This window comes from Archocentrus centrarchus, chromosome 15 (genome assembly GCF_007364275.1).
Source record: "Archocentrus centrarchus isolate MPI-CPG fArcCen1 chromosome 15, fArcCen1, whole genome shotgun sequence".
Lineage (NCBI taxonomy): Eukaryota > Metazoa > Chordata > Actinopteri > Cichliformes > Cichlidae > Archocentrus > Archocentrus centrarchus.
Window position 1 is genome coordinate 18,443,697 of NC_044360.1, and position 139,773 is coordinate 18,583,469.

Genomic DNA, 139,773 nt, shown 5'->3' on the forward strand with positions numbered 1-139,773 from the left:
TGGTTCTCAGACAGTAAAGAAGAATGAAAAAGAGTTACAGTGAAATTCAGTGCTGCTGCACTTCTATGCTTCAGCTATTTGATGGCTTAATAGCATCGGTGAATGCAAAGAACCTGCCGACTTCCTGCACGGTTTTATCTTTGTCCAAGAGAACCAGAAATTAGCATGCCTCACTCTCTCTGCATGTATGCATGTCACTGTCTATTAGTGTGCACGAGTGTTGGAGACTGCACGGGTGGAGGAGAAAAAGCTGTCGGGGAAAGCCCTAGTGAGGTGTTTTCTCGTGGAGTCCCCCTCAAACTGCAGCAAGCTAGTTAGAATTTCCATCCACTCAAGAGAAACACTGTTATTTTAAAACACACACACACACACACACACACACACACACACACACACACACACACACACACACACACACACACACACACACACACACACACACACATACACACACACACACACACACGTGACCTTTTCTGTTAAAAACAAGGCATCAATGTTCTCAATTTTGTCTTGGCCTGTTATAGGTCTGTGACTCAATACAGATCAGAAAACTGTCTACATAGATGAGACAGTTAAATCGTTTTTTCTCTAAAGTAAAGGAGTGTCGTAGGTGATTCCCGAGAAACTGAAAGAAGTGAATAAAAGCCTCATTATGTGTTTTACAGCCTCTGTTATAAGGTCACAGGCTCAGAGTAGTCACAGCTCAGTAATAGTTAGACACGGTTGATTTCAGGGATCTGATTGATGCTCTGCTATAATGATCCCCATATCCCACACTGTGAGGTTCACTAATTATTAAACAGACTGAAATATAGGTTTGTATTTTAGCAGCAGCACTACAGGCTTCTGACCCAGGCCCATCTGTTAGTTGTTGACCTTTTTCATTTTCTGTTGTTGCAGACGCTCTGGCCCGTGCTTAAATGTGTAAGAATTTGAAGTTTTATTTACATTACTCAGTTATATTTCGCAAAATGCAAAACTATTCAACAAACATAATGCTTTGCCTGAACTGACTGTAGAAGAAATTTGACTGATCTTGCGATTGGGTGGAAAGAGGAAAATGATGAATTCATCAGCTTCGAGTTTCCTTGACATGTGTGAGAAAATGTCAGAAAGTCTATGGTTAAGGTCACACTCATGTACTCACTCACACACACAGTTATGAATAAAATAATATATATATATATATATATATATGAAATACACACTTTTGATTACAAGTTTTTTACTTAATATACATGATTAATGACCATTCATACATCATTTTCTTTACTCTGATAAATGACTCTTTAAATGCAAATTAATGAGCTCCACCTTCTTTGCCTGCACGCACCTAAATGGCAATTTGCATCCATAATGCATTGTTTGAAAATGAAGCTATGTAGTGGCAGCTGTCAAAAAAAAAAAAAAAAAAAATCCCAGAAGATGCATACGTCTTCCCCTGCTTGTGGTCACAGCTTGCAGCATTAGAAATAAACAGTAAAATGCAATGTTTTCGTAATTCTGTTCTACAAAATCCAAAGGTGTCAGCACTGTTTCATTCCCACTGGACATTTATATTTACTCAACAGAAAATATCACATGCAAGGAAAGTCAAAATGAAACACATCCCACAGATATAGATATACACATCTCTATCTTCTCCCGTCTCTGGCATGGTCGTGCTGCCTTCGCTTTGTACTCTAAACATCTTCCCATCCTTAAAGAAAACCTCTGATGGGCCTCCTTGACATGCATTGTTTGTGCGAGAAAATTTAGACCCCTAGCTCCTGGCCTTGGCCCTCATCTGCAATCCACTCATAGGCGGGGCTGCCACTGTGACTAATGCCTTATAGATCAGCCTCTTTGAGTGTGTGCGTGCATACATGTTCGTGTGTGTGCCAGAGAAAGAGAAAAAGTGTGACTAATGTCTGCAGAATGGTATTTATACATTAGGGGGCCATTAGTAGTTTAGGCTCCTGGGTGGAACAGCAGGGAGTGAGACAGGCATTGTCGTGGCCCCCGTCACCCCCATCACACCCACTGCCATCCTTGCAGCACACAGCGCCATTTTTAAGATGTTAGAGAAGCAAGCAACAGCTGCCCGAGCGCTGGAACATGCTGAATGAACATCCAGATCAGCAGTTAGACGTTTAATCCGATTTTAGGTCAGAGTCTTCAATTGAAAACATCATGTCTTACGCGTAAGTGTATCAATACCATACTTACATCACACTTTCATTCATGTCAAGCTAATTTTTTTCCCAGAAACCTCCACAGTGGATGAAAACTTCAGGTCCAACTACTGCATCATTTTCAAACGTAGATTTCCTTGATACGCTGAAGTGTCTTGGAAAATTTTCCCTACTTTGTATGAATTTACAGGTGAAAACCCCAATTCTGGAGAAAAAACAATGACGCTATCAAAAAGACCAAAAGGGAAATATTACTGAAAGAAAAAGCATTAGCAAAACAAACATTTTAACACTTATCAAGGAAGCAACAGTATTTCAAATGTGAGCAAGCAAACCTGTGCTTTGAGGTCTCTTTGAGGCTACAAAACACCGAATAACAACACAGAAAGGAATGCAGCTAAAGTTCGCTAGATGATGGGTTAGCAAGCTGACCCCATAGATGTTGCTTTGGAGCTAACATACAGAGAAGAGAAGACCAGTATCCAAGAGCCAGCACTCTAGGTTCATAAAGAAATGCTCAACTTTTCTCAATCTCTGCATTTGTTATTGCATTTGTTATATATATATATACAGGGGTTGGACAATGAAACTGAAACACCTGTCATTTTAGTGTGGGAGGTTTCATTGCTAAATTGGACCAGCCTGGTGGCCAATCAATCACACTCTGCTCTTACTGGTGCAATTAGCAGGGTAAGAGCACAGTTTTGCTCAAAATATTGCAATGCACACAACATTATGGGTGACATACCAGAGTTCAAAAGAGGACAAATTGTTGGTGCACGTCTTGCTGGCGCATCTGTGACCAAGACAGCAAGTCTTTATGATCTATAAGAGCCACGGTATCCAGGGTAATGTCAGCATACCACCAAGAAGGACGAACCACATTCAACAGGATTAACTGTGGACGCAAGAGGAAGCTGTCTGAAAGGGATGTTCGGGTGCTAACCCGGATTGTATCCAAAAAACATAAAACCACGGCTGCCCAAATCACGGCAGAGTTAAATGTGCACCTCAACTCTCCTGTTTCCACCAAAACTGTCCGTCGGGAGCTCCACAGGGTCAATATACACGGCCGGGCTGCTATAGCCAAATCTTTGGTCACTTGTGCCAATGCCAAACGTCAGTTTCAATGGTACAAGGAGTGCAAATCTTGGGCTGTGGACAATGTGAAACATGTATTGTTCTCTGATGAGTCCACCTTTACTGTTTTCCCCACATCCGGGAGAGTTACGGTGTGGAGAAGCCCCAAAGAAGCGTACCAACCAGACTGTTGCATGCCCAGAGTGAAGCATGGGGGTGGATCAGTGATGGTTTGGGCTGCCATATCATGGCATTCCCTTGGCCCAATACTTGTGCTAGATGGGCGCGTCACTGCCAAGGACTACCGAACCATTCTGGAGGACCATGTGCATCCAATGGTTCAAACACTGTATCCAGAAGGCGGTGCCGTGTATCAGGATGACAATGCACCAATACACACAGCAAGACTGGTGAAAGATTGGTTTGATGAACATGAAAGTGAAGTTGAACATCTCCCATGGCCTGCACAGTCACCAGATCTAAATATTATTGAGCCACTTTGGGGTGTTTTGGAGGACCGAGTCAGGAAACGTTTTCCTCCACCAGCATCACATCGTGACCTGGCCACTATCCTGCAAGAAGAATGGCTTAAAATCCCTCTGACCACTGTGCAGGACTTGTATATGTCATTCCCAAGACGAATCCCAAGACGTATTGGCCGCAAAAGGAGGCCCTACACCCATACTAATAAATTATTGTGGTCTAAAACCAGGTGTTTCAGTTTCATTGTCCAACCCCTGTATATTACCATTCAGAGGACGGAAAGGTCAGCAGTTCAAAATCCTCTTCCAATGGATACATCCAGATAAGGACCTTGCGTAATACAGAGGAAGTGAGTCCTCACTGGAGCTTGCTAATGGTATGAGCAGTGAAAAGCTGTATACACAGATAACAGAAAAGAACACAAAAATGTCGAATAACAGTATGAAAGAATAGCCCCCATGGGGGAAAAAAAAAAGCTATATAAAAACATAAATTTGTATATAAAATAAACATAACTTCCTGTTTTTAATTCTAGTATAAATAAGATAATGGCTCCTGGCCTGACTCACAATAAACATCAGTTTAATCAGGTAACAGAACTCACCACATCTGTGTTATTTCTCAAATCTGACTATCGGGAATCTCAGTATTATATTTGATTGTCTGCTGCCATAAACTTTTGGACTGGTAATCAGTGATGAGGGTGTTGCTTAAAAAATGTAATGCATACTCCCCGGAGAAAAAAAAAATTGTCACTCAACTTGTTACATTACTTTTGCATTACTCCATGACACGGCCTATAATGCACACATAATATAAACCTTAAGCTACAGTTCCACTCATTGAAACAAATCTCCATCCTAAACACAAAGCAGTCACCACAAAGCAAAATTTAAAACCAGCAAAAAGAGACTTCAAAGCGATTATCACTGTGATCCTTCTGTAGAAACATGGACAGGTAGAAATGACTGTAATGTGATTACTGAATTTCGTACAGTAATGCATTACATAACGCCATTACAGAATGATGTGATGTGAGTATTATGTGTTTCTTTGTAGCGTTACACCTGGTAATAAAAGTCAAATTCTATCCTTTGCTTGGTGGATGTCTGTTTCATCCAGGGAGGGTGGGGACCAGGGTTGAGTAAATGTGGGGAGTCCTTATCCTGCCAGGATCAAGGGTAGGGTTTCACATATAGTTGGTAGGATGAATTTAAAGTCTACCATCCAAATATAGATCAGAGTCATTAGACTTTTCTTTACCTTAAAAAATGTCCTTTTTTGTTGGTCATCATATTTGGACACCGGCGCTGGTCTTTATATTTGTTAATAAAGACATGTAAGACATGCAGACTAAAGAGGGTGTTAGTATTTTGTGTTATGCATCATGCACAGTGACTTGCACTGGGTGGGCTGTGTTGGAAAACCCAAGTGTGTGTGTGTGTGTGTGTGTGTGTGTGTGTGTGTAAGAGTGAAGCAGTAACGAAAGGTGTAAAAATACCATACCACTCCAAGATAAACCCTCTCTCCCACGGTCTGACATTTACAGAGCTCTGGTTGGAGCGTGGGAGTACGTGAGGGGTTTGCACTATGAGTGTGTGACTCTGTTCGCTGTGCGTATGCATATGTGTGTGTATGAGGTTTCCCTCCCTCATAGAGAAAAGGTGCATTGATGTAAGATGGTGCTGCTGTTCCTGTGTCAAGTGCAGCCCAAGGTCAGAAGGGAACTCTGGGATTTTCCACAGGCATATAGTTGTTTGTGTTTGCGTGTTTTCCATGTTTGGATAGAAATGTATGACGTTTTAGAGAGTGTGTTTCATTCATAACTGAGGGGGGAACTCTGTTTTCTTGCAGCAGAGTTTTAGAAGAGGGGATGATGCCACTTAGGAAACCCTGTGTTAGAGGAATATGTCACAGAGCTGAATACATAGTGACATCTATAGTCCCTGTAACAGAGCTCTTTAGCGATTGCTGAAAAATGTTGTCAATTGTTACAGCTTATCACAGATGTTTTGATAGACTCTACCAACGTCTGTCTTAGAGAGTCAGAAAAAGAGTTTTGTAATGTCTATTAAGAGACCTGATGTGAGACAGGAGTTGTAGCCAGCCAGTGAGAAATATGAAATGTAGACATTGCTTGAAATCACTCTCTCATCTACTCTTTTGCTTCTGCCTTTGTGATAAAAGATGCACACAAAAAAAGAAAGAAAAAGCAGGACTGCTACATTTGAATTGCTCCTTGGGGGGGTCTTCTTCCAACCACTTCCACCTGATCATTAACGATTTCACCAGAGGCGTCAAACTTCCTTAAATACCAAGAATCACTGTCTTAGTTAAAATGACCCAACCTTCATGACGTGGTTAATGAAGTGCCACTGATTACAACTCGGAGACCAAACAGCATTCTGTGGAAAAAAAAATCCACAATTTCCAAACTAACAGCGGCGCATAGACTTGCATTAGCCTTTGCTAAGCAGCATGTTTGTCAGTTTTTCAAAAGTCCTCTGGATTTTGCACTGTGAATTCATCCCCCAGGGTCAGACTGTCATTGCAAAATTTTACTGTCATTTGGTAAAACAAGCTGAGCTGTAGGTGTGCCAGTGTACCTGCACATAGTATATTGAAATGACTGAAGTATTCACACCTGTAACCTTGTCTTTTACCATAAAGTGAAATTTGAGCTGCCCCTTTTTACAATTTTTTTTTTTTGCACAGCTCATATATATTCAATAGTTCATCTTAAAATGAGTACTGAATTAGGAGCTTGGGGATTATTAAAAGAAAGCATCTAAGGCTACATGTCAGATTTTTTTGCTTTGAATTGCTTAATTTTTTAGGAACACACTTTATGCAATGAATTTACACACATAAAGTGATGATGGACCGTAAATGCCAAGTAGACAATGGAGTCTGGATTTGCAAACACAGGATATTTTGAAGAGCTTGAGTTTATGAAAAATCAGAGAGGGAAAAAAGCTCTGAAATACTGAACGGTTTCCTTCTCTCAAACTGTCATGTTTGACATTTCATGTCAAACACAAACAACCTTTAACCATCAACCTTTGCTCCAGCATTGTCACCCACCCAGAAGACCCACAAATACAAACTCACCAGAGACCTGTCAGGTCAATAAATTATGACCTTTGGCATGATACATCTGATAAAGTTCTCCGCTTTACATGCTGACAGCCTTTACTGGAGTAATTTACCAGGCTTCAATAAAGGAGCACTCAGCTCCTTTGCCTCCTCTGGCTCAGTGGTTTGTGACAGGCGGGCAAGTGGAGGAGCAGCCCATTCAGTGACCCGCCATGGTTGATGTTCATCACACTGACACTGACCTACTTAACTGCCATCTCCTCTTGAATGTCAAAGAAATCACTGCTTGACATTTGGAGAAAGCTTGGTCAGTATTGGCCAGGAAGGACAAATAACAACCTGGCCTCTTTCTGATAACGATTACTGGCAGAAAGGAGAAAAGAACTACTCTTTAGTGGGGCGCAGCATTGTCTGCATGTGATTGGTGTTACCTTTCAGAAGCTAGGTTAATTTGCCTAGTAAGTGTGCTGAGAGCATAAACACAGGCTTAGGCAGAGGCCATCACAGCTAACGTCTCCACTCGAATCAGACACAGATTGATGGTGGTGAGGCAAAAAAGGCTCCTCCGCTGCGTATTTAGCAAGAGGCGAATGTGGGAGGCAGTGACCCGAAGCAGAGGTCTCATCAGTGCCTGTCCCTGTCTGAGCCCCCTCTGCCTGTCAAAGTCACATTTTAATCGCAAACATAATTTGAATTTACACTAATGAATACAAATGACTCCCAGGACTCCACAAGCTGAAAGTAATAAATTATTATCGATGCTAACAATCGCATTTCTGAAGCCCTTTTTCAATTAGCCGCCCCTGTGGAGATGATCACGGAGGGCCCACTCAAATGAAGATAAACGATGCCCCTCGTATCGCCATGCGTCTGCTCCTCTGATTTAATAGCTTTCTAATTCAGTAACATCTTCGACGTGACGAGGCATGAGGCTCTTTTCCCAACCAAAGCTTGATGAGAAAGCCGCTTAATTGAAAGCAGGTGTTAATCAACCTTGGTCTGATGTGTCATGTGATGTAGGAGGGAGTTTGACAAAGAGAACATCGTCCTTGCCACTCAGTGACACAGACCATTCAGTTCACAAAAGGCCCTTTTTGCTACACTTAACAGTTTTTGGAGTACATCCTGCACCATTTAACCAAATATCCCATTATCGCTATGACATTTAAATGTGACAAATTGGGGAGACCGATTCAAATATTAGAGAACTTTATTTAGTAGATTCCAAAAAGTATTTTTGGTTACAAAAGTAGCCTCCTAAAATAACAGTAAATTGTAATGTAATTTTAATTTCTTGTGGCACATGTGTACTGTTGTTCCTTCTGGTAAAGACCATCAGCAAAACCAAAGTTTATGTCCATTGACAGGTGCTCATTTACTCTGGCTGCTTGGAGAGGGCACATGATAATTATAGCAAATTATGGTTGTGGAAAAAGGTCTTTGCTGAGTTCTGCTGATGGACTCAGGACTGCTCCAGAGCATACAAACCAACATCAAAAATACAAAATTATTCAACTCCTTTAGCCTATGAGGGCTACTATAACTGTGTTGTGGTTTGCTTCTGATGTAGCTGTGTGGTTAAAAAAAGACACTGGCAGGCTTGCATGTCTTATTTTAGACAAACTACTCCACAATGCTCTGCACCCATTTCCAGGATCCCTAAATGAACGTCACCTGGGGCTTATGACACAGTAACCCAGCACTTTTACATATGGATCAGTGCCCTTCATGATATTTGACACTAACTTTCCTTTCTTCACTACATAAAAGAAGGTCTGTAAATCAAGCTAATAACACATCTAACAACATTGCCTTGTTTTGTGCATTGTGCATACACATTATATTAGGTTAATCTTTCTGCTTTAAAGTAAGTTGCAGTAACAGAGTTTTTAATGTCTTCTTGGCCAGATGTTTCATGACAAAGATCCCTTTCTTTGTCAAAAGAAATACTTTTTCTGTAGCTGTTAGAAAATTTATCGCCGGATTTATTAGCTGGGCACATGATAGACACCTGCATTTTTAAACCCTAAGAAAATGCAGACCGAGCTTCAAATTGTATTTTTGTTTAGTTTGTCTTTTGTTGTATGTTTTGTTGTTTTCACATTTAACAGGCACAATAAAACGGAGCAGGAAATGAAACAAATTTACTGGATGCCTCAGCAAATTAGATCATTTGGACAAAGCACCGTAGGGCGTAATTGTAGACTCCTCTTGCAAGCAAAACAGAAAAACCTAATGGCGAGCCCAGCTAACCCATTACCTAACCAACTTAAGAGGAGCCCTTAATCATAATCGTCTTTCTTTGACAAGTCTGTGGTTTTTGAAAGTCTTGAAAGCCACAAAAGTGACAATCTGCTCTGGGAGCGGATGAATGGCTCTCTGTGTCTCTGTCAGTGGGCTGTCATCACAGAGAAGCCTATGGGGTCGACTTACAAAGGGCATGGTCAACAACAACCCAGAAAATCACATCAGTGTTCATTTATTTCACTGCCCGAAACTCAATTAAATGCCACATTTTGAAATCCAGAAAGAGTTCAGATTTCTTCTTAGAAGCGTGTGACAACTGGTATCTGTTATGTAGCAAAGCATTTCAGGCTGTTTCACTGCATTGATGACAATGAGTCATCAGCTGGATAAACATTACTTTTATTTTCAATGCTCTCACTCAACATGTGGCTATTCACCGAAACAAGTAAAAATTAGAGGAATTCTCAGGGATGGCCACAGCATCCTTTCAGCTCTGCAGCTCTTTGTGGCATCCTTTGGACCACTGGTTGTGTTAGGTCACTCATCACTTGTATAGCATCCTTTTTGGATATGCAGGGGAGCTATTTTCAGCCAACTGAATTCATCTAGTCATCATATCATTCTGTAACATCAAAGAGAATGTTTTGTTTCTCTCATGTTTAGCTCAGTATAATGTTTCAACCCCAGAAAAGGGACAAGGATAATATTTAAAGCCATGCCAATTTTTTTGTCATGTCTTGCAAAAATATCCATCCACTGTTCTTGAAATTCAGGACAGTACACAATGAGTGTGAGTCCCAATCTAGGCACAGGGGTGACAGCAGAAACTTTCATATCTTTTGTTCTCAGTGGCTCAGGTGGTGGAGCGGGTTGTCTACCAGTAAGAAGGTCAGTGGATTGATCCTCTGGCTCCTCTCATTTACATGTCAAAGTATCCTTGGGCAAGACACTGAACCCCAAGTTGTCTGTGATGCAGCTATCAGAGTGTGAATATGAGGAAAGTCTACGCCTCCATATCAATGTAAAATCTATGTGTAATATATCTATAATTTTTTTTTAATTAATGTAATATTTCATCCATAAAAATGCCTTGATTCAGTTTCCACCCCATATAAACAGACTTCATCTTCGGCTATCTGCATCTTGAGGTGCTGAAGCAAGCAGATAATGAATATATGTGTAAGAAAGAAAAATCCTGCAATACTCTCCAGCAACATCACTGTTCACATCCCACACGTGTGAGCAGATACTTATTTATGATTTAAGACTTGCAGATGCACAAAATTGAAATATGAGGGGACAGCAAAGCATTAAAGGAGGATGGGACTAACATGCCACGGGTAAGTGTGTGTGTGTGTGTGCATGCGGATGTGTTGCTGCAGCACATAATTTGTGTTCTGTTCTGTTCTTTTAATCACTTCACAGATGGAAAGTAAACAGGCTCGTGTCCCTGTTACACTGCGAGAACACAGAGAATGAGAAGATTTACTCTGAGCATGTGATCTCAGTTCTACACATTTTTTTATGCCTTTAAAACACATTTTCTGAACGATTGCCTCTCTGTTAAGGCTTTACCACATTTGTGTTCCCAGTTCGAAATGCTGCTGATGTCTATAATGTCAGACTCTTAAGAAGTATTCTATAAAAGATATTCGACTGATCTTTTGCCCTTTTTCTTGAATTCAGCTGTTTTTAGATGACAATAGGATCTAGCAACTGTACTTTAATACCAGTTTTGAGTCTTTGAGCCTGCCAGCAATTCCTGCCTTGTCTTGTGGTTTGAATTTGAAAGGACCACTCTTTAATAAAACGGTACAGTGAATTGAGTTGCTAATGCATTTGCTATAACTCATAGCAATAACAAGGGAGCAAAGAGAAATACGAGGAGTGGGGGTGGGTAACTGAATGTGCGTGTGTGAGTGGAGCTGGTATAGATATAGTACACAAGGGCAGTGGCTGAGAAAGTAGAGGGAAAGTGAGCAAGTAAATCTGCTCCGTGGCTTCCCCAGCGTCAGGTTTAAATGTGTGCAGAGTGTGCAACGTGTTTTGAGGGGTTTCCATGCTGTCACAAAAGACCCCTGTGAGACCAGCTTATTTACCCTGCAGTAAAACCCGAGAGGGAGTAAACCGTGCAGTAAAAGTAGAGAAGGGGCACAGTGGAATTAGATTTAGGGCCACCTCCGGCTCTCTGTTCTGTGTGTGCCATCAGGGAAAACCCAATCTGCAGCCCGCTGCTCTTGTTCAAGTTAAATTATGTTGTGTTCAGAGCCAAGGGGTAAAATGTGGCGTATAACACACAAACAAGTTTCAGAATAGCTTTTAATTAAAGAGAGAGGTATTACATTGTTCTCAATTATTGGTTACATAGTGGCTGGTACAGTGACAAGATATTAATGCGGCATAAATAAGCAGTTGTGCAATTAGGGGTTATTATATTTCACAATGCCACGCATAAGCACTTGCTTGACTGTACAAGATGCATTTTCACAGATGAATGCAAAATGTGCATTTCTTTTGTTCTTTCAAGAATAATCATTTTTCAAACATGTCAACAGGGTCTCAAATAGAACACGAACTTGCTCATAACAGGGGGTTAGCTGTCGCTGGAAACCAGCCGACCAGCACTGAGTGAAGAGATGTTGCATACACAGTACGGAGGCTGATGGCTGTGCATGGCCATCCACATGGCAAAAGTACAGTACTGCATATGTCTCACCAACATGCTCCAAACAGTTTATAAGATCGGATAAGAGATTCATACATTCAGATCCCCTCCTCCTCAGGAGTATTGCTTTATTACATTCCACGTTTTGATCATGTTCAAGTCATCTGGTCAAACTCCAGGCTGTACTGTAAGAGTCTGCATGCAATAAGAGAGCTGGTGTGTGTTTGTTAGCAGCTACACGAACAAAGCCCACAAGCAGTGACATCCAAAGGTTGAGGTTCAAACCAGCAGCTCTAAATCATTTTTTGATCTTTGACTGTTGCTTTGTGCAACGTCTAAAGTGGCAAAATGGAAAGTTTGTAAACCTCAGAATATTTTTTGCATTTTTGGCTGACTTTGTATTAAAATAGCTACAGAATACAGAGAAAGGATGCTATCACATAACAAATTGCACATAAAAGCCCAGCAGCTAATTATTCAAATTACATCTAAATCATTTTTGTACATTTTACAAAAGAAAATCTGAATATTTAGTGTCCAAATCTTAGTAAAATAGTGAATTGAAAATTTATGAATTTTCAAAAAAATTTGTTATGTGGGATCATTCTTTATCTGTATTGGGATGTGCAATTTGGGATTATGTGTAATAAAATGTTCTTCGTGATAGATATTGTATAAAATGAGCACACACAAAAAAAAAAAAAAAAAATCGGAAGGCAGTGCGCAAACAACACACTGTTTCAGAGTTACAATTTAACTAAAAGGTGAGATGTGATCTTCCTCTGGTTTGAATCAACCAAAAGTCCACCTTACAAACAGACCAAAAGCTGCTCATTTACTCTAACCACTATCAGGTGCTCTCAAATCAGTTTCTTGTCCTCCATCCCTGACTGCTTATGACAAGTGGCCTGGAGTCAGTATGGAGCAAGTGAGGTGTATCTTTCCAAGGCACTTGATGCTTTTCATTCCCTTAGATGATTAATTGAAAAAAAAAAATCAATAATGTTATTTTATTAATACCCTTTTTTGCAGGGTACGAATGCACTTAAATGAAATGATAACACAATCCTGAAACAAATGCTACTCATCCAGATTTCAAACAGACACTAACTTTGGTATGATGATCTTACACTTGTGCACTTTGATGACATTACTGGCAGGTAAAATATGCAAATATTATCAGATTTTAAAATTGCATGCAATGTGACTGTTAAAAATAAAAGCAATTTCAAAATGAAAGAACATGGAGAAAAAAAATGAGATGCAATATTTAAAAAAAAAAAAAATGTTTGAGAGAGAAGGCAAATCACTAAACCTGAAAAGGCAAAACAACCTCAGTGATCTAAAACAAAGTGACATAATCACAGCACCAAGAACACATACACAGACAAAGAAAGTTGAAATCATTGTAGCAAAGCTGAGAAGTACAGATTTCATATTATAGCCAGCTAAACGAAAGAAAGCCAAAGAAAACTGTATCATCAATGTATCGCTCTGCTGGGCGTGACTGCACATGGTCAAACATTCACAGCTTATGCCTTACAGGTATGTGAACTGGAGGTGAAAACATTCTCAAACTACTTTGTGGTCTCTGGGGTCTTCTGGCTGCCACTGGCTGCTGTGAAGCTGTAAAATCCCCTGTAAAACCTCTAACCAGACTTTGTAGCAGAAGAGGTACTGCTCCTGAAACAAGAGGGACAAAGGACACGTCTAGCTTTTGCTAATCCTCTCTTCCAAAGCTTGAACTTTAACCCTTCTGCTGGCACTCACCTTGGTTTGAATCATCCCATGCCGCTGAAGTCTCATCTCTTTCACGATGTCACTTACATTAATCTGAAGGCAAGAAAAGAAGGCTGTTAAGAAGGGATAATAGTACATTCATGTTTTATTTGAAATATCAGCCATTAATGAAGGGTTTATAACCATGCTATAGCTGTTAAGCTGTACTTCGGCACAGTGGTGGTTAAGAATAGCCATTGTTAGTAGAATCTGCGTGGGGACCTAGTTTGTGAAAAATTTCACAGTAGTCCATCTGATAATTGTGACAAGTGCCATCTCTAGAGCTGAGCCAGTAGCATGGCTAACACCACTAAATGCCATGGTAAACATATCAAAGTGGATCCCACTCACAGGCAAATCATTCTCAATGAGGCTAAGGATAATGTCAGTACAAATGAGAACTCCTGTACGTCCGATGCCAGCACTGCAGTGCACAGTGACCGGCCCCTTATGGTGCATCGCCCTCAGGTAGCGGATGAAGCGAACCAGTTGCTCGGAGGAGTGCGGCACACCGTGGTCAGGCCAGTGTGTGAACTTCAGGTGTCGAACAAAGTGTGTCTCACCAGTCTGGAATGGCAATTAGTTATAGTTTTGCACAGATGCCATATTTTTGCAGTAAAGCATAGTATTGCAGCCATGTTATTAGATAGGCAAGTTCCCCTCTCTTTTACCTCAGTCTCCACCATGCGGATGATCTTGATGTGGAAGTATTCCAGGTACTGTTGGTTCTCCAGGTGAAGATGGTACCTGCCAATATCCAAAGGCACCCCTAGCTTCTCTGGCCAGTATTTGTGGCATTTGATCCTTCCCCGCTCTACTTCCTGGGTCATCATGGAAACTACGTCAGATTTATTTTCCCAGATCATCTGCCAGAAGGTCTGCACAGTGGAAGGTAAAGGGCCCTGACAGGAGATGTAGAAGAACTCTTCATCTCCAACTTGCATGCGAATGTAACTGGCATTGATGTAGTCCTGGTTCTCTCCAACCACAACACGAGTTTTGTCATCTATAAGGGAAGAAAGAGAAAAAACACTATAGCCTCTATATGTTTTTGAATTTGAACCATAGGCTGTACATATGGACTTCACGCAGTGGTTAGCGAAGTCTTGACTTGAGCATTTTAATCACTGCCATCTTGGTGTTTTGAAACCGGACGTGATGATCGAGGGGTGCATCTGACTGGGAAGTCAAGGACACTCCAAGTTCACGAGGTAGTGACTAACTCTATTGTTTACTTAACCATAAATCAGACATTAAGCCCCTGTAATTCATGGTGATAACACAGCTTGCAATATTATTTGTTCTTGATGCTGCTTCATTTATTAAAAATATAAATCCCAGATAATTACATCATATACTTGGCAGACTCAGAGAAAATTATAAGTGTGGTACCACTGAGTTATTGATAGTCATGTGGGAAATAATTTGTTGTGTAGAAATTGCTTAACTGCTGTAAACAAATATCTCCCTTAGAGGCAGCTGGCTGAAATAAGTGCCAACAATAATGCCAAGTCTCTGAGTATCCATTTTTACAAGCTTTCAACCACCAGTAAGAAAGAAAGAATTCCAAAATGGGAACATAATATAAAGTTCAAGGTTTGAATCTCTTACAGGGTAGGATATCTCTGTAGCGGTTCTTGTCTCTGTTCTCAGGGGCTTTTCCTGCTAGACAGTTGTCAGAAGGCTTCAGGTGCTCCAGAGCCTGAAATATAAACATCAACATAATAACCATAATAACTTCTGATAAAATAATGTAGCTGGATAACCAGAAAAATAGTCTAAAAATGCACCATTTTAATAACAACTGAATTTCCACAGTATGGATGTGTGTTTGCAGTTTTTGCTGCTTTTTTGAAGCATAAATCATAGTAAGTTATATAATTACGTCAGTGTCAATGTGGAAGATGTAACTGGCACATTTTACAACTACTGCATACAAACCATGAACTCTTTGACCAGCTCCTGCTGGTCCAGTTGATGCTGCAGAATCTGGATAAGAGCTTTGACCCTGGAGCCTGAATACTGGCTGGCCTTTGCAGGGACAATGAGAGCTAGCCTGGCCAGTTCCTCCTCTGATACTATGGGTGGGCCTGAGGGCACAAAAAGAATACAAGTGGAGACAAGGGTCACTTTTATTTTTTTATTCCTTAGTTTTAAAAACTCGGACACGTCATTACAGTAGTAGAGAAATAGGCACCTGTTTGGAGTGAGGTCATTTCCTGACCTGTGGTGCTGAATACCTCATCATCATCATCTTCACTGCTCCAGCCGTCTGACTGGGTTTTCCGGATGTCTTTGCAGGACTGGTCCAAAAGTTTGCTCACAATTTGTTTCCTGGGGGAGTCAGGGGCAGGGCAGGGGTGAGACCAGACCATTTTTACTCTTCGGAAGGAGGGGTTGAAATCATGCAAGGCTGAGCTTCCTTTCCCTGCGACTTTTCCACCTAAAATACAGTATAGACAAAAGGCTAAAATATATTTTTACTACTGCTGCACCTTTGTTTTAAGGCTGCATGGAATAGTAATATGCACTTCCTAACTGTTACACTGTACTGACATTATCCTCAATGGGGATCACAGCTCATAAGCAACCTTCATCCCCGGTCATGATTTATTTATTGCTCTTTGCTGCCTCCTTATGGTTAATAGTGGTACTCCTTCATACCAACAACCAGGAGTAGGGAAGGACGTAAAGAAGAGGACAGGAAATACGTAAACAATAAGAAAGTAGTACTACCTGTCAGAAGCTCCATGCAACATGTCAGTGACATTGAGGGATGGGCAGCAAGCTTGATGAGAAGGAGTGCTGTTACAACTCTCCTGTTCCACAGACAAACAGCCAGAGGAGGCAACAGAGAGGAGGAGCAAGATGTTAGCAGCAGATGTTAGTAAAGAGGAAAGGAAGGATACGATTTAATTTTAACAGATTGTTGCTATTAGTTTATACACTGTACTCTACAAACTTCTTGAGCCACCCCTTTCTTCATATTTTGCTTGGAAAATGGGAAATAGGTGCCGTAAGTTATTGAAACATGAGCAAACATATGTGGAAAACACAATAAGGGAAAAACAGAGTTTGTTCAATTCTAATGAACTTGAAAGTAAACATTTGGTATGGCCTCCTTTATTCTTCAGCACAGTCTGAACTCTTTTAGGTAAGCTTTGTTGTTATTTCTTTAAAAAGTCTTCAGAATACTTCTCCAGGCTTCTTGAGGGACATTCAAAGCTCTTCTGTTGATGCTGGCTGCTGGTATTTGGTATTTTTCACAGATTCAACTAAAGAAATGAGAACAAATTATGTGTTTTTACAACAGGGTGCTAGTAACAAGGTGCCTAAAGATACCATTTAAAATTAGGTTCTTTGCTAAGTTGTCTGTTATGTGTAGATACAAAACTGGTTCATCCCTTGAGTTAGGTATCTTTTTATACTTGAATAATTCATAGGTCAGGATTAAGTGGCTTAATACGAAAAAACATTCCTCTGAAAATGGTGAAGTACATGGATGCGGCTGAAAATGAGAAGAAAAGCAGCAAATGTCCAAACAAATATTTGAAAGACCTTCGGAAAGCCTGGAAAACTATTGCTCAAGACCACTTTTAAAATGACAAGAAAGTCCGACTCCCAGGATGCAAAATATAAAAAAATGAAGGGTGGCTCGAGACTTTTGCACAGTTCTGTATGCTTGTTAGTGTCCACATTACCTGTTTACCTGTAGTCTCATCTGTTACAACCATCAGCAGGTGAGGTGAGGGCGGTGGTGAAGTTAGAACAACATCTGCTTCATTAACCACATGGTCTGAAGTTGCCTCTAAATCAGCAAATGTAGACCAAATGTCAACAAATAAGATTAAAAATGATTGAGTTGTTTTTTTTTTAAGCTTTCCTCATTTTTTTGTGTGTGTTTTACATTGCTCAGAAAAAGAACTGTTCATGAAATATTACAAGTCTCTCAGAGTCTACAACCCTGTATTAAACATCCACCTTCTACAAATGTTTGATAATACAACAGGGCTACACTTTATTTTAAAGTAACCTAATAAAGCCAAATAAGCTGTGTTTGTATGAAATTAGACAAAGCAAGAAATAATGTTTCTTTAGTAGACAAATTTAACAAACAGTCATATCTTCATTAGATGCCTTATAAGTAAATTATTTAGGATTTTGCATGACCTTACTTAACACTACAGTTGTGCTTTAATGTGTTTCAGATTATCTTCTAAGACAGTCTAATGAGCTTCTAACAATGGGAAATAAAGACGGATTTGGCTTTATTTCTCAGTGTAGTGTTGCAGTTGCAGAAAGTAAAGATCCAATGACCTAGTAGCAATCATGGCCTGATATTAGGGGATTGGATAGAGACATGACATTTCTTAAAGTCTGTGAGAGTAGAGTGTCTGTCAGAGAGCATACCAGGTGGGCGGTCCACTGGCCTGTTCAGCACGAGGTCAGGTGAAGAGCAGTTATCAGGGCTGGACACAAGAGCTGGCTGCTCAGCTAAAATAGCTTCAGTACGAGCTGACATGTTGAGCGCTGTAGGTGACTCGGTGTAGGTCAGGGGCAGGATATCTCTGCAGATGGTGAGCTGTACAGTGCCTTCAGCTTTGCGTATGATTTCCACCACCTTACTGTGGCTCAGTCCAGACACAATCACACCATTCACCTAGCAGGGGCACAAAGGCAATTAAAGTCTTCTCCACTGTGGAAGTAATGCAGCAATCATTACATATGATGTGTTGGTACCTCTAACAGAATATCTCCCACTCGCAGTCGGCCATCCTGCTCAGCTACTCCACCTGAGCAGATTTCCCTCACCCTGAGCATGCTGCCATTTGTTCCCCCAACCAATGCAAAGCCAAGGCCTCCTCCTTCTGGTTTAGTAAACTCCACTTGCATGACGCAACTCTAAAAAGACATTCAGAAATAAAGAGTTTAAGGAATCAGCGGTTGAGCCATGCATTTACAGGGCCAGAGTTTATTCTACACAAAAACTGCCACTGTGGTGTGAATAGAGAGATGAGGAGTAAAGAATGCTTGCCAGATGCACACATAGAGAATACACTGGCAGATTGACACTAAATAGAATCACATTACAGTGTCCACTTAAACACACACTTTAAAAAATGTGCAGATAAAGAAATTGATGTGACATAAACCTGGTGATGCTGGAAACAAAATAGAAGGGGTATACCAAAAAAGACTGGGCTGTTGGACAAAAAAATAATCTGTTAATATACTTACATCCTGTTCTTGGGTGAGAGACAGACATCTGAATTTTCCAGCAGTCTGATACGCAGCTTCGTCTGAAAAACAGCCCATGCAGGCAGAAAAAAAAAAAGTTAACACATCTGAAAATATTGAGCAAGTTTAATAAAGGAAACTCCTGGAGTTTGGCCCTAAGCCAACAGGAGAGCTTCCCTGCTCTAACAGTTTGCATTCATGCAAACTTCTGGATCAAAATAAATATAAGAACCAGACACACCGAGAAAAACAACACACACCAACCTCCCACCTCTTCGGCCATTTTGAAAGAGAAGTGTTGATCAGTGTGTTTCTTCTCTGACATCCGAACAAAGCTGATCTTTTCAGACTGGCCCTCTCCACTCCATACACCGTCACCAGGCAACTGAGCTACCTGCCCTATAGACCACTGGCTGTATGGTTCTGACTGTGTGTGTGTGTGTGTGCGTGCGTGTGAGTGAGTGATGCTTTTGGCCTTGCAGTCCAATACACCAGTGGAGGGCCAGAGGCTCGCTAATTATTAATCCTGCTGTGTGAGCCCAGGATCTGTCTGTCAGCATTCAGATCACACACACACAGACACACACACACTCAGCTGCAAAGAGAACTATCTGTCAGCACCAAGCTCATGCTTCACCCTGATAATGGGATGACCATCAAAGGGGTGAATGGTAACCAGTTATGGTGCTGATGATGGAAAGAGTTTGGAGGAGACATAAAGAGAAATAAATGAAAGAAAGAAAGAAAGAAAGAAAGAAAGAAAGAAAGAAAGAAAGAAAGAAAGAAAGAAAGAAAGAAAGAAAGAAAGAAAGAAAGAAAGAAAGAAGGAAAAAACTCACCATCTTCAGTAGGAGACTCTCTCTCTGTGGACACTGGCTCTTCAAAACGGGCAAAGGACTTCCTGTCCTTTTTCCAGTCAAACAGGCCTGTGGAAGACAAAAAGACATCTTGTTTAGAAATGCACTGCCATGAATTGAAATGTACTACAGATGGCATGTAAAAATGTGCACACGAGTAATTGCTTTGCTTCCTAGAATTTTAAGGTTTTCTGATAATGATTGAACCTAAATGATCATTGTTGAACACAAACATATTTGGTCTCTAGGCAATGCATCGTTGCATATTACCACATAGCAACAAAACTATTCCGTTTAAGTGTCCTTGGATTCCCCATGAAGCCATGCCATAAATTCTTTGGAAGCACTTACCATTCCACTTACCCCGGGGGGTCACTGGCTGATCTTCTCTGTAAAAGACACAAAAAACTGAGTCATTCAAAGAAAGAAAAACAAAGACTACAAACACTACTTCTCTAGCCATTAATACCTGATGGCTTTTAGTTTCACTTTACGTGGGGCGATTTCACAAGCTTTGACTGCATCTTCTAGGGTCATTCCCAGGGTGCACCTTCCACAGATGTACAGGATCTTGTCATTGGGTTGGACACTGCCCTCCTCGCTGGCTGGGGAACCTGGCACCACCTCCAGACAGTAGATGCCCTGCCATTTACTGCCAATGCCGCCTGTCAGCTTTATTCCTGGAAAGGGCACACACAGAGATTAATTCACATAATACTTGACTGATGTGTTTCTATGCAGTGAGTCAAAGTCCCACCCAGCTGTCCTGAGGGTGTCTTGTATAGAACAATATCAGGCAGGCTGTCACAAGGGGGTGGAGCCACTAGGTTGCTAACTGCCCTCCCTAGTGTCATGCTCAGTCGCCTTGGAGATGACCTGAGAATAGTCATGGCAACGTCATCTGCCACACTGGTAACATCATGCCCATTTACCTGGTAAAAGATGACAGAGAAGGAACAGTTGTCATATCAACAAGACATGCTTCATACATCGCATGATTGCTTTTAAATGAGCAGACACAAGTGTTGGCGCATACTGTGACAAGCCTGTCTCCTGCCCTGAGTCGTCCATCTGCCTTGGCTGGATTGTCCAATATTTCCTGTATGTAGTAGCAGTTGTCCAGTTTGCTTCGAGTAATGGTGAACCCAAAGCTGCCGCTCCTGGACTTTGTCAGAACCACTGACAGCTCAAACTCTTTAACCAATCCCTGTCAGAAGAGAAACTAATCATAAACCCATATTTTATTCATAATAGAACATAAAAAAACACATCAAATGTTTAAATTGAGAAAATGCAACATTTTAAGAAAAAATATGTCATTTTTAATTTGTTGGCAGCAACATGTCTCAAAAGTTGGGAAACAACAAGCTGGAAAAGTAAACGGTGCTAAAAAGAAACAGCGAGTTTCTCAGAAGTAAACATGGGCAAAGGTTCACCAATCTGCAAAAACTGCATCTACAAATTGGAACAATTTCAGAATAATGTCCCTCAATGTAAAATTGTGAAGCCTTTAAATATCATCTGCAGTACATAATGTCATCAAAAGATTCTGGGAATCTGGAGAAATCTCTGTGCGCAAGGGCCAAGGCTGAAACTGAATGTCTGTGTATCTTCAGGCCATCAGGTGGCACTGCATTAAAAGCAGAGATGATTCTGTCATGGAAAACACTGCATGGGCTCAGGAACACTTTCAGAAATCATCTGTGAACACAGTTCACTGTGCCATCCATAAATGTAGGTTAAAGCTCTATCATGCAAAGAAGGAACCATTTATGAACATGATCCAGAAACGCCACCATCACCTCTGGGCCAAAGTTCATTTAAAATGGACAAAGTGGAAAACTGTTCTGTGGTCAGAGAAATCAAAATTTTAAATTCTTTTTGGAAAACATGCACACTGCATCCTCTGGACTAAAGAGGAGAGGGGCCATCCAGCTCGTTATCAGTACTCAATTCAAAAACCTGCATCTCTGATGATATGGGGGTAAATTAATGCCTATGAAATTAACAGCTTGCACATCTGGAAAAGCACCATCAATGCTGAAAGGTATATAGAGGTTTTAGAGCAACATATGCTCCCATCCAGTTGATGTCTTTTTTAGAGAAGGCCTTTCATATTTCAGCAAGACAATGCTAAACCGCATACTGCATCAACAGCATGACTTTGTAGAAGACTCCTGGTGCTGAACTAACCTGCCTGCAGTCCAGACCTTTAACCAACTGAAAACATTTGGTGCATCGTGAAATGAAAAATACGACAAAGACAACCCAGGACTGTTGAGCAGCTAGAATCTATATCAGACAAGAAGTCCAACAACTGGTCTCTTCAACAAACTTTGTGGCAAACTAGCAGACAAACTAATAGCATTGAAAACATATCCTTCTAAGAAAATTTAAGCAGTGATGTATAAACATCATCAGCTTGCCTTTCTTCGACTCTCTTCCTCTTCCTCGTCAAGTTCTTCATCATCGTAATCTTTGTATTCCTTTTCTTTCTTTTCTATTTCTTCTCTAAGCTGGCTCTGAACAGCAGGGGGCAGCACTGTGGGGGGCAGCGTTGGGGCAGGTGGACTTGGACAGGGAGCCACAGAGATGATCTGGGCTGTGATAGGGCTCAGTGGTGGAGGTTGGGGTGGAGGCACAATAGGGCGGCTGATCTTGGACATGGCTTTGTAGTGACTTGGAAGAAGCCCCTGCTGAATTGGGTGGTGCTTGGTTTTTGGGGGCTGTTTTGTGAGGGGCTGAGATGGGTGTGCCAGGGAGCAAGTGGTGGGAGTGTCAGATAAGAGGTTGAGGGGCGAGATGGTGAAGCTGGGGTTTGGATTCTGCAAGCTGCTGGAGGTTTGAGAACTAAAGTTGGCTGTTTGAGTGCTAGTGGTGGAATGGGTGTGAGAAGGTTCCAATGTGGAGCTAATGGTCAGGTACTCTTCATCTGCCATGATAGTGAGTCCATTTCCCATGAGGCAGTAGGTCACACTTCCATCTGCCTCCTCTCTGACTCCACTGCAGATAAACAAACATATCATATTTTGTAGTCCACTTGAAATACAGATGTTCATGTTTATCCTAACAATTAAACTAGTTTCACCTGTGTCTGCATCTGAAACATTACCTGGTATACACAGAGTTGGAACCGTTCTTAGGACAGACATCAATAAGCATCACAGTAGAGCCTGATGTTGTTGGAGTGTCCCCTCCTACATCAGTGCTCTTCTTTTCTGCTTCTACCTCTTTTTGCTCCTCTACTTTCCCAGCAGGTAGTTGTGCCTCTGTTGGAGCAGGTGGAGAGCCAAACCCAGGTGAAGTAGGTGAGGTAGGTGAGGCGGGTGATGCCGGCGAGACTGGTGAAGGAGGAGATGTAGGTGATGTTGGTGAAGGGGGTGAGCGAGGAGGAGATGGTGGAGTCTGGTGTGTCTGCACTTCTGCCTTGAGACTCTCCTGGCTCTCTGGGAGTTGTGGAGCTTCAGGAACCTCTGATGTGTTGGTCAGCTCTTCCTCCTGGTTGGAGGGCTTCTTGAGGAGCTGGCTGTAGTCCTCCCCTAACCTGATGTCCAGAGACCGGGATCGAGCATCACGGAGGGGTGTAAGACTCTGTAGAGTAAGACAGAAAGTACAGCAGTTTGTCTATATTAATGTCTGCCTTGGGACTGAATTTTCAGTGATTCATGAGTATATTAGCTTACCAGTGAGTTATTATCGACATCATTCAGTGCTCTAGGACCAGGGCGGCAGATCAGCAGATGAACCTCAGATGGAGCGCCACGTAGCAGGAGCAAAACCCTCTGAGACAAACAGAAAAGGGTGATGGTCTATTCTGGCTTGGTTAACACATGTGCACAGCTATCTGACTGCCCTTCGTTATCAATACCATTGTAACTTCTTGGTAGTACAGAAAAGATTAAATGACACACGCTCAATGACACAAACTGCTTTCTATTTCAAGTAGTACAAGATTAAAGGATTAGTGAAACAGTGAGCTGACTGAAATCTTACGAATACGAATACGAATACCTTTATTAGTCCCACAATGGGGAAATTACAGTTAACAGAGAACAAGGCCACTTGTGTCACTCATACACTTGGGAGTCCATTCCTGATTATCTATAGATGAAATGACCTACTGTGCTTCCACAAGTTCACAGTTTTAAGGATATATTGGCTACCTTGCAAACAGGTTTATTTTGCTTTTTAGCACAATGCGCATGCACATTTTTGTCCTCTTATGAATGCAAGAAATAAAATCAAACAAAACTAGAATACAACTGCTTATATCTGACAAATGCACTTTTTATGTACAAGGGGAATTTGATCTAGACAAGCCAAGTCTACTGCGACAGGCTGGTGACCTATCCAGGGTGTACCCTGCCTCTCACCCCATGACAGCTGGGATAGGCCCCAGCACCAATGTGACCCTGAAAAGGGTAAGTGGAAGAAAATGGATGGATGGATGTCAATTCTACCTGATAAGAAAGATTCTTGAGGGGCTCTTTGTTGACAGACAGAATTACGTCTCCTTCTCGGAGCAGGCCACTTTCCAGTGCTGGCTGACCTGGGAACAGACGTTTGATGCGGACCACGCTGCCACGGTCTGGTTCCGAGTTCAGCTGTGAGATATAAAAGCTAAAGCCAAGGCCAGACAAGCTCTTCTTCAGCACCACTTCATGTGTGTTTTCTAGGAAAGATAAGAGATGGAAGGAAATCTTTGAGTATTAACATGTGAAATGCAATCGATAGAGTGAGTTGAAATGTTATACACTGTGTGTAAATTTTTTTAAATCAGTCTCACAAATACATGTTTAACTTTTTTTCTACCAGTGCCAGTATAGAGGGGAAGGCTACATACCAGTGAACAGGAAGCTTTAAGATTTCAGTGCATGCAGCCCCAGGGGACTGAGGCAGCATCAACCTTAGATGACTCTGACAGCAACCACAATGTAACTGTCAGATGACTCACAGCCACCTCTGGGCCATGTGCATATGAGTGTGTCTCCCTGACACTGTCTATCTTTTCTTTTTTTTTTTTTTTTTTTTCTTCTCCCTTCTCACCATCAGTTACAAAGCTGTAGTCCTTGGCTCGACCACTCAAGGTCGTTTCCATGGAGACTTCAGTCCTGGGGGGCTGTGTGTGTGATGCACTATGGACCAAGGCAGGACAGGGCGAGTCAGGTCTAGGCTCCAAGATTACTGTGGGCTCCCTTTCCAGCAGCAGACTCACCACCTATGGGGAACAGATGATGCGCATACTCCCCCTTAATATGTTTAATAAATTTAATTGAACACAGCTTCATAGCAGCCACAGAGAATAATGTGCAGCAGCACTAGTTCCTCTAAATTTTTTCACTGCACGCATGTTTTCATGCAAGTCCTTATAATTGTGAATTCCAAAATGATTACATAAATGTTGTTTGGACTTTTGCACTTTTATCATTATGTTAATTTTTAATGGTACAATTAAGCTAAGAAAATCGGGATTGGAAAAGATGAAAAAATACATATATAACCTGTGTTGAGGACAATCACTTAGCACTGATATTAATGTAATCATATCAGCAAATGAGAACATTTGTGTGTGTGTGTGTGTGTGTGTGTGATTGTGTTCCATTGCATGAGCATAGGTTCATGTCTGTGTATATACCTCCCCAGTCCTCTTCAGGAACTCGACAGCTTGATGGTGAGTCACGCCCCTCAGGTTGCACCCATCAACCTCCAGCAGTCTGTCACCTTTCATATGCACAAACACAAACCTCATCATCATTAGCAACATCAAAACCTAAGCTGTGTGTGTTTGTGTGTGTGTGTGTGTGTGTGTGGCTGATAGCATGTCAACAAATCTTAAAGTCGCTCCTGCTCATTGAGGCATGATGCAGACACAGCAAAGTGTCTCTCCAGTGGCATACACATGTACAAGTTTACAAAATTTAAACAACAGCAACAAGTTCTATAATGTGACGTCTCAAAACATTTTTGTATGCTCTTTAGGATTTAGACTTTTTATCCTACTCAGCCTGGGAACCACTGTTGGTTCCCTGTCCACAATCATTTATATAAGATATTGTATATGGAAGCTGAAGAACTTTTATGTACTTTTCAGTGTTATGATGATGATGATGATGCTAGGGAAACTGTCATTAAAGAAATAATTGCAATGTAACAAAAAACGATAAACTAAATAAACAATGGTAACCGCAAGCATCTCTACAGCAGTAAGAAGTTTAATAAGGATCCCGCTTCTTTTGTTTTTGCATAATCTTTGACCTTTTTTGACCTGATTGTATCTTTAAGAAGTTTGTAGTGCGGTAAAAGTCAGTTAAGGGCAGTATGATAAATGTTTACTTTGATTACACAGACATTATGTAGGCGCAGGTAATGATAACAGGTTGATTTGTAAGTAACTAGACATGAATAAATTGAGCTTATTATATAATATTATACAACAGCATATTTCTAATTAGCTAGGCAGCTCATTCTCTTGACAACACCTTTAAATATAGAACATATTTTGGGGTCAACCTGAAAGAAAGGCAGATGTGAAATGTAAAAGTAAGGTCAAATGTCACATGATATTTAGATTCAAAATATGTGATATTTAGACAGCATCATTTCCTAAATGTTGCCAATAAACAAAGGCAGCAGAATGTTAAACATTTTTTAAACATAGGACACATTTGAAGACTTATTTGACCTTGACCGTGATAGTTAGAATTCCAGTATATCTTCCCCTGTATGCCTATATGTTGTCAATACAAACAATGGCTATAAATAGCTCTATACAGTATTTTTTATCATTTTGACCTTCAGATCAATGTATTGACCTTGAAGGAGAGGTCATATTGTATATTGAAATCTTTATATTGTACTTTCTGTATGTTGACAATACACAGCACACTTGTAAGAATCATAAGTTTTAAGTTATAAGGCTTTTGGTCAATTTTCAAACAATAAATCATGAAGCTGAGCTTGAAGACCTTGGTGGATGTAGCCAAACTGGACGGTTAATAGGACCCCACTCTACTCCCCTACAAAGTTTTATCAGAATTCATTCAAAACCTTTTGAGCTATCGTGTTTAAAGAATGACATGCATGCATGCAAACACCACCAAAAACATAACCTCCTTGGCCGAAGTAAAGATTACCAATTTGAATGCGCCCATCCTGCTCAGCAGCACCTCCAGGCACCAGACTCTTGATGTAAATGCCTCCATCATGCACGTTAGTGTTTATTCCTCCCTTTGGCAAAACAGGTTACAAACAAAAAAAGAAATTTGTGTCACTGGCCTCAAATAATGGAAATGACCCACACTGACTCAGCATGCAGGAATGCAGGTTGCTGTGTAGTTTGCTTGTTACATAAAAGCCTTTGCCATTGTCGCCTGTAAATTAATTTGGCTAACAGTAAAGCAGTGATCTTACAAAATTTTGACATGATTTCTACATGAGTCAGCATAAAGTATCTGACATTATATTGAGAAGATGTTTATTTTACAGCTTCCCTATTCAAATTTATTGAGTGAAAAAACCAAAGTCTACATTCTTTAACAACTAGAGAACATGTGACAAACGCTCTTCAATGAAAGGCTACGTTTTACTCACAGCAACACTGATGCCGAGGTTTCCACTGCTTTTCTTCAGCTCCACTATAAACCGCTCCCCCGTTTTAAGGCTTATAATAGAGGGCGACCGAGAACAAATATCCTGAAAAAGAGGCAGAACAAAGGCATTGTGTTAGATTACAGCATGAAATGCTGTGTAATGCATTGTAGTGTTCAGTGGGTACAAGTTGAGAAGTAAAAGAAAGATGGGGCAAAAATATGTGTGTTTAATAGGAACTAGATTTAAATATTAAAAATGAGAAATGTTTTGTTTTTGAAAAATAAATTTGCTCATTTTGAATTCAATATCAGCAACACATTTCAAAAAATTTGGGATGGGTCAAAAATGTCCAAATGTAAATGTATCGTTAATAGTGTAATCCTTTAACAAACCACAAGTGGATTAATCCTTAAAAAGCAACCGGTGGATCATTTCCTACCTTATGAGGTGCATTATTAACCTCACTGCATATAAAAAGAACATTTTCAGACAGCACAGCAATAGGTTTTGAACTGGAAATCACTGCATGAGATTCTGAACACTTCTAAAAAAAGAATTCCTATGGAAAATGTTTGCCAGTACATCCAAACAAAATCTCTCGCATGCAAAGAAAAAAACAACTGCAGCCTTCTCTGGGCCTGACCTCGTTAAAGATGGATGAAGTGGAAAAGTGCCCTGTGGTCTTAGCCATCAAAAGTGGAAACTTTCAGTTCGGTACCAGCTGTCTTTAAAAGCTGTCTTTCATATTGGCATGGGGGTGCTTTAGTGCACACATTCTCAGTAATCTGCACAGCTGTGATGGTGCTACGCTGAATGATATATTTGGGTTTTGGAGCAACATGTGTTGCCACCAAGACAGCAAGAATTCAGTGATTTCAACCAGACCTGCCAAACCACATTCTGCATATGCTACAACAGCAAAACTTCATAGTGCTACAAAGTGGTCTGATGGCCCATCCAGACCCTAAAAATATTTGAAAAAGACACGATGAAATAGACAACCTGTTGAACAGCTTGCCATGGCCAAATGCCATCAACCACAGTCAGAGGATTGTTCACAACCAAAATCCACTATTTTTATACAACTAAAATCTATTGCACAATATTTTCTCTTTCAAATATCACTCAGTGTAACATCTGTTGACCTACATGTGCAATATACACTTCATTATCTGTGCAATATCTACTGTATTCTACAGCATACTGTGTTACTGCGGAATACTCAGTGTGCAATAACTGCAGATAGACGGTTTGAAAAAATGTTCACAAGCTCCCTGAACCTGGTACATGTAATATATATTTATTTGGCTAAGAAATTCTCATCCTTGTTATACTTAAATAACCTTTTTAAGTCCCTACTTATATTTTTATATCTTGCACGATTACTTATTTCCTATTTTTATATTTTATATTTCTCTCTCTTTTTGCACTGTCACTCAAGAGCTCTGATTTTGAAACATATTGCTGGTCCCAACATTAAAATAGCCATGTAATTAAAACTAAATAAATAAATAAAGCTTCTCTGTGTCAGCATACATTGTGGTATTTGTACTGTTCTCTAGTAAATGTATAACACTTCAATTCTATTTTTATTTGCATTTTACCTGGGGTTCCCAGCTTTTTCAGAGATGGGGTTAATACTACAATGATGGATCAATACACTGAATATCACAAAATAATGACAGAGTAACTTATAGGCAGAAAGCTAATGTGTTCCAAAAATAGAAAGAAATGAATGAGTGTGTCTTTTCTCCTGATGCCCTTGAATGACAACATCTTTCAGTTTTATCCAATTAATGTGGCCACTTAATCTGTTTATCAGTTAGCACTGGACTCTTATCAGCTTTGACAGCACTGCTTCTTTAAAAAGAGCAAAGTCACTAATTTCTAACCATTATCTTTTGAGCACTGGTTCTAACCTGGGCGTCATGTATTCGCACCACAGGAATGTGAAGCTTCCTGCTGTGTTTTGGAGTTGCCATGCTGGACAATGCGATGACCTCCTCAAGTTCCTCCACTGCGGAACGGCACTCTGTGCCACTCAGGGTAGTCTGTGACCCAAAGCTCCTCTCCAACCCCAAACCAAGCGTACTTTGACTCAAGGAACTCTGTCTGTCCTTCAGCGACTCTGACAGGAAAACAGCCGGGTGGCATTAAAGATCTCAGAGCACAAAATAACTGCTGCTCTACATAGTAATGATCTGATAATAATTTATGAATATTTGAAGAGCTGACGGAGAAAGCATCAAGCAGATCTTACGTTTAGGCTGGGACACGATGAGCTCCACCTCATCTGGGCTGCTCTGTAAGATGGCAGCAGCATCAGTGAATGTCACTCCTTCCAAACTAGTCTTGTTGAGTGAGATGAGACGTCCACCTGGGAAAATCAGCAAATCACCTTCAAATCCTTATGACAGATTATCATGTGCATTCTCTTTGTCTAGAGATTTTATGCTATAGTTTAGTCCGGTGTCTATATTTCCAGTCCCTATTGTTTGAGCTTCACACCTGGCTTGATTCGTCCATCCTTGTCTGCAGGCCCATCAGGCACAATGGAAGCAATGAAGATCCCAAGGTCAAGTTTACCTGTACTGTCCTCTCCCACTATCACAAAACCTGAAACAGGTGCAGAGAATATGAAGTCTTCTGCTACAGAATCATATTGGCATTAATGTCAGACTAGTAATTCTCAACTAAGCCTATCGTAATAAACTCACCAAAGCCCAGTTTGGGATCTTTCTTCAGGGTCACACAGACTATCTCTCTCTCTGGTGGGGTCCGGGTTGGTGTATCAACTGCAAAATACGTTTTTTAAATATGATAAATGGCCATCTGTAAATTATGTACTTTGTTTGCCTTGTTATTGTGCTCTGGGCCACAGGGGCAGGTTAAATATCCAGTTTGGGTTTAGCGCATATAAACAGACAAAAAAGTTAACGCTTGTGAGTGCTTTAGAAGTGTCCTGATCACCAAATCTAGAATTACATCTAAATACAATTAGAAAACATACAGACTCCACATCAAATGGCCCCTATTGTGAGGGGATAGTGTTAACCGGTGAAACACAGTGTCACTCTAATTTAAATATGCAGATGGACATCAAATTTAAAAACTAAATATGATTCAGATGCTTCCAAACAGGTGTTAGGAGTCCACGGCGACTTCTACTCAAACACTTATTGCATTTTTGCATGTGCAAAACTGAATAGTTGACATGTTCACCTCGAATGGAGGATGAGGCATCAGAGTCCTGCTTCTGTAGTGACACACTGGACATCATTCTGGGAAGAAGCTCTGGAGTACTACAACATATGTGCACAGTAACATTTAGTCTAAGCCACCTATATATTTTTTCTAATAAAAACATGAATCTTGTCATCATTGTCAAGGGCTACCTCCAACACTGTCGCTCTTTTACATCCCTGAGGCCTCCTGTTTCAGACAGATCCTTGTTCAGCTCTCGACTCATCTCCCTTCTCATCTCTCTCTGCTGCCGCAGCCGAGCCTCCAGTTTGGCAGTCAGGTCATCACAGGACTTGGAGAGGGAGTCTGGTTGACCAGGCGCCAAACCTACATGGTTCAACATGCCCTCTGAGCAGGATATCCGCCTTAAGTTCAGGTTACGACCCCGGTAGGCGGACATGTACTTTTCCATGTTTTCATCTGGAGAAACAAAGCAGAATCAGATGTTGTTTACTCTTTGTTATGCTTGGTTAAAGCCTTTTTTTTATATTAGTATTGCTAAACCCCAAAACAAAATTATTCTGTACACATGGAGAAAATTTCCTGCTCACAATACTCTTTTCTTTTCTCTTTTGGAATAAATATGATCTGCTTTTCCTACCAGCCCTATCCCCATCCCCAGGAGAAATGAAAAAAAAAAAAGAAGAAATCAATCTAAGACAAATGATCCTGTCCAGTTTGAGAACAAAGCAAGAGAAACACAAGGAAAGCAGGATATAAAATACGCACAGTTTGAATTTGCTCACTGACACAAGTTCCTAACATAATGCTTGTTAATTTATTATTGTGAGAGACCAAAAAAAGCACATTTTAAGGTCTTAAGTTGGCATCAGGCTGAGGAAAGAGGAGAAGCTATACAAAAATCATTAAAAACAAAACAATTTGGGGAGTTTAAACAGTCAAAATATTCCCACCTGGTATCAAGGTGTGGTTTAGCTGTCGTGATGTCATCTCACTGTGAAACTTGTGCTGTGCTGAGCAGAGGTTCAGGAGGTATTGGGCTATTTTTGAGCTTTCTGTTACAAAACCATGCTTTTTCCCGCTGGGCCCACCACATTCTATAATCAGTTTACGTCGCTGAAAGACACAAACCATTATGCACTTCCTTTGAGCTTCAAGGCAATATTAGCTCTGAAAAAAATATCTTACACAGCTTGGCAAATTCTGATTAAAAGACCATATTTTTACCCCAGTGGATATTGAGTCAGTTTCTCTCCAGAGGAAGCGTCTGGTGACAGTCCGGGCGTGGTTCTTCATCTCATACACGATGATTCCTTTGGCACAGACTCCCAAAACCAACTCTCCAACTACTGGCCTTTTCTCTCTCCCCACACGGTGGAACATAACTCCGTACTCTGGTAGCTGCTGCGTAATCTGATGTGTACATGGTTTTCAGATTTTGCTTGACTCTGTGCGAGTGTAACTGTTGATCTTAAATCTCATATATAGTTATAAACTAAGCAAAACAGTAAAAATATCATCAAATTAAAAGCAAATAGCAACAAAAAGGTCAAAGACTTATTAATATAGCATACTAATCCACTATTAGTGTGGCTACCTTTAGGTACTCCATTTCTGCCTCTTCTGGCAGCATCTGTGCATGACTTGCATGTAGTCTTGGCAACTCTTCCTTGACGCTGGGCAGGGCAAGCTTCTCCAGCATCCTCTTAGACACGTAGTGCTCTGGCTGGTAATAGTTCTTGCCATATAACTAAAGAAAGAGACACAAAATGTAATACACACTGACAGATAATAATACTTAAAGATACATCACAAACATGATTGTTATGTCCTCTGTACCTCTGGCATGTAATCACCAAACTCAGCCTGCAGAGCAAGAGCAGCCAGGAACAAGCCTGTCTCCTCATTACAGTAAAGTCTGTCCTCCAAGATATCCTTACGCAGCTGTAAGTAGTACTGGTGACGAGTCAGTTTGTGCCTAGGAAGCAGGAAAGAAATGATAAAAAAAAACAACAGTGGCTTTATCTATCCATTTCTCAGAATGAACTTCCTGCATATGAGTAAATCGTGCAGCACTTACAGAATGAAGGAGATATCATCAACAAAAAATTTGACCCGAAGAAACACCAAAAAGGAGGATATCTGCCCTTTTTTCCAACTGTCAGGTGCAACTTTGGAGATTTTTGTTTCATGATCCAAAAAGAAATATTCATCATCTGCAGAATGCCAAAGAAAAGCCTCTTTAACCACACACGTCTGAAGTGACTAAAACATCCAATCATGGAAAGATAGATTCAGATTCATTTCATTCAGTTTTTATCTGAAAAAATATTCAGACAAAAACTGAGTTTACCAAGCGAGGACATCAAATTTCAAGCTGGATATTTTCAAATGAATTTTTACTGCCAATTTTTCCGACAATCAGTGCAGTCGAGCTAGAGCAGGTCCCATTTAATATGTCCTCTTACCATCTAGGAAGGCAAGACCAAAGTAAAAGTGTTCCACCAAGTTTGCATGTGCGACCACCATGTCAAACACATCTCTTGCCCTGGACTTAATGTCACAGCGAACCACCACGTACTGTCCGTTAGGCATCACAACAGTCACTTCTCTCTGAGACGAACATGAACGGCCCTTTCTGGACTGTGGTGTACACACACAAACACACAGGCACACACTTACATGTACATACATATACAAATACTATACATGCAATTATGCAAATAGACACAGTTCAGCATGCAAGAAAAGACAAGCTAAAGCAATATGAACAAGTGGGCAAGTGACCCATGATTATTCATTTACCACAATAGATCCTGGAAGCTCAAGAAAAATTTGTTGCTCATCTGGCATTCTGATGAACTCAGGACCCAATGCCTGAAAAATAAAATAAATTAATTATTTTATATATATATATATATATATATATATATATATATATATATATATATATATATATATATATATATATATATATATATATATATATATATATATATATATATATATATATATATATAATTAGCAGAAACAAATCTGACATATCTCTCTAAATACTCTGCTGTCTGCAGAGATTTTAATTCATCTGCTCTGACTACTCCACAGTTCCCTGTCATTCTAATACAGCTACATGTACACAGATCCACAGCATGCACTTTTAATTCATGCTCAACAAAAACAGTGAACTTGAGTTATGTCACTAATACATACCAGGTGGTCTTTGAGCTTACCTTAGCTTTTCTCTGGCTCAGGCTGAGCGAGGAGTCGCTGAATGTGATGGAGGGACTGTGAGATCTGCCTGATGTCTTAGGAGAGATGTCGTGATGGGGACTCCTACCAAGCCAGCTGCAGTTGCTGTCCCTGTGACGAGCCCCACGAGGGATTCTGAGGGGAGAGAGGTGGGTGGGGAAGGACAGGTTGTGTAATAGTTGTGCCAACGAGTTGGAAAAGTCAAACAATGAGAAAATGTCATGTCCCCTCAAAGTCAGTAGAGACAATAAGGGAGGGGGGGAAATGAGGAGAGGACAGATTTATCTATGCTGACATGAACACACAGATGGCATCCTTCCACGCTGTCAGTGATATAGCGATGGTGTGCATGTATGCATGCATATATACATGCCTTTCTAAAGAAGATTGGTACAGCGATGTGGGAGAGCTTCTTGGTCTTTGTCTCCATGGTCTTTGAGGTAAACTCCCTATAAAACAAAACAACAAAAAAAAAATTAAAGCTAGCATGTATATTGCTAAAACATACATGATCACATAAATGTATGCATAATTCAGGAATTACATCCAGACACTAAAGTAATGGGTTTTGGCATGTAACAAATTACTCTGAAAGAAATCCTGTGACTGCATGAAATGCATACCTGACTTTGAATCAGAGTCCGTTGAGTATCTTCTACCTTCAGCGCTTCCTTCGCTGAAGTCTGAAAATGGCCCTCTCTTTCCTGTCATCCAGGTAAGAAATGAAAGATGACAGCAATGTTTCATTTGGTTCTTTCTCTGGGCTGCCCTGAGACACTAAGATGATTGGACAGAGCTAAGGCTGGTGGAGGTTTTAGCTCGGAGCATCTCGCACTCAGTATCTGATTACTGGCTCTTGCAGGAGCCTAATCCTGGGCTTGCTTTAGGTTAAGATTTTAATCCTGCTGACCTGTCTACAGTGTTGAGTCAAACGAACCGTGACTGCAGCTTTCCAGTAAATATGTAGATGGCATCTCTTAAAGGTCAAATATAAGAGAATTTATTGAGGAAGCATTATTATTTAGAAATAAAACAACTCAGCTTTCTGCTCTCTTATGAGCGTGTTGGATGTTACTGGTACAGCTGGTTTAATAAAACTGTAACATGCTCACCATGAAGTCGTTCTCTGATCATCAGGCTTCTGCCACTTAGAGGGACATTGCTGTCTGGCAGAGATGTCTGGTCCATCTGGATGAAAAGAAACCACTGATATTCACAACCATTTGTATTTTTTGTCATTAGTACATAGTATAACATTATTTTCACACACAGAATGCCCTGGTGAGAAGACTAGATGCCATCAGACATGATCTTATTGTAGAAAAACTTTTTTTCAACTCACTGATTCATGAAAAACCTCCTCTACCAGCTGCCTGATGACTTTGGCGGGGGGCGGCAGGATGGAGGCTTTGAGCTGAGATTCGCAGGCTTCCAGGATCGAGTTGAGGTTTACCCGGCGGTGAGAGAGGTCCTCGCACATGCTGAGGAGGAGGCTGTTTAGATGATCACTCAACTGGACTGGCTGAAAATGAGAGTTTAAATAATAATTACAACAGCTGGGTTGTGGGACTTTGATGGTTAATGAGAAAGTAACTGACGACTTTGTATAAGGGACTCCTACCTGATTTTGAGGTAGGTGAAAATCAACTGACCAGTAGAGAGTCATACCCAGTGAATACACCAGCATCTGTACAACAGAGAAAACCAGATTTACTTTTGTGTTCTTTCATAGTGTGTTTAACAATATGTTGATGTTTTTACAGTCAGAAGTTCAGCGACGTAGATAAAGCGGAACAAAGTGAGCTAGTTTGCATAGACGGTCTTCAAAAATTAAAGAAGAAATATATTTCAAGCATGATTTAATGAATCACAGGTATGTCAGTTACTGAATAAATAGAGTAGAAATGCAGCAGTGGTTGTGAACTGGTTGAGGACATTCTTCTTCGTATTATACTGGGCAGGACATTTCAGCCCTGATTTAAGGCATATTTTTTTTAACATGAATGCTGTATAAAATCTTTGATAAATACATCATATTGTTAGCAATGCATGATTATTTTCACATTTTAATCAGTTTTAGGTGTTATAATGTTAATGCACATGTAGAGCTCTGAAGTGCGGATTTCAGGCCAAAGTATCCTTTGCTCCGCCACTAGATGGCGTGCTTACACCTTATTCGACCTTCAACTCCAGACATCCTGAGATTTTGCACTCAAATGCAAAAGGCACATCAGTTAAAGACTGTAATGATTTTCAATGCTGTTAAATCATTGCAGAGTTTAAAGCTGCTAATAAGTTGGAAAGCTATAGGACCTAATACTCTGCCCTGTTTGAGAAGTCTGCCTTCCACTTTCATGTGATGTACTGGGACAGGTAGGAGAACACATCCACTGACCCTCTCTGTGGCAGGTTTGGTTGAGCTGGCACGGCCCTGCAGCATCTCTGGAGCAGCGAAGGTGGAAACCTCATCTGATAGGCCACAGTTCTTGAATGCTAAGGTACCAGTGGCTGACAGCAGTAGGGAGGTGGGGCTTATGATACTGCACATATTGTTGTGACCTAAAAAATGGAACAATATATATACTATATTGCTGCTGCTACAGTTTTCCAGTAAAGTCACACTAAAGGAAACAATAGTATAAGATATGTTCAAATGTTTTCATAAATTTACGCTGCAGCAACATGATAGTATGTTCATAGCATTATAAGGCATGATGTGCATGAGGCTAAAATAACAGGGAGTAAGGTGGGGAGGGTCTAAAATGCTTTACCCTTATAAGAGACATCCACTAAAGATTCTGCAGTGCCCAGCAGCAAGGACCAGACCTCCTCCTCCAGTAGAGGTCCCCCTCGTGCCTCCAATACTTCAGCTAATGTAACAAATGTGCTGCTCATTCTGCACACATTCCACGCATACACCTGAGGGAGAATGCATATAGAGAACATATGCATAATACACACACTTACATATGCAAATTATTACTCATTAGAGACATTTTTGACAGTAATATTCTAAAAAGAGGTTTAATTTTTCTTGATCTACATAAAGATCAGGCATGCACAAGAGGCTATATGTGATGTCTTTCACCACTACTGAAAGAAATGGACAGACTGTATTGAGCTTTTATTCTTTATGCCAAGCTTGTTATTGTGTTCTTCACTCGTTGCCTTTATCATATATTTCTGATCATTATTTTTTTGTCACAGCCTAACAATATTTTTGACTTTAGAGAGAGCTGCAAAGCTCATTCTTGGAAAGACACACACACACACACACACACACACACACACACACACACACACACACACACACACACACACACACACACACACACACACACACACACACACAAATCCTTTGCACTGGATTTGGATTATTTTAGTACATTCGTCTTACTGCTTCTCACTTTCTTTGCCACTCCCATCTTCTAATTGGCTTTTCCCTGATCTGGGAGCAGTTCTTAAGCTTTGATTCTTGCACCAAAGCAAGTGTGTCACTATCCCAAGTTAGTTTGCTACAAACTGTGCAGCTACCACAGTTATATATAGCATTCCTATTTTGAGTATTAAGATTTTTGACATGCATTAATTATACAACATGTATTATCTAGTTGTTTTGGTTGCTGTTCCACATCTGGGCAGTTCACTTTGATATATATGAACATCCACTTAGATTAGACCTGAATTGCCATCGTTTGAAAAGGTTGTGGTTAAAAACAAGCAATAAGGTTTTATGAGATGTCTCACGTGGATAAAGAAAAATGAGGAATAACACTATGAGTAAAATAGGCCTGTTATTTTCCCCCAAAGCTAAAGTTTTAACTAAGTTTTCTCAGTTACCAATGACAGAGTCTGGCTGATCTTGATGTTAACATCAAGTAAAACCCGATCACCATGCCTTTTATTCTACCAGATCTATTGGTTTTATTGTGATTCTAAGTTACTCTAAATCTTTCAAAGCAGTAATATAATAGGCTTGTTCCTACAGATAAAATCAAACCCAATTACGTTAGATTAATACTCCCTCTTAAACTGAACTTATCCTTGGCTTACAAGATTAAATGCGTGACAAAAAAACAAATACTCTAATCAAACTGTGAGGCTATGAGGTTTAAATCTGGGATTATATAATTATATTGATGAGAAACCTAAAATCATGCCATAGATTACATAATGATGCTTTGATCGAAGAAGTAGGAAGTTTGTCAGTACTCCCACCATCTAGCCTTGAGTAAAAGTTCCACAACTGTGCTTCTGTAAAGCTATTGGAGTAAATTTTGTAAAGAGATACAGCACGACAGGGGCCTGAAGACACACCTGGTTACTGGACGGCAGTTATAGCGACAGCAGTTTTATGTGTTACTAAATATGTAAGAAAACTGTAAAGGAACCATGTTGTTGTTGTTGTTGTTACAACAACATGGATATACTGATGGGCTAGACCAAGTGTGTTGACTCACCATCAACATCGAACTTTCAGTTTCTGTTAGAACATCTACATTCCCCACACAGATAATGATTACTACATTCTAATTATAGAGCATATAGAAATCCATTCACATTCAAAGATCTCTAATAATCTAACTGCAGGCTGCCTGGAACCAACTCTGTGTAGTGTCTGATAATCTAATTAAATAGTTTACTGCAAACACAATGTTTTCTCCTTCATATATTATATTTGCTCTAAGATGGCAAACATACTATGATGGTTAGTCTTTTTGCACTGTTAGAAAAACCTTCATACTTAATCATGAAGCAGACAATAACTTGATGTAGATTCACACCCAAAAGCTGTGATATATTCTGGGGAATTTAGGACATCATGCTTCTTCAGGATCTAGGTCTCATGCAACCTTCTTTCTGGCTACAAGGTGACAATAAAACCTATCTTCCACTACCATGAACAGAAAACATGATAAGGTGGGCACAAAGCTACTAGGGTGAGTGTTTGCTTGTTTGGACTTACAGCATAAACAGTCTATAACAAACAACCAATTTCACCCAGATGATTTTTGTCCTTACAGGCCTAAACACCACAGCCTTGCTGTGCATTTTATGGATATGTGACCATATCTCTAGGGTTAGTGCCTAAAACGGATTAGTTTTCATCTCAAATCTGCAGTCAATAAAATGTATTCAAAATATGAAGACTCCAGTTTCACACATGTGCCAAACAGCAGTGCAAAATGAAGGTGATATAGAGCATTACCTGGTACCATATGTAACCTGTGTCAGCGGTCTGATCCTTAGTATTATCGTCAGTACTCCCACGGATCCAAAGTAATCCTCGTGATCATCGCATTGCTGTTTTGATGTCCTCGCTTTGAAGGCTGCTGGGTTCTGGCAGGTAATTCATCAGTGACATTAACTATACATGGTCCCCCATTCATTTGCACTATTACCACACTCACGCTGAAGATCTGAAACTTTTTACTGTAACTGGCGCTATTCTTAGCGTCTCGCCTTTAAACACTTGATTGGATTAGCTCCGCGGTTTGACAACGACAGGTCAGAGCCACCAATAGCCGGTGGCGTCAGATCAGCTACACCGATTTAACTAATCCGTCTGACGCCCAAAGGTGCGGTGGATCCCCGGGGTTGGTGCGCTACAGAGAAGCCTGGTTAGGACGGACGATTTCGGCCACGCCAGTGGACAGGAGCTTGCTGCTGCAGGGCTGCTCCTCAACAATGATCATAACACTGCGGGCTCTCTTCGAACAAGGGGTAAGAAACCGTAGTAGCCGTGTCTTGCTGCGGGAGTCTGTGCTGGGACGTTTATCCATCGCTGTCCAGGTCTTTTGCGCGCAGCTTGTCTCTGCAGGCCCGGCATCTGCGCAGGACAAAGATGAATAACAACCATCCAGGGTTGTGAGGTGGGTGCTGGGAGAATTTAAACTACTCAGCGCTAAGTTAACATAATTTTATCTCATGTCCTTACTCAGTCACATGCCTTCGCAGGCACCCTGAAGCATACGCTGGTGTAGCGTACGCTGGTGTAGGGTGAAGGAACTGATGGATGGACTCTAGATGGTACCCTTTTTCAAACTATGCTGTGGATTTCTGCGGAGCCTTTAATGTCATCCTCTACAAATTAGCCAGCAGCTCACAGATGATAATGAATATTGCCTTCCGTTTATTTATATATATATATATATATATATATATATATATATATATATATATATATATATATATATATATATATATATATATATATATATATATATATATATATATATATAGTAGCTTCTGTTCTGCTACATCGGTGTTTATTCTGGGAAAAGACGAGCCTAACTTTGAAATAATTTTATTGATACCACTGTAATTTAGCTCACATAATGACAGGTTCTGTTCACTAGCATGATTAATGTGAGAACATTAAAGAAAACTTCATCATTTACTATGACAATAGTATAGCTCTTTGCTGACATTGAAAAATAAGTAAATAAATAAAACTGAAGGAATTATTTTCGGTCCTAAACTATCCGAAGTATCTAATAACCTAACCGAGTTGACAAAGAATAAATGAATGAATGAATAAATAAATAAATAAAAATAAAGGAGAAAAAGACCAATCTCTATAAATTCCTTTTGCTTAGAGCTGTGCCAATTTCACTTTTTGCTCTCTATGTGAGCGTCTGTCACACCACTGTGAAGGATTCTGCAGCAAGGACAGTTTTAGGGAAGAGACTGGGATCAGTTTCCAAAGCTTTCTGTTTTAGTTACAGGGGGGAAAAAAAATGTGAACACCATTCTGTCTGACCTGTGTGCTCAATGATCCACACAGCCTGGCACTCCCTGTCTCATTCTGTTTGTGGTTATGTGAGTAAATTGTATGAGATAAAGGCAGACGATAATATCCACTCTTCACTGGAAGCTGAAAGCTTAAAATCCCACCTGCTGTGTTTTGTTGAATATAAATATGGTTATTTTTATTTTTATCCTATATTCGGAAAAACAAACAGTCCTCTGCAATAAGTTTGCTGTAAGCATAAGGCGCATAAAGTAATATGTAGATTACCATTTTTTAAACGGAAGTTGTCCAAAAATATTTTCTAAATAGCTGGATAGATAAGCGGAAGGAAGGATGGATGGAGGAGGAGGTGGGTGTGTCTCTGTGGATGAGTGACGTCGCGTTGGTGGGACGCATGCCCCGTGCGCACTGCGCGTCCCGGCCTGTCAGTGGCAGTCAGATGGAAACGTAGGCAATAAATTTGGTGAGGTCATGTATTTTTAAGCCGCGCAACCGAATAAATGATCCTTCAGCAGCGGCATAAACAAATAGCCCGCAGCCCCGGAACATTTCACCGCTGAACGAACAGCCGGGGGATCGATAGTTTGATGATTTGATGACAGAGGTAAGATGAGGATTCGCACCTCCGCTCCTCAGACGTGCTTATTGTTTGGTCGTGGGGGAGGGTCGTAAGTGGCACCGTCCACGCCGCTTCACTGAGCGGTTGTTGTGTTATATTGTTGCCTCACTTGTTAACAAAACCCTCTTAAAAAAAAAAAAAAAATGTGGTTATGTGTATGTAATAGTCCGTATTGCGTTTGCTTACAGCTTCAGGCAGAAGCCGGCCGGTATCATCACCGACTGTGTCAAAATCAGGGCCTGACTGTCATATCGCGAAGGGCTGTTATTATCACTACCAGCTCAAGACGAGGGGTCGTGTGTCCAAGATTAACACACTGACATGGGTTGAAGATCAATAATAGCGGTCCTTCACTCGGTCTCTGCTGTTAATCTGTATCACGGAGAAGGAAGGCCAATTCTTGTACTCTTCGCATGTGTGCAATTGGAAAGTGGGTCGTCTAAACTTTTGATCGAGCGTATAGGTTGCTGTGGATGACATATCATTTGTATCTGTTGTTGAGTTATACATGTAAACTGGGAGAACAGGAAATTGTATTCTGGTTATGGGAATCATTTGCAATGTTTTGTTTATGGGATGTAATGCCAGGAACTGACCTAATTAAGTATGCACTTTGAAAGCTATTCATTTAATAACTAGGCTTTTTTTTTTTAAAAAAAGAAAACAAAAGTATTAAGTCATTAGAAGGCAGTGCAGTCTATGAATGTCCCAGCTGTATTTGTGCTTTTGCAGAAAGCATAGAGCACTTAGATGTATCACAGTCCTCTGCATACCTTCAAATCTATCCAGAGTTACAGCATCTTGAGTACTGCATGAGACTACTAATGTGGCTGCTGCAATCCTTGTAAATACTGCAGCTGACACGTAACTGCAAGCGTGCAATTGATTTTAGATGAATTTGTTGCTGCTGCCTGCAGTTCTAGGTGTCAATACCGGTTATTTCACATTAGGGACATTGATATTAACACAGTTTGTGACTAAGTATGAATACCGGTCATAAGAAGATATCAACTGACTGAAAATTATCAGCCTGTGATTTCCTCACTGTAGTCATCTGACTCTAATTATCTTCATAGATAGCCATTACAGGAAAAAAAAAAAAAAAGGTATAGATCATTCAGTGTATGTGCAACCGATAACTATTCATACCACAGACATCACTGCATACCAACAGCAGTGCTATTTAGGCTGTCATAACTTGGATGAGCACAATTGTCTTCCGGTCTGGAATATAAAAAGAAACAGCATGTCTATTTTCATGTTGCGAAGGAGGTGGATGTTCTGGACGTCTTTGTGACGTTGGAGGAACAGAAGGAGAGCTGACTCACTTCATTCTGGCAATTATATCCCTCATATGGACTGTGTGTCAGAAGAGTGGAAGAATGAGAATGGGGAGGGTGATTATGTTGCTTATGTAAGAACTGAAGAAAGTGAAAGGAAGCTGCTTAGCTTTTCTCCTTTTTTTTTTTTTTACATTTTAGGCATTTCAGTTTGATGCAAAATGAGCCTCATGTGCTCCAATTGGCGTTCGTGCGTTGTGTATTATCTGGGCTCACAGTCTCATGGTGGAACCTGACCCAGTTAACATGTGCCTGTGGAGGACCTGCTTGTAGAACTGAGCTGGATTCCTGGGCTGCAGTCCAAACTCACAGGAATTATCACCAGACTTGATTTTCCATGCGATAGAGTCACTGTGAGAGTTACGTTTCATATGTTGAAGTAGACCTCCCCATGGCCTGCTGTTCTGCCACCACGGCTGATGATATAAAATCTTCCATCTCAATGTGTTTCTGAGTTGCTGAGATGAGGAACTGCATTGCTTGCCTCAAGTGTGAAATTCAGCACTCTCTTTTCTCCTTTACTCCTAATCTGCTTTCTCTGGAGCAGGGATTTTCAACTGACTAGCATGCTCAGCAGCAACTGCGATATCTATTGTGTAGTTCTGACTCTGCAAAAACATTTAAACGCGTCTCCGTCTCCACAGAGGACATTTTTGGATGCACAGAAGGCAGTAATCAAAGATTTCACCATGAATAAAAACAAGAGAGAAAAGGAGTTCTATAGTGTCGATGTGGGGGATTCAACGTTCATGGTGCTGAAGCGATACCAGAATTTAAGACCCATTGGATCAGGAGCGCAGGGTATCGTCTGGTGAGTGGCTCAGCCTCATCCATATTCAGTCAACACCTACTTGTAGAAATAGCGCTCACTGTTTCCATTAGTCCATGAGAATCTCATTTAATGACACCTTCTGTTACTAATGAAACTAAAATTAAATCCCTCACCAGTTGTAAATTGTTCAGTTTTATGTTACAAGCTGAGACCTTGAGACGGTTGAAGACGAATGTCATGATTTTTTTATCATGTCTTTTGCCCATTTATGTTGATTCATGTGCTCTTCAGCTCTGCTTATGACCAAATCCTTGAAAGAAATGTTGCCATCAAGAAGCTGAGTCGGCCATTTCAAAATCAGACCCATGCCAAGAGGGCGTACAGAGAGCTCGTCCTAATGAAATGTGTCAATCACAAAAATGTAAGTGTGGAAATATTCAGATACTTTTCACTAGTGGGAGACATGATCATGGTTTCAGTTTGCTTGAGTGTGTTTGTTTGTGACAAATTGTGATTTTAATTTGAAATGTGGATGCCATTAAAATATAATTCTGATTAATGCAATTTTATACCCGCAGATCATCGGTCTGTTAAATGTATTTACACCACAAAAATCATTAGAAGAATTCCAAGATGTGTAAGTATCAAGTTATACATGCAGTCTGTGACGTAAACATAATGAATTCTGCCGTGTGTTTGTTTGAAATGCTTCTCAGCCAAAACTGTAAACGCTTTCTGTTCCGTCCAGATACTTGGTGATGGAGCTGATGGATGCCAACCTGTGCCAGGTCATACAGATGGAGCTGGACCATGAGAGGCTGTCCTATCTGCTCTATCAGATGTTGTGCGGCATAAAACACCTCCATGCTGCGGGCATCATTCACAGGGTGAGCATCAGCTGGCCATGAATACACACACTAATGCCAGGGAGTGTTCTGACCTGTTAAACCTGCTGTGATACTTGATACTGAGGTTAAAGGGCAAATGGTCATCTGGCACGCTTTTAGATGGTATATGTAGTCTTTTAATATAGTCTTAATTATTAGACCCCACCAGAAATTCGATTACTTAATAAATACATTGATATTATAAATTATAATTTGTTATAACTGCTAAAAGGCAGCACAAACATTTTTAATAAAAGTCTTTGAATAAAACCCTGATTTTCAATCAGCTTTTGTGAAGCTGGCGTAAGCTGATACAGACTTCTCACCTCCTCTGACGATGGAAGGTGAATCGTTTTCTCATATGGATCAGTAAGAAGCAGGTGTGAAACGAAGGGATGCACTGTGATTTACAAGTGCAACTCATCATTACCGCAAGAAACATGCAGCCAGGTGTGTTTCTCGGCAAATGAAATTATGGCACTGATAATTTATTGATTTTGGCTAGTTACTTAAACAGGTATTGATTAAACTTTGATCAAGAAAGAAGCATTATTTTTCTTTGGCATGAAGGAGCAGCCAGTTGCCACTTGATTCAGCTGGAAGCGAGGAAAAAATAATAAACAATAAACACATTTCTACTGCAGAGAAACTGAGAAGGAGGTTATAAGCTGTTTGCTGTTTGTTTGCTCCTGTGTAGGACCTCAAGCCCAGTAATATAGTTGTCAAGTCAGATTGCACACTGAAGATTTTAGACTTCGGCTTGGCTCGGACGGCTGCCACGGGCCTCCTGATGACACCATATGTAGTTACCCGCTACTACAGAGCACCAGAGGTTATCCTGGGCATGGGCTACCAAGCCAATGGTGGGTAATTACGTTTGTGCTGTATCTGAGTCAGTCCACAGTACCTGTCATTGTTGATTTTTAGATGAACAAAAATGACCTGCAGTTGCACCGTAGTATGAGGCTTTAATCCATATTCAGGTACCTGGAGATGAATCCTGCTGTAGTTGTGCTTTAAGCTGCACGCTTCTTTACATGAAGGGAAATTAATCACTAACTCACCTCTTACATGGAACTAACCTGTTGCTGTGCATTCTCCTTACCTCTTATTGGCTTTGTTTAGTGGACATATGGTCTGTGGGCTGCATACTAGCGGAAATGGTTCGCCATAAAATCCTCTTCCCAGGAAGGGACTGTATCCTTGTGTCTTTTAAATTATTCCTTGCTGTTATTTTTAACAGTCTTTATAACGTTTTTCTGCACACTGTCAGATTTTTCTCCGGTCGGTTTCCCTATACTTTTTCATCATCGTGACATTGCTTGTCTGTTCAACAATGCTTTCTCCCGCTCGGGCTCACCCGCACCTGGCTGTTGCTGCATCATTTGCGTCCTAATCATCGCACCACTTCTGTTTACAGTCTTCTCACTTTGTTTTTTTGTTTATTTGTGTGCTTTTTTTTTTTTTCTTCCCCCCCTTTCTCTTCACCATTTTGTTTGCATGTCCACCTCTCTGCCACCTAAATGTCTCCAGTGGATGTATGGTCAGTGGGATGCATTGTGGCTGAGATGATCAGGGGAAGTGTCTTGTTCCCTGGCACTGATCGTATCCTTCCCCATCATTGATTGATCACTGTGTCATCACCTCATTTAGTATGAAGACATCCACCATCATCCCGAGAGTTTTTCACTCTGCCATTCCACCAGCATTACCTCTGTCATTCCTTTGCCGCTTCCACATATTGAGATAGAATTCAGGCTAAATTAGATAATAAATGGTGGTAGCTGCTGAGAGTATATACTATAGTTATATATAGGAGTGAATGGCCATGTCACCATAGATCATGTAGTCTAGGTATTTGTGTGTGCAGATTATGTGGGTAGAGCTGTTGGTGTGTGCACCTCAAAGAAAGGTAAATGTCATGTTGCCCTTATGGTCTGTTAGAGCATATGTATGTGGCCTTTTCCTTTAACATTTACACTTTAGACATTGACCAGTGGAACAAGGTAATTGAGCAGCTGGGCACTCCATCTCAGGACTTTCTAATGAAGTTGAACCATTCAGTAAGAACGTACGTAGAAAACAGGCCTCGCTATGCTGGATACAGCTTTGAGAAACTCTTCCCAGATGTTCTCTTCCCTGCTGACTCTGATCACAACAAACTGAAAGGTAGAGTTTCTTGTCATGCCTTAAACACGCAAGAAATGATTCACCAAAGGACATCCTTGTGATCAGTAGCACGGCATCTTATTTGTTGTTTTTCTTTTCTTTCTTAATCCCCCACAGCAAGCCAAGCTAGAGATCTCTTATCCAAGATGTTAGTAATTGATGCCTCCAAGCGCATTTCTGTTGACGAGGCCCTGCAGCACCCCTATATCAACGTTTGGTACGATCCTGCTGAAGTGGAAGCGGTAAGTGGATCGCTGATAGGACTGCGTTAAATGTGTCACATGAGATTTTAATAACATCACTTTGAGTGGAAACTTGGCATCACTCTTGCACCACCAAGGTGCCATTTAAACCATTTTCTTCTTTCCAGCCCCCGCCAAAAATCCCAGACAAACAGCTGGATGAAAGGGAGCACACCGTGGAAGAGTGGAAAGGTTAGACGGCCTACTATGCCTCTTAACACTTGACATTTGACATGCAATTTATTATTTACCTGCCCCACGAGGCTGCAAAGAAATTAACTAAAAAGCTAGGATGTATTGGTCCAAGTATATTTCAGTTGAAGGTGACATTTAGTACAATGTACACACTGTGACAAATTATCAGGTAGTCAGAGTTTATGATGAGCATTTTATGAATGGTGATGTGGTGATTTCTATTCAGGGGAAGCACAAAAATGGTATGTCCAAAAAGCTCCAGAGCTCCTAAGGAGCTCTATATCTCTGCCATGGCTGCCAGAGGGTGTATAGTGTGACTTTAAACACCCATTCAAAGCCTCTCAGTTAGTGCTTTCCACTGTGGGGAACCTGATTCTATTGGGCATGAGAGGACTTAAGATTGTGAGTAAATATCACTTTCAGTTGTGCAGCAGGATGAGCTCATCCTTATCCCTGCCAGGCGATAATGACCCCTCAATCATTTTTAGAAGGGTCACACCAGCACAGCCAGTCCAAATTAGCAACATGTTGCTGTTTGGACTGTACAGTATGCAGCACACTCCAGCTATACAGAAAAAGTATATCAACTGCATTGATGATTCCTCTCTGTCACCCCAGCTGAATGCTTTCTTATTTCATTTGCAGAGCTAATTTATAAGGAAGTGAGCGAATGGGAGGAATGGACAAAGAACGGTGTAATAAGAGGCCAACCACCTCCTTTAGGTGAGTAATCTTGATATCTTTGGGAGATAAGAAGGTGGAAAGGATTAATTGGAAATATTTTTGGTTTTCAGAGGCATGTGATGGGTATTTATCAGATGGTTGATGTGTCTGTTACAAGTTTTAGTTTCATAAGATTCAGACACCCACTCACTGTGCACAAATGTTCTATTAGTAAAGCCAGGGAGATGTCACGATGGACTGCATTGATATAGCTTTGTTTCTAGGTTTATTGACCACTCAGTGGGCTATACAGTGCTAGCCAGAGGGTTCATATAGCCTGGAATAAAGTAGAATGACCCACTTAATCTCCTGAGCATCATTTACTGCAAAGTACAATGTGTTTAGCTGTAATGGTCAAACACCCTGTTGTCACATGAATTCTGAACTCAGCAGAAAGTGGCACTAACCTGTGTATTTTGATGAAACCTATGCGTTGATGTGTGTTTTTCGCAGCACAGGTGCAGCAGTGATTGACAGCCCTCCTCAGCCCACATCTTCTTCTTCCTCTTCCTCTTCGGCCAATGACGTCTCGTCCATGTCCACAGAGCCCACTGACCCAAGCAGTGACCCCACCATGACCTCTGAAACAGACAGCAGCTTAGACGGTCACACCTCTTTGGGTGCGCTGGCCTGCTGCAGATAACGTACACACACAATACATGTACACATAACACAGAAACAAGTCTTTTCTCATCAGTACGTGTGATGGGAGACGGTTTAGGCCAATGAAACTGATCATAGTTTGTAGAGCTGCGCTTTTTTATGTACAGGTTGTTTTTATTTCTCCTTCTCCCCCATAAAGCTGTAAATGATTGTGGTTTGAAATTGTACCATTATTACTGTATTTTTGCTGCAGAGAGTTTTGACGTGAAACTGTGATGAATGTTATGAAAGAGAGGGATCTGATGGCTGTTTTTTTTAGCTACTACTACAAATTCAGATGCCATACCGTTAGCACTGCAATATTATGTTGAGTATATTTTTGTATAGTTTTCTGTTTTGTTTTATTTGGACATTTGAATGAACCTACACTAATGCTGTCTAACAACAGACTATAGCACTCTTCATCTTGGATCTTAATGCAAATGGATGCTTTTATTTTGGTATTGTTCCTCATCTTTTTTGTGGAAAGCGTCTCTTGATGCATCCAAGTTAACGTTATTTAATTTTTTTCTGTGTCACCTCTGATTGTGTGAATCTCGGCTATGCCCTGACGCAGTTCCCTTTTTTACTATAGCACACTGTAAACTGATTGTATTCTGACTCATTCTTTTACTTAGATGTAATTTGTAGTTGACGGTCTGTTGGATGAACAAAAACTGGATGAAAGGAAAGTGAATAGAAATGTGGAATAGTAAGGAGTGAGTGTTTACTGTTACCACTGTATCAACCCTACTGGCTAGAATGAGTGCTGTTTTGGGGACTGTCACCAGAGACTGAAGTCTAAATTAGTCACTTTATCCTACTGTCTGATATTATCTACAGCTGTCTGATATTTAAGATATTTAATTTAAGTGTCCTTACTCAGTTCCATGATTTTTAGTTCTCTCCATTGCAGATGCCCCTCTCATCTGTGGCGCATCTTTCTGAGTTCTACCTCACACATGCACTCACTCAAACACGTTTGTGAAGATACAGTATCATGGCACACATCGTTTTGACAGAAATGCAAAAAAAAAGGAAAAGATACATTTTTTTTCTCTGTATTTTATTTATTTGTTTCAAGCAGGAGGCATTGTATGTAATGTACATTTCATCCAGAAGCACTATTTATATGCATTTTGTTTTCTGTGCAGTATAATTCATGAATTAGTATAGTTAGTGACTGATCTGTACATTTTACTGTAGATGTACTGTATGTATGTTTTTCAAGAGTCAGGAAACAGACATTTGCTTCCTGCCATGATAACTTTTTTGTATAAGAAGGCTCAAATTCCCACAATGTCCTTTTTGCCTTTTTTCACTGTTGGGCACTCCAGGCAGTAACCCCTAGCATCACCTCCCAGAATGCACTTTGGGGAATGTGACGCATGTCCTGACCCTTTACTTGGCCACAGTTCAGCTAACTGTTGTGGCTTTTTTTTCTGTGATTTTGCCCCTTCGTCATGTTCTTAGAAATAAAACCAGTAGAAGAGACTAAGAATGATTTTTCTCTGAGTAAATGTAGAATTAGTGCAGATACATGTGGGGGGGAGGGGGGGGGGGGCATTCAGCACCACCGGTATGATGCATTCTTCTGATGGTTTTGGCCAAACGCTGTCAGCAATGAATTAACCTTTCATGGTGTCTTTTGGGAAGGTCACTTAGCCTCTGGATTAGATATTGCCTCACTAACAGACCAAATATATACATCAGAAAATGGAAGCTGTCTACCTTCAACTCCAGCAAATAAAAGAGTTGAATTTTAATGTCTCACATTATTCTTTCTTTTACTCCAAAGTCAACATTTCTTTTTAGAATATTAGCATTAACAATAACATATCTATGTAAGGACTACCTTATATTTTTAATAAGGCCTTTTCTGGTTTGTTACAAGAACATTTCATTTGCTAATTAAATGACCTATGGTGTATAACAGTAAGGAATGACACATGAGAGGTGCTTGGTCTAGAGGAGTTCTTGTTTGGCACCGGCACTGGTCAGTGTAGGCACAAGAGAGCTGTACTAAAAGATGGCAATTAGTACTGCACTAGAGGTATTTGGTCTTCAAAGCTTTGGGGCTGGTTGGTCGTCCCAGTAACTGAGCTCCTCCTCTACTGATGGACCAGATAAAGGCAGGTTGGTCTGGTCTATTTGGTCCTTGTTGCTCCCGTAGTCAGATCTCCAAGGGTTTTGAAAAATTCCTCCATCTCTTGCTGGAGGAGAATGTTTCGATTTTCTGCATCTTGATGTGCCCGCTCTGAGTTCCTGAGTCGGATCTCTAGCATGTGAAACTTCTTCTTCTCCTGGTCTAGGTCCTCCTCGAGGCGGTTTATCTGGGACTGGTAGTTGGAACAGGACTCCTCCAACCTCAGACAAGAGAAAAAGAGGATGTAAATAACACATTTTGATTTTAAATGGCTATTCTAAACAGAATGACAGATGACTCATCCTTACTTGCGGATACGGGCCTCATAACTCGTCCTCTGCTTCTTCAGTTCCTGCTTTAGCTGGGCCACCTTGCTTGAGGCATCTTCACTTGTTCCTGCAAGATCATCCTCACTGCAGCTTGCACTGTGTTCTAAAGTATTTGCACAGTCTTTGAACTCTGTGGGTCTTTCTTGACTCTGTTCTGATTTCGCTGCTTTATCGCTCCCTTCTGGCTCAGACAATGAGATCTCATAGGACGTCCACATAGACGAAGTGTCAGCAGGTAGGCTTAGACTGGAGGGGGCTACGTTGTCATAGGCAGACAGTCTGTGGGATTGGTGGAGGGCTCTGTGAGACAAGGATGTTCGAGAAGAGTCTTCATCAGAGTCTCTGTGAGAGTCTTTAAGAGTAGTTTCTTTAAGAGAGAGGGTTGAATCCTTCAAAGAGTCTTTCAGTCTTTCCCCAGATGAGGTGGTACGTCTGTGAGCTCGGAGGGATGATAGACCATTCATTAACCAGTTGCTCCCACCAGCAACTGACACGTCCCCTGCTGAGCCCCCTATTTTCCCCCTTGGCACACCAGAGGCTGCACTTCCCTTGAAGGTGCATCTCCAGGAGGGCAAGGCTTTAGCTTGTTTGCTAGGACTAACAGCTACTTCGCTTCCTACTTTTCCTTCAGTCTTGTTGTCTTCCTCTGTCTTGCTTTTGCTTTTCTCTTCAATCTGATCTTCCCCACCTTTTTCCTGTGTAACAGGGCTTGCTGCAGTTGACTTAATGTCTGTAGAAGAAGTGGAAGATTGTTTTTTTTCTTTAGGCATTTTGGTGCTTGTCCCTGAGGAGGGTGGGTGGGCAGGATCTTCTTGTGAAAGCCATTCCACCTTGCACCTTTGGCTCTCCTGTTGCTTAATAGGAACCTTAATCTCTGTTTCTGGCTCCTCACGTTGGTAAAGTCGGGAGTGTTCACTGATTAGCACAGTCATGAGGTGCTGCACTTGTGTACTTCCTGTTTAGAATGGGAAACAAACAAACAATATTGATTGGAATGTAAAATTTTGTCACAAATTTGCAGTATATTATCAGATATGGACATGCTCTCCAACCCTCCATCATGGTGACTGGATCCTCCACTCTGGGACGAAGGATATTAGGTCCAAACACAGTGGCCAGGTTCTGGACACTCATCTTATTCTCACTGGAGTGAGATTGGACCTCATCCAGAAACCTGAACAGAGAGATAATCAAAAGAAAAACTTGCTTTTTACATAATCATAAGTGCTAAGTTCTGCTAAAGTTGGTTAGATGATTGAGAGGCATTGATTGTGACTGGTGCGTGGGATTATTTGTATAGTGGGAGGAGGTACAGAAGATGTGCAATTATGTACAGTGATGTCACTTCCCCTGATGAAGAGGATGTGGGTGTGATGAATGTCTCTGGTTTGAAAGGCTGACAAATCCTCAGTTGTGAAGCATTGAAAATGAGGACACAATAATGAATCCCACCAGAATCACAATGGCACTGATATATTCAGTACGCAAGATACGGCTTACGTACTTGCAGATGTACTCAAGGAGGTTGTAGTTGACCTGAGGAAGTGATTTCACCTGTTTGCCGAGCTCTGTAATACCCTTGAGGGAAAAAAAAAGAGACGTGTATTGCCAGGAACAAAGTTCACAATGTACCAGTAAAGTCTTAAGCAGACAATTCATTACCATTTCTTTATCCTTAGTAAGAAGCTGAGCACAAGAGAGAAACTGTGTGTATTTGGAGAATGGGATTATAGGCTCTGGCAGCTCTCGTATATAGAGCTTTAACAGTGATGCCACTGTGTGGACGTCTGTGGAACTGTAAGAGAAAAGGAGTGCACAATATAGAGTACTGTTCCATACAGATAATGATTTGGTATACTGTTGTAGATAAAATGCCCCCTCCCACTGCCTCACCTGTCAAACACTGGCTTCTCGCCACGGTCAAAGGCATCCTGCAATTCTCGAACATGATTGGTCTGTCCGGGGGCCCTGAAAAGGCCCTCCTCTTTGAGTCCATTTTCACGTATGAAGCATACACACTGCTCAACCAGCACGGGGACCAGTCTCTGAGGGCCACACTGGGATTCATACAACATTGTCTCCTCCAGGTGCTGCCCAAAGACACCTGCAGTCACAAAACCAAGAAAATGGAATACCAGTCATGTGACTGATAGATAGATTAGATAGATCCTTAATTAATGCTGTGCAGGAAATTATCATGTCACGGCAGCATCAATAAAAAATAAATTACTTATGCGAACCCTGGAAGCCCCATTTTTAAAGCATGTAGACACTTCTGTGTGTATTTGTCTGTACATAAGAACATTTTAAAGACTCAAACCTCCACCAAGTGGAGCCCATATAGCTCTACGTATGGCTCTGACCCATTCTTCCATGTCACTCTGGGAGCTAGCCATCAGCAGGAATGATTCATGGCTTATACCGGTTCGATCCTTTTCTCCACCTCCTGCTGAAAAGAAAGCAATACTTCGTCATTTTCTTGGTCACTATGGAAGAATGACTAGCGCATCTCAACCCTACTGTGTTTTAAACATGTGGAATTAAACACATAACAGATAGCACTCCTGCAAATTCGATTGCAACTAAATGGCAAATGACAGAATTATTCTGTTTACCGATACCATGTGCAAACAGATAAACTAAACCAACTACAAATATCAATATCAGTATTCTCAATAACCTCATTAGCTCAAGCACCCCTGTAAAGTACAAAGACACAATCATGCAGCTCTGCCTTTTCTTCCTCTGGGTGCTCACAGCTTGATGCTACCGGGTGTGACATTTCAGTTTGACATTTACTTCATTTCAGCACAGCTTTGATTACACTATGTGAAATTCTCTCCTGCCATACTCCTTTGCCTTTGAAGAGGTGGAAGGATAAATAAATAAATAGATTTTAAAAAAAGCATAAAACTTGCATTCATGAAAACCAGATTTTAACAAAGAAACACAAAAGATGAGTTTTTCAAAAGTAGATTTAACAAGGACTGCATATGGCTCACTGTGTGGGATACATATCAGTACCTGGATTCATTACCAAGTCCTGCACTGTGGTGCATAGTGTGTTGTGTGTGAGACAAACGACCCAGAAAGAGTATGCTTCCCCTGGGACACCAGCAACTGCACCATGCGTTTCATTCTTTTCTCTCTCTGTCCTGGACCTTTCCTCGTGCAACTTTACACTCTGTTTTTTCAACAAGACAATCTTTGCCTTCAAGGTCACACTGGACTGAGGGCAGTGTATTTACATATAACAACCCATTTATTACAAATTCTACATATTTATTGCCAACCATTTTCCTAAGCACTTATGTGTGTTTATGTTAATATCCACTGAGCAGCAGGGAGGTACAGTCATGGTAAAAAGAAACCACACCCCATTTAAATTCAAAGGTTTGATGTGTCAGAATACAATTAAAATCATCTACAGGTCTTAAAATTAGATAAATTAAAACATCAAAACATGACATATTGCACTAAGTCATTATTTATTTAACCAAACCGTAATGCAAAAGCAGTGCGTGCAAAAACTGATCACATCCTTAAAGCTTTATAGGAATCAAGAGGGTAAGTAACAGCCAGATGTCGCTAATCACATGCATCAAATTAATAGCAAATGCGACCACCTCTATAAAGCTGATGTTTTGGTAGTTTGATGATCTGGAGCATTCAGGTGTGTGTTAACATAATGCCAAGAAGAAAAGGCATTAGAGATGTAACTGTTGCTGCCCATCAGTCTGGGAAGGGTTGAAAGTTCATTTCCAAACTATTTGAAATATAGAAAGATTATTTAAGGACGGTTCCCCAGGAGTAAAAGTCCCAGCAAAATCACCCCAAGGTCAGACTGTGCAATGCTCAGAAACTGCAAAAATCCCAAGAGTTACATCTCAGACTCTACAGGCCTCAGTTAGCATGTTAAATGTTAAAGTTCATGACAGTACAATTAGAAAATGATTGAACAACTATGGCTTATTTGGAATGGTTGCTAGAAGACAGTGTCTTCTCTCTAAAAAGAACATGGCAGCACAGCTTAGGTTTGCAAAATTGCATTTGAACAAACCATAAGATTTTTGGAACAATTTCCTTTGGACAGATGAGACCAAAGTGGAAATGTTTGGTCATAATGCCTAGCGCCCCATTTGGAAAAAAGCAAACACAACATATCAACACAAACACCTCATATCAACTGTCATGCAAAGTGGTGGAGGGGTGATGATTTGGGTTTGTTTTACAGCCACAGGACCTGGGCACTTTAGAGTCCTTAAGCTGACAATGAAGTCAAAGAATAGAGTATAAAGTATAGAGTCAAATGTGAGGCCAACTGTCTGACAGCTCAAGCTTGGCTGAAGTTGGGTCATGCAACAGGACAATAATCCCAAGCACAGCAGCAAGTCTACAACAGAATGAGTAAAAATGAAAAGGTGCTGCAATGGCTCAGTCAAAGTCCAGACCTCAACCATGACTGAAATGCTGTGGAGGGACCTTAAGAGAGTTGTACATAAATGAATGCCTGCAAATCTCAATGAACTGAAGCAAAGTTGCAAAAAAAGAGTGTGACAAAAATTCCTCCACAATGATATGAGAGACCTACAAAAGTCATACAAAAAGCAATTACTTGAAGTCACTGCCAAAAGTCCCTTCAAGCTCCTGAATCATGAACTTTTTTGTTGTTGTTGTTTTTCACATCTACTACTTCTGCATCGTGGCTTAATTTTAGTTACATTTATAACAAAACAGTGTAATATCTGATGTGTTGTTCATTTCAGGATGTATTTAAATAATTTTAGAACCTGTTAGGTACCAGATGTTTTTTTTTTTGTTTTGCTTTTTATGTCCTAATACATACTGTAAAGCCTTAGAACTGACAGAGGGCATGCTTTCTTTTTACAATCACTTAATCTAATATCTAATCAGAAATTCATTCTTTATTGTGACAACATAGTAAGTAGTTTAATATCTTTAATCATATTATTTTATACACTGATCATAAAGTCAAATGCAAGAGGTACAGTTAAAATGATCCCTTTAATTACATAATAGGAAAAGTACAAAGTAAAAACATGGAGTACAATGGCTCAAATATCTACTCAGTGAATGCACTTAGCAATATATCACTATCAGTATCAAAAGCAAAAGTGCTCACTATATATGAAAATGGCTGCAGTCTAGGCTACATTATATTCTAATTACATTAATTATTAATGCATGCATTACTGGAGGATTTAGCTGTTACATTTAGTTGGAGTGGAGCATATTTAAAGGACTTTATTTACTGTTGGATAGTTTAATCTGTTGCACTTTATGTCATTATAAGTATTGTTTCTATATATCCTGAATAATGACATCAGGAAGGCATCTTAATATCCTAAAATCATTCTTCACCGTGACAACCTCAAACTACCAGACGCTTGGAATGACAGACCTGCCAAGTACCTTTAAAACCTTTAGTACCAATAAGAGTCAGTACATGATAGAGTATATGAGAGAGACTTGGATGAGCACAGGATAGGATATGGCTTGCTGCACACATAGTCTTGATCACAATTTTAAGCAACATGGAGAAAAGTCTAGTTAGGTCTGGCACTCTGCTTTTCAATCTTGTGTCCTTTTTTTTTGGCAAAAACTTTTTTATAGCTAAGTGAAACATTAATTTTGACATAAAAATCTAAAGGGAGCCGAGTGTGTGGTTTTCTATTTGGCACTCAGTGCTAAACAGATTGCTCAGCATCACTTGCACAAGGCTTATTTACTTACTTGTTTCCTTCTATAACAGAACTGTCACCGTGCCAACTCACCTGGAACAATTTCAAAAAGGTGGCGACCAGGCTCGTCCTGATTGGCAGGCACCTCATTGACCTGACTACCCTGAAGAGGAATACAACCCTGCCGGAGAAAGGCAGGAAGGTGTGAGATAGACAGGGGTTCTGGACAAGGGCGTGTAGTGAATGTTAAATATTATAGAGATCTGAGTACACACACGTCTGGGCAATTGTCCAACAGAGGGAGGCAATGATGATGGAGGGAAGGATGACTCAGGGAAACATCTATTCATCTACTTATCCCACGGGTACTTCCTGATGTACTAGCATTTTTGATCCCTCCAGCACAGAGACGGTCAAAGGTCAAAAACTAAGTGCTTCAAGCACAACCACAGGGTAGGTAGTTACCACATAATCAGTGTATGTGTCAGGGCAGTAACAGCACACTATGGCTTTAATGGAGATCGTGGGGAAGTCTTAATGGAGAGTGATTTTCTGTATGAAAAATAATAATATTTACCCAGCTGTAGTTTGAACCAAGTATTTCATTTAGTGTGTGGCTTAAAAAAACACATGGTCACTTTTATTTTACTTGGCTATTTAAAAGAATGGAAAACATATTTGACTTTATTTTCGCTGGAGACCAGCTCTGGGTTGAAATACGAATCAGATCAGTTCAAAAAGTTGGCTCAGAAGTTTCAGGTTGAATCTAAACGTATAACAGAGCAGCCTTGCAACAGGTGACATGATGTAACTGCTTTGTATTCGCTATTTTGTGTACCTGTGCTTTGCTTTCATCCTGATCCTTGTAAAAATACAGAGCTTCCGTTCTCAGGACAAACCAACGCAGCTGCCAGTTTTTCATGATACTCCGTTGTCTTTTGAGCCAGCCCGCCTTCAGTGCTTTCTCATGATCCAGAGGAGAACAGGGCCTGGAAACCCGAGACAACTCTCCAAGAACCATGCTTTTGGACCGTGCTGCAAGGATACACACATTGAGAGCAAAGAGAGAGTGATGAAGAGAGATTTTAAAAAATTGGGATTCCATAAAGGCAATAAGCAATTTTGTAAATCTTTCTTTGTTGTCTCCCTCGGGTACAGCTAAGCCCACAGGATGGGCCGTGCGTCAAGATTTCATCTAAATTCAGTCTGCAAAGGGAAAGCCTCCATTTTGCAGCAAAGCCACCTTGTTTTCAGAAACCCATCTATTTCAGTATATTTTATTATGTGTTTCAGATATTAACAAGGGGATATATTATTTCCAGTCTCATTGCTGCACAGAATTTTGCTTTGTATCAGGCTGTGCTTTGACTGCTACAGCCTGACTAAAAATATGGATTATATATTAGCATCTGTATGCCAAAGGAATGGAGCAAAAACAGTGACAGTAGAGTGATCCCTAGGGATTCAAACAGCAAGAGAATGGAGAGAGATAAACAGAAGGCAGAGGAGAGGAGAGAAGAGAGAAATCAATGGCGTCTTTTTTTCCCTGTTAATTGCATTTTGCTTTCTGCTGAGGACAGCAGGGAAGGTATCTTTAAGGGTCTGGACTGAGCTCTCTCTTTCCTTTCTCCCTCCTGCTTCTTCTCTTCATCCCTCCCTCTCTCTCTCCCTCTCTCCCAATTATCAGCTCTCTTTCTGGATTCCTCATTTTAATTTCTCCCCTTGTTGAACATCCTTCCTTTGCAGAGTCATGACTGCTGGGAAGGAGGAAGAGAGACCACATGAAGCAGTCATTTCCAAAACAATATGCCGACAGCTGAAGTAGGCTGATCAAGGTTTATGAATACAGTAGACATACCCATTTTTAGATTGAGTAACCTAGTAAAAGTACAATGTAAAGGGTAAAATTGTAACACTCAAGTGAAGTACAGTTTATTACCCAAGCACAGTATCTGAGTGAATGTACTCAGCTACATCCCACCACTGTAGTATCAAAAGTAAAAGTTTGGTTGCAGTGGAGCTAATTTAAACTACTTTATTTACCATTGGGTAGCTTTATCATTATTATGCATCTATAATGATCTAAAATAACTATTGACTGTATGTAGTGGTAGCAGCATAAAATGGAAATACTCACAATCAGGGCAGTATTATTCGCAGCTAAACCACAGCCAATTATTCAGTTAATATTAAAATAATTTAATAATAAGTTATAACATTTACTGCATGTCATTAACATATGAATGAGATGAGACTGCAATAATACATTCATCAGTGATTATTATGCACAGTTCAGTATGAGAATGTCTATAGTATGGGCTCCCTCCTAATTTTGCCTCTACAGTATCTCAAAAGCACCACATATTAAAGCCCTTATGCTATCCATTCAAATATTTTAGCAATTATTCAGCAATCCAGATAATGGAGGGGCTTCATCTACATCACACTCAGTTTTACAAATAACATCTTTGGGCATAACTGCAGCATAACTGAATAGGTTCCAGATCCAGCTCTGTGATGCTGTTTGAATTTGCCCTGAAAGATGTTGCATAAAAGGGTCAGTGGAGAGCAAAGCTGGGAATCTAATCAAAGGAGGATACCATTACAGCAAATGAGAGATGGCAAGCGCACAAGACATGGCAAGCAAAGTGAAGTGGCTACTGCACTCTCTGACTGTGTTCGTGAAGGAGAAAGAGGAGGCACTACTCCTCCCCATCATTTTTTACGATCTGATTTTTACAGCTTGTCTAGAACATCAGCTGCCAGGGGAGAGCCGAAGCAACATCCTCACCTAAAGACACACAAATACGAGTCTTCTTGAAGAAGATACTAGACAATATTTTTGAAACAGTGATTACAATAATAATCAGTTTTCCTGGAGATAAGGTGGTAGCTGTCACAACTCCCCACGGCACCTGCAACAGTGTGTCAAACAGCGTGCCATGTAGGAACCACTTGCTGTGAAGAGGACAAGAAGTATTTATACACTGCATCCTGATAACTTCGGTGGTAGGAGCTGTTCCTCTGATTTACAGCTTCCATATTAATCTTCACACAGTCATGTGAGAGGCATGTATATTTGGTTTCCCAACTTCTGTGGTCACAAATGGATTTTACCCTGCATTAGAGGAACTATGTTTGACAGTCAGCTGTTGTGATTTGCAGGGGCAGAGAGTCACACGTTCCTCCCAACTGGATCTCTGTCACCTGCCAAAAACCCCAGCCAAATAGCTGGAGAAACCTAGTCATGTGTTCGGGTGCAAACGTGTCAGAATATGGGCAATTTTTACATGAAGAATTATCTTTCCAGCAGCCATGTTTACTACAACCTGCAGCATCTCCATCAGAATCAAATCTTCTAGGAATAATGGTAGTATAATCACCTGAGGAAGACATGTCGGATTACATCACCCTATAGTAGAGCCTGTTAACGCTCAGTGAGCTCTGGACACAACATTTGAAGCCTCTACACTTCAGATCATTCAAGAAAATGAATCAAATTGTTAGTAACAATGGTAACTGGGCTGCAGAATGACACTGCTCTGCATGTCATTATTAATGAAATCACTAATGACAATATTGATGATAATCTACGAAAAAAGACAGTAGGACAGATGGAGCTCTGCAGAGGCAGCAAGTAAAAAAAAAAGAAGAAGAAAGCAGCAAGAGAGGAAGAAAAGACCGAAAAATGAAGCCTAGATGAAGGATGGAGGAAAGGGAGGAGGGACTGTGCTTACCCCGGCGTGCCTGTTTTATCTTGGGGCTCAGCATGGTTACCGTTGCTATACTGCTCCTTCTCACAGAGACATGACCGCATCCCTCTGTTCACACACTATTCCTCACACACACGCTCTACCGGCTCCTATCGCTGTTGCCTCGCCCTCTTACTCCTCATCCTCTTCGAGCATCTCTCTCCCTGGCTCACAGTCTTGCACTCTGTCTGATTTCACACTCACACACACACACACACACACACACTCTTAACCTCACACTCTCCTCTACCTCTCCTCTTCCCTTTAAGTCTGACTCCCCCTCTCTGTCCCACTGGCCCAGTACGCTGTTGTGCTCACATACCTAGAGCCCTGCCTACTCTCTCCCTCTCTCTCTCTCTCTCTCTCTCTCTCTCTTTTTCTTTGGTTTTTCTCTCTATCAGTCACACTGCTTCCTGCTGCACACTCTCTGTATCAATTTCTCACCATCTATAAATATGTCTGGCTCTGTGTCCTCTGTCTTGTAACCCTTTTCTGTATTTTGGCTTTCTTATTGCTCCACAGTCTTCACAATCCCCACAGCTGGTCATGGAGATTTGATTATGGGCTCATGTGAACCTGAAGTACAACCTCAGATCAATATATTTGATTTAACTGACATAAGCCTCACCACTAAATGTTTGATGCAGTGAACGTAGGCATGACACTGCAATGTCTATGTATAGCTGTAAATCTGGGAAAGTTGCAAATTTTGCTGATATTTTCTTTAACCTAAAAACCACCGACTCCACTAAGATCCTGAGTTGGCCAAGCACCTGGCTGAGGATCTGAAAATGAAGCCAACTGATGCATGAAAATCAGAGAAAAACTGTAAAAAGGTTTCAATTTCCTCTGTCTGAAATGTCATTAAAAATGTCACTTAAAGGGGAAGTCAAGACAGGAGCCAGAAACCTCAAAAAAACCTTTAGAGAAAACTGTCTGCTGGGAAAAAGGCATCGTAAAAATCTTGTATAACTAAAATAACTCACAGAAAGGTGTAACTGAAATAGGAGAGGTGGTGCATCATTCCCAGCATTTCTGCATAAACACTGTTTATATGGAAGAGTTTTCAGACATTTTTACACCACAAGTTGGTGCATGAAGTTTGTAAGGGAACATCTGGATCTGAGCTATTAACAGATAAAGTCAAATTAAGACACAATCACTAGGACTTTGGGAAGTATAAAGTATTAGAGTAGTGGGTCCGTCTAAAGGGGAAAACACTGAAATCCACTTAGAAAGCTTCTCCCCTGGCAAGAGTTTAAACCAAGGCCAAGCTTGTTGGGAGGCAACATTGTTAACCACTGAGCCACCCTAACATTAACGTTTAAAATGTGCCCTTTTAAATCAGTTTTTTTGTTTGTTTGTTTTAATCAAATCTTGACAAAGTACATAAACACTGGCTGTATAATCCACAGCAGACATTTGGCAGAACTGATAAATTTTGGGTGGACACATGTTTAAATCAAACAAAACATTAAGCATTTACTCACTCAGGGTAAGATTTACAGTCAGACAGTAAATGCCAAACTCCTCAGTCACTCAGTAATTTGCGTGGTAAAAGCCAAAACTCTCAAGGGTGCGATGTTCTTGTTCCTGTTCAGTTTGCTATAAGGTTGTAGTGATATGGCAGCTAAATGCTAAAATCAAGAGGGTGGATGAGACCAAAAAGAGCTGACTGAGATTTCTATAATAGTCTTTTATTTAGAATTAAATAGTATTCGTTAAATTTGTTAAACTAGTATTTATAATAACATAAATTTGGTCATAGAAACAGCTTAGACTGTCACAGGCAGTGCAAGGCTCACAGATGGATAGAGAAATACTGCTGACAGAGACAAAACAAAATTGCAGCTTAACTTCATCTGAGAGCTCAGACAGTCAGTTTTATCAAATTTGACAAAATTAATAATAAAGTTTCCTTTACACAATGATATTCACTACAAAACAAGCTAAAAACCGAGCTTTACCTGCCAGCTCCTTTGCTTTGTCAAACATCTGTGGAGTCCTGTTAGGATTCATGACACTGAACCCGTGTGCACCGTAGGTATCCTTCTCCACTGGGGCCATTTCTAGAGCCATAACACATGCAAGCAGGCACATTCATGGTCTAAACAATGACAATATTGAAATCTTAGTCCTCTACTTAATAGCCAATCAAATGGCATTCACATGTCCACAGAAAATGGACTGCCATAGTTGCCATCAATAACACCTCTGACTTGTCTCTCAGGAATGCTGATGTGAACAGACTCTGATAGAGGGAAGGAAATAAAGACTGTCATGCGAGCATTACTTGCCATGTCATCTTGGTTGGGTAGACCGGACGAGTCTTTCTGGAGCCAGCCTCTCTGCGCAGCAAGGAAAAGAATCACATTGTCTGAAGCAGCTGCAGTGATAGGTCCTGCTTTACAGGGAAATAAAACACAGCTGTGATGCTCTCCCACCGTCTTCGTCCTCATTTTCAGTCTGTCTCTCACTCAGGAAGTGAGCTGGCCCGATGGAGAAGTGAAAACTGCTGACTTCTGTATAAAAGTAATATTAGTTTTTCCTTTAAATGACACCAATGTTCATTTATCGCACTCGCAACATGACAAAATAAATTGCTGTAAATACTTTCCTGATATGCAAATTGGAAATGGGGGTGGGGGACACAGAGTTCAGAAAATCTCTTAAAAGTTTGTTTTTTTTTCCATAAAGCTACACAATGGCATAAAATAGAAAAATTATGTGAAACAGATTTTCTTACAGCACGAAAACATCATGCTACAAATTACTTGTGTCAGTGTGCATAAAATCAAGTGGCAACCAGCTGATTAGACATGAGAGACATGACAAAAGAGAAAAACAGCAGTTTCAAAAGCCTTTATGTGCTCAACTTGATCACTCCACATGTACAACAGGCACTACAGAAGACACTAAATTATATCACAGCATAGCCACTCACACAGTCCAGACACACCAGCCTCTGGGGTGTGTGGAATATCATCTATAATCTAGAAATACGGTCCTGAGGGACACATAGGAAATGAGTGTGTATAATTGAAGGCATGAAAAGAGCAATGTCCCATTAATGAGAGCAGAGGAAATGTCATGGCGCAAAGGACTTGGAGCAGGTTAGAGACGTAATGACATTATGGTAGGAACAAAGTCTTTTGGACTGTCTGCTGCTAACTATTATCTCCAGCTAATCACTGGACTCACTAATTTTATGAAAACACAGAGTAAACTTTGATCAAACGTCTTGCAGTACACCGTGGCAAACGTTTATTTAAAGCAACAAAAAGAAAGACATTTAAAAATTATGGAGCATAAAAACAAGTATAAATGTAGACATTCGTGTAGACGCTCGCTGCTAAAACACAGTATCAGGAATATTGAGTACTTTACACAAACTCTGTATAACAATGAAAACACTGTTTCTTGCAGTAGTATTCAGTGAGGTCTCTAAAAACTAGGCGACGTCTACATTCTTCGTGGTAGATACTCTCAAAGTCACTTTGTGAACTATTCTGCTGTCAAATCTACAGCATACTTAATATCAAAATATATTAGATATAAAAACATTTAGATTCAAGTACAAGATATGGCATTAGAGTTACTGAATCTAAAAAGGACATGATCACCACCAACTTTACAAGGAGGACTCTTTAAACTAAGAATGTATATTTGTACTTGAGCAATAATGGAGCTGTTTTCAATTAAGCTACACAAAGGTCAAAGTGACAGTTTTAAATGTCTATGGCAGTTTTGTCCTCTCTGGTTTGTCTGCTGCCCACCCGTCTGCGACCCTCCAGCAGAAATGACAGTGCTATTACCCAACGCTGTGCTAGTGACCTCTGCCGTGCGGCGCTTTCACACTGTCTGAAGTAGGTGGTCGTTCCGGTGGCGACAGCATCAAACTGCTCAATCAGAAGCCACACCTCCCAGAGGAGTGTCAGCGCGTTCATAACCATCATGACAGCAACCCAAAACTCCTCGCCTAACAAGGTGAGCCACAATGACAAGCTGTGGCTGCCTCCAGGCATCTTGCTGTACAGGTAACTTATTCCTGTGGCAACAAAAAGAAGGTGGGCAGCTGCCATGGAGAGGATGAAGAACAGGAACAGGCGGTGGTTACCCCGGCCAATGCACCGGTTGAGGAAAAGGCAGTGATGGTCATAGTCTTTAATGCACACTTCACAAAGCTTGCAGTGTTTAGTGTAGTCAGGTTGAAACAGCTGTGATGAGGACAAAAAGAAGGTCAGCAAAATACTAGAAAGAAAAAAAAAAATCAACTTTTTGTATAAATTGTATCTAAAATGGAAACAGAACTTTAACCCCGCGTTCTTTCTAATGCTCAGTGAGGCTCGACTCCTGGTCAGTTTATGGATTCACTGACTAGAAAATCTTCTTCAGTACACCATGGTGTCCATTTTGTAAGTTATGGTCTCATTTAGAGTAAAACAGAGATGGCATAGAGGTATTTGCTCAGTAATAAGAAAATAATGACATCCCATGGACTGGTTACACCTTCAACACGTCCTTTTCCCTTCTTATCCCTGTGATCCCTGCGTTCATGGTGCAGAGGTAAATAAAGTTGTGGTCGGGACACTTAGCATCTAGCTAGCACTACAGAAGAAGAATGAGCATAAACTGAGTACATTTTTTTAAGTGGCAGGTAATTTCAAAGGCAACTTTTCACACAGCTCAGCAAACATCACCAAGCACACAAACTTTTTGCAGTTTGTTAAAAAATGTGTTTGATAGCTACTGTACAGTTGTTGTATTTCCCAGGGAAAGAAAAAAGTTATTGTGTGACACTGAGAGGTAAAGAAAGATGCATGAAAGAAGGACAAGAGAGGAAGATGACAGATTATTCTCAAAGGTAAGAACTGCTCAGCAAGTGAAATTTTATAATCTTGAATATAAAGTCCTAGTTCATTTCAGAGTTTTTAAATCAGATATTGGATCTGTACATGATGTGTTGTTGAGTGACAGATTACAGGAAGGGAAATCAATCATGTGGAGCCACCTCCTTCGATTAATAAGGGAGCAGCCAAAAGTAACATGATGTGTTGCTGAATTGTTTTTTTGTTTTTTGTGAAATGTCTTGCAAAACAAATTGAAGTATACTAATTCTGTGCTATTCAAAGACTGCATGGAAATACTAGTAGTTATAGTACAGTTTAGTCCTTCTAAACTGCTTAATCTGCAGTACTGTGGTGATGTTTACAGTGATGTTTCACTATGTCGGACTGGTATCGAGCAGGCTGCTGTGTTCATGTAAGGTTACATCAAGGGTAGCAGACATCAATTTTTTATTTAAGGTGATCATGCTGATTAGTTTCACTCACTGTATTCTACTTTTTATACTAGCTTTATACCGTCTGAGGTTGGAAATCAGCTCTATAGCTCATGAAGCATCTGCTTATATCTTGTTAAGATTTTATTGCTTACATTTAAAGCCTTAAACAGACTGGCACCTTTGTATCGAGTATCTGTCCGAGCTGCTTCACAGTCACACCCCTGTAAGAGCTTTGAGATCATCTAACCAGCTGCTCTTACAGAGGACTAAAACTAGACTAAAACAGAGGTGACTGAGCTTTTGCAGCAGCAGCACCAAAGCTAAACACAGGTGTGTTAAGAACTTTTGTCATTTGAAGTCAGTTGCAATTAGAAGAAAGGTTGTGTATACATTTCTAGATCTAAACAGAAAGACTGATAACTAGACAGACATCACAGACTACAAACATAAGTAATGCATGGCATGTAAAACAGGCTCTTTGAATTAATACCCATGCGGATGCCTCACCTCACAATATGGGCAGAACCTTTGAGGGCTCTGGTTGTTCTCCACCAGATCAGCAATACAGGAGAACCGAGGATCTGATTCTTCTCTGTCTAGTGCCCCGGGATCTTGAGTCAGAACCTTACAGAATAACCCAAGGAGTATGGAGAAGTGGACCATTGACACCTGGGTTAAAGCACTGGTTGGCCACACACATTCACAAGATTAAGGATAAAACCTAAATCATTTTAATGTTCAAAAATCCTAGATTACATGTGCCTTACTTTAAGAAACCAAAACACCTGGGAGACCAGTGTTGAGTTCACAATTGAATTAAAGTTTGTTGAATATCTTGGCAAATGCCACAGCAATACAATTATAGTATATGGCATATGAGAGATGGGTCAGGCAGTCACTAAAAATCAGACCTAGAATTACAGACTTGAGGTTTAATGAATATATAAGAAATGTGAAGAAATGAAGATGGCGGTGGTGCAGTGAGTAGGTGCTCGCTGGTTCGAGTCCCCGTCTGAGCGCATGCTGTCGTTGTGTCCCTGGGCAAGACACTTAACCCACATTGCCTAAGTGTGAATGTGGTTGATGTTTGGTGGTGGTCAGAGGGGCGGTAGGCGCGAATTGGCAGCCACGCTTCTGTCAGACTGCCCCAGGGCAGCTGTGGCTATGTTAATAGCTTACCACTACCAGGTGTGAATGGATAGTACTTGAAATTGTAAAGCATCTTTGAGTACCTTGAAAAGCGCTATATAAGTCTAATGCATTATTAGAAATGTAGCCGAAGATTAGTGTCACCAATTCAAAATGTAAAATATGGTTACAATCTCCTGCTCCTGAGTTTTGTGATTTAATAATGACCCCAAAACTGTGTGTTTGTTTTCAGATGATTGTAATGTCACAGTGAAGATGAGCTTTGACTTCTTCTTCTGCTCCACATCAGATCACCTGTCTCCATCTTCCTCTCCACCAACTCTCTGCATGCCCTCCTCCACTGCATCCATGAACCTCCCCCATGGGTTTTCTCTTTCCCTCGTGGCTGGCAGCTCCATATTCATATGTCCTCCTCCATATATTTGCCCAATATATTTGCTATCCCTTCATCTCAGCCTTGCCTCTCTAACTTTGGCTCCAAACTGCTCAGCCTGAGATGTCCCTCTGATATACTCATTTTTAATCCTCTCCATCCTGGTCACTCCCAACGAAGTATTAGCATCTTCTGCCACCAGATTTTTTTGTCTCCAAACCATAAATCAAAGCAGGTCTCACCACCATCTTGTAGATCTTCCCTATGACTCCTACTGCTATCCTTCTGTCACAAATCACTCTGACACTCAAACAAGAAGGGGCTCAGAGCCAATCCCTGATGTAATCCCATCCCCACCTTGGACCCATCTATTGCTCCTACTGCACACCTCACCACTGTCTTGCTGTCCTACAAGTCCTGGACCACTCTCACATACCACTCCTGACTTACTCATACAGTAAACACCGATCATATGCTTTCTCTAGATCCTCAAAGAAACAGTGCAACTCCTTCTGACCTCTATTCTTCTCCATCAACACTCTTAAAGCAAACATTGCATCTGTAGTGCTCGTTCTCAGCATGAAGCCATACTGCTGCTCACTGATCACCACTGCTCTTTTTAACCTAGCTTTAAAAACTCTTTCCCATATCTTCATGGTATGGATCATCAACTTTATCCCTCCGTAGCTACCATAGGTCTGCATATCACCCTTGTTCTTGAAAATATGTACAGTACACTTTCTCTCTGTTTCTCGGGCATCCTCACACTCTCCAAAATTGTGTTAAATAGTCTGCTTCTCTCCTAAACATCTCCATACCTGACTATTTGAATGTAATACATCACTTCATCATTTAGTGGCAGCCTATTTAGTGTATAAATCTAATGTATTTATCTATGCATTCAACTGAACAATTGTGCTGAACTCCTCCAAGGCTTTAAGAGACATAATTCCTCTGCCCACCGCTCTTGCTAGTGTAGAGGTGTGAAAATCCAAATTATCAAGAAATATGTATGAGCAAAAGACTTAATATATGCCAGCTATTTTAAGGATATTAGGCATCATTTTTCCATAAAAGCAGAGCAGGGAATGAAACAAACCAGCAATGAGGGTTCCCAAGTAGACCGGGTTAGGCAACCTAGAAGGAAGACATATGCTATCTCAACAGATAGATACAACAAACAGTAAAGGATGATTATGTTTTCATGCACTGCAAGTTTTGTCAAACCTTTGGTACGTGGTCATGCGGTGATATTGTGTGAAAATGCTTCTGGCCAGCCATGGGAAGAGCAAACCACAGATTACCCCCCCATAGCCACCCAACATGGCTGCAATCAGCAGGATGGCAGCTCCACTCAGTGATGGAAAAAACAGCGTCCAGTAGTATAAAACTGTTAAGAAAAAACAGATAACACCAATTTACCTGTGCATACAAGTACATTCGGCATGTAAACAGCCACAAAGCACCTTTCATGTTACAGCTCTGTTACTAGAACTAGTTCATAATCATTATCCCTGTGTTTTATTGTAAAAATGAATGGAGAAAACTAGAGCGCAATCTGTACCATGAGACTCTCTGGGCTTGTGGTGGATTGGTTCATTAATGTACCGACTCAGTAGTTTGGTGAGTTGCTGATGTCTAGAGAAAAAATACAGCAGAGAAATAATCAGCATCATGATCCCAAGAGAAAAATCCAATCAGGAAAAGGTGGGTGGGCATTTTAAAGGTGCCAAAGGATGCTACAATCTAATGCAGTGCCTTACTAGTTTGTGTTTTTCCACATATTTCTAGAGACAGCAGATTCACCTGAATGTTTTGCCCTGTTTGCTGAGATCCAGCGGTGTGAGGCCACTATGATTCTTCTGATGGAGCATCCTGCACCCTGTTCTCTGCAGCAGTATCCAGCACACTTCCACTCCACCCCTCTCTGCTGCAACGTGAAGTGCTGTCGCACCCTGCTGGTCAACTGCATCCACAGCACACCTCTGAAACAGTTTTTGCAAATCCAAGAAAATGCACATTATTTAAACCTTATTTTGTTATTTAAAACTTGGAAATCACTGCTCAGGCGTCTGAAAACAGTCAGTGACTACAGTCTATAGCTCCAGCCACACAATGCAAGTTAAAACCATGCATGCACCATACAAAAACAAACAAAACAAAAAAAATACATACGCAGAATAATTCTAGTACAAATTGGAACACTATCCATCCATCCATCCATCTGGGCAAGTTACCAGTAAATTACAGGGTCACACACAGAGTGAGAGACAACCATTCACACTCACATTTACACTATGAATTAACCATATTATAAAGGTTTGGGTTAAAGAAGCATAGAGATCAAAAGCATAATAGAAGCATTATATTTGTGTATAATAATTTTAATGCTGTGTGGCAGCTTTTAGATCTTTATCTGACTCAATATTTTTATCAAAACTTTGAGAATGAGTTTTAAGACTTCAGTATTGAACAAAGAGGCAGACACTGAAGACTGTATCATACCTGGTCCTTGAGCAAATACCGAACCACTTCTGTGTTTCCTGTGGATGCAGCCAGGTGAAGGGGTGTCACCTGGTACATGTCTGTGTCTGTGAATCTAAACATTCCTGTCTCCCACAAATAGTGCACTGCAATGCTGGGAAAAACAACTAACAGTTAGTGCATGCATAATACAGTACTGTGCAGAAGTCACCCCTCATTTCTTCAGATTTTGCTTCCAGGAGCCAGACTTTCTTGTCATTTTTAAAGTGGTCTTGAGCAATAATTCTCCAGGCTTTCTGAAGGTCTTTCCAATTTTTTTCTTTTGACATTGGCTGCTTTTTTTAACTCTTTTCCAGTCCAGTCCTTGTGCCCCAACATTTTCAGAAGAATGTTTTGTTTGTTAAACCACTTAACACTGACCTATGAATCATTCAAGTATAAAAAAGGCGCCTAATTCAAGGGATGAACCAGTGTTGTGTCTACACATAACAGACAGCTTAGCAAAGAACCAACTTTAAGCTGTACCTTCAGGCACTTTGTTACTAGCAACCTGTCATAAAAACACATAATTTGTCCCCATTTCTTTAGTTGAATCTACAAAAAAATCCCAATGATAGCACAGTTTAATAGGCACAAAGTATTTTTACACCAACAAGGTAATTCCCAAAGAACTATTAGCTTCTTAAGAAAATGGGGGGGGGGGGGGGGGGGGGGGGGGGGTCCTGCAAAGACCCGACACAGGACCTAAGAGATCAATCTGGCCCTTCAGCTGATCACAGAAGAAAGGGTCTCAATGAAAGGGTGGCTGCAAAAAAGCCATTCTTAAAGAAGGGAAACAGTGAGAAAAGGCTGGGGTATGCCAACTTACACAAGAATTGGGCTGAAAATCAGTGGCAACAGGTTTCATAGAGTGATGACTGCAAATTTGAAAGTTTCGGTTCAAATCGTCTTCAACATGTAAGGAGGAGGTCAGGAGGGAGGTACAACAGTATGTGTGTACAGCCACCTGTGAAACATAGTGGAGGCTCTGTCATGGTTTGGGGCTACATTTCAGCCAGTGATGTTTGGGATGTTGTTCAAATTGATGGAATTATGAACACTGAAAAGTACTGTCAGATTTTGCGTCACCATGCAGTACCATCTGGAATGTGATTGCCAACAGATTAATTTTTCAGCATTACAATGATATCAAACACACTGCAGATGCAGTAAAAGGGTACCTAGATAGAAAAATGCACAGTGGATTGGCCTCCCCAGAGCCCGGACCTCAACACAAAGCAATGTGGGATCATTTTGACAAAGAACAGAACAAACATCCAAAGAAGAGCTTTGAAATGTCTATCATGAAGCCTGGAGAACTATTCCTGAAATGACTGGAAAGCTGCCTAAAACAGCTCAGGTTGTGTTGAAGAATGAAGGTGGTCATACCAAATGTTGACTCTGAAGCTCATTAGAAGCGTACACACTCTATAGGGTTGGTTTAACACTTTTGCCCAGCACTGTATATATAACTGTGCAGTAGCACACGGCAAAACCAGCTAAGTTTATGGTACGATGTTTCATCCACTTACATGCTTCCCCCAGTGACTGCATGATGCAATGATGTTTTTCCCTGTAGGTCTATGAGGCGTAAATCAGCCCCATACTGCATCATTTGATGTATGATGTAGAGATTTCCTTGCCTGATTGTAATACAAACTATTATTAGACAGACTGAGCAAAGAACAAAATGCACAATGTTCAACTCACACTCTCACCTTGATAATCCAGGCTTGAACTAAATATGCAGCTGCTACTCACCTACAGGCAAAATGAAAGGCTGTCTGTCCTGCATCACATGTCAGGTTAGGATCAGCTCCTGCACTTAGGAAAAGGTCGACCAAGGCGCGGTTACCATGTAGGGCAGCATAGTGGAGCGGGGTGAAGCCACCCCAGCCTGGATGAAGACAAACACATTTACATCAAAGTCAGGCTTGAAGAGGTTGACCTTCAACCCTGACTCTGTGACTAACAATATGAGACTGACACAAATGAACGGACTGTCAGCCTGTTGATGCTGAAAGCCCTCTCAAGTTAGGAGTCCTTCAGTACAATGTGACTTTGTGCTGTGTTGTCACAGGATCTGTCCATCTCTCCATCACAGGATCTGTGCCAGACTATCTCACAGAGGAGCTGCAGAAGTGTTAGGTTTCCCCTTGGCATTGTGACAAAATCAAACCAGGTGACACCAGAGAGTGATCAAGTTTATAATAACATCCTGTAAATTTATAGCTCTCTAATGCTGGCACATTCACACATTATGAGAGAGTTCAAAGTATTACATATAACATAAAATAGATATAAATGTCCTCCTTCTGAACAATGTTGTCAGCAGTTTTTTCGCTGTAAAACGAAGAAATAAAGAAATCCCGACACGACGATGTTAAACACAGACATTTACAAAAAGACAGATCTTAAGTTTGCAGTGTATCTGTTTCTAGCTTACCTTTTTGCTTGAGCATGGATCGGTTATTCTGAACGAAGTGTATACACTGTTCAATATTTCCTCTCTGTATACAGTCAAATATGTCTCCATCGCTGACGGAAGACACGGGCATCGGATGCATTATGATGGGTACACAGAGGCCGCCTTCTACTATTTCCACCGACAGAAACTGCAAAGGAAGCAAAATCAGCTCCTGGGATGGGGCGCTACAACATCATAATGTAAAGTGAGAAGGGATCTCATGTGTCGCTACAAAGTAACGGAGATCTTTCATTGTGTCAAACTGATTGAGGCAATCCACGCCCTGGACACCTCATTGGCTGCAGCGGGTCACATGGCCAGTTTCAACGAAGCACGTGGTCGCCACAAATACGGTGACGCCTCCAAAAGTAAGCAGTATGAATATAGTTATCGAAGAATGCAAAGAAAATTGTGTGGAGCATATTAAAAACATTTTAGTGGAAAAGAAATGTAAACGCCACATTTAAAGTAAGTGTTCTGGCATTAACTTAAGGAAAAGAGAGCATGTTTGTGATTATTTGCCCATTGCAGATTTGACGGCGGTTGAATTAGTGGTGTAAGATTATGTTACAGTAACAGTGAGGGTTAACCTGTAGTATTCGGCGGGGGTTGGGGGTACATTTGGGACCAGGGCTGAAATAAGAGTCTAGCCTTTTAACCTCGGAAGTAGCTCGTCAGTGTATCCATTTCGCAGGCTGTCAGCTTACAAAGAAGTCTTGAAAGCGGCAACAATGCGTCGGCTTGAGTTTGGCTGTAAAGACAGCAGAGCTGCAGTCAGAAGAAATGATTTGAAAATGGAGTAGCATATAATGCGCCACAAAGAGAAGGTGGTTCTACTTGGGAGTGCATACGGCAGGTGTATGTAATAATTTCAGTAGTCACACTGTTATCTTTAGTATTTCATTTGCATTTTCTAATTCTGGAAGCCCCCCTCCGCCCCTTAGTGGTGCACAGGTTACGCCTGTACAGTTCCTGTTCTTTTCAGTGAAAAACTCTGTTACACTAACTTATCAAGTTTGCTATATCTGTCTGTAATTCTGAGCCTTTTTTTTTTTTTCTTTTTGTGTTCTAGCTGCTATTAGCACATTTACGTATCGTTAATACTCACAAGATGGCGCCGTTTAGCCGTTTTAGCTCTAGTGCTTCACCAGTGCCGCATTACTTAAGATTTGCTGCTCAGTTGGTTGGTCTTTAATTACAAAATGTGTAGTTATGGTTTGTAATGCTGCTAAAGGCTTGTTGCTGGCTGTGAAATATTACTTCAATATATAACTATAATGTATATACAGTATGAAATGTATCTACTAGTCCACTCAGGACGTCTGTAAAAGACTTGTGTTGACCCCGACCCCAGTATTTCAAAGGCTGGTTTTGAAAGGCTTATTCCTTAATTTACTTAAGCACAAACAGTCCTGTCATTCAGGCAGCAAACAAACAAAAATAATTTTGTTTCTAATTGTCACTTCCTTCAACTGTCAACTTGTGATTAAGACCCAGGTTTGCAGATTTTGTCTGTTGAATCATGGACTTTTGTGATTGTGATTCAATATCATAACAACCTGACAAGGCTGGTCTATAAAAAGAAAAGGGACTCTTCTTTGAGCTGCAGTGGGAGGGCCCCATCCAACCAGCTTAACAACTGTTATTTCACTTCTGCTTCTCTAAGGAAGTGGGAAAGCACATGACTCAAACCAGCTGATTTGAGTTGCTCAAAGTTCAGTCTACTTGGTGCAGATTAGTAAGGAGCGGGTAGTTTTACAAAAGGGTCTGCACAGTGTGCACCATACATGTCTTAGCAGGTCTTCTCTTGTCCTTTTTTTCCTGACATGGCAACAGAGACGGACTACTCAGCTAGTTGGAATAACACTGCACAGATGACAACATCCCCTTAGAGCCAGGAAAACCTCAGATGGCTCTCACACAAGCTCAGGTAAAGAATTGTCTGTTGCACTGATTTTTTTTTTTTCTTCTGAAAGGCCAGTTAAAGAGGCAGTTTACTGCGAGCATGTATGCATTTTCACTTAGATGTATTTCACTGTATGTGAGTGAAAAAACTCAAAAAGCAAGTTTCGCTTTCACAAGTTGGCAGCAATTCATCCACACTGGGAAAACCGCATCAAAGTATTCATGAATATCAAGGGAATGTGAGCTGCCTTTTACTTTACTTACCACCTTAACTGAATTTACTGGCTCTGGCTTATCAGTTAAGCCCTCTGATTCTCACCACCATTGTTCATTATGAGTATGTGATCCAAAATGGATAGTAGTCTAGAGAGACTGTAATAAAAAGTACAGTGTTCTAGCTAAGATTGTCATGTAGAACAATGCCACATTTTCTTAGTGGTAGAACTCCGCAGCTCCTGACATGCTGTTAAACAGAAGTGAAAGTCATTGTTTCTCAGTATCCAAATAAAGGACATGTTCAGAACCACCGACCTCCAGCAATGTTGTACTTTATTAGGGTAACATATGTTTGATTTCTGGAAGTGCAGTTGTCTTGAACTGGCCTTACAAGTACTCATATTGTTAGTTTTACAGAAAGGATCTCTCTTAAATGTTTGCCAAAGCAATGGTGAATGTGAAACGTGAAAAGTTTCACTCACACTCTGAAAAATACAGACCCTTCACAAGAATGGCAATCAGTTGAGAATGGCACATGACTGCCAGTGGCTTGTCCTTCTGCCTGACTATTTCTCAATGAAGACAGTGTGATCAGTGGAAGAGGGCAGAAGGTTTGGTTAAAGACAAATTAAACTGAGCGAGACAGCTGAAGAAAGTGTGATTAAAAATATTGGGAAGATTATATAACCTTGTGATATCTTTTAAAAAAAAGAAAAGAAAAAATGGAAGAGTCTAATTTTTCCCCCTCTCCAGGAGCAGACCTTTAGAGGAGAGAGGATCAATAAGGAAACTGGAGAGTTGAGTGCTTCAGGAGAGTTAACCGTCTCTGTGGAGTTGAAGCCAGAGAATGTGGAGGGCTCCTGTAGCAACCCTCAGATCACACAGGTGCTCAGAGAAAAACTGCAAGAGCTGGGAATTCATACAGCCTCAACCCCCGACCACAGAGCTGTTCCTTTGGAGCAGAGAGAGGACCACCTGCAGAAAGTGCTGCCTCTTTACATACAGGTATAGACAACTGAGAACAAATGACTGCTTACTTACAATATCATAGACTGTTCTTCTATTCATTGTTTTCAGACTTATATCTTGCAGTTTAGTGTTCTACCGTGCATATTATATATTTATAAATAGCTAGAGCTATTATTACATTATGTCAGTTCAGTTTGAAGTGGGGTCTCAGTTCAAATTTCTAATCAACTTTGAAACGGGTAAATGGCTGGAGACAGCGTGGCCTCCGGAAATGCGACAGACCACTGGGATGAAGAGTTAAAGCAACATTAGATGACCGTCAGATGTTTGGCCCTTAGATGATCTTATCACTGTTTGTTCCTGGACCTAATGTGTGTGTCGTTTCTTTATAAATCTGCACAGTTTGCTAAATTGTTGCATTAAAAAAACTGCTTAAAATCAATAGCTTCTTGCCTTATTTTGATTAACTGACTAAAGAGGTTTTTTTTTCCTTTTTCTTTCTCAGTGCATCTCAGTTATAAGGAAATCTTGTGTTTTGTTTTTTGTTTTTTTGGCTTTGTTTTGTTTAACCTGTGTGTACACTAAATTCCACCACTGATTTGTGTGTGCTCTTACAGTTGCAGACATAGTCATTCTTTGGGGTTTTTTGTTGTTGGTTTTTTTTTTTTTTTTTGATGGTTGTGTGTAAAAACCTCATGACCCAGATTTCACCACAATATAAGGCCGCGCTCAAGAAGAACATACGCTGTGAAATGAGAGATTCTCTTATTGAACTGAAGAGTGTATAGTGTGCACTGCCATTCATTATTTATAGCACAGCACATTAGCAAAAACTTACTGCAGTATGTCCCTTAACTTAACATCAAGTACTTTGCTGATAAGTGTTGCAACTGAAGGGAAAAATGAGTTGTATTTGCTTTTACTCTTACAGTTAGTTCCCAGTTTATTCAGAGGTAATGCTTACTAATTGAATCAGTTAAATCAAACACATCTACAGTACATCAAATCTAAATCAATATTCCTTTTTTCAGTTTTTTATTTAAAAGTTTTTTTTTAAGAGAGGTGTTGATTGAACTCTAGTAATTTTGGGCACAGTAGTTTGTCGAATAGATAGGGACATGGTGTGGTCAAAATATGTCACTGCATGGCTATATTTAGAAAAATCAGCATTTTCAGTGATGGTTTCTATCCTCTCTGATCCCAGGTCTGTGAAGATGGTGGCAGATTTGAAGGTTTGGACATAAAGGGGCTTGCAGCTTTTACTGCTGACACTGTCATCGCCAATGTCCACAAGAAACTGGCAGATAGACCTGCAGGTACTGCTCATTTCAGTAACTGAACACACAGGGACTTTCCTCCACCTACTTCTGCTATTTTTGGGTCCTATCATTTTTTTCAGTGTAAATGTGATTGGTATTATTGACAATCTAAAGCCAGCGCTTACAGTACAATGCAATACAGTCTGTTCTAAAACTGTGGAAACACTGAAAAGGGAGTAAGAGCTTCTCCAGTTTTATTTTTCTCTGTCTCTCCTGTCTTGTTCCATGTTCCTGCTCTTGCTTGTTGTTTGTGAAATTGTGTTTTTCTTTAGATAAGAAAGAGAAAGTTATTTGAGGAAGTAAATACTTCTTGTTTTTGACACAGAATCTGTATTTAATTTATAAAAAGCTGACATGGTCCCTGTAGGAGCTGGTTAGTGATTCACAGCTTTGTATGCCACAAAAGTGTAACCTTTATTCTATATTTAAATATTTAGAAGCTGTTGTGCAGTAAATAAACTCTATTCAATATATATATTATATATTATTATATATGCTATTTACTGAAACACTGAAATTTTTGTCACTGAAGATAGAAAATAATCCATTTTAAAACTTTTTTTTTAAAATGTTGGCTTTATGATTATTAAGTTAGTAAGTGGTATATAGCTACAATATGTGGCAAAATTGCTATCTTAAATTGTTTTTTGACTTGCACTGACCTCTTTAAACTGTGGCGCTAACTCTGATTTTTTTTTTTTGTTTTTTTTTTTTCCCCCCAGAGGCGGCTCGTGAAGAGGTGGTTCAGTTCTTTAAGAGGCCAGATAACGACAAAGATCATGAAACAGAACAAAGTTTAGGATGGCTGCTGTTAAAGTCTCTCTTGCTGCTTACGGCTGACAGCTCAGTGAGTCATTAAAGTACATTTAAAGTAAAGAAAAATTTCAGCTGGATTTTTATTCCTTGTTTCAGTTAATCAGTTGAATTATGAATATTTTTATGTGTTTGTTTGCAGGATGTGTTGTTATGTATAAATCAAAGACTCCCTGCTGCTTTGGTAAAATGTCTGTACCTGCTAGTGTGCCTTCCATCTAAAAAGGAGAACATGAAAATAGAAGAAACCTTTCAGGAGACATTAACACAGGTTAATAACAACTTACTCCTCCCTTTAGGACAATGGGTTATTTTTATTTCTCTGATATTTTTTTGTTTACTTTTGATATTGTTGGCATTGTGCAAGTGCTACAGTATTTCCTTCTTTCCTGAATTTTGGATAAGCTATACTTACTTCCTTCTTCCCCTTTTTAGGTTCTCCTTCAGCTCTGTAGGCTGCCAGTCAATGTGGAAAAACTGGTAGAAACTCAGGAACTGCAGTGTCTTATCATTGGCCTCACATCATTATGGGATCAAACCAGTGCCCCCTGGAGGCATCAGGCCTCCCGCATCCTCAAAGCAGTCTCAGCTGTAGCAACAAGCAACACTGTCCCCAGCTTACAGGGTAAGATAGCATAAAAAATATTGTGGATAATTAACATTTTTGTACAGATTATAGTCATGTAATTGCTTTGCTTCGTAGTTAGGTTATAGACCCGAATAGACCCTTAAGTATTGTGCCAAAACAGGCTGAATAGGAGCAGATTTCATGAAGGAAAGTTATTTGTGCACTAATGAGTTAATTATATCAAGAAGCATGACCAAATGTCTCGGCAGACTGGTACTGAAAGTATGTCACATGATGACTTAACAAGAACAAATTATTCATTCAAATGTTCCAGTATACACGAGTTTACTCAGATTTATTTTGGACAACAAGATGCTGTCCAGATTTTCCTGCATAGTATTTTACTCCATTGACTCTAAACCTCTTTATTATGGAATTTTCTTCCTATAGCACTTTGAAGATGGACTAAGAAAAGCAAAAGGATGTAATTAAATCATACTTTAAGACTCTTATTTTCAGTGATAAAGACATGTGGTTGAAACATTACTTGTTTGAACTGTAAACCTTTGTGTAAACACTATTGCACAGATATAGTTGTCACTTAATTAACCAAGAACACTGTCCATTTCTCATTAGGCAAGAACTGTGTTCGTATCTGCATCCAGAACCTCTTGCACATCGGTGGCGATGTCTCGGGATCACTGCTAGCTGAGGTGGCAGTGGCTGTGTTTAGCTTCATTAGAGACACCTATCACCTCAGTCCAGCCCTCTTCATGGAGTTTGACACAAACAACGGCTACAAGGCCCTTGAGAATATCCTGAAGCGGTGAGATTACAGGGCACGGACAAAAAGGAATGAAACAAAAGCTAGAGTTAATGAAATTCAATTTAAAAACCTATAAAGTGGGCATGCCTGTCTAAAGACATTAAAAGAATTGCGTTCTTGTTTTGCTGGTCTTCTTTTACGGCAAGAGTAAATGCACCTTAGTGGAAATTAAGTGGAATTTAATAGGATATAACCACTTTAAATAGTGAAATGTTTCATATAAATTCAGTTTGATTGGTCTGAGAATTGACAGAGATTTCTTTAATTTTTCTCTGCTCAACATTTATCTTGTCTTTTGTGTCTCCTATCATACAATCATTAGCTGTGAAGAGGGTGTGTCCTTGGAGCAGTTTCAGCCTGTGGAGGAGTTGCTGGCTCTCATTGGGTCTTTCACGCTTCTTGGAAAATCTGAGCTGAAAGTGGCTCTTTGTGTCACCAACCCCCAGCCTCCAGGCTTTAAGTTTGACCCTCCACTCACTAAAGGTAGGCCAAGCCTTCATAATAAACTCTGTATTGTTATTCTCAGGATGCCTGTCCCTAATTATCTCTTAACGGCTCATTGTACCTTGAGGATAAACTCTGAAACATCCCTTCCAAATACATGCTCCAAACCATCTAATTAATATCACTTGCGTGGCTCAGCAAAAGAAACTCAGTACGGGGAATGTCCTCTCATAATGACCACACAGGTCACCCCTTGCTTATACTTCTACTTTCGTATGACCCACCCAAACTACACTACCCACTTCCCATGATTTCCCACACATCCTGACTCCCCATACAGCTACCCCCACTGCAGCGCACAACACCCCTCAGGTTAACAGGAAGCTGAGGTGATTATGTCTGGGATGATGAAGTGGAGGCTCCCACTCTAACTCTGTTAGGATGCCCCACATCCATTCACCACTGGCCTACAGCAACCAGTCATCTATCATTGATGCACACACACCTCTATCAACACTCATAAATAGAGTGTCCATAATAAACACATACATATCATCCAAGCATGCACACAGACACACACTCAACACTCATCTATCACATCAAGGACTAGATCTGTTTCCAGCAGAGGGGCCAGGGACTGTTTTTATGCTGACCTTATTTGGTTTTGATACAATTTTGTCTAATCATGAAAATGAATCCTATTACTAACCAGCCTTTTATTTATTCATGACAAACATAAGTGTATTTTGGCACCCAAATCTAAGGCCTTTTCTTAATACTTTGACAATACCGTAAACAAACTCTATCAAAGTAAATCATGCTACTTTTCTTTGCACCTATGCATGTAACATTATCAAATCTTTGCTTGTATAACTCAATAGGTTTGTGAGATTGAGCATGTACTCTGTTGTTTGTCTTTGTTTTCATATGGCGTTCACTTTTTGACCATGCCAGAGTAAAATCTGATAATTCAAGTTTTAAATTCAAACCATCTTTTAGCTAAATTGACCTCAAGATGATATTGTTTTGTACTGACTGTAGAACTGACTGAGGTAGTACCGACTATAGAATGTAAGAGTGCATTCTCTCCCCATTTATCTAGTGCATATTTTGTTAAATATGATCAGATCTAAAAGCAGAAACTTTATTTGAAAAGTGCTCTAGTCCTTGGACACATTTTATTTTCCCCCTCCCTGTCTCCAGGTTTAGCAGTGAAGAACCTGCGTGCCTTCCACCTGCTGCAGGCCGCCTTGATGCATTCTGAGGATTGCCTGCTGGGTTGCCAGCTTCTTCGAACCCTACAGACAATATGGGAGAGAGACCCAGCCAATTTCTTCCTCTTGGAGTGGACTGTTCAGTCAGTGGCCCAGCTGGCTACTTGTGTGTGGCGTAAACCAGCGCCTGTCCAAAATCTATTCTTTTCTCTTGTAGAGATGGTATGATTTCTTATGTTGACAGAAAACCCCATGTGCAGTCTTTTCCTCAATGCCACATACATACCTGGACTGATTTAAATACTTTTTTTTCTTTTTTTTTTTTTAAAACAGGTGATATTTAAGTTGAACTACATCCCTCATGAGACCTTGCAAGCACTGTTACATGTGCTGAAGCAGACTTGGGCTGGGACTCTGGCTGGTGGGATGGCAGGGATAGAATTTGGAGTGGTGGTTCTTAAGAGTTTTCACAAGTAAGCAGTGCAAGCTATTAAAATATTTCTCAGAATTGTTCAGGATGCTCTTGCTTAATTTTTTTTTTTTTTCTATCCTAAATTTATCTGTTGGATCTAGTAATATAAACAGATATTCACTAAACACGTGTGACAGGATTAAGCTGTCAATTTAAGTTGTTTGGATAAAATCTCTTCTTTGTAGGATGACTGTGCACAATGTAATGGTATCTGAGGTGCTAACTGACTTGGGTCTGCTGGAGCTGCTGCTGGGGGAACTGCGCAGGAGAGCTAAAATCCTGAGGAAGGCTGGAGTCATATCTTGCTCTAAACTGGGTATGAATGATTGTTTCAGTTTCCTCAATTTATGATGTAATCACAATTGTACAACTACTAAGTGTAGACAAAGAGTGCTTATGTGACATAACTCCTACCATTACAGCAAACTTGGGATTGAGCAAAACCCTTGGCCATGAAAGAGTACTTGGCCTTTCAAAGTGTGTCATTGTGAAATAAAATTCATGTGGTGCTTTGTATTTGGGCATGCATCTTCAGTCTAGCCGGTGACCATAACATGAGAAGTGCATCATTCATCCTGATTATGCGCCCTGTAATTTGCAGCTGAAGTTCTTGTGCTCTTTAGATTCTCAGCAGCTGCCATGTGTCGAGGACAGTGAGAAACTACTCACTACCTGCATGCTTCAGGTTGTGTCAGCCCTTACTTTGCGTTCAATCAAAAACACAGGTATATATCCATACATATCCAGTTACTTGTGTACTATCCACAATAATTGTTTATTTCTTGAATTTATCTTGTAGCTATACCCTGTTGTTGTATACTTAATTTTTGCATATGTGTTCCAGTTTCAGTGCGAGACCTTGGCATGATCCCCTACATCAAGATCTTCTTAGATGTGGATCAGTATCGAGGCCCCACTTTGAGCATTTTGGAGCAGCTAGCTGAGATTAACCCTGAGGAATTCATGAGTACAGCCATCGGAGCTCTCTGCTCCTCCACGCAGCAGGAGCTTGGGTTAAAGCAGGACCTTTTGCAGGTACCTTACGTGAACCTTCCATCAGAGACATCACACACACATCCAGTGATCTCAGTTCAACTGTACGTGTAGCCTCTACATCAGATCATAACAAATAGTAATGCACTTAAAACATAATAAGCTTGTGAATTTATTTTCTTAGCATGTGGGACTCTGATTCCATTATAGACAAATGCAGATTGATTTGCTAAAATGCGTTTAGCTGTTAACTCTGGACCGATTTGATTAGGCCAGCAGCCTTGTGCTGTGGCACTCTGAAGATTACCACCTCTATCAGATCAGTGAATGGGACAGATCTGATTAAGCTTAACCAAGTTACACACCTACTGTATGTGTCCATTTTTATAGATGGCAGCAAGAAGAGCACTTACTTGCTGATATTATGTGTACTCTGTGTGAGTGTGTGCACTTGTGCTTGTTTGTGCACACATGCAGGATTTTCTCAGGGTGTGTGTGTGTGTGCGTGTGTGTGTGTGTGTGTTCTTTGTGCTAACATGGTTATAGCAGGTGGCAATCAGATTGGGTGCGACCTGGGCTGGCAAGTGTTGAGAGCCATTGTGATTACTCCAGTTTCAGTTAATCACATTTTCCCCTGCGTTCTGTCTCACACATTACCTACCTGATGGATTAGCTCTCTAAATTTGATAAAGCTAATGTGATTTTGTTCACCTCCAAAAACTAGTTACCAGAAATGATTTATGATTTATCTATATGTTTCATCTATTTTTCATGACACTGTTTTAATTGAATGGGGAGATCTTTTAAAAGCCAAGATTTAGGCTTTGTGTCTATTAAAATGCTTTAACTCTCAGGTATATTAATCAGAATTAGCTGCTTAAGTGTGTTTGAGTCCACATATGGACAGTCCAAATAATGTCAGTCCTGTCTTCTGTATTTCAGTCGGTGTTGAAGGTCCTGGAAAGTCCCAACAGCTGGGAAGCTTTTAGGAAGGCAGGAGGCTTCACTGGACTCTTGTCTCTGGTGACAGACATGGAAGGAGCCCTGTCTGACCCTCCACAGGGAGAAGTGTGGAAGACACTGGGGCATCAACTGCTGCTTGAACTCCTTCTCCTCACACTGCACATCTTGTCCATGGCTGTGCATCTTCACACTGTAAATGCACACCATTTTGAGACTGGTGGCTTTTATGAAAAGCTGGCAGAGGCTCTACTCCAGCTGGGCTGCTTCCACACTGAAGCCTCTGAGAATGAGAAGTGGGTTGAAGAGAAATGCTCCTGTCCCAGGAGTGCAGAGGACAAGCAAGCTCCTGGAAAGAGCTTCTACCAGTTTGTTGAGTTAGCAGAATCCCCTGTAGCTCCTGCTTCTCCCTCCAACACACCACAGCCCAATCTGCCCCTCACTCTTCGGACATGTATAAAGCTGCTCTCCTTTCTTGACCAGTTTGCTACAGGGACATACTCTCCTCAGGAGTTCAGTTTGAGACCAGAGCCTGAGGATGGGTGGGAGGAAGATAAAAGGAAATTAAATGGAACAGCAGGATATGAAGGAGTGTTTTCAGAATCAGGTCCACAGTCCATGGAGGACAAACAGGGAAGTTCCAGAAACACAGTGTCCAGGAGTCCTACAATTTGCACAGAGTCTCAAGACAGGTGGATATTTTTATTTGGAGGATTTCTATTATATTAATTAATGCATTCACATCTAAATTGTACAGATAAATGTGCTAAAGATCGTCTGTGGTGTCAAGTACTGACTTCTTTTTTAAAATCAATTAATTTATTTACATGCGATTTACAGTAGGTTCAGCTGTGATCCAGTTATTCTTCATCCAGGAGCAATCAGAGTTATCATGACTCTCCTTCCATCAGTTTTTACTCCTGAGGATCCACAGGTACCACTCTAGACTGAACATTTTACAATCCCTGTGCCATACTTGTTTTGTTTTTGTTTTTTTATTCCCAAAGAGGCCTCAGCATGAGAATCTTATTTTCCTCTTTCACAGCTCTCAATGGAAGTCCAGTTCTCACTGGCATACCACATCCAGGCCATGGTCAAATCTGAGCGAAACCGTCAGATTATGTGCGAGGGTGGGCTGGTCTCCATCCTCCTGGCCCACTGTCAGAGCATCTTGCTTTCTTCAAACCACCCATTACATCTACCTGTTACACGCATCTTGGAGAAGCTCTCTTCCCAGTCCATCACTCTTTCAGACTTCAGGTCAGATATGCTCATTAACTGAAGTTTATATTCATGCATTTCTTAATTGCACTGAACTTACAATGTTTTCTATTTAACCTTTTCATCCTTAGAAAATTCCTGTGTTTAGGGAACCCTCTCATGTGCTTGGGAGACAAAACAGCAATGCAAGTGCAGCCAGAATGTAACCCACCAACCAACTCACCCATTACAAATGGTACACATGTTTTATTATCATTTGGCTTTCTGTTTTCTTGTTGTCTGTTTTTAAATCAGTACATATTTGATTTAATCCTCTTCAAGTTATTTATTTTTTAATATTCATGATGCAATTTGTACATTAGATTATGCTTGTCTTGCCTAAACCAGGTCAGAATACAGGGGTAAAGACACTGAAGCGCAGCTTCAGTTTGTTGCAGTCTACAAACTCCTTTGGTTCAGCAATCCCCGTCCACCAGATCCTCAGTCTCGTGTCTATGACTTCACCACGGACCTTTAAACCACACAGGATCTCTTGTTCACCTGCCTTTGTAGAGTTTGACATGTGTGAGAGTGGATATGGGTGAGTTCTTGTTTCACTGAGGAGTAAATTAAAAAAAACAAAACAAAAAAAACCAGCCACTTACTAAATACTTGTCATGTAACATTGTGCTTTGCAGCTGTTTGTTCCTACCCTCTCTGGCCACAGTGAAAGGTGTGACTGCTGATTCAGTCTCGACAGGTGGCATTGGAGGAGGTAAATCCATACATTTTATTTTTACAGATTTGTGAATAAAACTGAGTAAATGTTTAATCAGTTCCCTCTCATATTTTAGACTGCAGAGGTTTTCCACCTACAGCTGGTCTCTCATTTACCTGCTGGTTCCAGATCAACAGGTTCAGTTCAGCCTGTGATTCCCACCCAATCCGCCTACTGTCTGTGGTTCGCCACATGTCGCGGACTGAGCAACACTACATCTGTTTGTCCATCTCCTTCTCAGCCTGTGATGGCTGTCTGGTCATCTCTACTGAGGAGGAAGCATTAACATATCTAGGTGAGAGTTTGTACATTGTTGTCTCTGGAGCTTGAGCTTGAACTGGACTTCTTTTTGTTTCTTGAAACAAAAAGAAGTCCAGTTGCCTTTTTTCAAGCTCCAGAGACTACTATGACCTGGATGACTGAGAATCTACACAGACATTTTGTACACTGTTCTTTGCTATACCTTAGCAGATTTTTTTTAAATTTTTTTTATGTTTTTTTTTTTTTAAGCTTTTATACTTAAAAGATATCTCATAAACATTTTTGCAGTGAGGTGGCACAATAGTTGCATCATGTGTTTATACTACAGAGACTGGCCTTCCCTGTGTCTCCAACAGATATGATGGAGCCAGAAGTTGAAGTTAGCAGTCCCACTTCTTTGCCTACATCACTGAGGTTCCGTTGCGCCAACATCCTGGTCCCCGGTCAGTGGCACCATCTGGCTGTGGTCATAGCCAAAGACGTGAAGAAGAGCTGTCTGACCTCAGTCTACTTAAATGGCAAAGCAGTGGGGACAGGAAAGGTATGGCAAGAGGAAACAGATTTAGGAGCTGCACTGATTCTAGCTCTTATCGTAGCATTCATGTATCCATGTATATGTCCACTTTCTGTCAGATGAAGTATATTCAGCCATTCCCTGGTCAATATGTCTCCATGGACCCCTCAGCTGTGATTGATGTGTATGGACTGATAGGGACACCAGCTTTCTGGAAGGAGTACGCTGCTCTAGTGTGGCGAGTGGGTCCTTCTTACCTTTTTGAAGAGGCTTTGAGCCCTGAGGCTGTGGGTGTTATACACGCACAAGGAACCGCATACCTTGGCAACTTCCTAGCTCTGCAAAACATAGGTGAGTCACAACAACTTTGTAACAATTTCACATGTCTGCTCTTTGTTTTCTTTTAATGAGTCATCCTGAAAAGGCTCTTTTGAATGTAGTCTGATTCTATATTTTGTTGGGAGTTTTGTTTATCGTGTGATCCTACAATTGGATAAAAGTTATCTTTAGATCAAACATAGTTTTGATAATGTTATACTCATTGTAATTTAAAGTAATACATCAGTTGCATGTAATTTCAGAAGTTATTTTTCTTAATGTACAGTATTTTGACGTTTATTGTGACACATTACATGGATCAAGTGTGTATTGTTTAGCTTTACTCACTGGACTTAATCTGCTTTGCCTGCCTGTGTCTCATCTCTGTGCTTGTGTTCTGGCCATGGTCCAGATCATGAGTCTCTCCCCCTCAGACTTGTTCCTGAGGAGAGGATCTCATTTGGCATTAACCCAGCAGTTTCTACATTAACAACTGTTGTGCAGATCAGAGAGGATTACAATGAGGTGGATTGCAGACTGATTGCTAAAGAGGTAAGGGTGAGGTGAGCCTTTGTTGAAACTAAGTGTTGGTTGTGGTTTTAATAGATTGTGGTAATCCTTGTGTCTAATTACAGATGGGGATAACATCTCGCGATCAGTCCACTCCTGTGTTCCTTGCTCGAAACATCAGCCAACACCTGAGTGGTACAGCTCGCACCATAGGAGCAGCCCTAGTTGGACATTTTGGTAAATCAAATGTTGTTTTGTGTGTGCGCTGTAGTTTCCTCTTGCAGGCACGCTTTTTAAAAAAAATAAAAATTAAAAATTTTTGACCTCTTCCTTCTACTATAGGTGTGCGTACATTCGCCCCTAGTGCTGCGTCTAATGGGTTTCTGTATGTTGGTGGGCCTGCCGTTGTTCTCAGTCTGGTTGCAATGGCACCAGATGATGGCTCTTTGTATGCAGCAGTTAAAGTTCTTCATTCTGTTCTGGAGACCAGTTCGGCCATGCAGCAGGAAATGACCCGCTTAAATGGATACAAGGTCTGCCAGATCTTTGTGTGCTGGTGCAGCACAAATGATTTCTAAATGGAAATAAATATCTACTGTTTACAGTTGTGATCTGTTCTTATGTGCCTATATAATTGACTGCCCTTTTAGCTGTTAGCTTTCCTGCTGAAGATGAAGAGCAAACTGGTCAGCCACCGAACCTTTCAGCTGATTCTGTATCTCACAAGTTCATTAGAGCAGAACTATGAATCTAGTTACCTGCAGAACACACCTGCTTTCCAGGCCTTGCTGTGTGACCTGGATGTAAGTATCTACATTTTAGCTGACTATTTATTTGGAAGGTTAATTGGAAGTTAAATGTTATAATTTTGTTCCCCTCGCTGTTTTCAGGTGTGGCAGAATACTGCAGACGATCTGCACCTTTCAGTTCTGAACTACTTTGCTGAAATCCTGAAGTCCTCAAGGTAATTTCCACAGTTATCAGCGTGTGACCCAACCACACAGTGTATATATGTATTAGCTCTAATCTAATTTATTATTAACTCACATGATAGACAAGTTATACGACACACTAGAGGCTCTTGTTGGTGACAGACTTTATCGGCTGTTCTGTCAACATTTGTAACTGCTTGCCATCAATATCGTGGAACTGTCAGCAGAAGGTCGAGCAAATGTTTAACAGAATCGGTGACAGAGAAAACTGAATGTTTGAATGGATTGTATTATTAGATTTTCTGTCTATGGGAACAAATTGGGATTGAGATTGATGCTATATCCCTTTTCCTGACTATATCTTCAACAGTGACAGCAAGAATGCAGAAGTCTTCCACAGTGTGGACATGTTGCCAAAGCTGCTCTTTGAGTTGTCTGACCCTGCTGTGACCATTCAGAAGGTTGAGGTTATTTCTGATGTCATTACATCTCTCCTTAAGGCTCACTTAACCGCCACTGACATAAGCAGGTAGAGTCAGGGAATGCACTGTTAACAACAAATGTCCTTTCAAAAATTTCACAAATTGATGTCAGGTTGATAAAGTTTGTAAGAGCTCATACCTTCTCTGAATTCCTTTTTATTTGATTAGACTTGGCCTCTTCCTAGTCTACACCCTTCCTCCTTCTAGTAATGTAGCTGAAAGCGGTGAGATATCTGACGATCCTTCAAACGATATGTCAGGTACAGTATAAAACACAGAACCACATCTCATATAGGCTCATGTTTAACACAAGTTATTTGCAGTGACCCAGACCTGTCTCCCCTGTGCTGTAGCACCAAGTGCCGGTCCAGCCAGCCTCATCTGGATCCGCAACCAGATGCTGCTTGTGCTTTGTGAAATCCTTGAGTCAAACAGCCTTTTAAGCAAAGAGTGAGTCTGTTACTTTTTAGCTAAACAAAATCGGAGCATAAACACACTTTCTCAGTTTTCATGTGCTATAATGTTTAACCTTGAATTTGTCATTGTTTTCCCCCGCTAGTCAACAGAAGGTTGTATTTGATGCCTTGGGCAGTGATTGGTTCCTGTTCTTCCTTCAGCCCCACCTTCACCCTTCCACATTTAAACTGGGTCTTGTCCTCCTCACACACTTTCTGTCAAGTCCAAGCCAGCAGAGCAGTTTCAGAGAGGGAGTAGTTCCAGGAACACTCATTGGAGGCATGGAAGAGCCCTTTGCTGTGATGGGTACATAAAGTTGATTTTAATAAAGTTGATTTTATTTTAAGCAAGGAAATACAGAAAAAAGCAATACATTTCTCCTCTTGTACTGGAATCAAATTTTACTGTAAAGTCTTTTTAGTACACATTTCAGATTAAAAAGGATGAAGTGAAGTTTAATTGTATTTAAGTACTGTACTCATACAACAATACTAAACAGCAGTTTTTATTATGGAGAATGTTACTTATTAATTTCACACGTTACTACTTCATCCCAAACCAACTAATATCAGTAATCTTTTATTTTTTTTTGGTCATGCTTCCAGACAATCTTATAGCCCATTCTTGGTCTCATGAGTGCCTTAGCATCCCGTGTCGTGGCTTTGACGTTCTGCGGGGGTTGCTGATCAGACAGTCTCATCTACCTCACGTGTATGAAGCTCTGGCTGCTCTGCTCCAGGGGAAGAAGGCCAGTCACACTTCAAAGGGAAAAGTGGGTCTTTTTTTTTTATGTAGTTTTCTACCATATTCATCATCTTTGTCATAATGCTCTTTTTTTTATAATATACTGTAGATGGATTTGGATGATATTCTGCAGTCACTTATTGACAACCAAGTGGACACTCCTGCCCAGCCCCTCTGTGTTGAAGCTGCTTCAATAATGATGGAATTAATCAAAGTCATTGTCACTCAGGTAGACAAAACAAAAGGGAACAAAAAACAAACAAAACAACAATAAACAGCTCTTCAGTTTTTCACCAGAAGTAGCTCATGTTTAATAAATTTTCTTTTGTTTTAACAGCCTATTTCATCTAAGGACATGCCAGGCACTGATGGATCATGGGAGTTGCAGCTTCCAGCAAGTGTGATGCAGTTTCTTTGCCTCCTTCATAGCCTCCGGCCAAGAGACCCACTGTGGGTGTCATCCACATTCCTGCACACGCTCGCTGGTGTTGTGTTCCCTCTGGATATTTCAAAGGTTTGTGTGTTGTTCTAGTTTTGCAAAACTCTTATCAGTTCTCATCTCTCTGGTCTCATTTTCTTGTTTTCTGATACCTTTCAGGGTGTCAGTGAGCGCAGAATAAAGGGTACAGGTGAGGATGCAGTCAAGAATAATCCATCCAGGAAGCCGGTGCTTGACTTCATCAGTATTCTTCTGATGGACAGTCTAATCAACGTGTCTGCCAACAGCAACACGCATCCTTTTGTTCTACTACTGGAGGTGAATTTGCTTGTATCAGAGTTGAATATAAAAATACAGACATGCACGCATCACAAACAAAATGCATTTTCATCAAAAAAGGCCTCTTCATTTCACTATAATACTGTAAAACTCTCATTTCTCCAGAAGGTGCCACTCTATACTCAGTTACTCAAACAAGTCAAGGTATTCTCAATTAAATTATTCACCACTAGGAGGGCAAGAACACAAAGAGGGCAAGCACTGCAGATTTCTACACAGATTTTCAGCTTGACAAGCTTAACCTGCAGTTAGACTGCCATCAACATCTGCACTTGAACAATAATCAAGCAAAAGGAAAAAAAGAGAGCTTTCACATATCAAAATGTCAATCCATATGTTGTCTTACTGGTTTCAATAGTTTCTGACAATAAATTGGTTAAATGTTGCAGTTTTCCCCTGATGGCGCATCACTGGAACAGAGGCAAAGTTTTCAGACCGAGTTGCTGGGGCTAGTCATGAACATCATCCACATGCTCAGCGATGAGGAAGACAACAACACTCATCTCTGTTCGCAAGGTAGAATTACAGTGGATGCTTTCTGCAAATGCTCAAACTCTGCACAAAAACAAACATGAACTCACTCCTTTTTAAATCTGTCAGACTGTAGTAATCAGAGGCCTGAAGGACAGATGGCTACACTGATGGAGAATGTGGTGCTTTTCAGTCAGACTCTGCTGCTGAAACTTTATGTTGGAACTTATTTGGGAGACTGTGAGAGTTTGCTCAGCTTCCTCACAGATCAGATTGTGGTGGTGAGACAAATGCACACGCACACTCTTATATGCAATAGTATGTGAATATTTTCACCAAAAACTGCACATATTAAATCAACAAAACTTCTAAATTGTTAATTTAGAGATTATAATCAGTGGGAGCTTAAATTATGATAGTATAACATCTGCCCACAGTGAACAAATTACTCATATTTAATTTCAGTTTTATAAATGCACTGCTCTATACTTCTAGGCTCTGGAGAAAGGCCAAACTCAGAAAGAGAAGATTGTGTCTGACCTCTACTCATGCACAAATAAAGTCCTGCTTTATTTCTTGTCTCAACCACGACATTCACAAGAACAAAAGGAAGTGGTCATCAGGGCATTGCAGACCTTAATAGAACGCTGGGATGTTATAATGGCAACTTACAATGGAAATGCAAACTTTGTTACTTGCCTTCTCCACTGTCTGTTACTGATACGTTCTGGCAGGTAATAGAGAAGAACAAAACTCCCACACATGTGCACACACAGTGAAACTAGATTCAGTGGTAATTCACATACTCACGCTGTTTGCAGCTATCCTGAAGGTTTTGGGTTTGTGGCACAAAAACGCAGAAGCTCATCCAGTCCGTTGGCTCCCAGAACCAGGCAATTCAGGTCCCTTACCAATGGAGCAGACGTTTCGACAGGTATGCAAATTGTTCTTTACTTTTATCACTTTAATCTGACATTTTGTCAATTTTAAGTCCACTGGGTCAGTGGATGGTTCAGAACAAGTACGTGTGTGTGTGTTTCAGATGAGAGCCAGCTAGTGTCCTTAGTGGAGGCCTGCTGGTCAAAGGTCATATCAGAGCGGCAACACATGCTTGAAGAAACCTATAAGATAGAGATCTCAGCGAGCCACAAAGCACAGACAGAGCCTGTCGGCATGAATGACATCAGTCCTCTCTGGGAGGAGATGGCACGCAAAGCCTGGCTTCTACACACAGGTTAGCTCCTGTTATGGGAGAAGATGACTATCAGTGCCATTATACTGACATTTAAACCCTTTGCTCTCTTTCAGAGTATCAGAACAAGAAGGTGGCCAGCAGCTCTCACAAGAAGTTTGACATCAGCAGTGCTCTTCGCTCAGCTTTGGGAAAATCAGTTAATCAGTCAGTAACTGCAGAGGTAAATTTGCACTTACATTGTCTCGGTGTTTGCTTCTTCTGCACAGAGCAGGACCGAGGTCTGTATCCTTGCAACTGTTGTCCCCTGAGTAGTATGGGGTTGTTGCCTTTCCCAGGTGTCTCTGCATCCTTGAGTGCTGTGCCAAACACTCATCCCAAAGTCACCACTATCCTTGTGCTGTGGGCCATCCAGCCCTGTGGGGGTGTTTGATTATTTCTTTAAATAGATTTGGATTATCACAGCTGATTGCCCCTGAGTGGGCATTGTAATTGATATCTGTTAGGCCAATCCATGGGAACACTCACTACAACACACTGTTTGGAGCTGAAGGTTAAAGACGCGTTTATTGTTGTTTTTTCCCTTGAAAAACACGTGGCCCACATCATTAGTTCCCCCACAACGCTTAAGACGTCGAGCCATCTGGAGCAGGGAGCAGGGACATATTACTCAGGCACACAGGCATGAAATTACCGCGTCTGTGTGTCTGTCTCACACCCTTAAAGTGTGTGTGTTCTTGTGCACGTCTCTTGCCCACAGAAATCGGGTTGGCAATTATAGTGCTACCAATCTGATGAAAACATTATTCATTTGATGTTATTCTTTATCATATCAGTCTTTGACAGGCTATCAGAGAGGGTGATGAATTGTTTTTCCATCTGAGATGCAGAGAAGAAGAGGGAGGAGTTTGTTTTTTTTGTTTTTCTTCCTCTCTGAGGTTATTGCGCCACTTCACTCCAAATAGGTTGCAGCATGCAGTGAGTGCTCAAAAAAAAAAGATTCTCAAATCATCAGCTATGGTCAGCCAGTCAGCTCCTTTTTTTTTTTTTTTTTTCTTTTTCTTCATCCATTCTCATGATGAAACAAGTGAGTCATTAATTAATTTCTGGATCATCAACTTATGACCTTTGTTTGACAAGTCACGAGCTTATGGGGAGTCTCTTTTCAGACGCAGGATCCATAGTTGCATAGAGCACTGAGCATAGTTTCTTGGGCTCAAAAATCTACATTTATTGAACAAAAAAGAGTTTTAAAGCCTACTGTAGGTAATGAATGAGAATATAGAGACTGATAGGCAGACTGTGTCCTCAGTCAAGCTTCAGTGCAATCCTTCCAGAGATTTATTTCATCAGCGAATGCAGTTTCCATAATCATATCTGTGTCCTCATATTAGAAAGATAATTAACAGCACTAATGATCACGTTAAGTTCATTACACATTCACTGCCAGCTCAGAATGAAGTTGACATTATGTTGCCTTATCATCAAAGGTGGCGTATTGTTGGGAAGTCATTAAAATGGAAATGAGTGTGATGTTCTGATGTTAATTGCAGAGGGAAGAGATGAGTTATGTATTTAATGCAGCATTTAAAAAGCCAATGAGGTTCCTATCTGCTAAATAGGGTAATTAATGCTATATATTACTTATGTTTGTCCAAATGAAGGAATGAAATTAGGAGATGATGACGCCGACTTGCTGTTTATCTGTCACAGCACGGCTCTAGCTTGCAAACTTCATTATTACTCTCTTTTCTGTCTGTAATATTTCTATAATCTCTCCTCAGATTACTCCTTTATTTCTTTTTCTGTACAACTTCTCATTTGGCTAGGCAGTCAGTCATTTAGAGAAACAGTTTTCATTCTCTGGTGAGCTTGTCAAAGTTTGTCAACTTTTATGCTTGCCCCCCCCCCCCCCCCCCCCCCCCGAAATTATCTAAAAAAAAGTTTTGCATCTCTTGTTACGCAGAACTAGTTGTTTTCCTTTTATTCTACTTGAAATCAATTATTCCATTTGTGGGTTTATAGTGCACAAAATAGAATTAGTATCTGTAAATAAGACTCGATATAAAGACTTACCGTATTTTCATTCAGTCAATTAAACGGCTTTCCTGGGTCAGCTGTGAGGATGGACACATGTTGTTTCACTAGTCTCTCAGCGAGCACTGCTGTGATGATGGGCTTAATGAAGCAGTTAACAGTCAGAATATGATCCCAGTGTGTCTGCTGAACATGAGCATCCTGCAGTGTCAACATGGCTTTGCTTTATTTTTTTTTTTTCCTCATTTTTCATTTCTTTTCTCTTTTAATCGACACATAAACTCTGACTCGCACAATATTAAAGCGTAGACACACACTTACCTTGCCCTTTATGGTGGTGTGGCTCAGTGATATTAATGTTTATGTTAATTAGATCACACCAACAAATGATTACATTTCCAGACAGGGTTATTGTAAGACTGTAGCCACTAGCTTATTTTGCCCAGTGAATGCAATTTAGAACAGATGTAATTGTATGAATGCATTGTAATTGCATGAGGAAACAACAATACTATTATGTATATACAATTTATGTGAACATGGTGTGTGTGTGTGTGTGTGTGTGTGTGTTTGTACAATATGAGCTAGGGGAAGAGTGATTGTGCTGCCTCTCTTTTCATTTGCACCCATCAGGTTACTCTTGTTTCTTTGCAGGAGTTTTTGTCCAACATGGAGTCACATCGACAGAGAGGCTACAGCATGTTGGAAAAAATGAGGGCAAACCATTTACAGGTTTGACAGACATTTTAACATGAATACACTGCAGTATATTTCATTGCAAATTTTCAAATGGAAGCTTTAATATTGTTTATCTCTGCATTTTCCCCTCTATTCTGCTGTTTCTCAGGTTCGTGCTTCTGAGTGGGAGCGTTTGAATTACGCGTGGCTGAATTTGGAGGCCGAGCTGCTGAGGGAAAGGGCCATTTTCGGGCCTGGCCCAGGGGTGCTGTTGAGCAATGGTTGGGTGCAAGACGCTGCTGAAGGACCCAATCGGACGAGATCATGCATCCGCAGAAAGACTTTGAGACAATCCAGACGGGTATAGAATTTTTGCGTGAAGCATAGTTGATATTCAGCTAGTTCACAGCCTAACCTGTAACACTGTCATGTTTTTACAACAGGTGCTAGGAATGTTGGATATAAGGCCCGGCAGGTCTGAAGTCAGTAAAAATAGAACAGAGACTGACACAGGTAAAGAAGATTGCTGCTTGTTGTTTTTTTTTTGTTGTTTTTTTTAATTTTATTTATTTATGATGCTCAGTGTGAAATTTTTTTTTCCATTGTAACAGAGCCTAAGATCTTGTGTGAAGTTGCCGCTGAGGTTAAAGACGACGAAGAGGATGAAGGACATTTATGTGATCGACTGACTTTCTTCCCAGCACTGAATGAGACACCTGCTGTCGCAGAGGATCCGCCCGACCCTTCAACTCCTGCATCCTGCTCCCTCATGCAAGATTGCCCGGACATACGTGTCGTCCTGCAGGAGCTGCACCCAGGAGAAGAGGTACTGTGGCACAGGAGGGTCTGTTGGTATGCTGGGCTGAAAACATGAGCCTAAAAATGAGCACAACTGCTTCCCACCCTACTAATATTCACAATGATAATTATCTGATGTAGACTAAGGGATTCCAATTGCCCAGCGCTGCTATCAGAATTTCATCTTTCCTCATTAGTATAATGTTTTAATGCTGAGGCCCAGCACAGCTCTTCTCATTCTTACAGTGAGTTAGAAACCAGTGCACATGTTGACAGGGACTCTCATCGCTCCGGCAACCAGCCGCGGCTTTTAATGTTTCTGACAGAAGTATTAATAAAAACAGTAGGAGGTGATGCAAGCTGTCTTACATCCGCTTAGTAAGTGTGTGATGTGTGCAAGTGTGTCCTGTTGTCTTGCAGTGGTTGAGTGCATGAGTCCTGCTGAGCTTCCTGTCAAATGAACACAGTCATTAGCTCTGAAAAATGCACACACATGCACAGACTTAACACACACACACATGCAGTAACACACAAAGGGAGACCCACTCATAATTAGCTTGCCAGCGCCAATAGTGTGATTATGACAATAATGTGTGTGGGGAGAAATCAATGGTCTGACATTAGGCTCTTAGTCAATAAAAGTCCTCCTTTTCTCTCCTTCTTCCCATCATCAGCTAAATCACTCTCAGACTGATAATGCGTATCTGTCCGGCGCACAGTAAGGAGATAAGGAAACAAGTTTATTGTTATGTATTTAATCTTTGATAATAATAAATTCAACTAGTTTTTTTCTGAAATATAGTCATTGTTTAGGACAGTAGGCTGAGCACCAGTTTGTTTTCACTGATGGAAACTGCTGCACAAGCCAACCATGATATAACTCAGTGCAAGATTTCTCTACCATGTCGCTGAGACTCACTCACCTTGACTCTTCTTAAAAGCTTTCACTTAAGTAATATTATTCATCATAGCATATCTGTGTGTGCATTCAGACAAGAGGTTCTGATCACTTATCAGGTTTTCTATTGTGTGTGTGGCAGTGATTAATTCTCCTAATAATGGCCAGGCAGGGCCTTCTCCTCCACCAAGTGTGTGTGACTCTGTGTCTGGGGGTGAGGAGTCTGATTTGATTAGTATAAAATGTTACGAGCCCGCGGGTATGTTAGGGCCCCATATGGTTTTTGGGCGCTATGTCTCAGAGGGCCTGCAGAGGGGCCGGCACATGGAGACAGCCAGGTGCGTGCACTCGTTGTGAAATGAGGGGAGACAATAGAATTATCCACGCATTATCACAATGCAGTTAGCATTAGCTACAACCAGTGCTGAAAGCAGCATGTGGGTTCACTTTGGCACTGGATGGAACACACACTGCTGGAAAAAGGGGGCTGTGCCTTCTACACCCCATCAATCAGCTTAGATAATGAAGTGTTCAACTGTGTCTTTTTAATAATGATTAAAATATGTGATTAAAATGATCAATCAAATAAAGGCTGAAGTGCCTGTATTGCTGCCGTGTCATGTCCTGAGAGAGAAAGGCGCTGATGTGGATTGCGCCTCTCACATAGGGCTTAATACATATGGCCTTCTCTGCTCAACTGAATTCAGTTTAAAAGGGTTGAAAGTCCAAAAGAACTAAATAATTACACAATAACAATGATATGAACATTAATGGAAGAACTTCTTTCTTTCTCGCTGTAGGTAAACTCTAAGATGTGTGTCGTGATGGTGAGTGGCCTCAGAGTCACAGAGGGATTGCTGCTGTTTGGGAAGGACAGCCTGCTCTTGTGTGAGGGATTCACTCTTGGCCCTGCTGGAGATGTTTGCTGCAGGAAGCACCACCCCAGCAGGTATGTTTACAGATCTGCAAACCATGGCTGCTCGCTTATGTCAGTGTTTCATCATCATTTGTGTCTCTTTCTGCCAGTGTGCGAGATTCCTTCATTTCTACTGTGCTAAGTGAAGACCTGCCAGCAGCCAGTTGCAGACGCTGGCTCTACGAGGATATCAAGGAGGCTCGCTTCATGCGTTTCCTTTTAGAGGTCAGACATCTGCACACTCCCACTGATACCAGCCACATTTGATATTAAAGTTCTTCTCTTGCCACACTGCATTTTATCTGCTCTTGTATCTTCATTAGTTGATTCTGCATATGGATAAGAGAATCAGCCAGGATGCATGTTAAACTGTTTTTTTTTTTTAAATAGATGTGATGGGGTAAAAATATGTACTGGAAACAAATATCACTGCATCTGCATTATTAAAAAAGCCACTATCTCCTTCTCTGCAACTGTAAGGACGATGCCATTGAGATCTTCATGAAAAACGGACAGTCAGCCTTCCTTGTATTCCTGAATAAAGACCATGTCTCTGCTTATAAAAGGTAGCATTTTTTAAATATATATATATATGAATAAAAAATAAATAAAGGAATTTTATTTTCAGTATCCTCATACTGATCCTTACCCCTCCTTCTTTCTCCCTACAGGTTGAGTAGAGTAGTGCCAGCATTAAAAGGCAGAGGAGTTGCTGAGGTTATTGCTAATGCCAAGTAAGTGTCATGAGTTTGTTATAATCACCCAAATGCAATATTTCAAGAAATCTGTTTTTATTTCATCAGTAGAAACATTAAGTTTACAACAAATAGTCATGTAACTTACTATAGCTACACAGCTTGATATAATGCAGATATTATTTACTGTGCAACTGCCTTATAAATATATAATTTCCTGCTGTTTTGTATTTTTGAAAAGGTGACTTCAGCAGACTTGTTGGTTATTTGATTTGCATGTATTTAAACGTTTCTCGTATTCTCCACAAATCTTGATTGACTGCAGCCACTGAGTTTGCTGTCGCCAGCCCAGGAAATGTCCTTTTCTTCTCAGATATGTCACCAACATCACCTCTTCCTCCTTTTGCTTCTCTTCTTCCTCCTTTTCCTCCCTTTCCCCCACCTTTCATAAGCTTTTCTCTCTCTGCTTTACACCTCTTAAGGCATGTCCTACACAGGCTGCTCTCATGGACCAGATACACATCCTCCTCATGCTCTGCCTTTTCCTTCCGAATCCTCTCACCTTCATTTGAGCATATGATAGAGGATTTCGTCTCATGTTCAGCTTTGTGAGGTTGTGTAGGCCTTCCACAAATTGCGGTGGCTTTTTAAAGAGGTTATCAAACAGGCCTAACTCTTGAAGATTTTCTAAGGCCACCAAAGTGGGAGGCAGTGCATCAAGTCGATTCATTCCTAAATTCAGACTCTCCAGGTTGGTGAGGAAGCCCAATGAGGAGGGTAAACTTGAAGCGGTTAAGCAGTTGTTGGAAAGATTGAGGTGGGTAAGTCCTGTCAGGTTGCCGATGGACTCGGGCACAGATTCCAGCTTGTTACTGTGTAGATCCAGCCATTTGAGTGATGAGAAATTCCCAAAGTTTTCTGGGAGTTTTTCCATCAGGTTGCGGCTTAAGTCCAATTCATCCACATAGGTTAGCTTGAAGAGGCACTTTGGGAATATGATTATTCCCATGTTGCTAAGAGTGAGTCTGCGTCGTCCATCTGGGGTCATACGTATAGCCTTTTTTGCAGTTTTGAGGGTCACCTTTGTCCCATTGGCTCCCTTTCTCTTGGGCATGGTACTGCAATGCACAATTTCTGAACAGGTCAGTTTAAAATTTCAGCTCAGCCATCCTTTTGAGATTGTTTCACCAAGAGACCAATTTACAATAATTTATCTAATCTACGCCACCACACAGTACTATTGCAAACAAATGCATTGTGTGTTTATGTGTAAAGGTGCGAGTGTGTGTGTGAGGCTGATGTGATTTATTCAAACACATGGGCTTATGTATGGCCTCGGGCAGTGAGGAAAGCATGCTCTCTGAGGAATGAGAGCTTGAGCAGCGTGTGTGTCTCCATGAGTGTGCATGTATCGCAGTGTTGTGACTGCACTAGTGCGTGCTCACCCAGTGTTGCCCATGGGGGTATTTAAGAGCATGACTCTCTAATTAAGGCTAATGCTGGGGAACAATAGGAGAGAGGCGACACTGGGTAATACAGCAAAAACAAATGAGTGCTGATGCTCCCTCACCATTCAGCGGATTGAGTTGCTTGGCTCTTCTCAGGCAAGAAAAGTGTGTGCGTGTATAACACATTCACATCCAAGTGTGATGACAGTCATGGATATAGTGTGTGTGTGTGTGTGTGTGTGTGTGTGTGTGTGTGTGTGTGTGTGTGTGTGTGTGTGTGTACAAAGGATCAAATCAGGACTTTGATAAATGATAGTTGGGGAGTGTTGTGAGTGTAATGAGGGCTTCGCTCTTCTCCCCTCCTTGTCTAAAAGAGCAAGGTGTGTGTCTGTTTGTGTCTGTGTTACACCCCAAGGCCCTCTCTCGCCTCATTCATCATCCTCAGGATGAGAGAGGTTATCCACTGGTGCTTGTTCCCATTATAACTCCTATAGAAAACTATTGCATGAAATTATTGCCTGCAATTAGATAACACGTACTGAGCCAAATGCAATGATTGATTTAGTGTAGTTTTACAAAATATTTGGTCAGTAGTTATTGGTGTTTGAAATGGACACACTTTAAGAAGCTCCTGATCATCTTTGCTATTTGCATCCTTAGTTCATCTTTCACTTGCTATGTGGACTATAGTTTTAAGACTTTTATCTACATTTTTATTTTTTTCTTGTAGGTGCATTATCTCTTTAATTGCATGGCCTAATTAAAAAACAGACAAATACTTAAAAAAAAACTGATTACATGACAGCAACTAGATACAATATTTAAAATATTTGATGTCAAACGATACTGCAAATGACATTTGCACAGCATACTGATGCTAACATGCCTTTCTAAACAATTTTATACATTTTTTTTTTTAAACTGGACTATTTTAAGCATAATTAATATAGAACTTTAACTTTGACTGTGTTATCTATATTAGTGTTTACAGTGCTCTCAAATTTGTAAATGCCATTTATTTTCTCATTTTCAAACATATTTTGATGCTTTCCAATAGTCATTTGTGTCTCATCTGTGTAGCTGCATATGACTTGCTCTATTTTAAGTTCTAAATTTAGTCGGTGGGTTATTTCCTCATACTTCCACTAGTGTCTAATGAGTAGACTAACCCAGTATAATTTGGCCATTATTCAGTGTTTCTTTACGCACAACATGATAGAAAAATGAGCCTTTCATGTGATGGGGCAGACTTTGCCATTATTTACATGTGGTACAAAGCATTCATTTTCAAAATGGATGAAGGCAGGTACTTACCGTATTTTATCGTCTTTTTTCCTTTGGATTGGTTTTAAGCAGGTGATGAGATTTCCTGCTCCTGGGAAAGGGTTGCTCATCTCAAAGCCTCTCACTCCTGTACAAAAAAATAAATAAACCTCCTTTACTTTATTGACATGCAAACCTTCAGAGTACATTTACAATTAATAATACAATTTAATCAGAATGTAGAAGTTGTGATGGTTAAGTAAAAAGGAAAGACCATTCCTGTATATCAGCATTAGCCTTGCCGTCCTTCTCCAAATGAGGATAGTCAAGGTTCTTGTTTTATAACGTTACTTAGCAACTGGGCTGCTTGGTGCCTGGACTTTATTGCCCTGTTACTAGTCCGCAGAGAAAGAGAGGAGATTTCAGGAGCAGTTGATCACTTTCCTTATTTAGATTAAGCACATTTAGGTAGGAGTACAATACTGAATAAAATGTTTAGCCACAGTGTCATTTAGTATCAGTGTTTTCTCAAGCCAGTCACACTTTCTTGTAGTTGGAAATAAGGCTAAACTGGTTTAGTTTCTTAAAGAAAAACTCTTATTATAGTGACATAGGAAATGGGGCATATTCGGCATATCTAGTAAACATCAGTATCAGCCTGGCATGGATTTGACTGCAAATAAACAGTCTCAATATTCAAAGATGGTGGAATGAACAGCTGTTTGTGACTATTTTTTCCTTCTCACAAAGAGTGGAATAAATGCATCAAAAACCAAATAAAGAGGAAAAATACAGCTGGCTAATTGATATTTCCCAATCAGTTTAAAAAAAAAAAAAAAATCACCATGCAATGCCTAACAAAGTGAAAGCAGCTGACACCAAGTTACATATCAACCATTGTTTGTCATTGCTGTGAAACAGGAGTTTCACAAGAGGATGGCATCCCTGTTGTCTCAGTAATCATCAACTTCAGCTGAGAAAAATGGTGCCACGTGTCAAAACATGCCATTCAAATCAACAAATCTTCTCTCAAACATTCTTGTTTGCTGAAGTAGCTCCAGTAAAAGAACTTTTTTTTTTTTTTTTGGATTATTATTATCCTGTTTCTTCCTCTTGTGCTACATCCACCACTCACTATTTATGCTACACACTGTAGCTCACATTAGTCCCTTAACTGCTCCTGCAGCTGTGTACACACACTTTCTGTTTTCTGAGTTTGCTCACTCACCTCAGCTACGCTGCTATTGCTGAACTCTGCTGTGTTACATTTAACTGTGGTTGCTAGGCAACAAAGCAAGCAGGAAAACTTTGTGTTGATAAGTGCTGCTCAGTGATCAGCCTCTGTTGCTAATTCAAAGTATCTGCTTTTGTTGTGCTTTAGAAAGACTCCTGTGGTTGAAAAGACAGCCCTTGTTAAATGGCAGGTAATGCATTTCCGTTTTCCATTTTGCCCAAGTTGTTTGTGCTCACAGATTTGGGGCCCTCTCCTTCAACATCAGTAATGAATGACTCCAAAAAATATTGAATAAATGATTTAATCCACTTTATACTGTGTTGCTGTGTTTTTTAAGGTGTTTTTGCTTTATACCACTCTTGTCTGTCCTCTAGAAAGGGGAGATAAGTAACTTTGAGTACTTGATGCACCTGAATACAATCGCTGGGAGGACATACAATGACTTGATGCAGTATCCGGTTTTCCCCTGGATCATTGCTGACTATCAATCAGAGGTAAAATCTCGCACACCTTCTTTATCTTAAACATTTATATGGCCTTGAACAGTGGTTCTCAAAGTGTCCAAGGGTCCACAATCAGAAGCTGAGGGCTCTGCAAAATGATTTGCTCGAAATCATAAAAATGTACCGTGTAATTTATAAGTGCATCTACTGTATACAGATTGGGACTGTTTATTTCAACAAAACAAAGCATATTGTGCCCATTTTTCTCTTCCTGCTGTGATTGCAACCCATCACATCAGCTGTCACTTGTTTCTCTCATTGTGAAACAAACCCTTCCTGCTGCTGTAGCTTAGGGTAGCCAGCCATCAGGTGAGCATGGAGAAATATTTCAGTCAGGCCACATCAGTTGATGCTAGGTCCAGCTAAATTGGTGCTATAATTTAAAAGGGATCCTTGTGGGGGAAGACTCTCTCTGATTTATCTCTGTCCTTCACAGACGCTTGATTTGTCAAATCCTGCAGTCTTCCGTGATTTGTCTAAGCCGATGGGAGCTCAAACAGAGAAAAGGAAACAGATGTTCATTCAGAGATATGAAGAAGTTGAGGGCAAAGAGAGTGAAGGTATCCATCAATTTTATTCACCTGTACTGTTCTGTTTTCTTTACTCCAGTATTAGTATTTCTAAAATGGTTCTCTCTGTAACAGACCTGGCAGCACAGTGCCACTATTGTACCCACTACTCCTCAGCCATCATTGTGTCCTCCTTCCTTGTCAGGATGGAGCCATTTTCCCACACCTTTCAAACACTGCAGGTGAGTCCAGTGACAGCAAGTGTGACAGTGTGCGGAGATTATAATTTATTTTTAAATTCTTTCTCCTCCTACACACCTGTTGTTCATTTAGATGTGCAGAGATTTTAAACAAGTAGCAAGAAAATAAAAATGTTACTTGTTTGTAGGGAAAAGTAGATCTGAATTGTTGCTGACATATCTGCAAAAATGGAACTTGCTGTGTTCAGTATGTTTTTACTAACCAACTGGTCTTTCTGCAAACTCTGTGCTCTTAATGTCCATTGGCATTCATCATGTTGTCTTTTTCCCATATGTAATCTTGCTTGTAATATGAAACTAACGTGAGCTATTTTCAGCTTTCTAGTTCTTGTTTCAGTGCTCTTTTTGGTACAAAAAGCAGATTATAGGAGGATTTTAATATATATGCAAATAATTACACAAAGCATCCAGAAGAATCCAATGGAAATAGCCACAGATGTTACCAATTTACAACACAGCATCCAGTTGATTATAATGAAAAGACATGCATATTTGATAGTCAGAATAAAACAATAAAGATGGTGAATTAGGAGGCCTTTTCTGTCTTCTGAAGCACATAATGGGTGTGTAGTAATATCCATAACTGGATTTACGTCTCTAACCGAGTTTACCAGCATATATGCTATTTTCATTCATTGAGGTAATTGTTTTACTCTAAATTACATTCACTCTCATGAGATTCCCATCATAGATTATGGAATTTTGCAGAAAGATGAAAAGCTTTCTTCTAATGGTAGCAAATATTCCGTGCTTACATAATAAAATGAAGAATATAAAATATGGTTCACTGCACTGAATCAGGCAGACTGCTTTATTAATATGCCAACAGAAAAGTTTAGCTCAGTGATATGGTGGGGGTCTGACAGTGTTTTGTCTGCTCTCCTCACAGGGAGGGTTTGATATCGCAGAGCGGATGTTTTACAGTATAAAGAAAGAGTGGGAGTCTGCCTCCAGAGACAACATGGGAGACGTTAGAGAGCTGATCCCTGAGTTCTTCTACCTGCCAGACTTCCTGCTTAACTCCAACCACATCCAGCTAGGTCAGCCTTAAAAATACTCTGTGTACCTAACTTAATGACCGAAAGTATGAATTTCTTTATATTTAGCTTGTGCGCCTGACTTTGTTACTAATGTGCTCAAATGAAAACAAAATGAAATGAAAGTATTATGATGATTATTTGACTTCCCTACCCTCTCTTGTTCTCAGCCCCAAGGCGTTTTCTTTCTAGATGGTCAAAATGTTATTACAACCATTATAGTGTATTTTTATGTCCTCCATTGTATGTGCTACATACACTCACTGGCCACTTTAGTAATTGCACCTTGCTAGTACAGGGTTGGATGCATTTTTGCCCTTAGAACTGCTTTAATTCTTCCTGGCATAGATTCAACAAGGTGCTGGAAACCTTCCTCAGAGGTTTTGGTCCATATTGACATGAAGTTCCTGCAGAATTGTCAGCTGCACATCTCATGCAAATCTTCCATTTGACCTGATCTGGTGACAGTGGAGGCCATTTGAGTACAGTGAACTCATTGTCATGCTCAAGAGATAACATATACAGTGCCAGTCAAAGGTTTGGGCACATTTACCCATTCATACAAATGGGTAAGTGTGTGTATGAATCATCCAAGGAAATGGTAAAAAATGTAATCTGTTTCTTAGTAATTATTTTGTTGTTTAATAAACTAATTTAAGCTTCATTTGAATGAAACACAATATAGTAGGCTGCACATGTATCCCACAGATTAACTGATTAGGTTTGACACACACAGTACTGCATACATTTGCCCATGTTCGTGGTAATGAGGGAACATATAGCAGATTGCACCACAGTGGTTTTCTGCAGTTTTTGTTGCCCACCAAAGAAGGTGTGTGGCACAGAACAATAATCTATATTAATCTCTGGCGAGTTCCTATTACAATCATATATTGTTGGTCCTTCTTTATATGGCAATAAAAATATATAGTATCATCAGCCACATGAGGGAATTAATTTCCTTCCTCAGAAAACATTTACAAAGCCAGTTTGATTGTATATTATTTTTCCTGGCACATTTTCACCAGCAAGTGTCAGTCAGTGTAATTACATGAAGCTGTTGGCAATATTGTGAATGGCATTATTCAAGTGTTAATGTATGCATATGTGCGTCACTGCACACAAATGGCATGCAAACAAAACCAGTATTCACTAATTAAAACATTGCTCCACCCAAAGACAGTTCACAATAAGTAAACACAGCATATTTGTATCTCTTTAGGTTGTATGGAGGACGGCACAGCTCTGGGAGATGTCGAGCTACCTCCATGGGCGAAAGGCGACCCCCAGGAGTTCATTAGAATCCATCGAGAGGTCAGTGACACCAGGACCTTCTGCTACAAATGGCCAGCCAGGGCAGTTGTACACTGAGACTTTACCCACAAGACCTAATAATGATTGTCAGTACTGGCTGATGTATACAGACAATGCACTGTTTTAGTATATTCACACAAATATTCACTATATGCATGGCACTGTACAGTAATAGTTTAGGTTGCAGTCCATTTGTCTCATATTCTTTCATAACACAGTATAACAGGCAGATGTTAGTCACTTCAGTAGATTCTCAGCAGGCCGTTTTTGTCTCACTGAGTTTGGTTCAGTTACGTTCTTTTGGTACTAACTGCTAAGTATAATGACCAGTTGTTTTCCTATACAGAAGATGCATAAAAAGGCATTTATCTGAAGTTTAGATGAAAAAGGACAACAAGCCTATTTAACATGATTCAGCGAACACATAAGACTTTCTCTTCTTCATAATACCATTATTTCTACCAGCTGTTGATTGGTTGAATATTCTCACTGTCTGCTGTTTTCAGCTCATCCTTGTCTTTCCCTGTACGGGGTTATTGTACCCCTCTGTTCGTTTTCTCTCAGTTTATACACCATGACCCTCCCTTTTTCCATTCCTGGGGCATATGTGATGGTTATCACTCTGTAATCTACTGAACTACTCTTATTGCCTACATTCTCATAAAATTAGCGACTTCAGAAGATTGTGGGTTTTTTTTTTTTCCTTCCACAGACAAATTAACTCAGGACAATATATCCTTGTTAGGATCCCCCCCCAACCTTGTTCATCCAGGACGGGTATATTAAAATTTGGTGCTAGGATATATAGCTGGTCATAATGCCCACTTTCCCTCATTAGCTCTTCAAAACCAATATCTGGCTAATTCGACCCAAATCATCCTGTAATTTTAACATGAAGATGTGCTCATAACACAGCTGTTCAGCTTCCTGCCGTTCTACACTTCTAAATTGACTTTTGGAAAGAATTGTAGGGTACCTGAATAATTTGATTGACTGTACAGTCTTAGAGAAGTTTTGTGCGTTTGTGTCATATTAACAGTTTGACTAATGGTTTTGGGACCACTATAATAACGAGTGCTAAACGCTACTGTTTTTTTTTTTAAAAAAGACTCTATGCATGTTTTAATAGTTTTATAATATCAGTTGACTAGATTGTTTTAGTTTCTTCAACAATCTCCTGCTCTGTTTGCTTCAGGCCCTGGAGAGTGACTATGTGAGCTCCAACATACACCTGTGGATCGATCTGATTTTTGGATATCGCCAACAAGGTCCAGCTGCGGTAGAAAGTGTGAACACGTTCCACCCTTACTTCTACGCCCAGAAACGCTGGCAGGACACTAAAGACCCTGTCATCAAGAGCACAATCTTGGGATACATCAGCAACTTTGGACAAGTTCCCAAACAGGTAAAGAAAAGTGTGATAAGTTGGGGAAACTGGAGCATATTATGTTATTTACTGTAAATCCAGTAAATGTATTGTATTGTTTTTAAATATAACTCTTCATCTATGCATTTCCCATAGCTCTTCACCAAGCCCCATCCACCTCGCAGTGGCTCTAAGAAAGAAGGGTCCTCACCATCCCAGCCAACTCCATTTTACTTCAAACTGGATAAGCTAAAGACCCCTTTGCAACCATTCAGAGGTATAGCTAAACAAAAGGAGCTTTAGACAATATGCAACGTATCTTATAGGATTTCTGGCTTCTTTCCCTTCACCCAAGCTTGATTTTCCTCTTTGATTTTAGTGGTAAAAATTAGAGCATGTGTCTTAGTGAGTTCTGCTAGTACTTCTATTTTTTTTTTCTTCCTTCGTACAAAATGAGGCCAGCTATTTCCAGCTGTTTTCAGTGTTCATTGTAAGCTTGTTTTTGCTGCACGCCTTGGTTTTATATTTAGTGTAATTGCAGCAAAACTGTCAAACTATTGTCTTTAAATTAAGGTATAAAATAAAAACAAATCATGATACAGCCTCATAAATGACATATATTCTCAAATACTGAAAAACATTGTTAATGCTGAGTAAACTAAATTGAATCAACTATAGTCATCTACATTGATACTGTTTTGCGTTGTTCTTTTATTTTATTTCCTACTATTTGATGTTAGTTATTATATGCAAGATGTGTCCATATCTCAAGGGAATCATTGAAATGGAGTGAGAATGCCCATAGATTAATTTACGCTACAGAAGGATAGAAGCTATCTGTTAGAGCTACAATATGGAGATGACTCTGCTGCTGAGCCCTACTTAATAATCGGAATATCCCTATAGGCCCACTGAGGGATAGAAGATGAATCTGCGAATGCTCAGGGAGAGATTCCTGCATATTACATTTCATATTAAATCTTAGAGTGTCTGATCTGATCAATAAGCAGATAGAGATGAATAGGACAAGGAACGCTAAGAACTAATGCAGACAGGACTTCTTTCTGGGGATTTTAGAAACAGAGCTGGCCATAGGATGTAATGATTTCTGCCTCTTCCTGCATGAATAGGTCAATTACAAGCACAATTACAGCATATCTCTCACTGCCTCACCCCCGGTTGCAGGTTCCCTCTTAGGACCAAGCCTCAGTTGTTACCTGGGGATAGCTGTTTTAATTGCCCAGTTTTCTGTGCTCAGTTTAATGAAATTCTTTACAAGTTTACTGAGATACCAAACTCCTTAATATGATGTTTTTGAAGAGCCATTATCTTCATTACTGGTACACCTTTTTTTTAAAAAACTTTTTTAAAGACTATAACCTCTGTGTGGGTGGGTGGTGGTGGTGGGTTGACAAGTTTAAAATATTTATATATATCTTGTTCTAAACCAAACTGCAGAGCTGCCAAGAGGCCCAGTAGGTCAGATACTGTGTCTGGAAAAAGAAGTCTTGGTCCTGGAGAAAAACCGGCTCCTCCTGTCACCTCTGCTGAGCTGCTTCTTCAGCTGGGGATTTCCTGACAACAGCTGTGCCTTTGGAAACTATGCTACGGAGAAGGTATTTATGTAGAGATCTACTATATATATGTTTTACACTTTTTTGATTACTCCCCAACTTTCCAGCCCCTTGTAGCTGCATCAAATCGTTCAATATGATCTCAAGGTTTAGGAGTGTGTTTTGGGGAATTTTTGACTATTTTTCCAGAAGCACATTTGTGAGCTCAGGAACTGATGTTTGATGAGAAGGTGTGGCTCGCACTCTCCACTCTTATTCATCCCAAAGGTGTTCTATTGGGTTGAGGTCAGGACTCTGTGCAGGCCAGTCAAGTTCTTCCACCAAACTTGTTCATCCATATCTTTATGGACCTGCTTTGTGCACTAGTGCGCAGTCATGTTTGAACAGGAAGGAGCCATCCCCAAACTGTTCCCACAAAGTTGGGAGCATGAAATTTTCCAAGATGTCTTGGTGTGCTGAAGCATTAAGAGTTCCTTTTAGTGTAATTAAGGGCTGAGCCCAATGCCTGAAAAACAACCCCACACCATAATCTCCTCTCCACCAAACTTTACACGTGGCACAATACGGTCAGGAGTGCCTGATGAGGGAGATAATAGTTTCATAACATGAATGAAACGCGTTTTTCTCATTCACAGTGACGAATTCTGAACCTTTTCTCTATGTTGACCTCTAGACATTTGCAGTGTGTGAGAGTTTATGTGACTGGGGTGAAATATTATGTGCCGCCTGTCCCAATGCAACCACCATCATCACTGCAGGAACCAGCACTGTAGTTTGTGTGTGGGATGTGGCGATCACCAAGGACAAACTCACTAACATAAAACTCAGACAGGTTGGTCTGTCCATATGTTTTTATGCTCTTGAAATTCAACAATACTGTCAACAGTGTATTTACACACACACTAATGCCGACCCCCACTGTTCTTCACAGCCATTATACGGTCATACAGATGCAGTGGTGTGTCTCGCTGTTTCTGAGGTCCACAGCGTAATAGTCAGTGGCTCTCGTGACCTCACCTGTATCCTGTGGGACATGGAAGAGCTAAGTTACATCACTCAATTAGCAGGACACACAACCAGCATCTCTGCACTGGCTATCAATGATCTCACTGTAAGTCCACCACATTTGTCTAATCTCTCTCTTTTTCTTCTGTCCTTTGAAATTTTTGGCTCACTGTTGTCATGTTTTCCCCTTGACTCACCTCACAGCATGAGGAAGGGAGGGTTCTCACTGTTAACAGCATGAATATCCTGTTTGTGTGTGTTCTGCTTTTTTTTTCTGCATTTCTGTCTGTATCTGCGCACATGTGAATGTCAACACTGTTAATCTGTCCAAGGGGGAGATTGCGTCATGTGCGGGACCGCAACTCTACCTGTGGACCATGAAGGGCCAGCTGTTGACCTGCACTGACACTTCCTGGAGGCCTCAGTCAGACATCTTGTGTATCAGCTTTGCACAGCGACACGAGTGGGATTCCAGGAATGTCATTGTCACAGGATGTGCAGATGGCATTATACGGGTGAGGTGTTTTTGTTTAGTTTTTTTATGTAGTTAAATAATGTAATAGTCGTATGCATGATGGAAAATGCTTGTCCTAATGCCATCACAATACTCTGTATCTCCTAATAGATCAGTGGGAGAGTTTTTTTTTTTTGTTTTTTTTTCTTTTCATATTATTTTTACTCAGTATGCTGTGCAGTATTCAACTGTGGCAGTCATTACTTTGGTATTAGCCTCGCAGGTACCAGCTTGGATGTCCATCAAAGTATTAATAACAGTATGTGGGTTGTGTGCAGTGTGTGACTGGTTTTCTTTGCTTAGGATTAATATTTGCACATGCTGCCTTTCTGCAATCAACGCTGCAAACAGTAAATTGTGCTTCACTTGGGAGTGTGTACCCATGCCACATGCACAGCACTCACACACAAACAGTATCATTACTTTATTATTACATTGTGTGCGTGCGTGCGTGCGTGCGTGCGTGTGTGTGTGTGTGTGTGTGTCTGTGTGCATATATGAGTGTGTTTGTTATTATCTTGAATTATATTTATGATTTTTGTTACTCGTTATGTGTCTCTCATACAGATATGGAGGACAGAGTACACCAGAACACAATTACCTGGCCCTCCAGAAGAGCCTGTGTCCCCAGGGCAAGACCAAACACAGAGAGACGGTAATACTACTGGCAGTACGATAGGATATGCATGCAGGTGTTGTGTTTATAACAAAATAGATAAGAGTGGTCGACAGTATCAAAACTGTGAAACCAACTGAAAGGTAATGTCACAGAAAGACCAACATTATTTACAGTGTTTAGAAAAAAGCAACCATTACCATCTAATTAGATGAATCCTTAAGTGAGATGATTATTTTTAACCACTGATCTCTGAGCTAGACGGCATGGTTTCCAGATGAGAGCTTGTAATGTTCATCCCATCCCTCACTAGCATTAGGGCTAGCAGGAATTATGTTGTTATAAAGTTATTAAACATAGAGGCAGTAAACACTGATGAGTAATTTTGCTGACGTGTGTGAGCGTGTATAATTTAGAAAGCAATAATACCCAGATCCAATTTGGCATACGTTGGTTACAGCCTCGCGTCACCTCATAGGAGCATTATGCTTTCCAATTACGTTGAGACAAGTTTTTACGTAACACTGAAGCATTCATATTTGAGGACTTTTTCTCCCTTTTATGGCCTGCTGACTGCAGATCGACACTCTCTCTTAATGCACAGTGAATTTTTTTTTTTGGGGGGGGGGGCCCCGGGGGTTGGGGTTTCAGGTGGGACGGACGACTGTCCTGTAATTCAATATTAAGTAGATGCTAATGTATTCTCATGATTCCACAGTGAGCAGCTCAAGCCAGGGTAAAGGCTGGGAGAGACATCTGGTGTTACGTCAAGAGCTGAACAGAAGTCAAACTGTGTCACAACGGCGCTACAAAAATAATCCAGCCATCACAGCGCTGGCCATGTCCAGGTACAGTAAATAAAAAGCACTCACTCATAGGAACACCAGTTGGGTTTTAGGTAGTTTGAAGTACGGTAATAAACAATTTCTATGTTAAAAGAAAAAAAAAATTATATTCAAATATATGTATTATTTTAATATTCATGTAGTACACTGAACTTAATTCTTTCCAAACTTCATCTACATGTACTGGATTGTATGTGTGTTATGGCATGCTTTACAACACAACACTGCATTTCCTTTGCTGTCTTCTGTGCAGGACTCATGCTACTCTACTGGCAGGCGATGCCTGGGGACAAGTTTTCACCTGGACGTGTGAATGAAAACACAGTTTCTGCATGTCTCTTATCCTCTGAGAGAGACTCTGATGGGAAATTCACTAGTATCTCAGGTCTGGCAGCAGCTGAGCAGCGTAACTGCTGTATGTTGGTTATCTTGTGTGTATTCGTGGAGAACAGTGCTAGAATATTTGATGCATTCAGGCGAAACATGACTTTTACCTCCCAAGTGAATATTTAATTTTTGTATTTTTGTGTGTAAATACTGAATTTCAATAAATAAAATTATTGATAGACACTTGACAAAAACCTTTTCCTGCTGGTCTTGATTTTGACTGAAATCTGTTACATTTTATTTAATCTAACTGAAGTTAAACCAGAAAGACACTGGCTAAATTTTTCCAGAGCTGGTGGATGAATTTGAATGAGGGAAACACTCATACAGTCATTTAAATTGACCCTTACTGCTTTAGCAGAGCCCACAGCAGAAGCCTGTGGTTAAAATGGGCACTTTTAAACTGAACGCAAGAGGCACTGTGAACGATGACCAGGAGCATGCACGCTCAGCAAACATTTCCTGGGAAATGCAGCTCTTTGACTGAAGCATTTCTGAGAAACTGCAAGTCAAGCATCCACTATTGTGAAGACAAAAATAAGCCAGCATTTGATTGTGTGAGGGTTGTAATATTTTGGTTTGGTAAATGTTTGTGGCATGAACAGCTCAGGATGTTTAGTTTGATGTGAATCATTTACTGGGGTTACTATGTTGATTTTCACAGTGTGCTTTCAGTTTGCTTTGTAATATGGTATTTATGACTTTTGACAGCCACTTTGTATTTGTGTTGTGGGTAAATGTGTTTGACTGTTGAGGTATCGCTTCTGCTTGACACAGCTTTGTGTGTGTGTGTGTGTGTGTGTGTGTGTTTATCTTTACCCAAGGATATTTCCTTCTATCCACAAAACACTGGGTGAGTCTGACCAATTTTACAAGTCAGTATGAAACTCGTCCCTTTTTAAATATTGATGTTAATCTTGCAGATGAAAAGTATAATAGCAGCACATTATCACACATGCATCCCAGTGAATAAGCAGGCGTGTTAGGCTGTCGATTGTGGAGGGTTTGTTTGCTTTCCGTCTTCTACTTGCTCTCATGCACATGCACCACTCCTCTCTATCATAAAGGAAGAGGTCTCTCTCTTTAACCTTTGTGTGTGTGGCTAATTGTGCTAAGTGGAGTAGCTTAATAGAGTGGAAAATAGTCCTCATAATTTTCCCAGAGAGCTAGCAGTGACCTTCTCTAAAGACAACGGCCATCTCCATTCTCTCTACACGGCTGGTTTTATGATATGAAATGTCAAACCATTGGGTTCCTCAGAATAATTAAATCAAATAAATTATTGCACCTAGGCAGAACCATCTTGTAGCCTAACCCAATTATAATGCACTGTAAAGCTAATTATTAACCATGATTACAATTAGTCTAATTTGAATAAATGTAGTCATTAGTGGGTTCATCCTAGTCAGTGAGTGCAAACTGTGGGGGATGATGGGCTCTCTCTATCTCTCCCACTCACCAAGGGAAAGGTGGATTTGCATCATTCTCTTCCTCCATCTTCATCCCATTTTTCACACAGTGACCTTCACAAAATGGCCCGCACCCTTCACCTTTCCTGAGCTTTATGTCTGCTGCTTCCAAGATTTATATTTGCTATTTATGCTTGTGCTACAGTGAATAGACTTTTAAATTAGAGGCACTTCTTGCTGTTTCTACTCTTTCTGCTATTTTATTAGGAAACTGAAAAGAACTGTAAAATCTTAATATCTATTGCTGACATGAGAAGATTGATACCTCTGTCCTCTTTCTTTTTATGAGTCTTGTTGGCAGCCATTTAGCTTAATATGAAGACTGGAAACTGTTGGTCTGCCTTTGTCTGAAGGTAGCAAAAATACTCGTACTCATACTCGTTATCTGTTTAATTCATACAAAAGCAAAAGTGGGTTTTCACTACCTTTGAAGCCAAAGGCAGATGTTAATTCTCCCATCAAGTGGCAACTAACCCGAAACTTTTACTTTGACACAGATTAAACAAGCAAGATGCATTGCAATAATCAATAATTAACCATTTAGAAGTGTTTTGTGGTTTCATATATACTCACTGGTCACTTTATTAGGTACTCCTTGCTAGTTCCAGGTTGGACCCTCTTTTGCCCTCAGCACTGCTTTAATTCTTCATAGCACAGATTCAACAAGGCGCTGGAAACATTCCTGAGAGATTTTGGTCCAAACTAATATGAACGCATCACACAGTTGATGCAGATTTGTTGGCTGCACATCCATGATGAGAATCTTCCATTCCATCACATCCCAAAGGTGCTCTAGCCCCATACTCTACTGGATTGTGATCTGGTGACTGTGGAGCCCATTTGAGTTCAAGAAACCCGTTTCATCTGAGCTCTGTGACATTGAGCTTTATTGGCTGTAAGGAACCTTCAGAAGATGAGTACACTGTGGTCGTAAAGGTTTGGACATGATCAGCAACAAAGCTTTGTTAGGCCATGGGGTTTAATGATGGTCCGTTGGTACTAAGGGACCTAAAATGTGCCAAGAAAATATCCCCCACCGCCAACACCAGCCCGAACTTTCTACAAGGCATCCATGCTTTCATGGAACTGCCACCCATGTTTTTGTTTTTTTTTTTGGCCCACTCAGGTTGAGTGGTTTCAGTCTTGTGTAACTTTCATCATAAGACACAGGAAGGAAATTTCACAACTTTGTAAGATTATCGAACATTCCAGTTACATTTGTCATTCTGTGCCGTGTTGTTTTTGTTCTCTAAAAACACAATTTTCTTACAAATCTGGAAAGCATAAAGTGGAGTCCAACCTGTTCTAAAGAAAAGCTGTATTTAAAAACTGTATTTATATAAATCAAACACAGTACTCTTTGGCATCTCTTAATATGATCTATTAGCACTATAATCATAAATGCATTTAAAAGCTGACCTTTACAGTGCCTTATTACACTGCGGTACAACAGTTTCTTCCCACACAGTCTCCTGAGTTTATAAAGAACAGTTAATGGTAAGAGCATTCTATAAACATCTGGCTCACAGGCCAGAGATGCCAACAAACAAACAGAGTTATGAGACCCTAAAGCTGCTGTGCTGGAATGGAACTGCACAGAGCAAACACAAACCTCCTATTTACCCACAGATGTGGCATACTTGCATCCAAAATAAAAATAAAAAAATTGAAAAGAGGGGGGGGGGGGGGGGGGGGGGGTGCTAAATGTCATACTATAAGTTCATAAATATAGTCCTTTGGCTATCACACAGTTCAGTTTGAAGAGCTGGATCTCTGCAGGAGGTACCAAGCTGACATGTTTACAGCTATTTCTCCTGGAAGAGGATCTGAGCATAGACGGTGTCCGGGCTGGAGGGCGCGGGGTCAGGGCTGGAGGCGGCTGGGGGCTCCTGCCTCGGTCGCACAAGCTCCAGCTCCGCGTATGTCAGGCTCTCTTCGTGTGATACTCGAGGCTAGAGGAGGGAAGTATTAGGTAAAAGAAAGTTGAAGGAAATTAGCTGACAGATACTGATTTTTTTTTTTTTAAATGTGACACAAAATATACTGCAACATTTCAGATTTTAGCAAACATCCACAGTCAAGTGTAGGTTGTCAGCATTACACATTTTTCAGCAAATTGTACTTGTTGTCCACTTTCATGGTAAACGTCTTTTCTGCATTTCCCAGCAGCAGAAACAGTGTTTACGTAGTTTGCAGGACCTCTTGGAACATTTAGTTTACCCGGAAAACATTTGGTACAACAGGAGTCCTATCCAAAATCCTCAGATCCTCCTAGTTGCACTAATCTAATCAGTATGTTCGTGCTAAAGGAACGCTCGCGTCTCCAGTGCTTCATTTCAGTACAAAATCACAAGAACACCATTAGACGAAATACTGATGATGCTTAGTTTGAGTAGTTTTCTTCTGTATACACATGTTTGACACTTTTATTGAAGATATAAAACCAATGAAGCACTCTAAATAAATAATTGTGTTTCAGAAGCAATAACGCTAAATAGAATTATCAAGCTCATAACTGAATGAAGACATGGCAATAAACTGCTGTAGACAATCATGCAGTCGTGAGACAAATTCCCTCTTGCATGTATTTCAATAACATCTGTGCTCATGGAAGAAAAAAATCTTTTCAAAACATTAATACATTCTAAAGGTAATAAGTACCTATGTGTCATAATTGATCTTGGTGGTTTTAGTGGACATGGGTAAAGCACTTGAAGAAGAGACTTACAGTGGCAGATCTCCTTGACTGAGCCTTCAGCCTTCTGGGCTTTTGAGGTCTCTTTGCAGCAATGGGCACTGAAAACAGAGACAACCCTAATTGACTCAAAATAGCAGCCAGGAGGAATGAATTTGCAAATATTATATTGTAGTTGAAGTCAAAATTGTCCTTCACAAGCACTTTGTGTTTAAACCGAATCAAAGTGTTGTTTAAAAACGGATATAAATGCTTTATTCTGCTGTTTTCGGTGTCAGTGTTGATTTTACTTGTAACACACTCAGCAGGATTTTCACAGTCTCTCACTGTTTCTGTGCTAGTCTAATTCCTGCTTTTCTGCTTGCTGATAATTGACTGTAATTTACTTTTCTTTGCTAAATTCCTGTTCTTGGGGCTGGGGCCTCTCACAGCACCCTGTGACTCTGATACCTCCAGTATGTTTCATGTTTGGTTTAAAACTGAAACCTCTGTGATTCAGGGAACCTTTGTTTGCTGCAAAGATTAATGTATGGTTTCTAATCTTTGCGTTGCTATTAATGCATTTTATTTTGTGAAATACCATACAATAATTGAAAGGTCGCATCTAGCTCCCTGAAGGGCACTTTACCTTTGGCTGGTATGTGCAGTGGAATCTTTTCAGGTAGTTTAGGTGGTGTTACTGTTTGTGCTCGGTCAGTTTTCTGTCTTGTGTCTTTCCTTTGTGCACTTGGGGAGGAACTGGAGCAACTACTGGAGCTTGTTACAGTCTCTCCTGAGCTGTAAGGAGTAGATAAGATTAGGTTTTAATTAGGGAGCAACTTTAATTTGTATTTAATTTATGTAATTTAGACATCTTAAAAATGCTTTTAGAGCTCAAGGCAGTGTAGTTAAACATCACATTTGCATAAATATGAGTGAATATTGTATTTGGCGTTTAGCTTTCTGATTTTATGATAATTTTGGAAAAAAAAATGTAATCACTGATAGCTGTTTTTAATAAAGAGCATGCTGATACCTGCTTTCTGGACATTTGACCAGAGGGTAACTGGCTGTAGAGACAGGAAATAAAGAAAAACAAACATTTTGACTTGACAGCTTGTTTTAAATACAAAAGCTGAAACATAAAGTCATAAATCTATAGTTACAGTAGCAAAACAAGTGGTTTTACATTTGAGTCTGTGTCTTCTGTGGAAGTATTGGCAGGTTAGGACAAGAGTGAATAGGAAGATGGACAGCAGGCCCAGTGAGCAGATCACCACAGCACACAGATACACATCTAAAAACAGACGTGAAAAGGCATCACTGTCGAATAAGCATTATTTAAGTATGACGTGTAAATGAGAGAGAATTAGAAGAGCTGAGAACAGTACCTGCGAATAAAAGCCACAGTCCTTCGCTGCTACCATCCTCGGGCGTAAAGTGCACTGCAGAAACAGATGTTGCAAAATGTCATCAAAAACTGTACATAAACGACAGAAACTGCCCAGACTGAGTATCTTTATAAATCGCTGATGTCTGAGGGCAGTGGTCCAATACAACAAACTCCAGTGGTTTTCAGAAATATCCAAACCACTGTCATGAAGGGAGAGTCTGCTGCAGTATCAGCCAAACCCAACACACACACACACACACACACACACACACACACACACACACACACACACACACACACACACACACACACACACACACACACACACACACACACAGACAGAGGAATTAGCTGTATTGCTGTTCTTGGACCGTGTTTGGGGGTTCCCCATTGTTCTGCATATCAACTATCAGCAGTGTTCCCTTTGTCCTTATTAAGTAGGGGGAAAAAAGTAAGGGAGTTGTCACTGATTTTTTTTACTGGTCAGGGGTCTTTAGGAAGAGGTTGAGGAGAGTGCAGACAGTGTCTCTGCTCCTCATAATGAGATTTTAATGTCTTTTACACACAGGTTGATGCATATCAGAAGATATTTACTCTAATTGACTTTTAGCCTGTTTCCAGACCACTGAACTACATGCACAACTGTCAACGTGTCTTCACTGTTCTGTTTCAGTACCACATAATTAATGTGGAATGCAGTGGGAGAAACATAATGCCTCTGCTATGACCAAAAATGGGGGAAAAAGGTATAAAAACAACAAAACTCATAGGTATGGATTAGTTCAGCAAGGCAATGCCAAGATTGTGGTGCTCATGTTCCTACAAGCATGGCTCCAGGTATTAAAATGCCCAGGTACTAAAATGACCTACCAGCAGCCTACACCTGTCACCTACACCCACACCATCAATCAAAAATACAATAGATTAGGCCCCAAACTCTTGAAGCTGAACTCATATCAAGCAAGAGGTGGAAATAATTTTGCTTTCAAAACTACAGCAGCTTATCTTCTGTGTCCTAACACTTTTTTCTTGAAATGGAAATTTTTTTTTTTCAAAAATATTTATCCAACCCAACAAATGTTGCATGATTTTAAAAATGCCCAGCAGTAAAATAGCCCTGAAATATGCCATCTTTACCATAAATGTAAAGTTACATTGTAAATAAAAATGTAAATAAACTTTTTTTTTAGAGACTGTCGTCGGTATTTATGTTATCGGTATTTTGCCCAGTCACTGGTAACCGCCAAATAGTGGCAACCTAAGATAAAGACTTGTAAAGCAGATGAACTTTAGCAGCCCTGTTCATCAGGCGACAGTTACAATTAGCTGGAATCTCTTGACAATGTGAGCAGTTAGGCTGAGGTTAACCACCAGTTTAACCGCACATCTGATGAGAGCAAACAAACTGCGGTCACCAGCTTGTCTGTAAGGGCGCCATTAAATGTACACACTCTCTACAGATGTTTCTACACAGTACCAGTAGTGCCTGATTTATGGGACATATAAATACTGTAGAGTCCTGTACACCATCAGACACAGATTTAGGCGCATCTGCTTTCCTTCAGCTGTGAAGGCGAAGGTGGCAAAAATTAACCAACCACTGAAACTGGCAGCTCTGTAAACCTGAAAGCACTAACAAGTTTACCATTTAGAAAACCAGCACCAAGCAATCGACGTTTAGGATTAAAGGTCTGAAGCTGGGAGTTAGATATAAAGAAGAGGATGGATTTTTTTTTTTTTTTTTTTGTGAATGAAAGTAGTCCATTGACCTCATTAGTGTGTAGACTTTGCTCTATGGTCTGTAGACCGAAATCTGGAGACTGAGGGGTTCCCTCAATTTCCGTTTTTTTCCCCTCTTTGTTTACCCTTATAATGTCAGGTCTTCTGTTTCTGGTTCTGTAGTCAATGCATGGCGGAGATGCCTGAGGTTGTGTGGCTTCCTCAGTGGGACATTGCCCTGAATATAGGGCAGGGCGTTGTCAGGCTCTGTCTGACTCAAACCTCTCTGCTTTTATGGCACAAAACTACTGAAAGGTAAACTGTACAACTGAGTCATGTGCGGCCTTATCAGTGTGATAAAGCATCTCAAACCTCTAGTGAACACCTTCACCCGGTGCATCTCACTGATGATCAGTCCAGTTAAAATTAAATAAGTACTGCATGGATAAAAATAAATATTAATTACTTCATGTGATTTACATTAGTTCCTATTTCTCTTTATTTTGTTTATTGTTGATTTCTGCAGGAGCCTTGGCACAGACTGAAAAAGTTGCAACTGAACTCTCCAGTAATTTTTTTTTTTCCCAAGGCTTGCATAAAAGTAAACCCAAAATGCTGACATCAGAGTTTTTGAACTCTGCCAGCTCAACAACACCCTACCTTTTACTCCTTACACGCACACAGGCAGTTTAAGTGTGGTTTGGCTGTGTGAGCTCATTGTTTTGAGATGGAAATGCCAGAGGATTGGGGTCACACTCAAACGTATAGGCACAACTTTCTGCAAAATATCCCAAGTTAAAGTTAGAGGACACATCCAACACATTTTCTATGTGATCCTTGTCTTAGTAAAAATTATTGCCCTTCCTTAATTTTTTTTTTCCAGATAACATGGTCTGCATATGTTTGCTTAAATGAATGGGGTGCTCGGGGAGTTCTTTGGAACGACGCATTTAATAAAAAAATATTTTCAGAGTAATCAAACAATAATTCCGCTTTCAGATTGACTGAAAGGTTTTATGGTTTTGCTGTGTGATTATATCAAATACATCAGCAGTGTGAACCGAGGTAAACTGACATTAATAAATTCCTTTGTGTCTGATCCAACAAAAAAAGTTACACAATCTGATGCCTATTTTTTTTTTTTTTTTAATGTTTTTAACCCCCACATTCACTTTTTACTTCCTCAACCAAGGTACCCTCATCTTTAACATCTGGCTCAAATGTAGACAGCCTTGATGGGGACTGTGATGGTAGACAAAGGGTCTCAAAACCATAACCTCTTGGCTGGTCTGCTTAATTTAAGCCAGAAATCTACAAGAACAACTAGGAATCCTGATAAGTCCCTGGGGAGGCCCTGGGTCTGTCTTCTTAGAAATATGGCATGGAGAGCAGAAGGAATACACCTTTTTACCTGCCAGCTGTGTGGTGCTGGTACCATTGGAAGATATTCTCCATGTGTTTCTGTGTTTGCGGATCTCCTGAACTTTACAGCTGTAAAAACCCTGGTCCAACCCCGTCACACTGAGAATCCGCAACTGGTACACGTCTCCCTCCATTTCCTCGTGCAGATGAAACTTTGGTTGGGGGAAACGGTGGGTGTAGTTCCCATACAGCTTCCTTTTCCTGATGCCCATCTTTACGATCAGAAACTCGGAGTGTTTGAGTACAGGGGGAGAGGTGGGTGGAAAGGAGACAGGAGGCACGGGAGTAGGAGCCATTAGGGGAGAGAAGAACCAGCGAAGAATCAGGACACTGGTGTTCCTCCTTCTTTGAGATACCAGACAGGACAGTGTCAGGTTGTTGTTCTCTGTTACCAAGACAACAGGTCCAGGGGTCACTGTCACATTGAGAGCATGACATACCTCTGTTGACAAAAAACATAAACACTGTGGGTTATATATATATTTACATATGTATACAGCTGTCATTTTAAATATATTGTTTAGTTTCAGTCTACCCCGAGCATCCCTTTTCCAAAAAAGTGTGCTTCTGTTGTTGTGTATTCTTTCCAAATAAGGCATCCAGGTAAATGTCTCAAACCAAACCACAGGCCTCACATAATGCTTACGTGACTCCTTCATTCTTTTTAAATGAGTAATTAACTAGAGTTAATGTGTTCATATGCACATTGGATTTATGCTGTCACAGCTTAAAACAATCACCGGTTCTACTTGTGTGTCTTTTCATTACTGCATGCAAATTTGCTTGCTTTTAGCTGGAAACCATAAAAGCACTAAGACTGAAAAAACTAAAGCACTGCAGTGGTTTCCTTTCCTTTCCTTTCCTTTCCTTTCCTTTCCTTTCCTTTGTGTACGCTTGTTTCAGTCTGTTGCCACCCAGGTCAGAGAGACAGAATCTGGACACAGTATGTGTGATCAGACAGACAAAGAGCAGCTACAGGTGGGAAACATTCATCCTTGGTGTGGAACAACCCAGTGCATACAAGGAGAAACATGGAAGGATAACAGGGACCATCTGGTCTCCCATGCTGCCTTTGCTTTGCTTTCCTTCTTTTTTTTTTTTGTCTTGTTTGTTGGGGAATCTCCCTGAGGCTCTCTGGGACTTGTCTTAGACTATTTAACATGACAACAAAAGCAGCAAAAGTACTTCAGACAACATGATACACAACTGAAAATACCAAAAGAAATTATAGGACTTAAAACATGAGTTGCAAGTCTACTTCACGGCAGTTTGTTTTTTTACATCTGATTTGTGTCCTACATACTGTGGTTTTCTCTGATCGCAGACAACAAACGTTCCCAACTTCACAACTGTTTTCATTTTATTTTATTTTTTCAAGTTTGCATAATACTTTGCTGCATCAAACTAACAACACAATAACAAACGCACTTGCAAATTGTGAGTATTGTAGAGATGGGTGATAACCTTTCTTGCATGTTTACCATTATTCCCATTATTTTCTTACCAAAGGTCCATAATGCAGTAAAACTTTCACAGTGGTGTATGATGATGGCTCAAGTTACTACTCAAACAACTGTTCTTTCAAGCCCGCTTGTTTATTTGCTTCTAACTTCATATTGTGGTAAAGAAGGCAAACTTACCTGTGACCAGAGCCTTAGTCAGGACAAGGACCACTACAGAGAAGTACATTTTCCACAGTCAGTGAATCCATAAACCCAGACAACTGCTCAACAACTTACACAAGCAGCTACATTCAAAACAGAGCCTGACTGCGCAACCCACCAGAGCCCTTACCCACCATTAACTCTTCTCCTCTTTTCTGTGTAATATGAAACAGTAAGGGCTCTGTTCCCACTTAGAAACTCCCACTCTTCCAGTACTCTGTCTCCCTCTCCCTGTGACTGTCTCTTTCGGTCTCCTTCTGTGTGTCCTGCAAAACGTAGGAAATGTCATTTCCTGTGTTCCTGTGTCCTGGACTGTGGCCCAAACCCCCAGAACTCTAAAGTGATGGTCAAGTCTCGTGGTTTTGTGTGTGTGTGAATGTGGGTGTCTGTGTGTGTGTGTGTGTGTGTGTGTGTGTGTGTGTGTGTGTGTGTGTGTGTGTGTGTGTGTGTGTGTGTGTGTGTGTGTGTGTGTGTGTGTGTGTGTGTCTGTGTGTGCACGCATCTGTCACATTGTGTGCAGTTCTGAGAAGCATACACAGTAAAATGCTGAAAATGCTTTTCCATCACCTCAGTCACTAGGAATAATGCTCATCTTGCATCTCGGAGTAAAGGCCAAGTGCTGCTGTTTATTTGTGGGGGTTTTGTATTTTTGTGTATGTGTGCACGTATTTATGCATTTATGTGGAGGCACATTTGTCCCTGTGTGTGTGTGCTGGAACCTCTCCCAGCTGCTGGACAGAGTGGCATGGGCTTGTCTCTGGATGTGGTTGTCAGACTGTCCCAGTGGTATGAAGCCTGCTGCTTTATTGGGCAGGCTAAACTGCTGAGGCAGGGCTTCTGCTGGCGCTTTGCGCTCTGCCAAAGCCAAATGGAATTACACAACAGATTTAACCCTTAAAGTTGTGTGTAGGATTCTCTTGAAAAGCACTGAGTCAGTGGGAGTCTACTGGCTCGGTTCACAAGGTGGTTTAATTTAAAATAAATCTTTCAGCATCCTTGTTTTGAAAAGACAGACACTGCATTATAAGTTTAAGCCACAGTACACATTTTATAACTTGAGGGTTGTGTGTAAAATGTGTTAAAATGATAGTTCTGTTTTTCTGACTTCTTAACAACATCTTGTACTTCAGGTTTCCCTTAGGATTTTTTCTCTACCCAAGTCTTGAGTTCAGGTCTTTGCTCCAGTGGAGGAATCACTCTGCTCTGCCCCACAGTGGTCAAAGCAGGTTACTGCTTCTCAGGGGATCAGCAATACTTGAGGTTACCATAAAACAGCAGAGTATAGGCATGCATTCTCACCACGGCAGTGTACATTTAATTGGAGTGTGTGGATCAAGGGAAATAAAAGAGCGCATTTTCACACTCTCATGGGTGTAATAATAAAAGATTTAAACATTTGGATGGTTTCATACAGTGAAAAGGACACAAAATAAATGTCATCAAAACACGTTATTTTCCTTTTCCTCTCAGGACATATTACTGCACATTACAATAGCACATTGTAATTGTCTTATGCAATCATAAAAAGACTCTTCATTTTGAATCACTCAGACCCAGGGTGCATTTCAAGAGTCAGAGCAGGATGTCATTATATCATATTATAATATAGTTGTAAAATAAAATCAGCCTCTTCAATCAACCTTTTATGTTTTCTTTTTGTTTATTTCTACCTTTTGCAGGGTGGTTTAAAATACAGCCATTGTGATGAAAAATGATTAATTATCTAACTGAGGCATGTTTTTATTGTCTGATTCAGCCCGTGTCATGCTACTGTTTCACAGCAACCCAGAAACATTCTTACAAACTTTCAGCTTAAAAACAGTATGATATTAATTCGTAAAAGTAGCACCAGCCATATGACCAAGTGTTCACGTCATACATGGCTGAATACAAAAACTATGCTTTACACCATTTGAAAATCTCCAGTTGGTGCTTAAAGGTTAAGCAGTCCTGTCCAGTGGCAGAAATTTATCCAAGCAACTTAAAACTTTTGATATACTGTTGCTGTTTGATATATAATAAAATACGACTAGGTTGAACAGGCAGTGGGATGCTAATGATATTGTTTACACAAGAAGCGTACCTTAGCTTCTCACATTCAAAGTCAAATGGAATGGTGAACTCTGTAAAACAATAAATAAATCAACAGCAAATCTCCAAAAGCAGCAACAACAGTTTAACGGTATATCATAGACACGTATTAAAACTACAAACCAAAAACATTCTGAGACTATTTTTCATTTGGAAAAAGTCATTTACAACCACTTAAAATACTGTATATTATGATCCATTCATTCTTTATTAAATGTCTAATATCAGTTTTTGCTCTCACCAATCAGATACCTCCATAAAGTCCTCCAGTTCACTCATAGCTATTATATCACGAGGACAACATTGTGAGTGGGCTGAGTTATCATTTTCACAAACTGAGCTTCTTGCAAGCTGGCTGTTTGTGTCACACTCTGGGAACGACTCATATGAGCCATGTGTGCTGTAAACTGTGTTAGATGTTTTGGCTTTATCATTAACCGTGTCCATGTACGGAGTCTTCTCTGGACTGTAGCGATGCCCTTCAGAGTTCTGTCCCAGTTCAAAACCTGGATATCCAGGCTGTTGGTTCTGGTGGAGAGCTGCAGGAACCTGTGACCTACTGGGGTGCAAGGAGTTGATATTTGCAGGTTGGTAGCCCTGGGGATAACCGTGGTAGCCTTGATAAAGCAGAACGGGTTTGCCAGCAGGAAAAGTCTGGGAGAAGGGCTGTTGCTGTGGCTTGATCTGCATTTGGGGTTGGAGCTGAGGCTGTGGACACGTTTGCTGGGGTTGAGGTTGCAAGATGCTCTGGCCAGACTCACGCACATTCAGCTGAATATACTTTCCCGTCTGTGGGTCAAAAAAAGTCTTCTTTTTCACTTGAACAGGCAGGTCCACTACAAAATATTGGCCAGAACCAGGGTCTTGCAGCACTTTGCGCTGGGTCAGAGGGTAGGACTGGGGATAGCTTGACTCTACATGGTACTGTGTCACTGGAGCTGGGTGGTTGGGATGATGGAGAGTGGGAGAAGAGGGAACATGAGCAACTGTCTTAGGAGCAGCAGCATGGGAAGCAGGGCCAGTAGCATAAGGAGACACAGCAGGGAGGGAAACAGCCGCAGTAGAATGAGGGATAGAAATGGGACCAGTGGCATGAGGTGAAGCATGGAAAGAGTAGTGAGAAGACTGGTGCTCTGTATGAGAAGAAGGCAAGCTGGACCCCAACACAGGCGCATTAGCAAGGGAGATGGGTGAGGAAAAATGAGGGGAAGCCATAGCATGGCGACTGGGAGAGCGTACCTCAGTGGATGAGGGTGAACGAATAGTGGAGACATCTTTCCCAACTCCAGTGGGGCTGTCTGTGGCAACTTTGGACAACTCTTTCTTCATTCTCCGAGTGGTTAACCTTTGAGCTCTGCGCAGGGCTTTCTCACTCTTTGGGGGAACAACTGGAGGCTTGCCCAATGAACGGGATGCATCACTGCTGAAGCTACACGCCGATTCTGGTCTCTCGTAGTCATACAAACCTCGTGTCTCTGCCAGGTCTGCTGCACTGGTGGCAAAACTCTCCACATCTTCTGACATATTGCTGATGAAAGAGCGTGAGTCATCTTCATCCATAGCAATGCTTCTCCTGGAATAGGGCCTGCAATGAGGGATGGGAGTTGAGTGATCCTGTGGTGAAGATGCTGACTGGGAAGTTGAAGATTCAGCAATGAGTCTATTTAATCCTGTGTCAAGATGGACAGGAGTTCCACCACTGTGTCTTATTTTCTCCTGCTCTTCCTCTCTTCTGTCTGATCCCCTGTCACTGGGTGAACCCATCTGGAAATCGTCTCCAAAGCTCTTAAAGAATCGTGGCTTAACTGACTTGGTGGAAGAAGAACCTCGGAAAGTGTTGTCCTTTACTCTGAACATTAAGGGTTTGGCTCCTAGAGCAGGAGAGGAAGTGTTGGATCGGGGCAGCGAGGATGCTGGAGATGCAGGGGCATGTGGTCTGCTAGGTCTCATGTGGGACTCAGGTGACTCATGCTCTGATAGATTGTTTCTTTGTTGGGAAGGTGAAGGGGAGCATAGTTGCCTTTCTCTGGGTTTCTTTTCTGATTCTGTTGAAGTGATGGCATAGTACTGGAGAGCATCCACCTGTGCTGCTCTTTTTTGCTCTACCTCAGCGTCTCTCACATTCTCACTGTCAACTGTTAACTTTTCTTCTTTTCTCTTATTAGCCTGAATGTCATCATCTTTTGCCACTCTCTTCTCCTCTTTCAGGGCTTCTTGGCTATTCTCAAGGGGCTTAGGCCTCTCTTTGACTTGGTTTTGTTCTTTTATGATTTTTTCTTTTTCTACAACTCTCTTTCCTGCCTCCCCTTTTTGAGTTATCCATTCTTCATTTTTCCACTTTTGTCTCTTTTTCTCTTCAATCTGGATCTGGTTGATCCTTTCCTTTTCTGAAATATGAGTAACTTTATCTTCCTCTCTGTGTTTTCTGTTCTTTTCTTCCTCAATATTGACAAGTATCTTCTCAGTCTCCCGTTGTTCCTCAATCAAAGCTGCTCTCCTCCTCTGCTGAATCTCTTGAACTACTCTCATTTGTACCTCTCTTTGAGCTGCTCTCCTTTGCTGCTCTTCAGCTTTCCTCTGTTCCTCTTCTTTGACCAGTTTGTGTTGTTCTTCATGTACAGCTTTCTTCTGTTGCTCTTCTTGTGCAGCTCTTCTCCGTTGCTCTTCTTGTGCAGCTGTCCTCCATTGCTTTTCTTGTGTGGCTCTCCTCTGTAGCTCTCCTTGTGCGGCTCTCCTCTGTAGCTCTTCTTGTGTAGCTTTTCTTTGCTGCTCTTCTTGTGCAGCTTCTCTTTGCTGCTCTTCTTGTGCAGCTCTTCTCTGTTGCTCTTCTTGTACAGCTCTCCTCTGTAGCTCCTTCTCTGCAGCTCTCCTCTGTAGCTCTTCTTGTGCAGCTTTTTTCCATTGCTCTTCTGCAGCTCTCCTCTGTTGCTCTTCTTGTGCAGCTTTTTTCAGTTGCTCTTCTTGTGTAGCTCTCCTCTGTTGCTCTTCTTGTGCAGCTTTTTTCTGTTGCTCTTCTGCAGCTCTCTGCTGTTGCTCTTCTTGTACAGCTCTTCTCTGTTGCTCTTCTCGTACAGCTCTTCTCTGTTGCTCTTCTTGTGCAACTTTCCTCTGTAGCTCTTCTTGGGCAGCTCTTTTCTGTTGCTCTTCTTGTGCAGCTCTCCTCTGTTGCTCTTCTTGTGTAGCTCTCCTCTGTTGCTCTTCTTGTGCAGCTTTTTTCCATTGCTCTTCAGCAGCTCTCCTCTGTTGCTCTTCTTGTACAGCTCTTCTCTGTTGCTCTTCTTGTGCAACTCTCCTCTGTTGCTCTTCTTGTGCAGCTTTTTTCCATTGCTCTTCTGCAGCTCTCCGCTGTTGCTCTTCTTGTACAGCTCTTCTCTGTTGCTCTTCTCGTACAGCTCTTCTCTGTAGCTCTTCTTGTGCAACTTTCCTCTGTAACTCTTCTTGGGCAGCTCTTCTCTGTTGCTCTTCTTGTGCAGTTCTCCTTTGTTTTTCTTCTTGTGCTGCTCTCCTGTGTTGTTCTTCTTGTGCAGCTCTTTTCTGTTGCTCTTCTTCTACAACTCTCCTCTGTTGCTCTTCTTGTACAGCTCTCCTCTGTTGCTCTTCTTGTGCAGCTCTGTGTTGCTCCTCTATGTTTGTCTTCTCCTCAATTTCTTTCATTCTCATTTTTTCTTCCCTTTGCTTTGCTCTAATATCTTCTTCTTTCTGTTTGACTTTTCTTTCTTCATCTGTTCTTCTCTCTGATTCTCTCTGCTTGTCTCTCCTCTCCTTGATCTTAATAGCTACGGCCTCTCGCTCTCTCGCTCTCCTCTCCTCTTCCCTCTGAATGGCTCTCCTCTCTTCTTCAGCCAAAGAAGCTCTGCTCTCCTCCAATATGTGCTTTATTCTCATGTCGTCTTTTTTCTCCTCTTCACACCTTAATGCTTGCTCTTCTCCCCCTTGTTTTTTCCTAATCTGCTGCTTTACTTTGATTTTGTCATGCTGAGTTGCAAGGCTTTCTTCCTTTAGTTTATCTGTCCTCCCATCTTCAGTATTAGCCTCTGTGTCTTTATCCTGTTGTTTTTCAACTCTCTCATCTTGCATTTGTTGTGTCATGTTTTCTTTCCTGTTGTGCATTTGCCCCATGGTTGGATGTAGAAGAGAATTTTTAACTACAGAAGCTGAAGTTGCTGCTTGCAAAGAATGACTGTTTGGCTGACATACTCTTTGGGAGTCAGACATTTGTACTGTCTGAGTTTTTGGTGAATCATTCCTCTCTTTGTGATGGGTATATTTTGTTGCATTGACTACTGGGTCTTCATTCACTTTGGCATCTTGTCTTTCTTTTTCTCCCAGTTTGAACATCCCTGTCCTTTGGTGTTCCTTGTCTGTAATGGGAAACACTACTGCTTTGGGCACTTTATTCACTTTAGCACTCATTTCTGTCTTATTTGGCAAACTTTTCTCCTTTACAGAGAGCTCTTGTGGGTCAGGAGTAAACACAGGACGTCTGCTATGACGGGTCTGTATCAGTGGAAAGAATCCTTCCTTTTTGTTGGGTGGGTATTCCTGAAATGCAGTTTCCTCTCTGTCCTCTGAAACAATTACTTTTAACCTTGCATAGTCTGCAATTGCTGATATCTCAGGTATTGTGGATACCTTTCCTTTTGGTTTTGGTTTAACTTCAGGTTTTTCCTGAACGGTGCTCTCCCTTGCTGGGCGTGAATTTCTTGAACTTTGTCTTTCGGTTGCTGATAAAGTAGACTGCTTCACCATTTGTTTTCCAATATGATTATCTTGATCTGCCTCAGTATTTTCATTACTGCTCCATCTTTCCCTGAATCCATCTCTCTGTTTTGATGCCAGCTTATCTTCTGCTTCTGCTTTCCTCTTTGCGTCTTCAGCTTGAATTCTTAATGTACTTGAATCCACTGTTTTTCTTTTACTTTGATCCAAAGTGAACACAAAGGCTTCAATTTTTCCTTCCGTGTGTGATTCATTGCTGACAGCTGTTTTGTTTGGTGGTAACCCTGGAAGTTCCCTTCCCTTTGATGCATCTCTATCAGTTATGCTATTGTGCTGTGGCTCATTACTGGTTTCTGTTATTCCTTGTACTTGAAAGTAGTCTCCTTCTGCTGGTTGTTCATTTGATTCCCCACATTTCTTTACTTTTTCAAGCTCTTCATTCTCAGATTGCATGTTCTCGCTGGTTGCATTGTTGCTGTTCTGTTGACTGCTGATTTTAAGTGAATCAGACAGTTTTCTGACACTGGACAGCACATGTTGTACACCAAATGTGTCCTCAGAACTGTATTTCTTAGTTCTTGTATGTTCTTTAGTGTTTAAAGTCTTAACTTTTTCTTTACAACTAGATGATGCAACTTGTTTCTCTTCATTAGATTGCACAGCTTCATATGGCAAAGTTGCACCATGTTGTTTTCCCACTTTTTTCAGGCTATCCTCAGTTACTGGTGGTACAACTTGGATGGCGATGTTGTCAATATGCAAATTATCATCCTCTTTATTAGCGTCGCTGATTTGTTTCTCATTATCTTGCCGTTTATGTGATACATTTGTCTTTTCATTCTTGGTTGCCTTGTTGGAAGGACTGGTGTTTAAAGTTTTTGCAGTTGTGGAGTCATGTTTGTTTTCCTCCAGTACGGTTGTTCTAATGCCATCTACACTGCTGATGTTGGAGTGATTGACCACATTTGTCATATCTTCTTTCACAGTCTGTTGGGTGACCTGTTTTATCAGAGTTTCAGCATCATTTGTGTTGTCGATTCCAGTGTTCACTGCCGTGACACTAAAGTTCTCATTGGTATGAGCTGTTTGTACATTTTGTGCAACTTTCTCTTCATCAGTCCTTAAGCTACTTGCTGAGTTCTCGCTTAGTGTTTCATCTGTGTGATCTTTTCTTTCTCTTACTATTATGTTCTCTTTGTGGAGAAGGGGTTGAGTTTCACCTGGCACTTTATTTTTAGCAGATACAGTGACTCTATCACCTTTTTCGGTCAGGGTTTCTGGTTGTGTTTCCCCCTGGGGTTTTATGTTCATAGTGGAACTCTCCTGCTGAGGATGCGTCCTTTTCTGACACATCCTCATATTGTTCGTTACTGCTTCTGAGGGTGGTGTTTCTTGTACATTTTCAGAATGACTTTTTATAATAAATTTAGCCTGATCTTCTGTTTCCTCTATGTCCTTTGTCTTTGTGAGCTCATTTGTGGATATATTTCTCTCACTTAATTCTAGACCTGAGTTGGGAGGATGCTTATCCAGGTCTGAACTATTGTTCTCTTTCTCTATTGCATTCATTTGATTTTGAGTGCTGCAGTTCCCCTGACCAGTATTCACAGTTGGCTTTCTTTCTCGTACAGTTACCATTATTCCCTTAATCTGCAAGCTCTGATCAGCTGTAGGGTCCTTTTTCTGGCCAAAGACAACATTTAGTAAAGGGGATAAATCTACACGATCTGCTTCTTTACTTTCAGTATTTCCTGTCGTCACAGGTTTGGAGTTCGTAGCTTCAACACCTGTAGTGTGTCCTGGATCTTCTTCCTTTTTGTTGGGATTGTCAGTGTTTATGGCTGAATAGTCTTTAAGTCCATCTTTTGGTTTTCCAGATATTTCTGTATGATCTGCTTTCTGTTCTCCTCGGTCATTTGTGGGTGGCTGCTCTTTATTTTTCATCGGTTTGGTCTCCTGCTTTTGATTTTGTAGCAAACACTCAGCTGTACTCATGATATTATGAGTGGTGATTGCTGAAGATTTAACAGGTATTTGTAGATTTGATTTGGAGTTCATAGGTGAAACAGACTTGACCAGGTCCACCTGTACTCCTGAAGGTTCCATCTGAGGCTTCGGTTTTATATTACTGGGCACTGAGCTTTCATGCTTTTTAGATACTTCCTGTGATGGTGGCCTCTGGCGTGTATTGACAGTCTGACTACCTGCTAATTGCTTGAAAGAACCTTTGGATGTAAACCCATCTCGTATAGCACAGCCCTTTTCTTTAATTGCTGAAATTTCTTTTTCAGCATGAGCTTTTATCTTGGAAGTCAAAATCTCTTGCTTGGTCATAGTTCTTTCTTTATGAGACAGTGATCTGGGAGGGATGAAATGTTGATCTTTAACTGGACCTACAGTGTGCTCAGCTGACTTAGATTTTCTTTCATGGGGTAGCAGTTTGGCCAAATCAGAATCTCTTTGCTGTGAAACCTCGGTGACTTTCACAGGGTCACATTTTTCCAATTTTCCAACACTGTTGTCCTTCATTTTATCTCTAACAGTGTCACCATTTATTCTTTTATTTACACTGGTTGGAGAATAATTTGCATTAGATAACTTGAATTCTTTGGATGAGTCACTGTGCACACACTGACTTTCAGAGACTTCACTGGATTTAAAGCCACCTACTTCCTCTATCTTTTCTTTGTTAGCTGTGGTAAATCTGCTTGTAGGACTGTGTTCTTCTATTGATTTCTCCTTAACTATCTCAGCTTTATCAGGAGATAAAACTTGCGTTTCATTGGCATCATTCAAAGAGATATCTTCTGTCGCTGACGCATTGTTTCTGTTAGCTAAAATTAAGTTAGTAAAACCGTATTTCTCTCTCAGACGCTCATAATCATCAGCCCCATTTCTGATAACCGAGTCTTCCTTCTGCTGATGCATTTGAACTGTCTTATCTTGTTTTAGGTAATCCTCATTTTTATGTATATTTAACTTTAAAGGAACATTGTTCTTTGCAGTGTCATCCTCTTTAGTGATGACACTATGTTTGACTTTCTCCTTTTGCTCGCCTCTCATTTTCTCTTTTATTTTGGCTAACTCTGCTTTAGCTTTAGCTAACTCTGTCTTCACTTGTTCAACTTTATCTGGCTCAATTTTGACCTGTTGTGTAGCTGTGAGTTTAGCTGTGAGTTTAGCTGACATTTCCTGCATACTTTCTGCTTTTATTAGCTCTGCTTTAGCTCGTTCCTGCTTTGCCCATTCCACTTTTCTCTCTTTAGGTTTGGCATTTTGCATTGTACTTATTTCTGCTGTAGACCAGTCTGTATTTACTTGACCTACATGAGCTGACGCTTTTCCTTCCTTTGCTTTTTGAAAATTCTCAATTTTAATGTGGTCTGTCTGGACCTTTTCCACTTCAGCTGCATTTGTCCTCACCTTTTCTTTGGTTTGTTGCTCCTGTACTTGCTCTGTGTTTGTTTTCTCTGCTTCGGCCTGTTTTGCATTGACCTTTTCTGTTTCAGATTGTTCCGCTTCCGTCTGCTCTTTTTTAACTTGTTCAGTGGTTACCTGCGCTTCCTGGATTTGTGCTGCATTGATCCTTTTTTCTGTGGCCTGTTCAGTTTTAGCTTCCTCTATTCTCGCCTGCCAAGCCTGCTCGGTTTTTGCCAGTTCGGTTTTTATGTGCTCTTCTTTTAGCTTCTCTGCTTCAGCTTGTTCTGCTTTGACCTGCTTACCCTGCTCCTTTTTAATGTGCTCAGCTCCTGCTTTCTCTGTAATATTTCTTGGCTCATCTCTTGCTTCATGTAGTCTGGTTTGCTCAGCCTTTGTCTCCTCCTCTCTGGCCAACTCTGGTTGTTTTTCTCCGAACTGCCTTGTTTGTTCTCCTTTTATCTTCTCCCCTTTAATATGTTCTGCTTTGGCTTGGGCCTGCTCTGCTGTGACTTTTTCCGAATCACTCTGCCCTGCTAAAATTAACCTAGACGATTCTGCTTCAGGTTGCTCTACTTGAGCCCACTGCTGAACTTTTGCCACCTCTACTTGGGTGTGGTGTGATTTTATATGTTCTGCTATGAACGGTTCAGACTTGACCTCAACAAACTGTCTATCCTTCATCTGCTTCGACATTTGGGGGGCAGATGTATTGTCAGGGTTAAATGAATTTTTGTGTATGTTATGTTCAGACTGTGGTTTTGCCTCTGTTGGCTGGAGATCATGGACTTCATGTCCCCTTGGAATTTGCATATATTGTTTTTTTGTTTCATTCGTGTCAATATGTTTTTCTTTAATAGAAGAAAAAGTCTGATGGCTTATGTATTCATTATCATTATGTTTGTTATAGTTCTGTTTGAAATAAGTATCTTTCATTTCAGTTTTCTCATTATCATCATTACTTAAAGGTTGGTTTGAAATGTTAGTATTGACCAAACCAGGCTTTTTATCAGAGGGGCAAATGGCAAAACTCTCCCTCATCTCTTCCTTCTCAAATTCTTGATCTATAGTTTGCTGATTTTCTTGCCCTGTCTTTTCCATTAAAGCAGCTGTTTCTTGTTTCCATGGAGAGAGAGTTGCTTTCACGCCGAGCTTTTCAGTGTCTTGGCTGTTTATCTGTCTCCTTTTATCCTGTAAGGACACATTATTGTAATCATGTTTGTTGTGTTTGAGCTGCTCACATTTCTCCACCTTTGTGAATAGCCTTCCCACTGTTTCATTAAAAGGTTGTTCAGTGTTTGGCTTGCTTATTAAATATCCTCCACTTTGATTGTTGTCAGCATTTAGCTTTGGTGTTTCTGTAGCTGAGTAAGGTGGGTTATGTGTGTATAAATCTCTTCCTAAAGTTCCTGCATCAGCCATCGTATCTTGTTTATAGGGAGCAAATGATGCTAAGTCTTCATGTAGATTCTGTCCATTAACCAGCTTATTTCCGATGTAGTTTTCAGGTAAAAAGCCAGTGAACCCAGAGTGATGAACCATCTGACCTTGCATCTGAGCTGTCTGGTAATCACTTAAAGAGTATGCTGTAGTCGTCATTACAGGTTGGGAATTTGACACTGTAAGAGGCAGTTCTGGGCAGCGATACTGGTTTATAGCAGCACTTGTCCTGCTGGATTCCTCTAGCTGGGAAAATTGAATTTCTGAATCTGGAAAATAAGGGATATCTATCACAGTCTCTCTAGGCTCCTGTTTGTTTTTCTCCTGTGTCTCCACTGCTTTAAATTTGGTAGGACTGTAGGTGCTTTTTACTCGTTTTCTGTTGTCTTTGAGATTGAAGAGCAGGCTCGTGGCTCGGGATTTGTAGGTGGACATCCTGACGTCAGGAGTCGCACCCCTGCTTTCTGCTCGTACTGGAGGATGCTCCACAGGTTGAGGAGAAACTGCATAATGTTGGAAATCAGAGGAAACTGCCTCTGGGTGTGCATGGACCAGAGGTGTCAGCATCTGGCTGACGTTAAATGGAGTGGTGCTTGTGTTACTGCTAACAATATTAGGCGCCACTGTTATTGCATTGGTATCAAGATTTAAATTTTCACTGCTGCAAAGTACTGCTTGCTGGTTTTCTGTCACTCCCCTTGTGATATTTTGCTCTGTCATCATTTTGATTTTCTGCTGGAGGGCTTTGACAGAGCTGATTGTGTCCCTGACACGTCGAGACATCTCAGTGGTGGGCGATGCGGTCGATGGCCGATGGGACGGAAGCCTATTAGTTCCCAGACTCTGGGTCCTTTTCCTGTGAGGGTAATGACCTGCCAACTCTGACTCACAGCGTTTCTCCACAGCTGAAGCGTTCTGTAGCATTGTTGAGGTGGAACGTGGAAGAGCTGGTGAAATCATGGGTGCCAAGTTACTCCTTGGCTGTCTGATACCTGTATAATAACCCTGTGGTTGACCCATCTGTGAAGGCTCCTTGTACATGGGTGTCTCATACCATTTAGGGAACTCTGAACAGTGCATAAAGCCTGAGACTTGTCCTTGCTGGAAGGGAAACCTGTTATGGTCCCTCCACACCTTGAAGGGACTAAACTCACTGTGTATAAAGACATTAGAGTTGCAGTCGACCTGTGTGAACATGCTCTGTGAGGATCTCATGAATGAAGACGCAGAACTGTGAGATGCTGCTGCTATATCAGATCCAGAGGAGTAGAGGTTGGTGTCTCGGCATGAGAATGGGCCAGAAGAGGGGAAATGACCACTGTGGAAATTTTGCTGGTATGATGTAGAGAATTCAGAAAGCTCCCTTTGGATGCTCATTAGAGCTGATTTGTCCCAGCTTGTCTCCTCACTCCACTCTCTGAGTTTGTCTTCCATTCCTACACCATCCCTGTGTCCCTCAGAGTTAAAAGCTCTGATGAGAGAGGAAACTCTGGAGCGGCTTCTGCGTTGCTGTGAACTCAACTCTGTGGCTCCATTGCTGAGAAAGTTGAGCTCCTCCCTCAAAGACTTTTCCTGTTGAGAGGTTTCCACAACGGAGTGCTGGAATGTGGCTGAAATCCTCCCCTGTGCCCTTTCTCCAGAAAACTCCCATCTCGGATCTCTGTGGATCTCACCTCCATACCTTCTTCCATGGATCCAGTCTTGTCCATACTGCTGCACCTTAAGGCTGAAGTTCTCATGTGCAGCTCTCTTAAGTTCCTCCCTCTCTCTGTACTCTCTGTCTCTGTCCTGTCCACTCTGGCTAAAGGCCAGCTGTCTGTCTTTCTGGGTGCAGGGTGAAGACAAACTTAAATCTGAGTCATTGTAGACAGCCTCATCTCCGATACAGAGACTCCTGAATGCTCTGTCCGTCAGACTGCTGACCTCACGGTCATTCTCATCCAAGAAGGACCCACCGCTAGAGGTGTCGCTGTAACCTCCATCGCTGTGCCTTCGATGGCCACCGCTCTTTCGGCCAGAGCGGCGCTTCTCGACGGAGGTCATGATGCAGAATTGCAAACAAAAATGCCTGCCTTCAGTTGTTCAAACATTCATGCAAACATAGACCTCAAAATTACACACTCTGTCTGCTGCTGGAGCTGCTGCACCCAGAATTGAGGGCCCTGGGTCAGGATTTTGTAAAGCCAGGAGCTCCTAAGGCATCATGGCATTTAGCTGTCCTCTGTCCAAAACAATCCCAGAGTTTGTTGGTTTCCTAAAAAAGAAAATAAAGAAGAATCAGCCCAGGGTGAAATATATAACCCTTCATTTTATATTCACAGTTTTAAAACTGTGATAATAGTATATTTTGCTCGATGTAATGCAACCTTGATCCAAAACCTAAAATATATTCAATATTCTTTCCTGTGAGATCATTTAAAAAAAACAAACTGTAACTCATTTGTTGTGGTGCATAATATATGATAGCTGGCCTTGATAGGGTCCATTTTTCTTTTGCATTAAAGCCACTATGTACTGTATGTGGTTCTGAAAACAGCTCTGTAAATCCTTTCACTCAATCACTGTGACCTTCAGAGTGAATAAAACTACACTGTTGCTAGGCACAGTGAAGACAGCCTCACGTGAGTTATTTAGGGTAATCAAGATGCATCTGTACAAATTTAGATGGGCACACATGCACCACATATTGACTTCAGAGTAAAAGATAGAACTTGAGTAATCGGAGCTTGAAATGAACACATTTTCAAGTTGCTAATGCTGCTGATCTTCAATCAGCCTGTTTCCTGTTCAGTCAAAGAGTAAAATATCTGATAAGGACTTTCCAAGTGTGACACTTGTAATTAAAGCCCTTTTCTTTACAGAGAGGGGTGGAATTAAACAAATTACAAAGTCTATAGCCAGTGAGGTACATAATCTGTTATCTAAAATGATTTCCCCCCCAAACATATTATTTAGACTCTTTAAAATTAAATACAAAAAATTTTCTTATAAATAAAGCCACAAAACCTAAATCTAAATACAAGGCCACAAGTTTTAAGTAGGACCATCTGTTGGCACAGAAGCTTTTCTGTGCCATAATATAATGTGTTTCTTTTAAACTGGAGGATATAGGTGGCTTATCACATTCTTCTTTTGTTATACTGTAAATGGATAATAGCATGGGTATGCTTTAGTTAAATACTGGACAGCTGCCAGGCAGCCGTCACTTTGCTTAGAATATCCGGTGGTTCATTAATATCTTTTGACCTGGAGGCTCTTCATCTGATACAGCTACTCATCACACTGCTGTACCGACTGACTACATCAGCATCAAATAAGAGTGGTGCAGAACTGAAAGGATGTTCAAGAATATAATGCAACACTTTTCTTCTTAAGCAGAAAAAAAAAAACAGCAGCTTGAACAAGGCTGTAGCTTCACATTCGGATTGTCTCACTGTAAGCATCGTCTTTCAGTGCATTAAAAGAAACATTTAGAAAAGAATCAAAGCAATAACACTCTGGCATTTAAGTTTCATGCCACAGGTCAAAGAAAACATTTGTTACATAAAGAGAGACTTCAGACATCAGAAAGAAGCATTAAAAACATGCACAGTTGTGATAGCTGTCCCTCACTTGCAACGGTAATCTCTTGTCAAACTGTCAGTGTGATTTCTGTTCATTCTTGCATGTGACAGGTTTATTTTTGTCCGGTGACGGGTCTCCAACCAAAACCTGACACCAAAGATGACTTGTTTTCAGAGGGGACTCTGGGCCAGAGGAAGACTGAACAGGAATGTGTGTATCTTCTCAAAGGAGAGCAGTAAATGTTAACTGATGTCAGTAACTGGTATAAAACTAAATTCTGTAAGTGCAGCTAAATACTGCACAGTACCTTCAGTAAGGGAGATCTTTTTTTTTTCTTTAAAGGTATCTCTCTTTTTTCTGTGAGAAAATCATTGAAATTGCATGCTTGAAAGCAAGATTATTCATATCTGTTATTATAACCTTTTCTGGTCTTTTCCATGTATTTATGTCTCTCTTTCTAATATGAACAAAAATGTACACTGAATCTCTTGACTTACCTTTGAGTTTTATATTCCATAATTTCCGCCTTGTTGCAAACTCCTCAAAAGTGCTTCATCTCCCCAAAAAGGCCTTGATGCTGATCTGATCCTGCCCTGTCCCCCTCGCACAACTCGTCTCTCACAGCTCAAGCTCTTTCTATTAACAGGAGTCCAAATCAAAAAAACCTCTATGTAGTCCACTGTCAGGTCTTTGAGCGGCAAGCAGCAGGCAGGAATCGGGGCTGGAGACTAGACAGAAATAGAGGAGTTATCCCAGGGAGAGTGTCCACCATGGGGGACCAGAATGAGGGCTTGAGCTAGCATGCGGGTCTGTGAGATCCTTTGGTGTCGAGTGTCAGATGCATGAAACAAACAGCCTCTCAACTATTTATAAATCTGGACAGCTACTGTTGGCCATTAGCAGCCAGAACTAACTGTCAGTAAACTGGAAACATTTTGCAACTTTATGATGAGGCTGTGAGATCTAAAGCAGTAGAAAAACCTAATTTCTTGAGGATGTACTATTATGGTGGGTGTTTGGGAGTGTGAGAGGGGTAGGGCTGCATGGAGGGGCTGCAGTTTGGGTGCCCTTCTGGAGGACAGAAATAACTTAATTGCGTTACACTCGAGTGCCACCTTCTTTGTTTAACAGAACTGGCAAGCACTGTATTGAGTGTCAACAAGTGGCTCCTGGCCAGTTCACTTGAATGAAACTTCATACTGGAGACCAAAATGAGGGAAATGTTTTTCCAACATTGTTAGTTTTTTTCGTCCGTTTCCTTCCAAAGAGATTTTTTTTTTAAATTATTATTTGATGCAGCATATCTGAGAGGTTCATTTTAACCTGAATTTTCACTTTATCACAGTACTCAAGCCATGGAGGTCTAATCTCCCTGACTATAGCCTCACTCAACCCCAGCAGAAAAGGCCATAAGGCAAAGGAAGGGGAGGAACTGTACCTCCCCCTTTCACCCCATCTCTCCCTCCCCCTACAGCCCGCTGCTATAATGGGAGATTGCTGCAGCAGATAGTTTCCTGGGATTCTTGGCGGGTGCAGGGCTGGCCTGATAGGATGATGGACACACACACATGGGCCTTAATGGAGATGCACTCCTCCACACATGCCTCCCCCCCACACATACACACAGATGGTTTTACATACAGCTCACTAAACTTTAGAGAAGGCTGATGTAATCCCTTTTTAACTAATCTCTTTCCGCCCTTCTAAACAAACTCCACCCACATGCCCTTCTCATCCATTTTCCTCTCCTCGCCGGAATCATTTCAGTCTCAGACATTCAGCTGTATATTCCATTCATATCAATAATCAGCTCAACAGATCCAAGTTGCTGCCATAAAAATCTAGTTTTGCTGCTTACTTTGGGGCCTTCCATTCATCTTAAAAATTGTTTTGATTGACTAAATGTCATTTGCAACATCCCTCAGCAAAAAGAATCTGCATGTGTTAAACCAAGTGGCTCAATTTTCCCACTGAGGTTAGAAATGAAGCCAGTCGTGTCAGTTTCCTGCTCAATAAGTCCCTCTAGTGGGCAAATTTATATTACAAAGCACCCAGTTCTGATAGCTGTTTGCAGAAATTTGGACTTTTGATACAAACCTTACACATTTCTGTACAGTGCAAGTGTCCAGCTTTGCTTCAAAATAGTTTTACTGACAAGCTGCGAGGACTGTGGGCATTGATCACAAACGCTGAGGATGCCTTTCCTTCTGCTGAGTAAGGGGGAGCAGAGCTGTGGTTATGTGGCAAACAGCAGACAGGCACATTACTTGCTGCATTAAGATATGCTTTGTTTGTATAATCTCCATCCAGAAATGGGCCTAATTGATTGGGTTATTGGTCAGCTCTGTTGCAGGAATTAAAAGCAGAGATGATACTTTAGCAGGTTGTTTTGGCCCTTCACTGGACCAGGCCTGAATTCACTTTATGTCTGACTTTGAAAGCTGGAGCTGTAAATAGTGAAAAATTCAGTGTTGCAGCTAATGTCGAGCAAAAAAGAAAAGAAAAAGTGTATGTATGGATGAATCTTTCTTGAGTGCACGGTCTCTTTCTGGCTTATATTGTCTGCATGTCTGTGGATGGGTGCCTGTGCGTAGCGTCTCCCTGTTTCAGGACAGTTCCCCCCCCCCCCCCCCCCCCACGTCCCTGCAAAAATATTTCATTACTGCAACAAAAGAAGCCCATTAACTGCACTGTAAGAACAGAGTTCAACTGCTGTCCCCCGTATTCACCATGTTTGTCTGCATTTCTGGCCACTCTCCAGCTAATTTGATATAACAATGCTCCACAAAACCGCCTCAGGACTTTTTTTAGGTGACAGAAAATTATCAATGATGCCACATGCACAGCTGAATGTCAACACCAACTTGACTTGTTTATGAAATATTAAAGCAGTGAATTATGGGCACCATGCAGAACTTAATGATGATCGGAGTCATTATAACTTCAGCATCCTTTGTTTTGGCTAATGATTAAATTCCACAACTGCTGTATTCAATTTTGGAGAGTCTGAATGTGTTTTTCTGCGTCTTTTGTATGAGTTGGCCGGATTACGTCGCCCATAGTGGTACATTTTGGAGAAGGAGCTGGTTTGTATAAGGATATTGTGTTATCATTAGCTGCCATGTCACTGGGCGCAACATTTTTGCTCTGGAGCTCTCTCATGCACTTAAAGATAAAGCATTATATGAAGGTACGATGTTTTTGGTAATAATGTTTGGGCCATTTTTAGATCCAGG

General features: G+C 40.7%; 7 protein-coding genes across 15 annotated transcripts; 2 read left to right on the top strand and 5 right to left on the bottom strand.

Moving 5' to 3' along the window:
* Positions 1-11,384: 11,384 nt before the first annotated feature.
* On the bottom strand, positions 11,385-38,975 carry ptpn20 (protein tyrosine phosphatase non-receptor type 20). The gene is made up of 47 exons (XM_030748208.1): positions 38,875-38,975; positions 36,437-36,584; positions 36,061-36,224; positions 35,287-35,352; positions 35,008-35,187; positions 34,778-34,853; positions 34,289-34,369; positions 34,039-34,114; positions 33,647-33,800; positions 33,222-33,293; positions 32,885-33,059; positions 32,497-32,632; positions 32,256-32,394; positions 32,014-32,166; positions 31,644-31,829; positions 31,370-31,532; positions 30,608-30,875; positions 30,435-30,514; positions 29,930-30,007; positions 29,721-29,828; positions 29,473-29,589; positions 29,132-29,340; positions 27,213-27,314; positions 26,756-26,849; positions 25,258-25,343; positions 24,669-24,840; positions 24,083-24,294; positions 23,306-23,404; positions 22,735-23,213; positions 22,049-22,625; positions 20,659-20,829; positions 20,380-20,554; positions 20,092-20,302; positions 19,974-20,011; positions 19,605-19,691; positions 18,766-18,827; positions 18,268-18,429; positions 17,938-18,187; positions 17,229-17,335; positions 16,264-16,346; positions 15,725-15,861; positions 15,469-15,617; positions 15,139-15,229; positions 14,199-14,533; positions 13,879-14,094; positions 13,519-13,581; positions 11,385-13,431 (listed from the first exon to the last, which is right to left on the bottom strand). Exons 2-47 carry the CDS (start codon positions 36,558-36,560, stop codon positions 13,321-13,323), a joined length of 7,074 nt encoding a protein of 2,357 aa, XP_030604068.1. The 5' UTR covers positions 36,561-36,584; positions 38,875-38,975; the 3' UTR covers positions 11,385-13,320.
* Positions 38,976-39,254: 279 nt separating this feature from the next.
* On the top strand, positions 39,255-49,502 carry mapk8a (mitogen-activated protein kinase 8a). Of its 5 annotated transcripts, none has more exons than XM_030748770.1 (12): positions 39,255-39,389; positions 43,023-43,189; positions 43,442-43,571; positions 43,729-43,787; positions 43,899-44,037; positions 44,735-44,900; positions 45,163-45,234; positions 46,024-46,206; positions 46,324-46,448; positions 46,577-46,640; positions 47,289-47,366; positions 47,825-49,502. In XM_030748770.1, exons 1-12 carry the CDS (start codon positions 39,354-39,356, stop codon positions 48,007-48,009), a joined length of 1,404 nt encoding a protein of 467 aa, XP_030604630.1. In that variant the 5' UTR covers positions 39,255-39,353; the 3' UTR covers positions 48,010-49,502. The 5 variants fall into 5 exon arrangements, with proteins under 5 accessions (XP_030604630.1, XP_030604629.1, XP_030604633.1 ...); XM_030748769.1 differs by lacking the exon at positions 45,163-45,234 and adding an exon at positions 45,571-45,642; XM_030748773.1 differs by lacking the exon at positions 45,163-45,234 and adding an exon at positions 45,571-45,642 and having other exon boundaries at positions 47,820-47,968.
* Positions 49,503-49,582: 80 nt separating this feature from the next.
* Positions 49,583-62,109, bottom strand: arhgap22a (Rho GTPase activating protein 22a). 2 transcript variants are annotated; one of them, XM_030748767.1, is made up of 10 exons: positions 61,905-62,109; positions 57,024-57,220; positions 56,279-56,366; positions 52,804-52,932; positions 52,377-52,587; positions 52,146-52,278; positions 51,988-52,061; positions 51,536-51,657; positions 50,463-51,438; positions 49,583-50,375 (listed from the first exon to the last, which is right to left on the bottom strand). In XM_030748767.1, the coding sequence occupies exons 1-10, from the start codon at positions 62,035-62,037 to the stop codon at positions 50,156-50,158; spliced, it is 2,283 nt and encodes a 760-aa protein (XP_030604627.1). In that variant the 5' UTR covers positions 62,038-62,109; the 3' UTR covers positions 49,583-50,155. The 2 variants fall into 2 exon arrangements, with proteins under 2 accessions (XP_030604627.1, XP_030604628.1); XM_030748768.1 differs by lacking the exon at positions 61,905-62,109 and adding an exon at positions 59,923-60,027.
* Positions 62,110-62,805: 696 nt separating this feature from the next.
* LOC115793163 (putative ZDHHC-type palmitoyltransferase 6) lies at positions 62,806-71,918 on the bottom strand. The gene is made up of 10 exons (XM_030748005.1): positions 71,713-71,918; positions 71,028-71,163; positions 70,799-70,909; positions 69,249-69,381; positions 68,550-68,728; positions 68,308-68,381; positions 67,971-68,133; positions 67,798-67,880; positions 65,729-65,919; positions 62,806-64,154 (listed from the first exon to the last, which is right to left on the bottom strand). The coding sequence occupies exons 1-10, from the start codon at positions 71,831-71,833 to the stop codon at positions 63,666-63,668; spliced, it is 1,680 nt and encodes a 559-aa protein (XP_030603865.1). The 5' UTR covers positions 71,834-71,918; the 3' UTR covers positions 62,806-63,665.
* Positions 71,919-72,070: 152 nt separating this feature from the next.
* On the top strand, positions 72,071-111,123 carry wdfy4 (WDFY family member 4). Of its 2 annotated transcripts, XM_030748003.1 has the most exons (65): positions 72,071-72,201; positions 73,570-73,663; positions 74,608-74,859; positions 76,028-76,139; positions 76,865-76,989; positions 77,098-77,226; positions 77,391-77,580; positions 78,160-78,349; positions 78,672-78,832; positions 79,997-80,229; positions 80,341-80,480; positions 80,665-80,795; positions 81,103-81,204; positions 81,324-81,514; positions 82,415-83,124; positions 83,273-83,366; positions 83,478-83,692; positions 83,785-83,888; positions 84,041-84,233; positions 84,331-84,407; positions 84,487-84,705; positions 85,028-85,212; positions 85,305-85,536; positions 85,916-86,055; positions 86,139-86,250; positions 86,356-86,546; positions 86,664-86,816; positions 86,904-86,977; positions 87,316-87,474; positions 87,596-87,687; positions 87,781-87,877; positions 87,987-88,189; positions 88,489-88,655; positions 88,737-88,856; positions 88,965-89,141; positions 89,226-89,384; positions 89,795-89,921; positions 90,006-90,157; positions 90,372-90,610; positions 90,698-90,810; positions 90,919-91,110; positions 91,185-91,291; positions 93,760-93,837; positions 93,953-94,144; positions 94,227-94,296; positions 94,395-94,609; positions 96,280-96,428; positions 96,506-96,620; positions 96,876-96,961; positions 97,067-97,129; positions 101,183-101,225; positions 101,410-101,529; positions 101,975-102,098; positions 102,183-102,289; positions 103,197-103,347; positions 104,567-104,658; positions 105,854-106,063; positions 106,181-106,301; positions 107,483-107,640; positions 108,272-108,430; positions 108,530-108,709; positions 108,936-109,118; positions 109,685-109,772; positions 110,452-110,581; positions 110,832-111,123. In XM_030748003.1, exons 2-65 carry the CDS (start codon positions 73,643-73,645, stop codon positions 110,893-110,895), a joined length of 9,678 nt encoding a protein of 3,225 aa, XP_030603863.1. In that variant the 5' UTR covers positions 72,071-72,201; positions 73,570-73,642; the 3' UTR covers positions 110,896-111,123. The 2 variants fall into 2 exon arrangements, with proteins under 2 accessions (XP_030603863.1, XP_030603864.1); XM_030748004.1 differs by lacking the exon at positions 72,071-72,201 and having other exon boundaries at positions 73,477-73,663; positions 94,485-94,609.
* Positions 97,207-101,061, bottom strand: LOC115793162 (leucine-rich repeat-containing protein 18). Its single transcript, XM_075074424.1, is given in 4 exon segments — positions 97,207-97,658; positions 97,661-98,208; positions 99,853-99,949; positions 101,030-101,061. Coding segments are annotated over 3 exon segments (933 nt in total). The 5' UTR covers positions 99,933-99,949; positions 101,030-101,061; the 3' UTR covers positions 97,207-97,353.
* Positions 111,124-113,737: 2,614 nt separating the features above from the next.
* Positions 113,738-121,468, bottom strand: vstm4a (V-set and transmembrane domain containing 4a). 3 transcript variants are annotated; one of them, XM_030747628.1, is made up of 9 exons: positions 121,283-121,465; positions 119,632-120,084; positions 116,500-116,553; positions 116,298-116,405; positions 116,145-116,178; positions 115,758-115,906; positions 115,163-115,230; positions 114,366-114,386; positions 113,738-114,305 (listed from the first exon to the last, which is right to left on the bottom strand). In XM_030747628.1, exons 1-9 carry the CDS (start codon positions 121,329-121,331, stop codon positions 114,240-114,242), a joined length of 1,002 nt encoding a protein of 333 aa, XP_030603488.1. In that variant the 5' UTR covers positions 121,332-121,465; the 3' UTR covers positions 113,738-114,239. The 3 variants fall into 3 exon arrangements, with proteins under 3 accessions (XP_030603488.1, XP_030603487.1, XP_030603489.1); XM_030747627.1 differs by having other exon boundaries at positions 113,738-114,386; positions 121,283-121,461; XM_030747629.1 differs by lacking the exon at positions 116,298-116,405 and having other exon boundaries at positions 113,738-114,386; positions 121,283-121,468.
* Between the last annotated feature and the right edge of the window lie 18,305 nt (positions 121,469-139,773).

Bases quoted from the DNA above. Each gene is read 5' to 3' on its own strand.
- LOC115793163 (XM_030748005.1), bottom strand. From the start codon at position 71,833: ATGCATCCGATGCCCGTGTCTTCCGTCAGCGATGGAGACATATTTGAC. The intron at 68,729-69,248 runs GTATGATACAGT...AAACTGTTTCAG, and splicing joins GGTATTTGCTCAAGGACCAG to AGGTGTGCTGTGGATGCAGT. The intron at 65,920-67,797 runs ATATCCTTAAAA...AATCTTGTGAAT, and splicing joins TTATGGAAAAATGATGCCTA to GTGTGTGGCCAACCAGTGCT.
- arhgap22a (XM_030748767.1), bottom strand. From the start codon at position 62,037: ATGTGCCTGCTTGCATGTGTTATGGCTCTAGAAATGGCCCCAGTGGAG. The intron at 57,221-61,904 runs GTAAAGCTCGGT...GTATCCTTGCAG, and splicing joins CAAAGCAAAGGAGCTGGCAG to CACGGTCCAAAAGCATGGTT. The intron at 51,658-51,987 runs GTACGTAAGCCG...CTCTCTGTTCAG, and splicing joins CTCCTTGAGTACATCTGCAA to GTTTCTGGATGAGGTCCAAT.
- mapk8a (XM_030748770.1), top strand. From the start codon at position 39,354: ATGATCATAACACTGCGGGCTCTCTTCGAACAAGGG. The intron at 39,390-43,022 runs GTAAGAAACCGT...CCGTCTCCACAG, and splicing joins GGGCTCTCTTCGAACAAGGG to AGGACATTTTTGGATGCACA. The intron at 43,190-43,441 runs GTGAGTGGCTCA...TGTGCTCTTCAG, and splicing joins GGAGCGCAGGGTATCGTCTG to CTCTGCTTATGACCAAATCC.
- vstm4a (XM_030747627.1), bottom strand. From the start codon at position 121,331: ATGTACTTCTCTGTAGTGGTCCTTGTCCTGACTAAGGCTCTGGTCACA. The intron at 120,085-121,282 runs GTAAGTTTGCCT...TTTTGTCAACAG, and splicing joins GACTAAGGCTCTGGTCACAG to AGGTATGTCATGCTCTCAAT. The intron at 115,231-115,757 runs GTAAAGTGCCCT...CTCTGTTTTCAG, and splicing joins ACTGCACATACCAGCCAAAG to TGCCCATTGCTGCAAAGAGA.
- ptpn20 (XM_030748208.1), bottom strand. From the start codon at position 36,560: ATGAGCAGCACATTTGTTACATTAGCTGAAGTATTGGAGGCACGAGGG. The intron at 27,315-29,131 runs GTTAGAACCAGT...CCTCTTTTTCAG, and splicing joins TGCGAATACATGACGCCCAG to GATATTTGTTCTCGGTCGCC. The intron at 15,862-16,263 runs GTAGTACTACTT...TGACTCCCCCAG, and splicing joins TTGCATGGAGCTTCTGACAG to GAAACAAATTGTGAGCAAAC.
- wdfy4 (XM_030748003.1), top strand. From the start codon at position 73,643: ATGGCTCTCACACAAGCTCAG. The intron at 76,140-76,864 runs GTACTGCTCATT...TTTTCCCCCCAG, and splicing joins ACTGGCAGATAGACCTGCAG to AGGCGGCTCGTGAAGAGGTG. The intron at 102,290-103,196 runs GTGAGTCCAGTG...CTCTCCTCACAG, and splicing joins ACACCTTTCAAACACTGCAG to GGAGGGTTTGATATCGCAGA.